Source organism: Oryctolagus cuniculus, chromosome 1 (assembly GCF_964237555.1).
Source record: "Oryctolagus cuniculus chromosome 1, mOryCun1.1, whole genome shotgun sequence".
NCBI lineage: Eukaryota > Metazoa > Chordata > Mammalia > Lagomorpha > Leporidae > Oryctolagus > Oryctolagus cuniculus.
The window spans coordinates 111937250-112059145 of record NC_091432.1 but is presented as its reverse complement, the minus strand read 5'-3'; the positions used below and the strand labels follow the sequence as shown (position 1 = coordinate 112059145).

General features: G+C 52.5%; 2 protein-coding genes and 2 long non-coding RNA genes across 9 annotated transcripts; 3 read left to right on the top strand and 1 right to left on the bottom strand.

The window, feature by feature from the left end:
- Window positions 1-12276: 12276 nt before the first annotated feature.
- Window positions 12277-61213, bottom strand: LOC103349228 (uncharacterized). 4 transcript variants are annotated; one of them, XR_011378068.1, is made up of 5 exons: window positions 61062-61213; window positions 60874-60978; window positions 53605-60628; window positions 13761-14139; window positions 12277-13283 (listed from the first exon to the last, which is right to left on the bottom strand). It is a non-coding gene; the product is annotated as an uncharacterized lncRNA (long non-coding RNA). The 4 variants fall into 4 exon arrangements; XR_011378061.1 differs by lacking the exons at window positions 12277-13283; window positions 13761-14139 and having other exon boundaries at window positions 34986-53731; window positions 53978-54082; window positions 54166-60628; XR_011378063.1 differs by lacking the exons at window positions 12277-13283; window positions 13761-14139 and adding an exon at window positions 34986-52379.
- Window positions 55142-56990, top strand: LOC138843025 (serine/threonine-protein kinase MARK2-like). Of its 2 annotated transcripts, XM_008260686.4 has the most exons (4): window positions 55142-56249; window positions 56353-56415; window positions 56510-56572; window positions 56671-56990. In XM_008260686.4, the coding sequence occupies exons 1-4, from the start codon at window positions 55157-55159 to the stop codon at window positions 56988-56990; spliced, it is 1539 nt and encodes a 512-aa protein (XP_008258908.1). In that variant the 5' UTR covers window positions 55142-55156. The 2 variants fall into 2 exon arrangements, with proteins under 2 accessions (XP_008258908.1, XP_069903323.1); XM_070047222.1 differs by lacking the exon at window positions 56353-56415.
- Window positions 61214-62052: 839 nt separating the features above from the next.
- On the top strand, window positions 62053-63996 carry LOC103344982 (serine/threonine-protein kinase MARK2). The gene is made up of 4 exons (XM_051848724.2): window positions 62053-63145; window positions 63249-63311; window positions 63412-63474; window positions 63573-63996. The coding sequence occupies exons 1-4, from the start codon at window positions 62053-62055 to the stop codon at window positions 63890-63892; spliced, it is 1539 nt and encodes a 512-aa protein (XP_051704684.1). The 3' UTR covers window positions 63893-63996.
- Window positions 63997-64559: 563 nt separating this feature from the next.
- Window positions 64560-66726, top strand: LOC127491622 (uncharacterized). 2 transcript variants are annotated; one of them, XR_011378076.1, is made up of 2 exons: window positions 64560-64694; window positions 65874-66726. It is a non-coding gene; the product is annotated as an uncharacterized lncRNA (long non-coding RNA). The 2 variants fall into 2 exon arrangements; XR_007920437.2 differs by lacking the exon at window positions 64560-64694 and adding an exon at window positions 64958-65089.
- Window positions 66727-121896: the final 55170 nt, after the last annotated feature.

The window sequence follows — 121896 nt, the reverse complement described above, 5'->3', positions numbered from 1 at the left end:
CCCAGACCTGAGTTTCCCGTGGGCCCAGGGAGAGCAGAGGGGTGAGGCTCTGGTGCTGGGGACGCGAGGTTCCTCTGTAGGTCCCATGAGCGGCTGGGATGCAGATCTCTGAGCTGGAAAGCACCAGGAACAGTGTCTGACATTAAATCACGTGTAAGCAAATTGTCACCCAGGCGTCGCGGAAGCTCGGGGGGCCTGCTGGCTGCCCCGGCCATTCCCAGCCAGATGGCACTGCCCTGGGTGGCTGAGCGGCTCCGTGAGGAGCGAGGTGCCTGCAGACGGAGAACCAGCAATGACACGGGACATTAGGTGTTGATGGCTTTGCTGAGCAAGAGAACTGCGATTACAGACATGCTGGGCCCCTCTGGGGGCCATGAGACCAGGACCCAGAACCAGGGCCAGGCAGCTGCGGGCTTCGGGAAAGCTGCTGAAGGGGGAGTGAGGCAGAGAGAGCCAGGGCAGGGGTGCAGGTGTGCAGCCTCCATCCTGCCAATTACAACCGCAGAGTAACAGTAACAGCACCTGCCATTCCTCCAGGGCTCCATGCGCCCACGCCACAGACGGGATGATATTCATTTAGCTAAGATAAGGAATCCGAGCATTGGGAGTGAAGTAACCTTGGATGGCGGAAACGAAACTCAGGCCCGTTCCACCAGGCAGCCAAGTCAGGACTCACAGCCGCCCCACGGTGCTGGCCTCTTCTGATACCTGCCCAGGCTGACACCCAGGCCACCCAGGGCCACAGGCCGGCACTGCCCACAGCCTGTGGCTCCAGGCTCAGGTGGGGAGCCCTGGGGGACTGAGAGCTCAGCCAGATGCAGCTCTCCTCCTGGTGTGGGAGGAACAGCTGGCCTGGGAGACAGGTGGAGAGGCAGCCCGGGAAGATGGGAGGAGAGCAGGGCGCGTGTGTCACTCTGAAGCCTGTGTCTGAGTGCCCATCGTGCACACACCTCCCACCTCAGGGAGCCCCCACTGCTGGCACTGCCTCCCCGGGCCTTGTCCCGTGACTGTACTGGCAGTCACAAGCCCCTCCTTATCTGTACCAAGCAGGCCTGGAGGAGGGGCCCCGCCGTCACCCGCTCCTCAGCCTCCCTCCCAGCCCTGCCCACGTGCACACACCCCCTGCCCTGGGGGTCCCCTGATGGCCAGTGGACAGGCAGGAAGCTGCCCAGGGAAACTTCACTGCACTCAGAATGGAGATTGGTAAGAGAGGGGAGATGAGATGAGACGAAGAAGAGAAATGAGGGGCTCAGCTGTCAGGGGCCAGGGCACCCACGGCTGTGTTGGCAGCTGGCAGACAAAGACCCCAAGAAGGGGGCAGCTAGCTCGTGGGACCAGAAGCAGAACAGAAGAGAGAGAATTCAAGACCACGTCCAGTTTGGCCCCCAAAGCCTGTCCCTTCATTCCCATCAGCCCAAACTTTATCCATCCTTCAAAACCAGCACCAATGCCTCCTCTTCCGTGAAGCCCTCCTTCTTTTTGTCTCAAAACACTTTCGCCCCCCGGGCTCCTGAACCTGGTCTCTTTCTTCCTGGCACTGTGTGAGTCTGGCTACACTGAGGGCTCCATGGGGCCGGGACCAGCTCTTCCTCTTCCGCCCATTGCAAGAGCTCCGCAGCTCACCCTGGTCTCCAAGGAGACAGATGGTGAGAAGTGTGCGGCAGAGCTGGACGGTAGGTGGCGTGCTGGGAGCAGGGGACGCATTGCGGGGGTGGGGGGGGGGCGGTGCCAGGAGACGCCAGCTGGCTGCGGAAAACCCCAGACTGAATTTCAGGACAAAACCAAAAACAAGGCTGCCAGACGGGGCAGAAGAAACCAAACCACTTCCCTGTTCATTTCAGATATTCTTTTTTTTTAATTTTTGACAGGCAGAGTGGACAGTGAGAGAGAGAGACAGAGAAAGGTGTTCCTTTTGCCGTTGGTTCACCCTCCAATGGCCGCCGCGGTTGGCGCGCTGCGGCCGGCGCACCGCGCTGATCCGATGGCAGGAGCCAGGAGCCAGGTGCTTTTCCTGGTCTCCCATGGGGTGCAGGGCCCAAGCACCTGGGCCATCCTCCACTGCACTCCCTGGCCACAGCAGAGGGCTGGCCTGGAAGAGGGGCAACTGGGACAGAATCCGGCGCCCCGACCGGGACTAGAACCCGGTGTGCCGGCGCCGCTAGGTGGAGGATTAGCCTAGTGAGCCGCGGCGCCGGCCCATTTCAGATATTCTGTCTCCCTCTTTACAAACCCCATCGGCCTTTGCGAACCTTCCATCTCTTCCCCGGCCATGTGCGTGAGTCCTCTGCGGTCTTGAGCGTGTGGGGTGCGTTTAGAGTCCCTTGTCTGCTAATTCCATCAGCTTCTTCCTTGGAGGTCTGTTTCTGTCGATTGCATCTTCTGGTTATGAGTCAGCTTTGCCCATGTCTTACGTCACTGCTCCATGTTTGTTAGATCCGTGGACTTTGATGGCGCTGAGCTCTGGATTGCGTTATTCCTTTCAAGGCCGGTGGGTTTGCTTAGCACCACTTGACTCTGTCAGGCTTGATTCTGAGCGCGGTGAGGGTGGACCCAGGGCAAGCTTCAGGCAGGGGGGAAGCGGTATCTTCTCACGGACTCACCAGCGATCCATGCCCGAGGTCTCTCCACACGCCAGTGGAATCTGACCTATCCCCAGCCCCATGTGAACTCAAGAATTGCCCATCCCACTGCTTTCTGGCTGGTCTTTCCCTAGCCCTGCAGAGTTTTGCCCCAAGCATGCACACAGATCCGTGTTCAGCCAAAGATTTGAAGACACTCTATGACTTCCCAAACCTTCTGTGGGCAGCTCCCTCCTCTCCAGTATTCCTCCCCCAAACTCCAGGCTCTGTCTCAGCATCTCAGGCGCCAGGCTCTGTCTGCTCCATGTTGGAAACTTTGCCCAGGCCACAAGCAGACGCCATGGTGGGGTCCCCCTCGTTTGGGGACCACCGTGCAGTTGCCCACTGTCTGGAGTTGTTGCCCACAGCTGGTCCCGTGTTCCGGTGTTCATCAGGTGAGCAGTTCCCACAGCAGCCAGACCCTCACAGGCAGTGGGAGGCCTCCTGTTCACGTTGGGGATGTCGCCCACGGGGTCTCCAAGGGCAGGGAAGAAAGGGAGGGAGAGCGAGGGAAGGGACCAGTGATCGGAAGCAGGTGCTTGGCATAGGCCTCATGCAGAAGATAAATCCAGCACGGTTCCGAAAGAGGTGAAGGGGTGAGTACAGGGCGCAGGCCCTGAGGCGGCAGCAGGTCTGGCTTGCTCAAGGGCCAGCAAGGAAGGCAACGTGGCTACCGGGACGTGTGTGACAAAGAGATGAGGCCGGGTGGACAGCGGGGGAAGGCACACTGTGCAGAGCCTTGCAAGCCAGAGGATTTGGGCTTTGACTCTGAGTGACGTGGGAGCCGGGGACGACCTGGACGTTGCTGAAAGCCCCACTCTTGCTGATGTGTCAAGAACAGACTGGGAGGGCACAGGGGCCGGCGTTCGGCACAGACGTTTAGCTGCTGCTTGGGATGCCTGCAACCCCTATCAAGTCCAAGTTCTCCTTCCAATTCCCGCTTCCTGGGAACGCGCACCCTGGGAGGCAGCAGAGCTGGCCAAATGCTTGGGTCCCAGACCGCCACATGGGAGACCCGGATTGAATTCCTGGCTCCCAGCTTCAGCCCGGCCCAGCCCCAGCTGTGGCAGGCATTTTGGGGAGTGAACCAGCCCATGAGACATCTTTGTCTTTATCTTTCAAATGAAAAATAAATATATTTTTTAGAATAGACTGGGTGTTCCACGGGGGAGGGGGAGAGATGGAAGACAGTAGGTGTAAAACTGGCGACAGGATGATGGGAACTTGGCCATGGAGGCACGAGAAGGGGTGGGATCCTGAGATGCTGCTTTTTAAAAAAATTATTTATTTATTTATTTGAAAAGCAGAGTTACAAAAAGAGAGGGAGAGAGAGAGAGAGATCTTCCATCCGCTGGTTCACTCCCCGAATGGCCTCAGCGACCAGGGCTGGGCCAGGCCGAAGCCAGGAGCCAGGAAGAGCTTCTTCCGGGTCTCCTACATGGGTGGCAAGGACCCAGGTACTTGGGCCACCTTCCGCTGCTTTCCCAAGTTCATTAGCAGGGAGCTGGATCAGAAGTGGAGCAGCCGGGACTGGAACCGGTGCTCATGTGGGATGCTGGCAACACAGGCAGAGGCTTAACCTGCTGTACCACAGCGCCGGCCGTGATCCCGAGTCTTAGGGTGAAGAAGGACTGGGGGACAGAGCGGCAAGGGTGCCTCCTAAGTCGCTCAGCCTGAGCAGCCGGAAGGATGATCTGGTGCGAGCTTTCCACGGGTACAGGTGAACACCCTCGCCAAGCCGCTTCCGGAGGAAAGAGCAGTTCACGCAGCTCACGGCTTAGGAGGACAGAAGTGCCCAGGGCTTGATGCAGGCTTCAGCGAACCTCCCAGCAATGGCAGAATGTGTGTGACAGAGGCGCTGCGGGGGAGGCCTCGGGGCCCAGGCCGGACATCGGTGACAGTGCTCTCGAGAGAAGGACCCTCTGACCGCCCCAGGCCTCACCTCTAATCGCCATAACGGGACTTTGTCTCCAGCCTCTTAGTGTCATCAACTCATGACTTTGGGGTTTACATCTTGTGTGAGTTCTGGCCAAGTCACATTCTAACCACAGCTGGGTCAGGGGGGCGCCACTGACTGGCTACAGGGAAGGTAGCTGGTGGCCGGGGACCTGCTTGGCTGCGTCACATGGGGTGTGTGGATAGACATCCAGGGAGCTGCTGGAATTCACTGGGGAGACCTAAGAGGGCACAGGGAGGGTGAAGGGCCCCGCCAGGCTGGGTGTCACCCATGATGCCCCGACTGCACCACGGAACCCCTTGAGCGCACACACACACACACACACACACCCCGCCAGCGTTGCCTTCCTCCCATCTCCACGGAAAGGAGCGGAGCTGGCAAACCAAAGGGGCCCTTTAGAAGCCAGCTCCTGGGGCCGGTGCTGTGGCGTAGTAGGTAAAGCCGCCACCTGTGATGCCTGCATCCCATATGCACACCGGTTCAAGTCCCAGCTGCTCCACTTCTGATCCAGTTCCCTGCTAATGACCTGGGAAAGCACGGGAAGATGGCCCAAGTGCTGGTCCCTACTAACCTTGTGGGAGACCTGGATGAAGCTCCTGGCTCCTGGTTTCAGCTTGGCCCCAGTGCTGGCTGTTGTGGCCAGCTGGGTAATGAACCAGCAGAAGGAAGACCACTCTCTCTCTCTCTCTGTAACTCTGACTTTCAAATAAATAAATTTTAAAAAAAGAAGTCAACCCTCCTTCCTCTTAACCTGACACAGCTGGTCCAAGCCACTGCAGGGGACCTGCTGCCGGCTGGGACCTGTTCCATGCTCCAAATCCCACCCTTCACAGAAGCCCCTGGTCCTCACACACGGCCCTGGGCTCTTGGGGCTCACCTGGACTCCCTGCAGGGGCCTCAGCCTCCCCCTGACTCCACCCGGCCCCGGCTGCGCCTGAGCAGCCCCCTGCACTTCTCTGGTCTCGGCTTCCCCTCGCTGTGCGCACAGCTGGTCTGTGATTCAGAGAAGCACTTCTCCCGATCCCTGTAGAGAAAAGGCCCGGAAGTCCCTCCAGATGTCTAGTCTTCCTGCTTCCTGACATTATCCTGGGTCTTCTTATTCTAAGAGTTCTCCGAGTAGCACCATCCCCTGGCCCTCGCGCCCCTCCCGCTCTCTGTCCTGTCACTGCCACCTCCTCTGTGTCCTTCAGTCTCTCCCAGGCCGCCCTCTGCTCTCGCACCTCCTCCATCATTCGTCTCGGGCGATTAGCTTGGGGGAGTGGAGGTGAAACCCTTGCCGACTCCAGCAAGTCTCACCTTGCACTGGGAAGGCAGGAAACGGCCTGGAGACCCCTGCCGCCGTGTGCTCCCCACTCCCCGCAGCCCCCGTGTCCTCCCCATCCCATCTGCTGCAGCGCCCGTCCCCCTGACCTGGCAGAGGGGACTCCCTCAGCCCCACAGGGACTGCTGTCTGGCTCCCCTGGCCACACGTGCACACACACACACGTGCATGCGAACACACATGTGCATACACGCACACATGCACACACACATGTGCGCACACACGCATACTGCTCCTGAAGCGGGTAAGGGCAGGGGCCAAAGGGGTGTGTGGCTCCTTTCCTTCTGCCACTGCGGTAAAATATGGACAGCGGGAACCACGGGAGAAATGAGGCATGAAAATTAATCTGCTTTACAATCCTCATGAATATTTAAAAGCTGATGAATATGTAACTACATTTCTTTTCTCCTCCATTAGTGTCTGCTTTTGAGTTACTCTATAGCTCCCTTTGGCTCCTTTGGGGGCTGGTTGGCTAGACTGATTTTTAAATTGGTTTTACAGGTGCCTATGGCTCCTGGGTTCCCTCTACCCCCAGCCCCGAGAAGAGGACTTGTCCCTCTAAAATCCCCCAGGAAGGCCTGGCAGGGAGGGCAGACAGCGAGAGTCCCGTGCCCTGTGGGAACCCAGAGGAAAGGGAGGATGGGTGAGTTGAGCGCAGGCACCTGGGGCCGGCCCCCTCTGGCTCCGCCTCCTCCTTCCAAGTCCTGGGGTTCTCCTTCTGCCCAGCCGTCATGAGTCTCCCAGGCCTTAGCCCAGCGTGAACTCAAGTAGCCAAGAAATCGGGAAGCAAAGTGTTACTTTCCTCCTAGGGAATAAACCAGAATTAAGATAAGGACCAGCACTTAGCGACCTTCTCTGGTGCCTGGAGTGGCTCCTGCGTCCAGAACCGCCCTCAGAGCTTCGGAGTCGCCCCCTTTGTGGCTGCTGGCTGCTGGGGGCGCCTACTTCCATCTGGCCCCCTCTCTGGAGCAGTTGGGGGCGGGCCGCTCTCCCTCCCCCCACTCTACCCAGTCATCCATCACTGCAGAGCGAGCAGAAGGAGCCGTGGGGCATCTTCCCGAGCAGCAGGACTTTCCTGGAGCCCGCGGCAGAACCCTGCACAGCGCTGGCGTCCTGCAGCCAAGCTGCAAGTAGGGGGGAGGCACCATGGGGCGGAACATCCATCCCATCAAGCTCCAGGGCACAGCCCAGCCAGCCCCGTGGCAGCCTGGGCCAAAGGTTCGGAAGGCTCGCACCCAGAGAGCCCCAGGTCACACCCCAGGTCAGTGGGAGGGCTGTAGCCTCACGTCTGTCCCCAGTCTCTCCGTCCCAGCTGCACTTCACACGCGGTCTGGAGCATTTGTCTCTCCTGGTAGCGATCCTCAGGGGTTCCTGCATTTATTTCCAGCAAATCAAACTTTCCATCTTGGTCGCCAGCCATCCCCAGCCCCTCAGCCACCCCAGGCCCGTGGAGGTGAACACGCCAGCCCTCTGATCCCTTGCCTTGGAACTTCCATTTCACTCCCGGGGGTTTCTGGCCTCTCCTCCCCTCCAGACTCCGCTCAGAGCTGCCTCCACCAGGAAGCCTCTGAGGGTTAATCCCAGGCCTGTGGCATGGCCCTGCCATCTCCTCCGGGTTTGGGGGGGTGGGGAGCTGCCTGTCATGCAACATTTTTTCTGGAGCCCCAGCACACAGACAGCCATCCGTGTCAGTAGCCCCCAGGATCCCGGCGGCCTGGAAACGCACGCTCACTTGCTGAGCCTCAGAGCAGTGGGACTCCACGGTGCGGGAATGGCCCATCCTGCTGCCGGGAACTTCCCAAGGCAGGGGTCCCGCCCCCCCATCTCTCCTCTGAACTCCCGCCCCAGGAGCCCCCACGCTGGCCCTTTGCCCCGTGCCCTGGGCTGTAGCAAGGACCTCCAAGCCAGACTCGAGGGAAAGCTCTGAACAGCAGGTCAGGAAACCCAGCTCCGGACCTGGCTGCCCTGTGCCCTTGCCAAAGCCACTGAATGTTCCCAGGTCTCGCTTTCCCATCAATGAAACAGAAATGAAGAGCTGTCGCTTTATCAAAAGGTTACAGTGAGAAAAAAGAAAAAAAATGAGCATGCAAGGCAAGCGTTAGGTTTCGCTGCTGTTGTGTGTGTCATCCCCCCCCCCCCCGGCTCTGGGGTCCTCCGACCTGGCCCCCCCGCTTGCTGTCCTGCCCCTGGCAGGGGAGGGACAGAGACGCCCAGCTGGATAAGTGCTCGTTATCCACACTGGTTCCCCGCCACCTTCAGCCCCAGGCCTCTCCACGCAGCTCGCCGGCTGCCTGGGCGGCAGGAACAAGCGGAAGGCTTGTCAGACAAGCCCCGCATCTCCCCGAACACGCTCTGAGCATAATTACCCAGCGGAGAGGCACGGCCCCGCCCCACTGCTGTGCTGTGGCTCACCAGCAGGAGGCCAGGAAGTAGGGGCAGCTTGCTAGCTGAGTAGGCCAGGGAAGGGAGACCCTGGGCCCTGGCCGCGTGGCTGGGGGGCCTCCCATGGCAGCCTGGAGGGAGGGACCCCAGGCGGAGCCCCACTTCTCACTTTCCTCCCAGCACCCTCTCTTCCGCCACCCCACGTCTTGAGGCCCCTCTGCAGGGCAGCTGCACCCACCCTAGGCTCCCCACCCGGTCTCTGACTCCTGCACCTGGGGCGTCTTCCCCAACCCCCACTGCCCCCAGGGCTATGGTGTCACCTGCATTTCAGGTGCAGTACTGACAGCAACCCAGGCATTGGTGGTGCTGGCAGATGCAGACAGGCGGGTGGGGTGGGTCTTCCCCAGAGCCGGGTGCATGGCAAGGGAGCCGCCTCCTCCCACACACCTCCCCCTTCACCCACTTGCCTTCCCAGCGAAACCACTCCTGAAAAATCCCATGGGGAAATGTGTGCTCCGGCCTCCCTGCCCCCCCCCCCAGGTGGCTCACACACTGACTTCACACCTGAGCCCCCTCCCTGTCCTGCCCCTAGGCAGTGATCATTTCTAGAAAGACCTGGGGGAACTGTGCCCTGGGCCAGGCACCTGACTCCCCTGCCTTGCTCCTCTCTTGGGGCAGCTCGAGGAGAAACTGAGACTTTTGGGCTCCCTGGGGTGTGCTCCTCCCAGTTGAGCTGTCAGAGGCAATTTGTCCTTCCAAGAGTCTCACCTGATGGGGAGCAGAGGCTCAGGGGGAGGCCAAATCTGCTTTCCCTCTCACCACACGGACTAAACTTCAGGGAAGACAGAGTCAAGCCCTCCCTCCCGGATGCACCTGCTCCCATCCCACCCTCTGCCAGGCTGGGCCCCTGTGGCCATGGTAGCCTCCCATGAGCCAGGAGTGGGTCCATCCAGGCAGCCCCAAGCCTGTTCTGAGGACCCCAGATCCTCACCCTGGCCTGGGACCACCTTAGGGGATTATGCCCGCAGTCTGACTCCAGACCGGGGCTCAAACCATACCCTTTGGTGCAGGATTCGAGGACACCCACACCAAGGGTAGGGCCCTCCCTCCAAACTCCAAATGCTGAGCCTCATCCCAGCCCTCCCCTTCCAGAGCTCGGCTCTGGGGGGAGTGACAGCACAAGTGGGCAGGCTGCATTGAGACAAACGGGCTGTGATTAGCCGGCCATCAATATCTCTTAAAGGCCCATTCTCTCAAACGCTGGCAGGTCCCTCCAGTCCCCCCACCGTCCCTGAGCCAAGTGGAGGTCCCCACGCAGCCCTGGGCTCCGTCTTTCTCTCTCCTTCCCTCCCTGCCCTGGCCATATCAGCCAGATGGATTATGTCTTATTTCTCTTGGATTTGGCTGCAGGAGCCAAACAGCATTTAAGGCCATTGATTGTTCAAAAGGCCAAGTGTATAATGTACCAGAAAATTAGTTTGGAGTGCCTGGCAGGGGAGCTGCTCAGCTCCGGCCTCAGATTTACTCTGCTCTGGTGGGCAGGGTTGAGGATGGGGCTGGGAGACAGTACACACTCTGGGGCCTGCAAGAGGGTCTGGGGGACCAGCCTCTCCTTGTCGCCAAGGTGGGGGCCACCTAGTTTACACAGGTGAGCTGCCTTACAGCAATAACTTGCCTTCTTTCCTTTCAGCCCCCAGCACTCATTCTCTCTCTCTCTCTCTCTCTCTCTCTCTCTCTCTCTCTCCCTCTCCCTCTTCCTCCCTCTCCCTCACTCTGAAACACACACAGTACACTCACTGTACACCCACAGCATTAGAAAAACATGCCTGTATACGTGTGTGCACATGAGACAGCCCCATTCGCACAGACTGCGCACACCACATGCTCTCTCACCTGGACACACAGGTGTCTCTCTGAGAATCTAGAGAAAAGTTTTCCCTTGGCCTGAAGAATCAGGTGTCCAGAAGAGCCCCTAACATGATACAGGTGATCACTGATGCCGTTAGCTCAGTGACTCTGCTTCTTACTGCTTCGACGCAGAACCATGGACAGCTCCCACCCAGCTGCCCTCCTCTGGCCTCCCTCTGAGAAGAATAGCTCCGGATCACAGCCAGCTGGAGTCCCCCGTAAGTTAGTAACCACAGCGGTGGCTTCCATTTCTGAATGCCTGCTGTGCACCAGTCACAAGCCAAGCTCTCTGGGGGAAGCATCGTGTTGGGTCTTCACAGCCTCCCCAAGATGGGCCTCGTCCCCACCCTACAGATACGACACTGAAGCTGACAGGTGGAGTAATTTCCCAAAGTGTTCTTTTGGGCTGGCCTTAGATAACGGGGCCGGGGCACCCAACGCTGGGGTCCCTGTTACATTGCACTCCAGCATGATTACGACGCTGCACAGGTCTCCCCCCAGATTCGGAGGAGGAGAGATGGATGCCAATCGACCCACAGCGGCAACTCTTCCATGTCAGCCCAGCCCACACTTCCTGTCTCCGCAACACTCAGCCCCATGGTGAGTGGAAGTGGGTGCTGGGCTGGTACACACACACACACACACACACACACAGAGTCGTCCTGAGGCCTGCAAATCAAGGTCAAATACGGCCAACGTCAAGCTAATGTGCAAAGAGAACACTTGAGCAGCTCAAAGGAGTGTGTGCAAGCGAAACAGTTTCAAAGGCAATGACCTGCCACACAGACCCGCTGGGTAAAGATGGAAGGAGAGCCAGGACATCGCCAGGAACAATCGTCCAGCTCTTCTGCCTCTTCCTTCTCCGGGACCAACGAAAAGAAGAAGGTCAAAGCCTCGGTTACTGGCAGAGATGATTAACGGTGATAACGGTGGCTGGTGAGCTCGGTGTCAGCCCAGAAAACAGGAAATGGTTTTGTTGCGATGGACAGAAGAACATCTCTGCCTCTTGGGGTCACTCAGATGAAGTCAGACCCAGCGACGCCTTTGGCAGGAAAACCATAATTGAGCTGCTGATAACCCAGGTGACCCTGAGCAGGGCCCTGAAGTGGGCATGGGGGCTCTGGTTTTGAGCAATATTGCCCGCCTCCCTCCTACCCCCACAGCCTATCAAATGGGCAGCCAAGCTTAGTTTGCCGTGTCAAGATCGTGGACCACCTGAGAACCCTTCTGGGTCACAGGAAAGCCAGGGCCTGTGCTACAGAGAGCGTCTGTCCTACCCTGCAAGGATGGATGTCTTATGTTACGTTCACTTGAGAGGCAGATGGGCAGAGGGAGATCTCTTATCTGCTGGCTGCTCACTCCCTAAATGCCTCCAACAGCTGGGACTGCCCTGGGCTGAAGCAGGGAGTCGGAAGCTCAACCCAGATCTCCCATTTGGGTGGCAGGAACTCAGCTGTTGAGCCACTTCTGCCGCTTCTTCAGCAGGAAGCTGGAGTCAGAAGTGGAGCCGGGGCCTGGCATTGTGGCACAGCGGGTTAAGCTGCCGCCTGCAGTGCCACATGGGTGCCAGCTTGGATCCCAGCTGCTCCACTTCTGATCCAGCTCCTTGATGATGTGCCTGGGAAAGCAGCAACAGGCAGTCCAACTATTTGGGCCCCTGCACATGGGAGACCCAAATGAAGCTCCTGGCTGCTGGCTTCAGATTGGCCCAGCTCCAGCCACCACAGCCAAAGGATAGAAGCTCTCTCTCTCTCTCACTCTGCCTTTCAAGTAAATAACAAATAATGTTAAACAAAGTGGTACCAGGACCTGCCTCATCGCACAGAGGGTTAAGCCGCCACCTGCAGCATCTGATCCCATTTGGAGCCCCAGCTGCTCTGCTTCCGATCCAGCTTCCTAATGAACCTGGAAGGGAGCAGCAGTTGGCCCAAGCGCTTGGGCCCCTGCCACCCACGTGAGCGACCTGGATGGAGCTCCGGACCCCTGGCTTCAACTTGATCCAGCCCTGAATGTCGTGGCCATTTGCAGAGTGAATCAATGGATGGAAGAAGTCTTTCTCTCATATTTCTCTCTCTCTAACTCTGCTTTTCAAATAAATAAAATAAATCTTTAAAAAAAAAAAACAAGAAGTGGAGCCAGGTATTAAACCATCAAAGCCAGGCACTCGGGGTGCAGGACATGGACATCCAAGGCAAGATTTCAAAAGATTTTACTCAAAGTCAAATTCCCTATTTGGGTGCCTTCCCTTGTCCTCCCTAAAGGGATACACATTTGCCATTATTCAAGACCATAAGCCACAGACTTCCAAAGGAGTATCCCAAAAGTGTTTTGATGATGTGGCGTGACCAGAACATGGATCCAGCTCTCTAAATGCCCTGAGAGGGAGGGAGCAATGCTCTCTTAGAAGTTAAAGTTCTGACAGTAAGGGGAAAAAACCTCAGCCTATGTCTCTATTGTCATATTGGCAGCCAGCCATTGGCAGAGGTCCCCAGGGTCCCTTTTGATGCTGACCATTATCTGAAGGAACAAAAAGACAAGGACGAGTTGGTGACGCGGACGGCGCATTGTGCTGGGAGCCAGGAGTCCTGGGGTTCACTCTGGCTTCACCATTTGCTACCTATGTGGCCAAGCACCTGAACCTCTTTGATGCTGGAGGGTTTTTTGGTTTCTTTGTTTAGTAAATATTAACAGCCAAAATTCCCATCTATTGGGTTGTGGTTCTCACTAGACAAGTTAGAGGACCCAGCACGGCACTTGTCACGTGGTATGCATTACTATGTTAGCGGATTCTTTCAGGGCAAGGGCCAGGTAAGCACAGCGCCTGGATAAAGTGGCCCAGGGCTTTGAAGATGAAGGGTGAAACTGGATTTCAATGAGATGGAGAAGGACGCAGTAGGGGAGTGCCTCGAGCCTAAGAGACAAACAGCCCAGCTAACTGCCTCGCCTAGAGTCGGCACTTACCACAAGGCCACAGGAACGAGGCAGGGTTACATCAGTCATCGGAATTAACCTAGGACATGAGCTCAGCGGGACAAAGAAGGCAACTGGTCTCCGGAAGAAAGACACCCTTCAGTGTCACAGCGAGCGTCCCCAAAGCCTACACGGCAGCAAAAAGAGAGTGGGCGGTTAGACAAAAGGAAGAACTTCCACCCACGGCCTGCTAAGTCCTTCAGCAGTCTGATGAGAGAGGTGCGTGGAGACAGGGGGGATGGGTGAGATGACCTCATCGGAATCAGTTCCTGCCTCTCTGAACCTCAGCGAGCCGAGATCTATCCAAAGAGCAGCTTTCCCGCGCCGGGAGGGGCTGCGCGCAGTCCCGGGGATAACGCCAGTGTGGCAATTTAGTGGTGAGCAGCAGCGCTAATGAGTGCCAAGAATAACAGTGGCTTCTTAATGGAGCCCTTAATGAAGACTCATTTCGGGTTTTATTAACGTAGAGAAAAAGCACACACTCTTTTTTCCCCAGCTCTCAGAGAGCAGGCAGAAGACAGAACAGCTCCAAACACACGGCTGAGCCCATTTCCTGGATCCTGCTGGGGATGCCGTGAGGGATTCTGGGAACCCTGAAACCCACCTTTGCTCGTTGGGCCGTCTCCTTGGACCGCTGGCTCCCACGTGATCTCAGGGGGAGACTTCCACTAAGCTTGGTCTTGCAAGATGCAGGCAAACTGCAAATCAGAATACAGGAGACCAAGACGACGGCAGCGGTTTCAACAGGCAGATCCTTCTGGTGAAATGTTTGGTTGGGATGCAGTCTCTCTAGAGCTCTCACCAAGAGAGACCAAACTACGCGGTCCTCTGAGCTGGGACCCCGACACAACGGTGCTCACCAAGCAGACGGCCTCTCTGTAGGCTTCACGTGCAGCAAGAGGGATTCAGGTTAGAGCAGCCTACAGAAATCCAGAACGTGAGGACCTGCGGCCACAGAGTCCAGACTACGAGAAAACCAAGGCCTGGAGAAATGAGAAGCTCATTCAACAATCCAGCAGCCAGTGTGACTTAGCCAGAGTCAGGGCTTCCTGGGTAGAGTCCCCACCCCCACCCCCAGGGGACCCTCTGCCCCTCGCTGGGCTCCTTCCCCCACATCCATGAAGCCTGCCTCACTGACCGCCCTTGGCATCTAGGGCTGCAGCCTGAGGTCTCTCTGGTGCCCCCGCCCTGGCCCAGAGCCGCTCAGGGGCCGCCCTGCACACTGGCAGGTGCTCAGACACTCTCTGTTGACAGAAACAGGAGACCCTGTTTGGTAGATCACTGGCCCCTACCCCTCAGCACAGGCATGGCCGTCACCCCCAAATAGCTCTCCAGTCACCCCAGTCACCCAGCAAGGCTCTACCGACAATCAACACACAGTTAACATGTTAACAAAACGGATGCTCTGCGAGCCCAGGAAGTGAGTGACGGGGGATTTCCTCCCCAGTAGCCTGAACCCCCAGGATGGGACTGTCTGTGCCTGGTGCTCAGGGATAGCCTGCCTGGGAGGGCTCAGAATGATGGGGAGCCACTCCCACCCACCACCCACACACAGGCACACACACACAGGCGCACACATACATGCACAGGCACCCACACACACAGGCACACACACACAGGCGCACACATACACAGGCACCCACACACAGGCGCACACATACACAGGCACCCCTACACACAGACACACACACACAGGCACACACACACACAGGCACCCACACACACAGGCACCCACACACAGGCGCACACATACACAGGCACCCCTACACACACAGGCACACACACACACAGGTGCACATACAGGCACCCACACACAGGCACACACACACAGGCACACATACACACAGGTACACACACAGGCACACACACAGGCACACCCACACACAGGCACACCCACACACAGGTACACACACACAGGCACCCACACACAGGCACACACACACACACAGGCACCCACACACAGGCACCCACACACAGGCACACACATACACAGGCACCCACACACAGGCACACACATACACAGGCACACCACACACAGGCACCCCTACACACACAGGCACCCACACACAGGCACACATACACACAGGCATACACACACAGGCACACATACATAGGCACCCGCACACACAGGCCCCCCCACAGGCCCCCCCCACAGGCACACCACACACAGGAACACCACACACAGGCACACATACACACAGGCACACATACATAGGCACCCACACACACAGGCACCCACACACACAGGCCCCCCCACAGGCACACCACACACAGGCACACAACACACGCAGGCACACCACACACAGGCCCCCCCGACAGGCACACACACACAGGCACCCACACACAGTCACACATACACACAGGCACACATACACACAGGCACACATACACAGGCACCCCACACACAGGCACACATACACAGGCACCCACACACAGGCACACACATACACAGGCACCCACACACAGGCACCCACATACACAGGCACCCATACACAGGCACACATACACACAAACACACATACACAGGCACCCACACACAGGCCCCTCCCACAGGCACACACACACAGGAACACCACACACAGGCACCCACATACACAGGCACACACACACAGGCATACACACACAGGCACACATACACAGGCACACACACAGGTACCCCCCCCACAGGCACCCACACACACACAGGCACCGACACACATAGGCACACACACACAGGCACACCACACACAGGCACACCACACACAGGCACCCACACAGACACACCACACACAGGCACATACACATACACAGGCACACACAGGTACACACACATGCACAGGTACACACACACACAGGTACACACATACAGACACCCACACATACAGGTACACATAGGCACACACAGGTTCACACACAGGCACACACATACACATTCTCACACAGGTGCACACACAGATGCACACACACATACACAGGTATATACACACAGGCACACACATGTGCACACACAGACACAGGTACATGCACACAGGCACACACCCACAAGCACACACACAGGTGCACACACATACACAGGCACACACAGATGCACACATACACAGGCATATGCACAAATACGGGGACACACGAAGGCAACAGCACAGTTCCCGAGTGACTGCCACGTGCATGCACCGTGCGCTGTACTCGCCCTGAGTCAGTTGTCACACGATTCTCACATGGTTACAGGGTAAGGAGCCTTTCTCCTGTTTGAGCAGAAGAGGAGGTTGGGACACAACTGTGAGAGACAGATGGCCTACATCAACTGCCCAAGGTCACAGCGGGTCTGCCTGGCCTGGGCCTACCTCCACTCACATGTCAGCCCCTGCACACTGAGCCCTCGGTGCCCAGGGCACCCGGAGCACTGCAGCACCGCTGCAGGCAATGAATTCTGCAAGAGTGCCCAGACAGGTTCCCCAGGGACTTTGGAGAAAGGCAAGGGCAGCTGGGAGGCCAGCCCCTGGGAAAAGAAGCTGACCTTGAAGGAGCAGCTGCTGTGTGTGCGGCGGTGCTCACTGCACCGTCTCGTCCATTTCTCACCACCGCCTTCTGGCATCGGCATTATGACCCTAACCAGGTTCAGAGAGGGCAAGTGATTTTCCCAAAGTCACACAGCTCATCAATGGCAGATTTAGGATCTGAACCTAGGTCTGCCTGGCTCCAGCAAGAGAAGGCAAAAGCTGCTGCTGGGAGTGGTGGAGATTGTAGGTACAAGGGAGAGGCTAACAATAGCCGAGGCACCTGCTGGAGAGCTCTCTTGCCCAGACAGAGAGAGCACTTCTTTTAGAAGCCTTGAGGCTGGCACTGTAGTGTAGCGGGTAAAGCCGCCAGAGACACCAATATCCCATATGGGCACCCGTTCATGTCCTGGTTGCTCTACTTCCAACCCAGCTCTCTGCTAATGGCCTGGGAAAGCAGTAGAAGATGGCCCAAGTGCTTGGGCCCCTGCTACCCATGTGGGAGACCCGGAAGACGCTCCTGGCTCCTGGCTTCTGCCTGGCTCAGCCCTGGCCATTGCAACCACTTGGGGAGTGAACCAGTGAGTGGAAGATATTTCTCTCTTTCTCTTTCGACTTTTAAATAAATACGTAAGTAAATAAATAGTATTTTAAAAATTGGAGGCTCTGGCAAGGCAGGAGGGGCCAGGTTCGTTGCCCTGCAGGCCCTCGTCCCCTAGGATTCCCAGGCATGTGGCAGCGCCGCCCACTGACCCAATTCCATGAACACGCAAGGGCTCCCTAGCACTGCCACTGCCACTTGAATCTGTTTCCCAGAGAGGTTTCTGCCCCATCTGCTCACATGGCCCCCGGCACCACACTGCTTGCCGGCCACGGCCACGGCCACGGCCACAGCTGTCATCCTCATGAGCCACACAGCTGGGCCGGCCAGCAGCGGCGGGGGCTCTGGGAGGCAGACAGGACCAAGTGCAGATCCTGCCAGCAGGTCTGGTCCTGCGCCTCTCAGAGCCCGTCGCCAGCCTCCCTTCAAAGCCGCCCTGTGCTGTTCTCATGTCCAAGCCCAGTCGCCACAGGGCTCCCTGGCCAGGTCACCTTCTGCCAGGAGAGGCGGAAGCATGGGCGGCTCCCATCTGCATCTGGAGAGGGAGGAGGCTGGAGAGGGCTCCTTCTCTGGGGGGGGGGGGGGCAGAGGGGTGATTCTGGGCAGGGTGGGGAGGGTCCCAGGCTGGGTGACTGTGAAGCGGTTAGGGGTGGGGGCTGGGGGACAGCCTAGGAGAGCCTGGAAGCCAGAGGACACTAGGACCCAGAGACCCACTGAGCAGCGGCCGGGATTCAGATCCTGTCTGTATCAGGAGGGCCTGGGAAAAGCCCCCAGCTTCTCTGGGCTCAGGAGGGGAAACTGAGGCACTCGGTTCTGGGAGAGCTCTCGTTCTGCAAGGGCCCAAAGGACCCAACAGCAGAGGCTCCAAACGCCCAAACTCCAGCCATGCAAACTCTCAGTGAGCTGTTGACGGGGGCACCATGGAGACCTCAGCTAGTCAGGCAGAAGCCCAGCTGGATTAGAGCCCAGCAGCCCCGCCCCCACCCTGCCATCCTCACACCTGCCAGTCTGTCACAAGTTCCTCCCCTGAAGCCACCCAGGCCTCCTCTGCCCCAGACCAGGAGCGTCCCCTGCTCTGGGGCTTCCCGGGAAAGCCATCTCCCTGCTCGGCACCACCTGCATCTCCCTCCCCTCCCGGGGCATCTAAGGGCCTCAGCCTTGGGGCTGGTGCTGTGGCGCGGTGGGCTAAGCCTCCGCCTGTGGTGCAAGCATCCCATATGAGCACTAGTTCGAGTCCCGACTGCTCTACTTGCAATGGCCTCCGAATGGCCTAGAAAGCAGTAGAAGATGGCCCAAGTGCTTGGGCCCCTGCACCTGCATGGGAGACTTGGCGGAAGCTCCTGGCTCCTGGCTTTGGATCTGCCCAGCTCTCAGCACAGAGCCTGGCTGACTGCAGCCTCGGGCAATGCCTGGCAGTAAGGCCCAGGAAGCCCTGTCCTCTCTTCCCAGCACCAGAGGCTGAGATTTCGAAAGTTGTAGAAATAGGAATGATCACCCAGAAGGGAACCGCGGATCATGTCCTGGGGGTGGATCCCCACTACTTCGCTCCTGAACAGGGGAAGATTGGGCACCTCTACCCCTCCGTTTCAAGGCTCTTAAAGGGGCTTCACCTTCCTTTGACCTCCTTGAGGTCCCCTCCCCAGGGCCCACCGCCCCTGCCCATGGCCCCCGCCCCACCCCCGCCCCGGCCTTGTAGCAGGAGTGTAATTAGGCCTTTCCCCAGGACGCCACCCCTCTGCGCAGCTGGGCTGCCCGTCCAACGGGGGATAATTTATGGAAATGGGTAAAGGTGTTTTAAATTATTCAATTTAAATGTAAATAGGGGAGATGGTTTCTCTGAATAAATTGTCTTATTTATGTTCCAGCCGACTCCCTCCCAGGAAAGAATGACGCGTGCTGTTCGGGGCTCTCTGGAACACGGGGCTCTCCTTTCTCTTTAAATCACGCGGAACCCGCCCTCATCCCTGGGGGCAGAAATGCCCCCAACAACCGCTCACCTCCCGGTGAGGTCCCAGGACGTGCCAAGGGCTCTCCAGAGGCTGGCTCACCCCTCCCCTCGCCAGGAGGACAGCGGCTGGGTCGAAAGTGCCTCCCCTGTCGTTTGCTGGGAGTGACCGTGACCAGGGTCTCCCAAGTGGTGGCTGGCAGTTGGCTTCGCACCTCCCTGGAAAACTCCGTGCTGAGATGCCAGCAGACTGTGGTCAACTCTGGGTGTACCTCTCCATTCTGACCAGGGTCCCCCGGACACCGGCAGTCCCTCTTGGCTGTGTGCTGTGTCCCAGCCTTTGGCACAGGGGCCCACGGTTGGTGTTTGAGGGTGGGGAGAGCAGTCCCTCCAAACTGCCCGCATGCCAGTCTTGTCTTGGGACAGAGGCCACCGCACAGGCGAGGAACCAGTGGTCCACACAGTCTTAGAGGGTGTTCAGGAACAAGGGACAGACTGCACCCTCCTCGAGTGGCTCCCATCACATGGGAATTTGCTAGCTCTGAACACCTGTGGGTGGGGCAGAGTTCAGGGCGGGTCTGATCTGCAGTCTGGCCCTGCTTCCCTCTGACCCCCTGCTGTGCACACACCTCACAAGACCATGAGAGGCCTGGGTGGTTGGGGACATGGATCCACCCAACATCCAGAGAAAGCGGAAGCCAGCAACTCTCAGAGACTTCCAGGAGCCTAAAGAACTCTTCCTCTATCCACACCTCCAAAAACTCTGCTTGCATCTCATTGGCCTGTTCTCGACCAATTGCTGGCAAGGAAAGAGGACTAGTGTAGACCAATCAGGAGCTGGGGATGGGGCCAGCTCCTCCCTGAGGAATGCAGATGGGGTCTGTCAGGGAGGAGGAAGTAGGAACTGGACCTGGGAAACAGGATGCCGCGAAGTAACAAAGTAACGACTTAGTCAGTGTGGAGAGATTGCCCAAATCAATACACACAGCTCTGAATCATTACCCATGTTAGTTTCAGCCCTCCCTGCTTGAACTGGGTCATTTGCTGTCTGTATGATTCTAAGAGCCAGACCATTGTGTTTCCCCCAGAGAGCAGAGAATCAGACTGATGACCCAGGGCACAGGCTGGTTGGCAAGACTAGTCCAACGAGGGCACCAGGAGCTGTCCAGCTGCCTTAAATTCTCCCAGGGTTACTGCAAACCATGGAGTGCTTGCCCAAGCCCCACGATCGTGCCTGCCCTCTCTACCATCACCAGGTGCTGGAGGTTCCCTGACAGACGTATTTTCTGTTCTGTGGACTTAGCATCCTGATGGTGGACTTCATCGGGTTTCTTGCTGCTTGGGTTGGCTGCTGTTAGACCCTCTGAGTGAGGATGCTAACACATCGAGAGGCACACCCCAAAGACTCAGAGTCCAGACCGGTTATTCAGCGTCTGCGCAGACGGGCCTCCTGAACTCGGGAGTCCAGAGAGCGCCCTCAGCATAGAGCCACACGGTTTATATACCCGCAGCGACCAATCCGTGAGCTGATCATGTGAAAGGCATGCATCCTCTATCCAATCAGTGAGCTGATCATGTGAAAGGCATGTGTCCTCCATCCAATCAGTGAGCTGATCATGTGAAAGGCATGCGTCCTCCATCCAATCCGCTACGGGATCACATGGGAGGCATGCACCTCATCGCCATTTTGTTGTTTACTTCTTCAGCAGTTCCTTTCCCTGTCAGCGTCATCTTGTTCACCCTGAGGGGGACGACGTCTCGTTCCCTTCATTCCCCTGGAGGGAGAGCGGCTTCCCGCTTCCCACACCGTTATCTGAGTATTAGGAGGCATACAAAATGGGTTAGGTCTTAGCACAGCCAGGCGCAAGTGTCTCAGCTAGCTAAGCATAGGGTCCCTTATTTTTATAGCTGCACCTAATTTTAGCTCTGGGGGAAAAAGTTTAGGGCTATAATTTTTAAACTTTAATTTTATTTGGGGCAAAGGTGACTTCTTGTTTTTGATAGCGTTAGCTTAAGTCACTCCATCTTGGTTTGATTTTAAGGTTCTTCATGCAAATGTCCTTGCTATGTGTGGGAGATTCCACCTTGAACCACACCTTCCCAAGGTGGAAAGCAGGAACATGATTACCCAGCCTCCTTTGCAGCTGGAGCAGACTCCACCCATACCCAGCCTCCTTTGCAGCTGGAGCACAGACCCCACCAATCATAGTGATCAGAGTTCTGACTTTGGAAAGGAGGAGTTTGAATAAGGAGACGCTTATGCAAGGGTGGCAGTGGAGGTGCCTGGTTTGGGGCAGGTTTGGGGTGTGTGTGTGTAGCAATGATAGCAAGGTCGTCTTGTTCCTGGGGGCCAGTGTTGGTGCACAGTTAGGCTTCTGCTTAAATGCTGCCATCCCGTATCAGAGGGCTGCTCCACTTCCAATCCAGCTCCCTGCTAATGCACCTGGGAAGGCAGCAGAGGATGGCCCAAGTGCTTGGCCCCCTGTGCCCACGTGAAATACCAGGATGGCCTGGCCCAGACTTGGCTGCTGTGACCACCTGGGGGAGTGGAGCAGCAGAAGGAAGAAGGCTCTCTCTGTCGCTCTCTGTTGCTCTCCCTTTCGAGTAAGTAAATGAAGAAAGGCCGAGTATGTTCCTGGCCCAGTGCACATCAGCAGAGGAGCGACAGTGGTGGCAGAGGCTCCCCTGACGCTGGGGACACAATGTGTTGGTTCTGTGTGTTGCAGACATCACACCCGGAAGCTTAGTCTCAAGCCGGTTCTCCTGTCCTCTCTGTGGTTAACTGAGTCACCCAGGATTCTAATGCAGTCCCTTTATGCTTGGCCAGTGAGCATTGGCTTCTATTGCTTGTGGCTACAGACCTTGCCTGCTGAAGTCCACGGGGCTGCTCCAACAAGGTGTCATCGACTGAGTGGCTTACAAACAACACTCGTTTGTGAACTCAGACAATTTGCCTAACTAAGACCTCCTCCCCAAGGTTTCCCCCAGGTCTGGAGGTTGGCAAGGCCATGACAAGGCCCTGGCAGGGGCCTGTGTGCTGAGGGCTTTGAGGTCCACTGACGGTGTCTTCTTGCTGTGTCCCCACATGATGGAAGGGGCAAGGGGTCTCTCTCAGGCCTCTTCTTAGAAGGGCACTGATCCTGCCCTTGGGTCCTAGTCACCCTCCCCAAGACCCCTCTTCCAAACACCACTGCCTTGGGAGTTACAATTCGATATAGGATTTGGAGGGGTCACACTGAGACCCCAGTTCTGACCTATGCAGAAGCCTGCTCCATCCTTGGTACAACCTACTCATCCCTAAGACCCCTGCTGAACACCTGTTGTCTGAATTCCCCAAAGCCTGGGCACTTTCATGCCTCTACCTTGGCTGTCTCCGTAGAGGAATAAACCTGTGTTGAGTCCCCATCATCCCTGGACACACACACACACACACACACACACGGGGTGGGGGGTTCTGAGCTCCCTGGGACCTGGGCCATCACCTCGTCCTCACGTCCAGCTTGGGGACACAGAGTAGAACAGGTGCACACTAAGTGTTTGTTGCAGGTAGTCCTTGCCACCATCTTCATCTGACACCAATAAAAACCCTGCCTATGCCTGACCCTGGATTGAGCAAGGACCACAGAGGATGCCTCACACCTTATCCCACCTCCTCCAGAGTCAGGCATGAGGTTCGCATGCAGGGGCTCCAGGCACTGCAATGCCCATCAGAACATCCCCTAAATACCACAGCAGAGCTACCTAACCACCCCTGATGGATGCCCCTGCATTGACTCCTTCCAGCCAGCCGCTCCCAGGCTGGGCCAGGCCTGGAAGATGGGGGAGCATCCCCGGCTATCACGGGAGGGTGCTGTGCCCATGACAGCGTTGACAGGAAGGAGCAGTTGTCCCGGGGGAGCCCACGGCCTTCTTGGGCACTTTGGGGAACCAATTCCCAGTGGGGAACCAGCTTCTCCGTTGGCGCCACTGGGCTGTGAAAGTGCCTGCTCAGAGGGTGCTCCCATCTCAGCCTCTGTGCCTGTCCCCACTCCCCCCATGTCCCCCAAGGCAGCCCCAGACAAGGTCCCTGCCCGGGCTATGGGGATGCTGCTCTGTAAGCTGCTGGAGAGAGATGCCCACGGAGTTACACGGCCAACAGGGGTAACCCTCATCCTGGCCACACCTGCACGTACGCACCCCCACCCCACCCCCTCTGCGGGAAGAGCAGGGGACACGGACAAGCTTTGTAGGGTCAATTTCATGATCTTGGGCATGATCAACAAGCAAGCAGAGAAGAGCCTCCATCCAGGAAGCCAATGGCCTAGGTATCTGGGCAATTCTAGAAAAGCAAGCCTGGCCTGCAGGCCCCCTGCCTCGCTATGCTGCCTTGCTTGCAGGAAACACACACACCCCAGCTGCACCTTCCCGCATGCAGATGATGCGGTGCACTTTCCCCCTTCCCAGGCAGCACCTGAACGAGCCCTGTCAGGGCCAAGGGAGAAAGCACGTGGCCCATGACTTTAGCAACGCCTCAGATGGAGTCAGACTACCTGGACTCAAATATCAGCTCCTGCTGTCACTCTCAGTGACTTTAGGCAATTTTCCTAAATACCTCCCGGTCCTTCTGAGCTGTAAATGCAGCCTGCTGGCAAAGGGTCTAGCCTGACGCCTGGCACGTGTGAGACCTCCACAGAGCATGCACTATTATTATTATTGTTATTATTAGGACTCACTGAAGTCAGGCGGTTCTTGATCCTCCCAATCTGAATCCTGCCCGCCGCCCTTCAGGCCATTCCGGCTCGTTGTGCTCCCCACGGGCTCGGTACCCAGGCATCCCCAAGGGCCACGTGACAAGAAGAATGGTGCTGGAAGCAGAAGAGCCGCACTCAAGTCCAATTTCGAGTCTGTGAATCACGAGTCTCCTTCAGTGCACAAGACAAACTCTAAATACACATCACCAGCTGTGCAGCTGCGCCTACCTCCCTCTCCTTCCCCAGCCACAGGCCACAGCGTCCCCACGTGCACGGCAGGAGAACACCTTCCCCACAGAGGCACGGCGAGGGTTAAGCCCAATGTGATGGCATCTAAGCCAGCACCTGGGACATGGCAGGCCGGCAGGGCTCCTACACTCACAGCAAGACATGGTCCCCTGAGATGCTTCTACGTGAGGACACACGATGGCCCCATTCCTATTGCCTTCTCCAGTCTAACGCAACAAACTCTGAAGATCCTTTAGTCCAAGAAGCCACCATCCGAGGTCACCGCAAGTGGCGGAAACCCAGGCGTCCCCAGGACTGGAGAGCAGCTCTCCACAGTGGAGCTGCTGTCCGGGAGGGGGCTGCTGAGTCTCACAGCAGACCCCACCCTTCACAGTGCACAAACACTTCCTCCTTTGCCCTCTGAGCGGGCGCTTTCACAGCCCAGCGGCGCCAATGGAGAAGCTGGTTCCCCACTGGGAATTGGTTCCCCAAAGTACCCAAGAAGGCCGTGGGCTCCCCCGGGACAGCTGCTCCTTCCTGTCAATGCTGTCATGGGCACAGCACCCTCCCGTGATAGCTGGGGACGCTCCCCCATCTTCCAGGCCTGGTCCAGTGCCCTTGCCTAGCACAGACGTGGCTTCCCAACCACGAAACAGCTAGTCTGATCCAGTGGCTTCCTTTCACTGATGGGGAAACCGCGGGAGGGAGAGAAGCAGAGAGTGCCCCGGGTCACACACAGCAAGCTGGTGATGCGACAGCCCTAGTGACGGAAGAACATGACATCATCCCAAAGCGTCAGAAGAGAGGAAAGCCTAGAAGATAAGGTGGTCGTACCCGCCACCCTTCCTTGGCAATCAAAGCTGAGTCCCACCACTCAGACCTTTTCTCCTTTTTAAGATTGTCTGATAGGGAGCTGGCGCTGCAGCATAGTAGGCTAAGCCTCCATCTGTGGTGCCTGCATCCCATGTGGGCACGGGTTCGAGTCCCGGCTGCTCCACTTCCGATCCAGCTATGGCCTGGGAAAGCAGTGGAAGACAGCTCAAGTATTTGGGCCCCTGCACCCACTTGGGAGACCCGGAGGAATCTCCTGGCTCCTCCAGCTCCAGCCATGGCAGCCATTTAGGGAGTGAGCCAGCGAATGGAAGACCTCTCTCTGTCTGTCTCTTCCTCTCTCTGTCTGTGTACCTCTCAAATAAATAAAATCTTTTTAAAAAATGATTGATTTGAAAGGCAGTGTGCCAGAGAGAGGGAGAAAGGGAAAAAGGGAGAGAGAGAGAGAGAGAGAGAGAGAGATCTCCCATGTACTGGTTCATTCCCCAAATGACTGCAACAGTCGGGTCTGAGCCAGACTCTGGTGCTTCATCTGGGTCTCCTAAGTGGATGGCAGAGGCCCAAGCACTTGGGCCATCTTTAGCTGCTTTCCCAGGCACATTAGCAGGGAGCTGGATTGGAAGTGGAGCAGCTGGGACTTGAACCAGTGCTCAGAAGTGGGATGCTGGTGTCGTGAGCAGCAGCTTAAGCCACTGCACATCACGAGCTCCCACTCAGCCCTCCAAGAAGGGTTGCAGATGCTGGATGCAAATGGACCACAAAAATGTCCCCAGAGCCCCCCTACCATATCCAACGTGGCTTTGCAGAGGTGGTAACCTGTGACTCGCTTTGACCAATGAAATTCCATGGAAGCAATGGCAAGACTAGGCCTTAAGAGACCTGCTGCCTCCATTGCCTCCTGCAGTGCCGTGGGAACAAGCCTGCACCTGCCTGCAGGATGCGAGACCAAGTGGTCCCAGCTGAGGCCTCCCCAGATCTAACTACAGCCCACTGACCCCAAACACGAGAACCCCACCCTAGATCCACACAGGCACCTCCTGCACCCACCCTTATCATGCTCGAGACCTGGTCAAGACCAGAGGAACCACGACTCTTGAGATATCACAAGTCTCACTGTTAAGTCACTGAGCATGGGAGTTTCGTACCAGCTAACAGGACTTGGAAAAGGCCCCGTCATAGCCTGGGAGATGCTGAGGCTCGCGCTCGCCCAAGGCCTTGTAGGAGCAGAAACCTCTTCTGCAAAGAGCCTGGCCGAGCTTCCTCCCTATCTGTGCAGCCCAGGGCCAGCAGGGTCAGCTCTGGCTTCAGCTCCAGCCGGTCCCGGCAGCTTGGCATCTGCAGTCCCCCCACGACGGTCAGAACCCAGGTTGGGTAGCAGCCCAGAGCTGTCCTGTCATGAGACCTGGGGCCTTCCCCAGCCCAGGGAGAGCTCAGCTTGAAGACAAAACCCACAAGAGAGAAGCATCCAGGGCCAGACCTCCCCCACCCCCGCCCAGGGGGAGCAATCAGCCCCTGGAGCCGCAGCTCGGCCGCTTGACATTTGATGGCAGTCATTATCAGACACTTGTTCCCAATCAGGCCTCGAGTGTCGCTGAGGGCCCCTCTGCTGCCTCCTCATTCCAGGGAGCATTAATGGAAAGAGGGGAGGCGGGGAACCCACCTAGGTCTGGGCAAAGGTCTTTGTGACTCACTCCTCTGACTCCAGCCCCCTCTCTCCTCCAGAGCTCCTCGGGACTGAGCTACAAGCTGGAGAACAGAGAGGGCTGGGGTGGGAGTGCCCCAGGGGCAGGAGGCTCAGCGCCCACATCCTTGGTTAAGCCAGGGCGTGGGGAGGCTGGTACGGAGGCACGCGGGAAGCCTGGCTCAGAGCTTGACTCCTGCTGGACCTGAGAAGCACTTTGTCTCGCAGCTCATGAGTCTGGGGGTCCTGAGCCCCCTGGGCAGTCGGCTTCTCCCTCTCTGCAGCTGGGCTCAGGGCACCGCCAGGTCCCTCTCTGCAGAGGCCGCTTGAGGAACCTGGATACGTGCTGGCTGCCTTTGTCCGCAGGCGGACAAGCTCAGGTGAGCAGGTGCACACACGGTGGTAGAGGTGTGTGTGTGTGTGTGTGTGTGCACAGGGTCTGGCTTCTTGCCGCAGCTGGCCAGGACCAACATTTCCTGGCTTAGAGTCATCCGTGGGATTCACCGTTTACGTCTCTAGTCAGTGACTCAACCATGCCAAATACTTCACAGCCTGAAAGCAGAGCCAGTTATGTGCTTACAAAGCAGAGGGTGTAGACAGCCCGGTTCTGGTGTGATGGTCCTGCACACACACACATCTGCTTTCACAAGGAACTCAACCAACCACATATGAAATACAGAGGAGGAGAGCAGTGGAAGAGTGAAGGGTCCTCAGAAAGATCAACCCAGGAGTCTTCCTGGAGAAGGTGGCAAAGTCTGAACTGGATGTTTTTAAAAGATTTATTTATTTACTTGAAAGTCAGAGTTACACATAGAGAAGAAGAGGCAGAGAGAGAGAGAGAGAGGTCTTCCATCCGCTGGTTCACTCCACAATTGGCCGCAACGGCCAGAGCTGTGCCGATCCGAAGCTAGGAGCCAGGAGCTTCTTCCAGATCTCCCACATGCGTGCAGGGGCCCAAGGACTTGGGCCATCTTCTACTGCTTTCCCAGGCCACAGCAGAGAGCTGGATCAGAAGTGGAGCAGCCGGGTCTTGAACCAGCACCCATATGGGATGCTGACACTGAAGGCGGTGGTTTTACCCACTACACCACAGCACTGACCCCTGAACTGGATTTTGATAGGAAGCCTGGTTGTGCAGAGCAGCAGGAGAAACAGCTACAGAGGTGGGGCAGAAATGGCTCTGTTTAAATCTCCTGCTATGAAACAGTGAGAATTTCGCTTTACCCTGGTAGAGTGACTTAGGATCTGCAAAGCTTTTATTTATTCATTTATTTTTAAAGACTTCTTCACTTACTTGAGAGGCATAGCTGCAGACAGAGAGAGGGAGAGACTGGTTCACTCCCCAAATTGTCACAAAGAGTTCCAGAGAGGCAGAGGCAGAGAGAGAGAGAGAGGGAGAGAGAGAGGTCTTCCATCCACCGGTTCACTCCCCAAATGGCTGCAATGGCTGGAGCTGTGCCAATCTGAAGCTTTTTCCAGGTCTCCCACGCAGGCGTAGGGGTCCAGGGACTTGGGCCATCTTCCACTGCTTTCCCAGGCCATAGCAGAGAGCTGGATGGGAAGTGGAGCATCCCCCATATGGAATGCCGGCACCGCAGGCGGGGGCTTCACCGTCTACGCCACCGCGCCAGCCCCGCGAGGCCCTTCCGTGTCTATTTCTGGTCAGAGTCTCACACAGACCTGGGCAGCTCAGGCTTCAGCATCTCCATCTTATAAAAGAGGAAGGCAGGGCTCATAGAAGCGGCGTTCCCGGCGTCTCCAGGCTCGTGAGCAGAGAGCAGGGGAGAGACGCAGGGCCGCTGGCTGCTGCCCGCCCCGGTGCCCTGTCCCCAGCTTCTCCCTACCCCCGGCTACTCTCGTGTGAACATCCCCCCCACCGCCCCAGGCAGGGTGCTTCTCCAGCTCAGACGCGCTCAGACGCACTCAGACGGTGCCTGGGAAGTGAGCGAGCAGAGGACAGCGGTGGTGTGGTGTCTGAGCTGAGGTGGAGCCCAGCTCTGCCGAGAATGTGGCCATGGTCGTGGCTTGTCGGTTGCTCCCTGAGCCTCACCCACAGAGAGATTCGTGCGAGGATTAGGAGAAAGACGTCCTTGAAGCACATGGGTTTCCTCAGCTGGTGCTAACTCCTATCGGGAACATCACGGTTAGTATTGCAAATCAAAGAGACTTTCTTGGCCGCCATTTTTCACCCGTTCCCTGCTTCCAGGCCACACGGTGGCCTTCTGTGACTGGACATGTGGCTTCTGGCGAGCCCAGGCGACACTCTCCCAGGCACCCTGACGGGCCCTAAGAATGCTCCCCCAGCTAGTGTCGGACCTGGGGCTCTCATTTCTATTAAATCTCCATTTGCCAAGAAAGCAGAAAGGTAATTATGAATCTTGGTCTTAAATCACTCCGCCGCTGAATTATTAAAGGGAAGAATTAAAAATAATCAGGCTTTTTCATTACACTTCATAGCAGGGAAATTAAAGGTGTAAGAATGTATTTTTTGCCTCGAATTTAAGTATTCATTTTGGAGATTTATAGGGGAGCTGAAATGATTCCCTGTGTGCCCAGTTCTCCCTTTTCTAAAGGGGGAGAGGGAAAACCTTGTAAAATTAAAAGGCAGATAGAGCGAAGAAGGGATTTAACATAAAGAAGTACAACTGAGTGTTTTGCATTTTAATACATTTTTTTCTGCACAATTACACCATTGAGTGATATGGCAGAGAGAGATTAGGCCAGTGTGCATTCTAGACACTGGGTGGTGAAAAGGCACGGGGGTCACCCCAGATGCTGGGCCAGGAAAGCAGGCAGGGGCTCAGAGCTGGGCCCCAGACCCCAAAGTTCTGAGAGGCAAAGCTGCCCACGTGCTCTGGTAGGAAGAGGGTGATAGGGCAAGAATGGGGAAGGGGAGGGCCACCTGTCAGATCTGGAAGAAGGTGCCAGAGAGAGAGAGGAGGTGGCCACTTCTCTGAGCCTTCCCTTCCCCCACACCCACGCCCCCATGATCCTAAGGGAGTGCTGCAGCCAGGACAGTCGAGTTAGGGGAGAAACAGGAAGATTCTGGAAGGCTTTGGTCCTCAGAGCCCCAGATGGATGACAGCAAGGCTGGGATCCAGCTTCAGGGTCCCCAGTCCCAGAGAGGCAGGAGGAGGCAAAGCCACGTCTCTGACTCAAGTGGGCTCCCCGGAGCTGGGTGCCCAAGGGAGAGGCCAGCGCCCGCCCCCAGCAGCCCCTGGTGGGATCCCACCCCCCACCCCACTCCTGGCGGCTCCAGGCAAGAGCAGGGCAAAGGCGGCCTGGAGGGGGCAGGAGAGGCCACCGCCCAGGGAGTTCCTCCTTCCTCCTACGTGTGCCTCTGCCTTCTGGGGTCAGGAAGAGGACGGAGCAGGTGTTGGGAGCTCCTGCCACACTGGTAGCAGCTGCAGCGTCCCAAATCGGATACCGGGGAGGGTGCTGAGAGCAGGCCTGTCCCATCCAGATGCGCTCCAGCAGCAGGCCTGCCTCTCCGTGGGGACACCAAGCGCGGTCACCTCCGTTCTGCCTCTGATCGCCCACGTGGAACCCGCGGGACCAGGGGGGAGGAGCAGGGAGAGGAGCGGCCCCGCCCCCGTGGAGCCGGCCCCCAGCCGCTCCGCCGCCCGCCCCCTCCCCTGAGGTGGTAATGAATTGCAGGGACACGGCGCTGAGAGGTGTCAGAACAATTTCTATTAAACATAATTTCCTAATGAAAAGGTTACGAGGGAGCCCAGTGCAGCTAATCAGGATTGAATGCTCACTCCAACCGCTCTGAGGGAGGGGGCAGGAGGCCAGGTCTTTGCTTCTACCTGGGCCGGGGGAGCTATGCCTCCCAGTTAAGGTCTTGTGTGGCCTGGTTGAGAGCTTGCTGGGGCCAGGCGCTGGGCTGTGCTTCCCGGTGTTGTGTCCTCGCCGCCCCACTTTCAAAATGAGCCAAGCGAGGCTCTGAAAGGCCTTATGACTTGCCCAAGGCTACACCCTTAGACACTCGGAAGGAAGGGCTGCATTGGAACCCTGGTCTCTCTGATTCAAAGCCTGAATGGGTGGCCATCCTCCACCTCCACCTCCCAGGGCGATGCCCAGCCTGCAGGCTTTGCTCTGTCAGACGCTTCTGCAGGAGGGGGCAGAACGTTCCAGGTTCCTGATAGGTCCCTGGGGAGAGAGGCTCCCAGGGGCTGTATTTGAAAATCCTCCAGGAATCTCACCACCATCTCTATACACTAGAGAGCGATGGAGATAAAGAAGGGCCTGGATCAGAGCTCCACCTCCCTGGCTCCCACTGCTCCCGCCCCCGCCCCCCCCCACCGTGCCCATCCCCCCTGATGGGCCCCTGGCTCTGCACCCCGCCCCAGCAGGATGCGTCTCCTCATCGCTCATTACAATGAAGCTGTCACAGACTGCCACGCGCCTGTCTTCCCAGGACCTTCAAAGCTGGAAACGGCATGAAATATGCAGCCACCTTCCCAGCTCCCACTCGCCCTCGGCTCCCTCACGCTAATTGCTCCACACAGATTAAACTTGGATGTCGCAGCTCCAGCTGAGGGCACCCGACGCTAGCAGTCTCTGAAATGGGAGAGGAGGCTGCTCCTGCCCCCAGGCCATGGGAGCTCCCTGCCTGGGCGTCTGAGCTGCTGCCTCCTCGCACATGCACACACACGCATTCTCTGCAGTGAGGCCGTCTCCTCCCAGCCCCCTTAGTCCGAAGGCTCCTTGGGCAAGCGAGGCTTTTGCTGAGAACCACAGTGGTTCCCGAAGTGCAGTCCCTGGGCCAGCAGCAACCGCAGCAGCATCTCCTTAACCTTTGCAAGAAATGTAAATTAATGGCATCAGAAACTGGGATGTGGGTGTGGCGGGGTGGGGGGAGGGAGTGCTGTGACACAGTAAGTTAAGCTGCCGCCTATGAAGCCAGCATCCCATGTGAATGGCAGTTCAAGTGCCACACGTTCCACTTCCAATCCAGCTTCCTGCATATTCACCTGGGAAAGCAGCAGAAGATGTCCCAAGTGCTTGGGCTCCTGCCACCCACATGAGAGACCCAGATGGAGTTCTAGGCTCCTGGCTTTGACCTGGCCCAGCCCAGCCATTGCAGACATTGGGAAGTAAACCAGCAGAAGGAAGACCTCTGTCTCTCTTTCTAATTCTGCCTTTCAAGTTAATAAATGCATTTATTAAAAATGAAAGAAACTGGGGGTTTGGACCAACAATGTGGGTTTAGCAAGCCCATTGGGCAATTTTGATACACACTTCATATTGAGAACCACTGAACTAAAGATGGCTCAATCAATATGGAGCCAGCATGATGGAGCCCCCAGGGCTGTGCTGAGGCATCCCTGCATGGAGCTGGCCACTTGCGACTGACAGGAACAAGAATCTTCATCGTAGGCTACAGGTGTGGCCCAGGAATCCTGGGGCCCGGAGAGGAGGAGAGCTGAAGGTTGCAGGCAAGGAAGGCTCCATGGTGGAGGGAAATTAAACTAAAATGTAAAGAATCAGGGCCACAATTCGGGCAGGAGACAGGGATGATCACTCCAGTGAGCTTTCTGTAGGCAGTTCATCCGTTCACCAGGTGCTGTCGTATTCTCCATCTAACTGGGGGGTGAGTGGAGCAGGTGCCATCACCACCTTGCACAGGGGAGACGGCAGAGGGGGAGAGCACTCTGCTCAGGTTCTCAGAGCAGAAAGTTGAAATCAGGAGCCAGGGGCCGGCGCTGTGGCGTAGTAGGTTAAGCCTCTGCCTGCAGTGCCGACATCCCATATGAGTGCCGATTCGTGTCCCAACTGTTCTTCTTCTGATCCAGCTCCCTGCTAATGGCCTGGGAAAGCAATGGAAGATGGCCCAAGTGCTTGGATCCCTGCACCCGTGTGGGAGACCTGGAAGAAACTATTGGATCCTGGCTTCTGATGAGCTCAGCTCCAGCCCTTGTGGCCATTGGGGAGTGAATCAGCAGATGGAAGACCTCTCTTTCTTTGGCTCCTTCTCTCTGTCTGTAACTCTACCTCTCAAAGAAATTTAAAAAAGAAAAGAAGAAGAAAGAAAAGAAACAAAGCAGGGGCAGCTCAGATTTTCGATGCCTATGCCAGTTTTCTCTCTTAGAATTGAGCTCTCTAGGCTGGAAAGCTATAGGTGGGCTGTGCCCAGCTGCTGGCAGGATCTCAAGGAGCTGAGGGTGAAGTGAGGAATACCCCCGGGTTCCTGGGCATCCTGGCATTACACCTGCTGCTCCTCCTCTTTATTTCACTAGGGCCCCAGCAGCAGGCTCTGTGCTCACCTCAGCTACAAGTGGCCCAAAAACCAAGGAGAAGGTTGGGTGGACTCTGTCAGGGAATAGGAAGCAGCTCAATTGCCTGGGTTGGAGAGCCCCGAAATGATCCCAGGAAGGGCCATTTGGCTTTGGACAAAGGCCTCAAGGATGGCAGGGGATGGTGAAGAAGGCTCCAGCCAGGGGCCAGATATGGGGCTGTGGGGCAAGCAGAGGGCATGGGAGCATACAGGGTTAGTAGACACGGTTGCATGGGTCTGGTGCAGGCAATAGCACTTGGGCTGTGATTAAGGACCAGGTTATTGTGAGCTGTCAGGCAGAGCCGAAACTTGTCTTAGCATAGGTATGTCTGAACGCTATGGGACTTGCAGGAGAGGCTGCTGCTGTGGGCATGGCCAGGAGCGCTGCAGAGAACAAGTCTGGTTGATGGCTGGCTGCAGGTGCTGGTGCGGCCAGGCAGGAAGTACTAGACAGCATCTGAGGTCAGCACCATGGACAGCTCCAAGGAACCCACCTTGGTAAGCAGAGGTAAGTAAGCTTGTACACCCACTTCATTCCCGGTCCCCTAATTTCTCTCTCGACATCAAGCTCTGAGTCATACTCACTACTCAAGACTGACTCTCAAGGATGCTGAGTGAGTCTGAGTCTCTCCTCTTTGGGCCTTTGCACCCTGTGCCTAGAATCAGGATTCTGAGAAACCTCTGGTTTGAATCTTTACAAGATGATCATTTTCCTGCAAATCCAAAGTCTACTCCTTGCTCCCAGATTCCCCCGACTCTGCATGAAATCTCTTATTCTCGGAGCCCTCTTCCCCAAGTGGAGGTCGGGGAGCTCCCAGGCCTGTGACTCTCATCTCTCTCCCCTCTTGCCCTCATCTCCTGAGCCTTGAGAGGCAGGATGAGATGCAGGTGAGCAGTGTATAAGGGCCTGGATTTCCACCAGCACTGCCACCCACCAGCCACGCTGAAACCACCTCCTGCCCTCAGTGTCCCCACGCACCTCCATCACCAGAAGAGGAGCTGCAAGCGGGGCTGTGGGGACTGGGTGCACTCGGCCCCTTATCCTGGAAGGTCACCCAATAGAGAAGACTTCTGAGATCTTCAGCCTCGGAAGCCGAGTCCCACCCCTCAGACGGAGAGGGAGGAGTCTCCATAATGCACTGAGCACTTGCTTAGTGCCACTTTGTCAGCATCATCTCACTGAGTCATCAAATCCACCCCATGTGGTAGATTGTACCCTTTTAACAGATGAAGAGACTGAGACTGAGAGAGGTTAAAAACCTGTACTAGACTTTCTGTCCCCTTCCTGGCACTCAGGATGTAGAAGCCAGGACATGGTGGGTCCTCTGATGTGAAACTCTGGATTTTCCTGGGTCTTCTGGCCTTGGCAGTGATCAACTGCGCTAACGACACAGAAGCCAAACCTCTGTGGGTCATCTCAACAAAGGAGATCCAGGGACAGCTGCACAGACTTCCCACTACTGGTGGGGGTGACATGGTGACAACCACCAGGAAGAAAGGCAAACCCAAGCTCAGAAGGAAGATAGACCCAGCAATGAAAATTGCACATGGAGAAAATATGGTGTGTTTCTGTATGTTGAAGATAATACAGGGGTCATAGTAAGCAATAAAGGGGAGATGAAAGATTTGCCATCACAGGACCAGCTGAAAAAGAGGGCACATACTTGTGGCCCAGCGTTGAATCCAAAGCAGGCGGCATTGCATGATTCTCCTGTGCATTTGTGAATGTATAAATAAAAAACCCATGTGGCGTAGCAGGTAAAGCCTCTGCCTGTGTTGCTGCATCCCATATGTGCGCCGGTTCAAGTCCTGGCTGTTCCACTTGTGATCCAGCTCCCTGCTAATGTGCATAGGAAAACATTGGGAGATGACCCAAGTGCTTGGACCCCTGCACCCATGTGGGAGACCCAGAAGAAGCTCCAGGATCCTGGCTTCGGCCTGGTCCAACCCCAGCTGTTGCAGTCCTTTGGGGGAGTGAACCAGTGGATAGAAGATCTCTCTCTCTCTCACTCTCTCTCTCTCCCTCCCTCCCTGTCTCTCCCTCCCTCTCTATCTCTAACTCTGCCTTTCAAATAAATAAATCTTTAATAAATAATCCATTAAAAAGTATTAGCTCCACCCCCCCCCAAATAACCCATACAGGACACCCCAGTAGCAAACAGTAAACCTGGAATTTGAACCCAAGACTGTCTGACTCGAAGTCTGTCGACCCAAAGCCTGTGCTTTTCTCACCATACCATGAGCTCAAGTCAGCTTGGCAAGAACTCCCTGCCTTTGTATCAGAGGGCATCATCACTCGCTAATTATGGCCTGCATCTCCACAGGTGCATGGGTGTCTCCTGGGCGTCCCAAAGGCTGGGGAGAGGGCCTTTGGCATCTTCCCATGGTGCTCCCCTGTCAAGGTCCCCGGAGTTCACAGGAGCTGCCTCCTAAAGGACAGGCACATCTGGGGGCTAGGACAGTGGCTTCCCCTGCTCCCCTCAACCCCGGCCCCCAGGGCATATCCAGAGGACAAACCTGCATGTGCTGTGGGTGCAGCCTGAGGTTACCACCCAGGGAAAAGGAGGTCTAGGTGTTCCGAACCCAGCCCAGAGGTCATGTAACCCACCTGGCAGAGGTCACCTGTGATGGGGGCAGAGGTGAGCCTCAGAGAACAGGAAAGCACCGGGCCCGGGAAGCCTGGGGTAGCAGCAAGTAGGAGCCTGGCTCTCCTTCTGTCCCTCTTGGTAATTAACAGGCCTTTGTTCCTGTCCCTGATCTCGTCTGGCAGAGCCTTAATCATCCTCTTCCCTGCAATGAGCAGCCTTCTCATTAGGGCCTTAAGAACCTCTATTATAAACATGTAAATGGAACTCAACGAGGAGGGAAATATTTGACTGCTCCAATTTCCTTTGTGCTTCTGCCAGCTCTGGGCTGTGCACGCCCGCGATGGCATTGCTCAGCAGCCCGGCGCCAGCACACTGCCCCCACCACCCTGTCACTGACGCTCCATCTTCTATCGGAATTTAATTACCTTCACTGTGTCACTGTGGATGTTTGGAGAACCCCTCTCCATCAATTGATCCTGGACTCAGATTTTTATTCCAAGGTACCTAATGGCACTTGGGCTGATGGGTGCCTGGGAGCAGGTGCACCGGGGCGGGCCATGGGGAGCCCTTTAAGAGCTGGGTTAGGAAGGGTCATCACCATTATCCCCCTGCCTCTGTGCTGGTCAGGATGCCAGCCAGTCCAGATGGATGTGAGTCCGTTTTCTGTGAAGTCTACAGATAAATAGATTCCTGAGCCTCCTGCTGGTCTGGATTGGAAGTTCTTTCTGATGTCTGCTTGATGCTGGGGGAGCCGTGTTTTAATCATTCCAGTTCAGTCCTTGGTGAAAAAGGACAAGCCACAAGCAGCAGAAGCCCTGTCCACTGCCTGAGAAAGAAGCTGCTGCCAGGCTCAGCATCTCCTCCAAGGGCATGATGGACACTCACTCCCTGGAGGCCCAGGTAGGTGCTGTGGAGGCTCCTCCAGCATGGAGAGTCCAAGCCTCCTGAACCCGAGTCCTCTTGGTACCAGGGATGCCACCCTCCTGCCTTCCCCCTTCCCAAATCTAAATCTCTGCTCTGCTCATTCTTCAAAGCCCAGGGAGCCTTCTCCACCACGAAGCTGTCCCACTGCACTGGGCCACAGGGATCGCTCCCACCACTGATTGTCCATGTGATGGACGCCACCTGTGTGACAGGTCCCTGCTGACTAACAGGTGGTCAGAGGCGTGGGTTGTGTGAGTCACCCCTGTTTGGATAATCTACTCCAAAGGGGCTCTCCTCCAGGGTTGAAGCTGTCTTTCACTGCTGGATCCCTACAGCTCGGAGCACAGGGCCTGGAACAGGCTGGCATTCAGGAAAACGAGGGAGCTGGGGTAGCTGTTAGGCGGGTAGATGAGTGGTGTTTGGTTAGAGGATTGCCAGTTGGTGGGGTGATTGTGTGGTTGGGGAGTAAGCTTGTTGGTTGGTGGTCGCTTGGTTGGTCGGTTGGCTGATTGGCATATCAGTTAGAGGGCTGCTGGGTAGACAGAGTGGCAGGACGACAGGTGTGCCACTTGTTACCTTATTGCCTCTCAGCTTCAGATCTAATCTTAGGTGCCTTGTCTGTGGGAAGGGGGCTGGGTCCCATTCAGCTCTATGAGCAGCGGGAGCTGGAGAGACACTGTGGGAGGGCAGCTTCCTCTCCAGGCTCCTGGAGGGGGGCACGCAGCAGCACCCAGCTGCCTTCAGCACTCCGGAGAGCGCCATCAGGTTTGGTTCTCAGACCTGGGTGTAAGGGGTAGGAGGGGGAGGGGGAAGGAGGAGTCTTTCAGATCCATTCCTGTTTTTGATGCTCTGTCTCAGCCCTGTATCTCTCATTCCTGGTTTCCTAGAGTAGGTGAGCAATCCCATTGTAGTTATTAGGTCATCTCAATGATTCTGGTATTAAAACTTTTGTGTTGTTACTGTGTAGTTTCTATCTCCTGGATGTAGAGTGGGCTGGTTGGTGAGTTGGCTGTTAGGCCAGTTAGTAGGGAGGTAAGATGACAGAAAAGAATAGGTCGGTTGGCTGATAGGTAGGGGGATGGATTATCTGGTTGGTGGACTGGCTTGTTCCTGCTTAGGTCGCTGGGCTGGTGTTGTGGCAGGGTGGAGGGTAACAGGTTGGTTGGTGATTGATGCATTGCTTAGTGGAGTGATGGCTGGTAGGTTGGTGGACTTAGCTGGTGGATGGGTTACTTGGAGGACTGGGTGATGGGTTGATCCTTTGGGACATGGAGTTAATACCAAGTCAGAGGGGAGGATGCCTCTCAAAGAGGCCCCTACAGGGCCCATGAGTGTCAGTTTCCATTTCTGCCCAGAGCCGCCCCCACACTGAAACCTCACCGTCACAGGGCGGAGGCAGGAAGTGCAGCGGGCCATGGAGAAGGCTGCTGAGGAACTTGGAACATGGCAGCAGAAGAGGAAGACGGGCTGGCCTATGCCCCTTCCCCCCAGGCCCGTCCCAGCTCCTCCTGCAGCTCTGACAAGGCCCCTGTAGTACCACCTGATGACCCAGCACCCAGAGACCTTGTGGTAAAGACGGTGGAGAATTCACTACCTTCCAGGCAGACTTGAGGCTCTGCTCCCAAGTCCTCCTGGGACACAGTCCTGGGGTACCAAGCCCCTCCTGCCCCCACCAGGCCTGTGACACCCCCACCCACACGCATTTCCCCACTTCCCCTCTGGGCAGCCCCACAGCTCACTCGCTCCCTGCCCCACTCACCACATCCCCCTGTCCTTGAGCCCTGGGCTGAACCTTGCTCCCCAATTCCCCACCCCCATGCTTTGTAGTGGCCTGGCCCACACCCCTGCAGGAGCCACCAGGACATTTCTAAATTGTATCTTTCAAGAGTCACAAAAAGATTTCAGGAGGAAATTGCTTTCTTCCTGTGTGGTCCACAAGGGGCTATTTTTTACTTCCTCTCTCTCCCTCTCTCCCTCTCTCTCCCTTCCCCACCACCCTTGCTCAGGCTGGTCTTACTTATCTCCCCTGAGGTCTGCAGAGGCCTGGAGATGGCCAAGAAGGTCATACTGGGCCATGAGAAGGGGCCCTAACCCTCACAGCCTGAACCTTTGCTCATTGCAGTTTCGGCCTCTGTACACTGCTTGCTTGCTTGCTTGCCCCGTTTCGCAAGCCCCTTGTTTCGCCTCAGATAAACAGAGCAGGCCGAATTCCCAGAACTGAGCAACGGCAAACAATTGCCGGAGTTGTAAAATCAGGGACCGCAATTGCACACCACAGTCTTTTTGTTTAAACTTCCTCCTTTTCAGACTGTAGCCCTTATATTCAAAAGCACCAATGAAATGCATAGGTTCATAAAGACAGCCATATAGGGAATAAGAGTGCTTACGTACTTACCTGTTTGTACCCGATTGTATAAGCTCTGTGTGAACTGGGCTGGGGCTCTCTTCTGCTGTACCACTGTTATTGGGAAAGTGAGGAGAGTCCAAGTTTGAACTCGAAATAAACAATCCTTGCAATTTGCTTCGACTTTGGACTTTGGTGGTCTGTGATTCTTGGGGGTAGTCAATCGTCGGGCACTTCATTTGGGGGCTCTTCCGGGATTGCCCCCAGAGCCCACCAAGACTCTGGGTCGAGGGGTCGCAGAAGGACTGGTCTGGATAAGTCTGCCAGTATTGTCTCTGTGTTGTCTGCCATTTGGTTTGAATTGCCTGTAGGTTCTATATCTGAGCCGACGAGTAGTCCTGGCGGATGCACTATAGTAGGACTGTCAGCGGGGCCATGGGAAGACGTTCCTCGGACCCCATCTGGGACTATCTGTATGAATTATAGTCCATCTAGTCCGGCTGGAATAGCCCAACAGCGCATGTGATTCGTATTTGTGTATGTGAGTGTATTTGCATGTTTCACCGAAAGCTTTCAATTTAAGGCTGCTAACCTGCAAGGCTGCTAACTTTGGAAAAAACAAAACTCACATGCCGTTTTCCTGTTTTATCTCTCTATTTGACAGAACTTCTCTTCCTCCTTTAACAACTCCTTCCCAATTACAGGTTTTTTTCTGGTCCATAGTGGAACAGACACAGGCCACCCCTCTCACCATCCTATTGGACCACTTCAAGGATGTAAAGACTGGGGCTTTCAATTTAAGTGTGGAAGTCCAAAAGGGCAAACTCATCATTTTTTGCAGGTCGGAGTGGCCAGCCTTTGATGTCGGATGGCCACCAGAGGGAACCTTTTACCATTCTGTTGTGCAAAAAGTCAAGGAAAAGATCTTTTTCCCAGGACAGGTGGGACACCCAGATCAGATCCCCTATATTCTTGTCTGGCAGGATCTGATGGAGAACCCGCCGACCTGGCTGACCCCCTTCCTTCCTACTAAAATCCTAGCCCTGCACCGCACAGACGCTGGCGAACCGACCAAACCCTCGGCTCCTCTCTACCCAGTCCTGCCTGAGTCTTTGGACCTCCTATCCCTTGACCCCTCTCCATACCTACCCCCTCCCCTAAACCCTAGGCCGGCAGAACCTGTGGACAGAGAAGCGCAAGCAGCACTGAGGGAGAGGGAAACCAAAACCGACTCTGGGGGGCCAGCGGAAAGAACAAGGGGTCGCACCCAGCGAGCAGCGAGTCCAAATCGCCCTGACACCACGGTGGCCTTGCCACTGCGGGAAATCGGACCTCCCGATGACACCGGAAATCCTAGGCTTCGATATTGGCCCTTCTCCACTAGTGATCTCTATATCTGGAAAACTCAGAATGCCCGCTTTTCTGACAATCCCAAAGATCTGATTTCTCTTTTAGACAGCGTTATGTTCACCCACCAGCCCACTTGGGATGATTGCCAACAGCTCCTCTGAATCCTGTTCACCATGGAGGAATGAGAATGGATCCAAATGGAAGCCAGGAAACTGGTTCCTGGTGATGATGGCCAGCCCACCGTCAATCCGGATTTGATTAATGATGCTTTCTCCTTGACCAGGCTCCCACAGGATGATTGGGATTACAACATGGCAGAAGGTAGGGGACAGCTACAGGTTTATCACCAGACTCTAATGTCAGGTCTCCGGGCAGTGACCCGCAAGCCCACCAATTTGGCCAAGGTATATGCAGTTACTCAAGGGAAAGCAGACTCCCCTTCGGGGTATTTAGAGAGGTTAATGGAAGCCTTTAGGCAGCTCACGCCATGGACCCAGAAGCCCCCGAGAACCAGGCAGCTGTAGTCATGTCATTTGTAAACCAGGCAGCCCCTGATATTAAGAAAAAACTGCAGAAATTGGAGGACTTAGAAGGAAAAAATTGCCAAAATTCCGGAACGAGACAGCGAGGAGATACACCGGGAACTTATTGGGAGGTAGATTTAACTGAGGTGAAGACAGGAAAGTAGGGGTATAAATATTTATTAGTTTTTATAGATACCTTTTCAGGATGGGTAGAAGTCTTTCCCACTAAGAGTGAAACAGCCCAGGTGGTAGCTAAGAAGATCCTGGAGGACATCATTCCCAGTGATGATAGGCTCAGATAATGGACCAGGGGTTGGCATCCATACTCGGGGCAAACTGGAAATTACATTGTACATACAGGCCCCAAAGTTCAGGACAGGTAGAAAGAATGATTAGAACATTAAAGGAGACCTCAACCAAATTGACCAGGGAGACTGGCGCAAACTGGGTAGCCATCCTCCCCTACGCTCTGTACAGGGTCCACAATTCCCCATTTAAGTTGGGGCTTGCTCCCTATGAAATCTTGTTTGGCAGACCACCTCCCATGATACCTGATCTTAAAGAAAATTTAATTAAGAAAAGCAATGATGATTTTGAACTTCTGTTTTCACTCCAAACCCTGCAGAGGATCCATGAAGAGGTGTGGCCAATACTGAGAGACCTGTACGAAACAGGGCCACCTCCAGTGCCCCACGGCTACAGGCCAGGTGACTGGGTGCTGGTAAAACGCCACCAACAGGAAAACTTGGAACCCAGGTGGAAGGGTCCTTTCCAGGTCATCTTGACGACCCCCACTGCTCTCAAGGTAGACGGAGTGTCCTCCTGGGTCCATCACACCCATGCCAAACCAGTGGATCCATTCCTGGACATCATAGAGCCTCTTGCGACCAAGTCAGCCTGGCGGGTTGACAGAACCCAAAACGAGAACGACCCCTTTAAGCTTAGACTGCATCGCATTCCTTAGGTTGCAGATCATCCGGAAAATGAGGCATAACCTTGCAATCCTCTTAATCCTAGCTGTCGGAAGAGAGGTGGCTTCGAGCACCCTTTCTCATCAACCCCCACCCGGATATTGGACCTTAAGGGTGCAAGGGGGAGTAATTAGCCACTATAACGGCACAGCACAGCCTGTGTTCACTGTCGACTTCTGTGACATGTTACCAGAGGCGGACACGGGACTTGGGACGGATGGAGTTAAGATGTTTATCTCTCAGGCTACTTGGCATTGGACTCCTGGGGTAAGGATGGTGGGATGCGGGCAACCCGGTATAGAGGCTAACTTATACCAGACCAGACCAGATGGTATGTCTGCCCTGCGAGGCTTCTCCTGATTGTGGGGGGGCAGAAGACTACTATTGCAGTCGATGGGGATGTGAGACAATAGCTCCTTGGACTACCAGAGACACAGAACTAGAGATAACCAGAGTTAACAGCCCAGGGAAGGGGGGTAAAATTCAGACTAAGGGGGGTAAAATTCAGATTAAAGTAAAAACCTGGAAAGCGGTACAAAATTCCCAATGGGTCAGAGGAAAAACTTGGGGATTAAGGCTGTATGTCTCTGGGACTGACCCTGGTATCCGGTTTACCATTCAATGGTGGGCTCGACAAGGCCCCTCAATACTTGGTGGGCCTGAAACGCCTCAGGAGTAACCCCGTGCGTCTCAGGGATAGTGTTGCAGCACAACAGAGAATGGTGTATACTAGTAAGGCTGTACCCCCGAATAATACATCACCCTTATGACGAGCTCCTAACTAGCCTAGGGCCCACGACCTCACCTATTAGGAGGCTCTGAGAATCAGCTACCACTTTGTTAACTGTAGTGGCCCTGCTAGGACTAGCAGGGACCGGGTTGGGTGCCACTGCAGTAGCACAGCAGGGTAACCATTTTTCAGCTCTCTGGGTCGCTATAGATGAAGACCTGGATTGGATCGACCAGTCCATCTCTAGTCAAACAAAATCTCTAAACTCACTTTCGGAGGCTGTTCTCCAAAATCGGCGAGCACTGGACCTATTGTTTTTACAACAAGGGGGGCTGTGTGCAGCCTTAAAAGAGGAATGTTGCTTTTACACTGATCACATAGGAGTAGCAAAGGACTCCGAGAAGGCTTAGAAAAGCGAAAAACAGAATGGGAGCAAAATCAGGGGTGGTTTGAATCCTGGTTTAATGTCTCTCCCTGGCTGACGACCCTATTGTCGGTTCTGGCAGGCTCCCTACTTCTGCTATTATTAGTCTTGACCATAGGCCCCTGCATAATTAATAGACTCATTGCATTTGTTAATAATAGAGTTAATACTATTCAACTCCTGGTATTAAGGACCCAACACCATCTCATGGATGAACGGGAATTGTAAGTCTGTTAGTGACCCAAGATTGGCTCCAACCAAGCTTCACGTGAAAGGGGGGAATGAGAAGGGGCCCTAACCCTCACAGCCTGAACCTTTGCTCATTGCAGTTCAGGCTTCTGTACACTGCTTGCTTGCTTGCCCCCTGTTTCGCAAGCCCCCTGTTTCGCCTCAGATAAACAGAGCAGGCCGAATTCCCAGAACTGAGCAACGGCAAACAATTGCCGGAGTTGTAAAATCAGGGACCGCAATTGCACACCACAGTCTTTTTGTTTAAACTTCCTCCTTTTCAGACTGTAGCCCTTATATTCAAAAGCACCAATGAAATGCATAGGTTCATTAAGACAGCCATATATTGGCTCAATAGGCTAATCCTCCGCCTTGCGGCACCGGCACACCAGGTTCTAGTCCCTGTCAGGGTGCTGGATTCTGTCCCGGTTGCCCCTCTTCCAGGCCAGCTCTCTGCTGTGGCCCGGGAGTGCAGTGGAGGATGGCCCAAGGTCTTGGGCACTGCACCCCATGGAGACCAGGATAAGCACCTGGCTCCTGCCTTCGGATCAGCACGGAGCGCCGGTCACAGCATGCCAGCCGCAGCGGCCATTGGAGGGTGAACCAATGGCAAAAGGAAGACCTTTCTCTCTGTCTCTCTCTCTCTCTCACTGTCCACTCTGCCTGTCAAAAAAAAAAAAAAAAAAAAGACAGCCATATAGGGTATAAGAAAGTGCTTACAAGGCTGGCGCCATGGCTCAATAGGCTAATCCCCCGCCTAGTGGCGCCAGCACACCAGGTTCTAGTTCCGGTCGGGGCGCCGGATTCTGTCCCAGTTGCCCTTCTTCCAGGCCAGCTCTCTGCTGTGGCCCGGGAGTGCAGTGGAGGATGGCCCAAGTGCTTGGGCCCTGCACCCCATGGGAGACCAGGATAAGTACCTGGTTCCTGCCATCGGATCAGTGTGGTGCGCTGGCCGCAGAGTGCCAACTGCGGCGGCCATTGGAGGGTGAACCAACGGCAAAAGGAAGACCTTTCTCTCTGTCTCTCTTTCTCACTGTCCACTCTGCCTATAAAAAAAAAAAAAAGAAAGAAAGAAAGAAAGAAAAAGAAAGAAAGAAAGAAAGAAAGAAAGAAAGAAAGAAAGAAAGAAAGAAAAAAAGAAAGAAGTGCTTACGTACGTACCTGTTTGTACCCGATTATATAAGCTCTGTGTGAACTGGGCTGGGGCTCTCCTCTGCTGTACCACTGTTATTGGGAAAGCCAGGAGAGTCCGAGTTCGAACTCGAAATAAATGATCCCTGCAATTTGCTTAAACTTTGGACTCTGGTGGTCTCTGATTCTTGGGGGTAGTCAATCGTCCGGCACTTCAGCTGCACCCAGGCTCCCCGCTGCAGACAGACCCCAGCCGGGGCTCCCCAGGCCTTGGGACCCCAGGGAGAAGGAGAGGCATGGCTGCAGAGAGCAGGTGCAGCTCAGGGCAAGCCTGTGACTTGGAGCTTTTTCTCCAGATGGCCCCTTCCTCCAGGAATGCTCCCATCTTCCCTGGGTCCCTCCAGCACGCAGGTCAAGGGCAGAGCACCTAATCAGCCCCATCCTCCTAAGAGTGGCAGTCACCTGTGCCAGGGAGCACCAGCTGCACCACGAGGCCCTGGTTCCAGGCCTGCTCAGGAAGTCACGTGTCTCTTGCTTCCACCTTCTCACCTGGCCACAAGGCCACCCACCTCTGGGGTCCAGGCCAGGACCAGATGCGCGGGAGCAGCCCCCCCCCCCAGAGTGAGCGGCCAACCTCATCCACAGACATGAGTGTTCACATCCCAGCTATATCCTCAGCCGTGGCGCCAGCCCCTACTTCCCCTCCCACAGACTCCTCTTCCCCAGGCTGTGTGTTGGTGCAGGAGGAGCCGGGCACAAGGAATCGGGGTGGGGCTGAGGACTGGAGTGAGGGCCCCAGACCCAGGATGGCGGGAAGTGGGGTGCCTCTGCCTCTGACTTCCATGCCAAAGTCACCTCTCTCTGTCCCGCCCTCTCCCCACCCCGCAGTCCAGGCCCTGTTGGTCAAAGCTGCAGAGGTGAAGGGGGGTGGGGACGTCCTGAGGCTCAGGGATGCCTGGCTGCTGGTCTTTCCCGGCTCCCTCCTCCCCCACCCAGGGCCTCCCAACCCTCCCGTTGGGTGTCTCCTTTCTGTACCAACCGCTCCTGCTTCCCCTGCCCCTCCCGCCTATTCCTGGCACCAGACTTCAGATGGCAGGGCTCACGTGCCAGTCACAGGGAACCAGGCACAAGAAGGTCAGTGACCTCCCCAGGGAATAAACCCCTGCACCCACGTGGGAGACCCGGAAGAAGCTCCTGGCTCCTGGCTTCAGCCTGGCCCAGTCCTGGTCATTGTGGCCATTTGGACAGTGAACCAGCAGATGGACTCTCTCTCTCTCCTCTCTCTCCTCTCTCTCTCTCTCTCTCTGCTTTTCAAATAAATAAAAAATACAATCTCATAAAGAGAAAAGAAAAGGAGTGGCTGGGCCTCATCAAACCAGAGGAGAAAGGAAGCAGAGGGGAGGTACAGAGACAGAAAGTGAGGAACAGCCCAGCAGGGGAGCGCGGGAGTCCCCAGCCCTGGCCAGGTGACCAGATGCGCCACGCTCGTGATGAACTTCCCTGGTCTGGTAGAACAATCAAGAGACAGGGAGAAGAAATGGGAAATAATGAGGCGAGATCCAAGGGGAAGCCTTCATACTCCAAATGTCACAGAATTAGCTCTGTGCATAGGAGCAGCCACAGCAGAAGACAGGGAGCAGATCTCAGGGTCTGTGCTACAAACCTCACCCCGGCGTCACGCCAGGCTGGACTGCGCCATCACGGGAAACACAAACCTTACCCTGGGCGTCACACCAGGCCAGGCCAAGCTGGGCTGGGCCATCGCGGGGGACACAAACCTCACCCCGGCGTCACGCCAGGCTGGACTGTGCCATCACGGGGAACACAAACCTTACCCTGGGCGTCACACCAGGCCAGGCCAGGCTGGGCTGGGCCATCGCGGGGGACACAAACCTCACCCCGGGCGTCACACCAGGCTGGCCCGCTCCACATCACCTGGGGTAGGGCCTGGCCCATCATGGGGTCCTGGTGAGTATATGGGGTCGTGGGCCCCGCACAGAGGCCCAGGCTGGCAGTGGGCCACCCGTGTGTCACTGCTTCCTTCCCTGCCAGGCACATGGGTTCCTCCTGAGCAGGCCAGCGACACTGTGGTCCCCGTGGTCCCAGGGCCACCCCCAGCTGCCAGGCTTGCACAGCCACACATACTCGCACGAGCAAAAGTGTCCCTTTGTACACCCGTAACGCCCACAGTCACACACACTCACCTCGCGGCGGCTCTGTGGGCCAGTAACCTCATTCCCTCTCTTCCTTCCACACTGAAAAGAGAATATCTGACCTGCCTAGAATTTCATGGTTTTTACGCCTCACAGAGAATCTGACCAAAGTCAGGCCCCTCCCCCAAGAAGTAATGCCTGTTTTCCTGCCCACACACAGACACGCACGCACCTCACACTTGATTGTGTGTGTGTGTGTGTGTGTGTAAGGATGGGTCCAGGCCGGTGCCGTGGCTTAATAGGCTAATCCTCCGCCTTGTGGCTCTGGCATACCGGGTTCTAGTACCGGTCGGGGCGCTGGATTCTGTCCTGGTAGCCCCTCTTCCAGGCCAGCTCTCTGCTATGGCCCGGGAGTGCAGTAGAGGATGGCCCAAGTCCTTGGGCCCTGCACCCCATGGGAAACCAGGAGAAGCACCTGGCTCCTGGCTTCAGATCAGCGCGGCGGCCATTGGAGGGTGAACCAATGGCAAAGGAAGACTTTTCTCTCTGTCTCTCTCTCTCTCACTGTCCACTCTGCCTGTAAAAAAAAAAAAAAAAAAAAAAAGGGTGGGTCCACACCCATGCAGAAGAACCCGCACAGCCCAGACCCAGCCCCCATAAGGGCCTCTCCAGATGCAATGCCCAGCCCTGTGGGCCTGAGCACCTGCAGGGGTGGCTGGGAGAAAGACAAGACACTGGGGTAGGAGGTGTGCTGGGAATGTTGCACCCTCAGCTCCCATCCTGGCACCCCTGCAAAGACAGGAAAGAGCGGGCCACCCCGCCTGCCCCAGGGCAGACTTAGCATGTGGCGAAGGCACGGAGGTAAGCTCAGGGACCTGAGAAGGCAGCCTGGCATCCTCAGTGACACCCGGCTTGCCCCAGCCTTGCAGGTCCTAGAGCCGTGGGAAGCAGGTGGGACAGAGCGGGGAGCCGGCGGCGAAGCAGGATGAAATGTTGATGCTTGCGTCGTGGTAGAGCGGAGAACGGCGCTGTCCAGGAATGAAAGATGGGTCGGAGGGGCCGGCCGGGCAGCAGAGGAATTAGTCTAAGGGAGCGCCTGCTTGGCTCTGTGTGCGGGAGGGGCACGGGGAGCCAGAGGGGCCAGCAGAGGGCCTCCGAGCCAGGCGGACTAGAAGAGGGGCAGAGTCGGCCCAGGCCTCCAGGGCCAGGCTGTACACAGGCTTGGGATTCGGGATGGCAGCAATGGGAGCCTCAAAGGCCAGCTGCCCTGGGGAGGGACAGCCTCCTGCTGGGGGTCTCTGAGCATCCGGGGCTTCCAGGGCCTTGCTGCCTCAGTCTCTCCCTGGAGAGAAGCGTGCCCCTCTTCCCTTCTCACCCCCAGCCCGTCATCCTACCACAACCTCCCTGGACACACAGCAGCCCCGTCTCCAGCCAGACTCACCCCCGGGTCCTTCACACTGTCTCACTGTCCTTCACACTGAACACTCGCCACCTGCTCACGTTTGTCCATTAACTTTGTGTCGTGTAGGTTTAGTCCTGTCTCTTCTGTTAATTCTTGGCTCCCCAAATGCAGTGCAAAGGCCCCAGAAGCTGGGCATGGCACCTGACACGAGGGAGACGAATCACACGCACAGCAGAGCAGGTGTAGGAGCACTAGGCACCCAGCCCCCCCACCCCGCCTTCCGTCCTGGCCTGATCACCAGCGAGGCCCACCCTCCCTGCCACCTCCAGCGTGGCCACGTCTTTCCCAGGGTACAAAAGGTACAAAGCCAAGGCTGAGCGCTTGGCCAAGGGCACCCAACCGGGAGGCCAGCAGAGCCGGGAATGGGCCCTGCTCTGGGCCCAGAGTCCCTGCTCACAGCTCCTCACACCCACGGGGAGGGCTGAGGGTCCCTTGGCATCCCTCACCTCCCGAGGAGGGAGAGCAGAGCCCATGAAGCCGGTGTTGGGCCAGTAGCAGCGAGGGCGCCCACATCCGGCACCAGAGGGCTGGCTTCTGCTCCCGCCTACAGCTTCTGATTCCAGCCTCTGCCAATGCACACCCTGGGAGGCAGCGGTGATGGCTCGAGTCACTGAGCCTCTGCCACCCACACAGCAGACCTGGAGGGGGTTCCAGGTCCCCAGACCCGCCCTGGGCCAGCCCTGGCCTTTAAAAAAAACAAGAACTTTTTAAAGATTCATTTGTTTTGAAAGGCAGAGTTACAGAAAGAGAGAGGGAGAGAAAGAGCAAGACAGAGAGATCTTCCACCTGCTGATTCACTCCCTAGATGGCTGCAGTGGCCAGGGCCCGCCCAGGCCAAAGCCAGGAGCTCTATATGGGTCTCCCACATGGGTGGTAGGAGCCCAAGCACTTGGGCCATCTTCAGGTGCTTTTCTGGGCTCATTAGCAGACAGTTGGATTGGAAGTGGAGCAGCAGAGACTTGAACGGGTGTTGCTATGGGATCCAGCGTCCCATGTGGTGGCTTAACCTGCTGCACCACAACGCAGCTCCCAGCCCTGGCTTATGCAGGCGTCTGCAGAGTGCACGGTGGATGAGAGTTCTCTGTCTCTCTCCTGCACTCTCTGCTTTTAAAATAAACAGATAAATAAGCCATTTTTAAATAATAATAAATAAAAATAGATAAATAAGCCATTTTTAGAGAAAGAGAGCACTGCCAAGCACGGGCAGAGCTGGACTCAGGCCCAGGGATCCAGGCAGTCCCAGGACAGCAGGATGAGCCCCATGGCTGAGATCAGAGAGGATGCAGGCTGGGAAGCCCCTGGGGCTTTGCCCCATTCGTATACCTCATGGTCCCCTGGGCCTGGTGGCACTCAGCCACACAGAGGCAGTCACAGGTTCTCCTGAGTCTTGCCGGGAGATGAGAAACAGGCAGAGGTTGACCTGTGAGGCAGGCACACTGTCCCATGCACATCCCAGCATTTTACCTCTGGAGCAGGTGCATGGGTGGACAGAGAACTGTGGCTGCCGCCAGTGGCCTGTCATTTCTGTAGTCACAGTGTCACCTGCTGGCCACCTGTGGCATCGCCGTGGGGCTGCTCCCTGGCAGCCACCAGGTGTCAGAAGGAAGTTCCAGACTGTGGGCTCCATTCACTCATTGAACAAATATTTATTCAGCACCTACTGCGTGCAGGAGCAGGGCACAAAGCAGACTAAAAGCCCTGCCCTACATTCTGGCGGGGAGACAGGCACCAAGCAAGGCCAACGCATGAAATAAACATGGCAGAGGGCTAGGCACCGAGCAGAGAGAAGCAGGAAGCAGGTGGGGAGTGCTCGGGCAGTCGTGGGTTTGCAGAGCGGCCAGATGTGGCCTTGCCAGGGCAGTGACATTGAGAAAAGTCTGGAGAGAGACGAGAGACTCTCCAAGATTCCTGACCTCGAGCAACCAGGCAGAGGGAGCAGCAGCTGTTAGATCCAGGTGTGCCTGGTGGGAGGGGGAGGAGACAGGGGCAGTGAGGCGGCTGGCAGGGGGCAAGGTAGGGGCCGGAGCCTGAGGGCTTTGCCTCTGAACACTGGGGCTCCCTTCACAGGATGGGCACAAGCCAGCATGTATTGTAAAAGGCTCTTTCTGGGGATGCTGCTGGGAACAGAGTGTGGGGTCGGGGGCAGCAGGGGCCTGGATGAAGAGGTCCCGGGGTCATCTCCAAGCAGGAGGCAGTGGTGGCATGGCCTGGGGATAGCTGAGGCCAGCAGGGAGAGCGTTGGGGTTTTTCGGGATGTGGGAGAGGTGAGGATGACGCTAAGGACATGCTGCTCTTGTGAGACATGAGGCTGGAGGTCCCAGGGAGACGCCGGAGCGCCACATGGAGTTTGGAGGCCAGCGGATGACGTGTCTGTGTCTGTGTGTCCGTCTGTGTGTTGGGGGAGGAGTCTGAGAGTCCCCGGTGCTTGGATGATGTTGAAAGTGGCGAGGCTGGCAGAAATCCCGAAGTCTCCGCAGGCACAGAGCGTGGTGTGGGGCCAAGGACAGAGCCCTCTGGGGCCTGTGCCTCCTGCTGAGGTCAGGACAGTGTGGAGGGACCAGAGGAGGGGCAGGGAGGGGACCACATGAGAAGCCCTCCCCCTGGAACCCCAGTCAGAAGACAGAGGGAAGCAGGGGCTGTCAGGGCGGTGAGGTCGCTGGGAACCCCGAGAACGGTTTTGGTGCTAGAGTGGGGCCAAAGGTCCCGCAGGGGTCAGGCCAAGTGAGGATGAATGGAGAGAGCTGAGGACCGGTCGAGGCAGCTCTGTTGTACAGAGGAGGAAAGCGGAAGGGTGGAGGGAGTTCCTTTTCTGTTTTGTTCAAAGCCAAAGCATGAGAGCCTGCTTGGGTGGTGATGGGGGATGGGCAGAAAGCAAGAGCTCCCTGAAGCAGAGAGAACCCGAGAGCCCTGGCCCACACTCCACACCTGCTGGAAGGGAAGAGAATTAAAAAGACTGGTAACAGCAAGTGTCGGAGAGGATGCTGGGAAGTCGCAGCCCGCCCTCCTGCTGGGAACGTGCGTGGGTGCAGCCTCCCAGGACAGCCGTGTGGCCACTCCTTAGAACGTCAGACACGGCCTGGCCTCTCCTGCATGTCCACCCGAGAGACGCACACAGTGGGCTCCACACAAACAGCGTGAATCCCCACAGTGGGCAGTGGACGCAACCCAAGTGCCAACGTATGGACAAATAAAACACGTGCCGGCACCACGGCTCACTAGGCTAATCCTCTGCCTTGTGGCGCCAGCACACCGGGTTCTAGTCCTGGTCGGGGCACCAGATTCTGTCCTGGTTGCCCCTCTTCCAGGCCAGCTCTCTGCTGTGGCCAGGGAGTGCAGTGGAGGATGGCCCAGGTGCTTGGGCCCTGCACCCCATGGGAGACCAGGATAAGCACCTGGCTCCTGCCTTCGGATCAGCGCGGTGCGCTGGCCGCAGCATGCCGGCCATGGGGCCATTGGAGGGTGAGCCAACGGCAAAGGAAGACCTTTCTCTCTGTCTCTCTCTCTCACTGTCCATTCTGCCTGTTAAAAAAATTAAAAAAAAAAAAATAAAATGCGTTTATCCACATGGTGGAATACTATGCAGCCATAAGAATAAACTCATAGCGCACAGCAGCTTAAGCTGCCATTTGAGATGCCAGCACCCCATCTGAGTACTTGTTTGAGTCCTGGATGCTCCACTTCTGATCCAACTCCCTGCTGATGTGCATGGGAAAGCAGAGGAAGATGGTCTGAGTAGTTGGTCCCCTGCACCCATGTGGGAGACCTGGATGGAGTTCCAGATTCCTGGCTCTGGCCTGGCCCAGCCCCACTGTTGTGGTCATTTGAGGAATGAACCAGCAGATGGAAGACTTCTCTCTCTCCCTCCATTTCACTCTCTCTCTCTCTCTGTCCTGTCTCTGTAACTCTACCTTTCAAATAAATAAATAAATGAATCTAAAGAGATCTTCCATCCATGGGTTCAAATTTGTGCTACTTTATGGAAGGGCCTGGAGAATGACAGAATGTTCTCAATGATACCAGCCAATAAAAAGAGCCAGTCACAAAAGACTGCATATTGTACGGTTCCGTTTGCAAGAAGTGCCTGGAATTGAATCGGTGCATGCAGAGGTCAGAGAGCGCTGGCAGGAGGGGAGTCGGGGTGATTGCTCATGGGTACAGGGTTTCCTGGGGGAGGGTGAGAGATCCTGGGGGTCGCACAGAGCTGATTCCCACACTTTATTTATTTATTTTTTTGACAGGCAGAGTGGACAGTGAGAGAGAGAGAAAGGTCTTCCTTTTGCGTTGGTTCACCCTCCAATGGCCACTGCAGCCGGCGCACTGCGCTGATCCGAAGCCAGGAGCCAGGTGCTTCTCCTGGTCTCCCATGGGGTGCAGGGCCCAAGCACTTGGGCCATCCTCCACTGCACTCCCAGGCCACAGCAGAGAGCTGGCCCGGAAGAGGGGCAACCGGGACAGAATCCGGTGCCCCGACCGGGACTAGAACCCGGTGTGCGGGCACCACAAGGTGGAGGATTAGCCTAGTGAGCCATGGCGCCAGCGATTCCCACACTTTAAATGGAGATTTTGCGACCTGGGAGTGATCTGGTCTCAATGACGGTCTTCCCCACTAGGTAGCTGCTTACCACCTGTGGGCCAGAAAGGGTGAGGGAGTCCGTGTACACAGCCAATGCCATGCGCCAGCCACAAGGGAAGTGACACAGACAGCCCAAGCCTGCAGCCAGGCCCCTTGGCCAGGGCATGTGGGAGGCGGGGCCTGTGGCATGCAGGGGGCAGTGCTACAACACCTGTACTTCGTGGGCATAGAGATGAGGGGTGCTCGCTGGCTGTGGCCCGGCCTGAGCACTCAGAGTGGCAGTTCCTCAGCGGGCGAGGCTGGCGGCCGGGATCTTCCTGGGCAGCCTCTCCATCCCTTCTGCTCCCGCCCAGGGCCCGCTGGGCTCCGCCCGGGAGAAAGCAGGGGTGCGGCCTTGAGATAGGAAGGTGACTCCAGGGGCACTATGCTGCTGTGGCCATCTCTCAAGAAAACTTCCAGGGGCAGGCCTGGGGTTACCACGCGGGGCTTGGTGGGGTGGAGCTGGCCTTGGGGACAGCAGCCAGCACCTTCACAGTGACATCCCAGCTTCGAGTAGCGGTCCCCACCAGCATTCACACATTCACACACACACACACACACACACACCATTAATGGCTCCCAGTGCTCCCTGGACAAGCTGTACCTTTCTGTGGCCTCAGGCAGTTGGGGCAAGGTTGGGATCCACAGCCCGGCCTGATCCTCATGCAGCGTGGGGGACCAACCAGCGCCCCAAGCACTGAACTGTAGGGCCTGGGGAGTCCCCTACTGGCCTGTGGTGGGCACAGGGAGCGCTGAGGGGCAGAACTGAACCAGGCCTTGGAATCCAGGTGGCACCCAGGGGCGGGGAAGTGGGAAGAGGTCACAGAGCGTGGCCGTGGTGGAGGAGCATGGCTCAGGTGCCCTCTCCCGCCCTGTTCCCCCTCCCCCTTGCCTCCCACCGGGTTCTCTGGAGACCTTCAGACAGATGGCAGCCTGAGATCACAAGAGAAGTGGGGTGGGGGCAGGGGTCCCTGAGGGTCACGCTGAGCCTCCCGCACACCCACTGATGGCACTGTCATATCTGGCCACAAGGGGGCAGCATTGCTCCAGCCAGCACCCACCAGACAGGAGTTTCCATTCATAAAGATGGACAAAGCCAGACTCCTGGCTTAGTGGGCAACAGACTTGGAAAGATGTGAGACAGGAGGACTCCGATCTTCCGCACACTAGCCTGCCTTGTCTCAGGAGACACCGCTCACCTGCTGTGCGGGGCGGGGGTTCCCGGGCTCATTTCCTACCTGAGACGAGGTTGTGGCTTCCTCGGGAGAAACACTGGTCCTGAGGGCTCAGCACGAGGCTGTCCCAAGGAGACAGATCCGAGGCTATGATGCGGCCAAGTCTCGTCGTTTCTGGGCTGTGCAGGTCCTGAGGAGTTGAAGCAGGGAGTCTCATTTCTTTTTTCTTTCTAAGTTGTATTCTATTTGTGTGAGCGTGAAGAGGGGAAAAGAGAGTGCTAGTGGGGGGGGGGGGGAACTCCTCCCTGCTCTGCTACAGCCCACAAATGGCCTCCAGGACTAGGCCAGGCTGAAGGCGGGAGCCAGGAGTTTTGGCTGTTGTTGTGACAGGAGCCCAGAACCCCAAGTGCCTGGCAGAGCCTCGAGTCCTCCCTACCAGGCGGAGGACAGTCTCGGAGGATGTAGCTTTCTCGGCTGCCACTGACTGGGCCTTCCCTGTTTGGACTGCACGGACCGCACTGCCTTCTGGGCTTCGGGGTTTCTGCCGAGAAATCTGACCATGACTTAGGGGGAAAGGGTGACAAAGCCACCTTCCTCTCAGCTCTGGAGATGCGGACAGTGTACCTGGCCACGGTGTCTTGGGCAACAGAACACGTGTTGAGTTTACCGAGGCCAGAGAAGTTGTTCCATCACTCAGAGACCCATCACTCAGAGGGTAAAGGCAAAGGAGGGGATATACTAAGTGGAGACACTAGGAGGTCTTCGAAAGACACAAATTATTATCACCTTTTACACTAGACAAGACCAGACCACCCAAGCACCATACTTGTTTGAATTTCTCAAAAATGAAGTATCAATCCCTATCACCCATCAAAGGCAAAAGCTTTTAGGGTATCTTTTTAATTTAATTATAAAATTCCTGCGAAACCCCCCGTGAATTATCTGCAGCCGTGATTGGTCAATTTCTTGCTCTGACTTCATAATGCCTCACTGTTAGGAAAGTCGTATTATTACAGAGTCCCTGGCTGGGCTGGGATTGGTCCGTTTCTCGCTCTGACTTCATAAGGCGCCACTATGTGAGGTGAGCCCCCAAAAAGTATATATGGCCGCTGCGGGGCCTGGGTTTTCGTCCGCCTTACCCAGAGAGCACGCTTTTGTGATCTGTGTAACTAGGACCCATCTAACCAGCCGTTGCGCTCGTTGGTGTTGCTTGTGCGTTTTCTTGGTTGTTGGTTTCTGGGTCTGTTTGGTTTTTGCTTTTTCCCATTTTGTTTAGTTTGTTGTTTTCCTCCTCGTTGTTGTTTTGCCCATTTGGACTTTTTTTGCAGTTTTCTTTAGTTTTGCTTCCCCCACTCTAGTCAGCTAGCACGCTCAGAAGTATCAGTGTTCGAGGATTTAGTGGCTTTTCCTCTTTGTTGTTTTCTCCTTTATTGAGGTAGTCTTGTGGCTTCGCCTCTAGAGCAGTGAGAGTAGCTGGTGCTGTGTCTTAGTCAGCTGGGCAGTCAGGCCCCCGTGGTCCCTTTGTGTTGTAGGCAGTGCAGTGAGGGTCGGTGATTAGCTAGCGTGTGTCGAGCGGGTTAGGGAGTCGAGAGAGCGTAGTTAGGTGACCGGCGGCATGAAAGGCCTCTTGGACGTCCATCCTCCTCTGGACGGGTACCACTTTGTGCACGTGATCGGCCGGGGCGGCTTCAGCCTGGTGAAGCTGGCCCGGCACCTGGCGTCGGGCAAGTACGTGGCAGTGAAGATCCTGCGAGACGCCTCTCCCAGCAGCCCGCTGTCCGCGCAGGGGGAAGCGGCCATCCTGAGGAGCCTGCGGCACGACAACATCGTGCGGCTGCTGGAGGAGCGGCACACGAGGAAGCACCTGTTCCTGGTCATGGAGCTGGCGACCAGGGGCTCGCTCCAGCACTACGTGCGGTGGCAGGGCGGCCTGGCCGAGGACGAGGCCAGGGCCCTGTTTGGCCAGGCGCTGGCCGCCGTCAGCTACTGCCATGGCCAGCGCGTGGCACACCGGGACCTCAAGCTGGGCAACCTGCTGCTGGATGAGCACATGACCATCAAGCTGGCGGACTTCGGGCTGAGCCTGCGGCTGGAGCGGGGCACGCTGGTAAGGGGCTTCTGGGGGACCCCCGAGTACCGCGCACCAGAGGTTTTCCTCGGGGAGGACTACGACGCTTTCAAGGCCGACGTGTGGAGTCTGGGGGTGGTGCTGTTTGCCATGCTGGCGGCCACAGTGCCCTTCCACGGCAAGAACATGCACAAGCTGCAGGACCGGGTGCTGTGCGGCGTCTATGTGGTGCCACGTGGCGTCAGCCCGGCCCTGCAGGAGCTGCTGGCGTGGCTGCTCACGGTCGACGCCTCGGGGAGGCCCAGTGCGGAGGACGCCAGGACCCACTGGTGGTTCAGCCCCGGCCGAGAAGCCGCCCAGGAGCCCGAGGAGGACACGGTCACCCTGCTGCAGCCCCTGGGCGTTCCCCGGGACCCAGAGGCCAGGGAGTACCTGGCGGGCCTCGGGCTGCTGCCAGGCATGGGGACCGAGGGGACACCAGGCCCTCAGCCCCAGGACCCCGCGTCCCTGCCCGAGTCCTCGCAGAGCAGCAAGCGCCCCCCCATAGAGGACGACGGCTTGGCTCTGGTGTCCGTGTCCCCTGACAGCATGGCTGTTGGCTGCATTTCCTCCGCACAAAGCGACTCCTCCGAGGCCCCCAGTGAGTCTTGCCCTCTCCCTTCCCAGCCCCTCCTGCCTTGGGCCCTCCAGGAGCTGAGTCCAAGGTCCCCGAGGTGACCCCACCCTTGACTCTCTCCTACCAGGCCAGCCACAGCCAGAGAGGAGCCCTGCTCCCAGCGCCGCCCCCGACTCCACCGAGCTCTCCAGTGAGTCTTGCCCACTTCCCACATCCCCTGCCACTTGGGGGCCTCCTGAGCCCAAGGCCCCGAAGTGACCCCAGTCTTGACTCTCTCCTACCAGGCCAGCCACAGCAGGCGAGGAGCCCTGCTCCCAGCGCAGCCCCCGACTCCGCCGAGCCCTCCAGTGAGTCTTCCCCTCTCCCTCCCAGCCCCAGCCAGCTCGGGTACTCTTTGGCTGAGCCCTAGGCCCCCTTGGTGACCCCTTCTTGACTCACCTACCAGGCCAGCCACCGCAGGAGAGGAGCCCTGCTCCCAGCGCAGCCCCCGAGCCAGCCTCCAAGGCGTCGCCCTCCAGCCCCAGTGCCAGGAGCCGTGTGGACCTCGCAGAGCCAGAAGCCGCCGCAGCTGCCCGTGAGCCTGAGGGGGCTGGGACCGCAGCCACCGCTGCCACCACAGACTGCACAGCCAGCGCCCAGGGCAAGAGGCAGGGCCGGCGCGGGGTGGGCAGGAGGATCCTCCGGTTCCTGCTGAGGGCGTGCCGCATCCTGCCGTCCAGAGGGAGCGGCCCTGGCCTCCGCTGCTGCAGAGTGGCCCCCAAGTAGCCTCGCTCCGCCCCCGTCACCAGGAGCAATGCGCAGGCTGAGCTGACTGAACGTTTTTCGTGAGCATTTGCAAATGCTTCTCATGAATAAACTTCACCTTTGTGCATGGCTTTGGTCCCATGTTATGTTTGGGTCCCTGTGTGCACCGCGGGGAGGAGATGGAGGTGTGGGCGGTACTTTCTCATGGAAAGACCAACACTGGGCGATCACACCCGTGTGGGGGTCACAGAAGGGGTGACCTCATAGAAGCAGATCATAGAGTGACGCCTCCCAGAGGCTGGGCGGGAGACAGGGAGGGAGGGGGAGTCACTCGGCCACATGGCACAGGCACACGAGGGTCGGGGTCTGAGGTCTCTGGCACAGCAGGGAGGTCCCAGTCCACAGAGCTGTGCATTGCAACAGAGCTGTCAGTGTCCTATCCAACACCTCCTGCATTGTCAAGGGAGAACACGACCCCATTCCCCCGAGGGCCATGCACCTGACCTCATGGGGTATGGGATCCACCGACTCTGCAGTCCAACAGCTGCAGGTGGAGCCGGGCAGGACGTCCACGCTGTGCTGTGTGCCCGGCCTGCCCACGGTGAGGCCCAAATGCAAGAGGACGTGGGCAGGACGAGGACCTGGTTTTAGTTCAGGAGGCCCTTGGCAGCACCCAGGCCTTCCAAGTTCCCAGGGAACTGAAAGAAAGGCTTGAGACCTACTGGAGAGGACAGGACCCTCTGCCCCACCTGGGGACACTGGAGGATGGGACCTCCCCCACCCCGGTCTTCCTCACTTCCACATTTCTGGGACAGGTAGGCTGTGTTTAGTGAAGGAGCTTTCTTCCAGATCTGAGGTTACATGGATGCTCCGTGCACAGAACTGGGCTGCGTGGGCTCCAGCAGGTGCTCGCGTCACACATGCAGTGCCTCTGGAATGTTCCATGGGGAAGTGACTCAGAGAGTTATCAAGGTCACCCCAATGAGTGACCAGTGCTTCACAGCTGTCCTGAGTGACAGGGCTCTGAGCCGTGTGCTGGGCATAGGAGACCCTGTGACTCCCGACCTGCACGTTACCTGGGTCCCACCATTGAAGTCCCGTGGAAACCCCAGTTCCTGCCAGTGAGTGTGCAAGAGTCTTCCCCAGGGCCCACTGCACAATGGCAATGGTCCAGGGACCAGGCCCTGTCAGGGGTCACAGAGGTGGCCTGGGCGAGGCCCCCAGGAGGCCGGGTTGCTGAGTGCACTGCTGAGCTCCTGACCAGGCCCTGTGCAATGTCTGCGGCCTCTCCACGCTGGCATTTCAGCTTTGAGAGCTATGGAAGGAGCAGTCCCTCTGGGAGGCTTGGCCTGGCTCCCAGCCTTAGGCTTGTCTCCAGCCTGGGATCAGGAGGGCGATGGATAGCAATGACAGCATAGCAGAGGGCTGGTGGGCAGGGAGCTTGCGAATTAGGACAGGGTCCAGGGTCCTGGTGACCTGGATTCCCACGGGAGGCATGAGGCTGTGGTTGGGGAAGGGTCTCGGGGCATCCACCATCTCGGGCTTTCCTGTGCAGGGACCAAAGTGGTCATGGGCAGGATGTCCCAGGGCCTCCCGGTCACCTGAGCTTGTCCTGACCCTGAGAGCAGGGCTGGGCCCCAGGCTGGCAGGCCTGTCACCCCGGGTGGCCCCAGTGCTCCGCAGAGAGGGAGAGATTTTCCATCTGCTACTTTACTCCCCTACTTTACTCCCTACTTTGACTCTGGCAACAGCCAGAGCTGGGCCAGGCCACAGCCAAGAGCTAGAACCTTCTTCCAGGTCTCCCATGTGGGTGGCAGGTGCCCAAACACTTGGGCTGTCTTCTGCTGCTTTCTCAGGCCATCCCTTAGTCCAAAGATTTCTCTACCGCGTTCCTGGATCTGTGTTGGGCCAGCAGGAAAGGGAGAAGCCAGAGGGAAGGGACTGCCCTGACTTTTAAGGGCAGGAACAGAGCCGTGCGCACATTGCTCCATTCACCTCGTGAGTGCCCACCCGAATCTGGTGGTGTAGCCCACCCAACAACCGGGAAGGCTGGAAATGTAGTCTCTACTCTGGGCGGCTAGATGCACCGCTAAAATGCGGGGCCTCAACGTTTGCAAGAACAGGGAGATGATGACTAAGGGGGCACAGCCAGCAGTCCCCGTGCTCCCAGAGCGAGGAGGAATGGGACTCAATCCACTGTCTGAACAGAGGAGAGGGAGGGGCAGGCGGCAAGGAGAACCGCATCAACTCACATGGTGGAAGCTGACTGCACGGGCATGAAGGCTGGTTGGACCCGGAGCAGACCCCACTCTCTCCTTGCTACACATCCTGTCCATTTCTAGAAAGCCACGTTTTAGTCCAGCGTGGACAAGATAGGACTTTAGCAGCATGTTGAGGCTACTGCTGAGCAGAGCTGGGGGACACAGAGTCTCGGGGCCATCACATACCTCAGGGGAGATGGATTTTCTAGAACCAGGTGGGTGTGCAAGGCTCCCACCAGCACTGGGGAGGAGCAATGAGAATGAGAGCTGGGGGTATCTCTCGTCCTTACGGCCGCGGCTTTGCAGTCCGGATGGGAACTCAGCTTTTCTAGGGCTGTGCTACTTGAAGGGACTTGGAAAACTTCAAGGAAATGGAATTAAAGGATAAGACGGTTTGGTGCGAAACTTCATGGTCAAAGTTTGCTAAGTAATAACTATCAAGTTTCAAAACTGGTTTGGACCTAAATAAAAAATGAATTCTATTTTTGTGGTGACGTTTAGGAAGTACCCTGTGTTTCATCTTTATTTATCTGCCATAGAAAAGTCAAAATTTGGGGGCCAGTGCTGTGGAGTAACAGATAAAGACATGGCCCAGGGTACAGGCATCACCTATGGGCACTGGTTCGAGCCCTGGCTGCTCCACTTCCTATCTAGCACTCTGTTATGGCCCGGGAAAACAGTACAAGATGGCCCAAGTCCTGGGACCCCTCTCTCCATGAGGGAGACCTAGAAGAAGCTCCTGGCTCCTGGCTCAGCACAGCACGGCATTTGTGGCCATTTGGGGAGTGGACCAGCAGATGGAGGACCTCTCTCATTCTCTGCACTTCTGATCCTGTGTAACTCTGCCTTTCAAATCAATCAATCAAAGAATAAAGAGAAAGAAAAAAACCATAGAAGTAAGATTGGTATTACCTTTACTTAATGGAAAACAGTAACAAGAGTCATCATACTTTAATTTTTTTTTGCTTCAGTAATGAAACTGTAGTGAGAATTCCTGGGGTGCTGGTTCTTCCCCACCAGCCTTGAGGCAGGGACCAGCACTGCAGGAAATCACAGAGTAATCGCACCGTGCAATGTCCCTGGGCAACTGGAGGAGGGGTCATCTCCCCAGGGAGGGTTCCTCTCCAAGAGGGCTTGGGCAGTCGGTGCAGAGGGACCACCACGTGTTCCTGGGCCCACGGCAGTGCTGGGCCCTGGGGGCTCCTCAAGAACTGCAGGAGACACCGCTCCACCTGCTGTGTGGGGTGGGGGTTCCCGGGCTCATTTCCTACCTGAGACGAGGTTGTGGCTTCCTCGGGAGAAACACTGGTCCTGAGGGCTCAGCACGAGGCTGTCCCAAGGAGACAGATCCGAGGCTGTGATGCGGCCAAGTCTCGTCGTTTCTGGGCTGTGCAGGTCCTGAGGAGTTGAAGCAGGGAGTCTCATTTCTTTTTTCTTTCTAAGTTGTATTCTATTTGTGTGAGCGTGAAGAGGGGAAAAGAGAGTGCTAGTGAGGGAGGGGCGAACTCCTCCATGCTCTGCTACAGCCCACAAATGACCTCCAGGACTAGGCCAGGCTGAAGGCGGGAGCCAGGAGTTTTGGTGGTTGTTGTGACAGGAGCCCAGAACCCCAAGTGCCTGGCAGAGCCTCGAGTCCTCCCTACCAGGCGGAGGACAGTCTCGGAGGATGTAGCTTTCTCGGCTGCCACTGACTGGGCCTTCCCTGTTTGGACTGCACGGACCGCACTGCCTTCTGGGCTTCGGGGTTTCTGCCGAGAAATCGGACCATGACTTAGGGGGAAAGGGTGACAAAGCCACCTTCCTCTCAGCTCTGGAGATGCGGACAGTGTACCTGGCCACGGTGTCTTGGGCAACAGAACACGTGTTGAGTTTACCGAGGCCAGAGAAGTTGTTCCATCACTCAGAGACCCATCACTCAGAGGGTAAAGGCAAAGGAGGGGATATACTAAGTGGAGACACTAGGAGGTCTTCAAAAGACACAAATTACTATCACCTTTTACACTAGACAAGACCAGACCACCCAAGCACCATACTTGTTTGAATTTCTCAAAAATGAAGTATCAATCCCTATCACCCATCAAAGGCAAAAGCTTTTAGGGTATCTTTTTAATTTAATTATAAAATTCCTGCGAAACCCCCCGTGAATTATCTGCAGCCGTGATTGGTCAATTTCTTGCTCTGACTTCATAATGCCTCACTGTTAGGAAAGTCGTATTATTACAGAGTCCCTGGCTGGGCTGGGATTGGTCCGTTTCTCGCTCTGACTTCATAAGGCGCCACTATGTGAGGTGAGCCCCCAAAAAGTATATATGGCCGCTGCGGGGCCTGGGTTTTCGTCCGCCTTACCCAGAGAGCACGCTTTTGTGATCTGTGTAACTAGGACCCATCTAACCAGCCGTTGCGCTCGTTGGTGCTGCTTGTGCGTTTTCTTGGTTGTTGGTTTCTGGGTCTGTTTGGTTTTTGCTTTTTCCCGTTTTGTTTAGTTTGTTGTTTTCCTCCTCGTTGTTGTTTTGCCCATTTGGACTTTTTTTGCAGTTTTCTTTAGTTTTGCTTCCCCCACTCTAGTCAGCTAGCACGCTCAGAAGTATCAGCGTTCGAGGATTTAGTGGCTTTTCCTCTTTGTTGTTTTCTCCTTTATTGAGGTAGTCTTGTGGCTTCGCCTCTAGAGCAGTGAGAGTAGCTGGTGCTGTGTCTTAGTCAGCTGGGCAGTCAGGCCCCCGTGGTCCCTTTGTGTTGTAGGCAGTGCAGTGAGGGTCGGTGATTAGCTAGCGTGTGTCGAGCAGGTTAGGGAGTCGAGAGAGCGTAGTTAGGTGACCGGCGGCATGAAAGGCCCCTGGGAAGTCCATCCTCCTCTGGACGGGTACCACTTTGTGCACGTGATCGGCCGGGGCGGCTTCAGCCTGGTGAAGCTGGCCCGGCACCTGGCGTCAGGCAAGTACGTGGCAGTGAAGATCCTGCGAGACGCCTCTCCCAGCAGCCCGCTGTCCGCGCAGGGGGAAGCGGCCATCCTGAGGAGCCTGCGGCACGACAACATCGTGCGGCTGCTGGAGGAGCGGCACACGAGGAAGCACCTGTTCCTGGTCATGGAGCTGGCGACCAGGGGCTCGCTCTATCACTACGTGCGGTGGCAGGGCGGCCTGGCCGAGGACGAGGCCAGGGCCCTGTTTGGCCAGGCGCTGGCCGCCGTCAGCTACTGCCATGGCCAGCGGGTGGCGCACCGGGACCTCAAGCTGGGCAACCTGCTGCTGGACGAGCACATGACCATCAAGCTGGCGGACTTCGGGCTGAGCCTGCGGCTGGAGCGGGGCACGCTGGTAAGGGGCTTCTGGGGGACCCCCGAGTACCGCGCACCAGAGGTTTTCCTCGGGGAGGACTACGACGCTTTCAAGGCCGACGTGTGGAGTCTGGGGGTGGTGCTGTTTGCCATGCTGGCGGCCACGGTGCCCTTCCACGGCAAGAACATGCACAAGCTGCAGGACCGGGTGCTGTGCGGCGTCTACATGGTGCCACGTGGCATCAGCCCGGCCCTGCAGGAGCTGCTGGCGTGGCTGCTCACGGTCGACGCCTCGGGGAGGCCCAGTGCGGAGGACGCCAGGACCCACTGGTGGTTCAGCCCCGGCCGAGAAGCCGCCCAGGGGCACGAGGAGGACACGGTCACCCTGCTGCAGCCCCTGGGCGTTCCCCGGGACCCAGAGGCCAGGGAGTACCTGGCGGGCCTCGGGCTGCTGCCAGGCACGGGGACCGAGGGGACGCCAGGCCCTCAGCCCCAGGACCCCGCGTCCCTGCCCGAGTCCTCGCAGAGCAGCAAGCGCCCCCCCATAGAGGACGACGGCTTGGCTCTGGTGTCGGTGTCCCCTGACAGCATGGCTGTTGGCTGCATTTCCTCCGCACAAAGCGACTCCTCCGAGGCCCCCAGTGAGTCTTGCCCTCTCCCTTCCCAGCCCCTCCTGCCTTGGGCCCTCCAGGAGCTGAGTCCAAGGCCCCCGAGGTGACCCCACTCTTGACTCTCTCCTACCAGGCCAGCCACAGCCAGAGAGGAGCCCTGCTCCCAGCGCCGCCCCCGACTCCACCGAGCCCTCCAGTGAGTCTTGCCCACTCCCCACATCCCCTGCCACTTGGGGGCCTCCAGGAGCTGAGCCCAAGGCCCCGAGGTAACCCCAGTCTTGACTCTCTCCTACCAGGCCAGCCACAGCAGGCAAGGAGCCCTGCTCCCAGCGCAGCCCCCGACTCCTCCGAGCCCTCCAGTGAGTCTTCCCCTCTCCCTCCCAGCCCCAGCCATCTCGGGTACTCTTTGGCTGAGCCCTAGGCCCCCTTGGTGACCCCTTCTTGACTCACCTACCAGGCCAGCCACCGCAGGAGAGGAGCCCTGCTCCCAGCGCAGCCCCCGAGCCAGCCTCCAAGGCGTCGCCCTCCAGCCCCAGTGCCAGGAGCCGTGTGGACCTCGCAGAGCCAGAAGCCGCCGCAGCTGCCTGTGAGCCTGAGGGGGCTGGGACCGCAGCCACCGCTGCCACCACAGACTGCACAGCCAGCGCCCAGGGCAAGAGGCAGGGCCGGCACGGGGTCGGCAGGAGGATCCTCCGGTTCCTGCTGAGGGCGTGCCGCATCCTGCCATCCCGAGGGAGCGGCCCTGGCCTCCGCTGCTGCAGAGTGGCCCCCAAGTAGCCTCGCTCCGCCCCCGTCACCAGGAGCAATGCGCAGGCTGAGCTGACTGAACGTTTTTTGTGAGCATTTGCAAGTGCTTCTCATGAATAAACTTCACCTTTGTGCGTGGCTTTGGTCCCGTGTGATGTTTGGGTCCCTGTGTGCACCGTGGGGAGGTGATGGAGGTGTGGGCGGTACTGTCTTTCTCATGGAAAGACCAACACTGGGCGATCACACCCGTGTGGGGGTCACAGAAGGGGTGACCTCATAGAAGCAGAGCATAGAGTGACGCCTCCCAGAGGCTAGGCGGGAGACAGGGAGGGAGGGGGAGTCACTCGTCCACATGGCACAGGCACACGAGGGTCGGGGTCTGAGGTCTCTGGCACAGCAGGGAGGTCCCAGTCCACAGAGCTGTGCATTGCAACAGAGAGCTGTCAGTGTCTTCTCCAACATCTCCTGCGTCGTCAAGGGAGAACACGACCCCATTCCCCCGAGGGCCATGCACCTGACCTCATGGGGTACGGGATCCACCGACTCTGCAGTCCAACAGCTGCAGGTGGAGCCGGGCAGGACGTCCACGCTGTGCTGTGTGCCCGGCCTGCCCACGGTGAGGCCCAAATGCAACAGAGGACGCGGGCAAGACGAGGACCTGGTTTTAGTTCAGGAGGCCCCTGGCAGCACCCAGGCCTTCCAAGTTCCCAGGGAACTGAAAGAAAGGCTTGAGACCTACTGGAGAGGACAGGACCCTCTGCCCCACCTGGGGACACTGGAGGATGGGACCTCCCCCACCCCGGTCTTCCTCACTTCCACATTTCTGGGACAGGTAGGCTGTGTTTAGTGAAGGAGCTTTCTTCCAGATCTGAGGTTACATGGATGCTCCGTGCACAGAACTGGGCTGCGTGGGCTCCAGCAGGTGCTCGCGTCACACACACAGGGAGGTGGGGATGGTGGAGGGTGGGGCCGGCGTCTTCCACCAGTCACTGGGCGTGGCTCCTGTCCTGGCCTCCCTGAGAGTCTCAGGGCGGGGCAATGGCCCAGAATTCCAAGCAAGGGGCAGGGGCAACCGAGGGGCCCAGTGTTGGAGGTGGAGAGAACGCTGTGCACGGTGTCCCACAAGGCATTTGGACATCAGGAGCGGTGCTGGGCTGCCGCTGCTCAGTGGACATGGATGAGGAATGTGGCGTCTCTGGGGTGGTCCAAGCATCATCATCACAGCCTGTGAGTCTCTGCAGGGTGGGGCTCTTGGGGAGCTTGTTTTTCACCTGTGCTGGTCCTGGTCTCCTGTGGGCCACGCCCCAGCCTTCTGCTTTCTCTGCGTCTCCCCTGGAGTCCCATACAAGGGTGCTCACTGGCTGATGCCTACACAGGGGATGATGGCACGCCGGGAGAGGAGTCCAGGGACTGCAGGAGGCCAGATGGTGGGGTGTGAGCATAGGGGAGGGAGGGCTTGGAGCTGACTTAGGAGTTCGCATTTCCTCTGACAGCCCTGGATGCCTCTGCTGGGTTCTTAGTTGGGGAGAGGGGAGATCAGAGAAGCACCTGGGAGCAGTCAGGATTTGAGGGCCAGTGGGGGGAGGGAGGCGTGCACCTGCTGCAGGAGCTATGGGGGCAGCTGTCCTGGTGAGGGCTTGGACCAGGTGGGGACAATGGGGGCAGGCGGGCGCTGCCTCTGTGAGCCCCTGAGGAGGAAGGGAAGACACCTGGGTGCAGGACAGGCAGGAGGTTCTGGGCACTGACACCCGGCAATGGTGCAGAGAGGAAAAGGGGAGAAAGGAAACCAGGGATTTCCTAATGCACTAAATTCTGCCGCTACTACAGAATCCTGGCACTGGCTATTTATTTATTTGTTTATTTTTAAAGACACTTACTTAATAGGCAAGTTCCAGAGAGGGAGAGGGAGACAGAGAGAAAGAGACATGCTCCGTCCACGGCTTCACTCCCTAGATGGCCACAACAGCCAGGGCTGAGCCTGACACTTAGGTCATCTCCTCTGCTTCCTCAGGTGCATCAGCACGGGGCTGGATTGGAAGTGGAGTAACTGGGACACGAACCGGCACCCACACGGGAGCTACCCACTACGCCACCATGCAGGTTCCCGAAGCGGTCTCATTGTACCTTCCCACCCGGAGTCTACCTGGAGCACCCCTTTGCTGGCAGGTCCCCAGGACTTCCTAAGGCACACGAAGTGGCCGCTCTGTGAGCCCAGCTGATGGGAGCAGTGAAGGAAGGAGAAAGAAGACTGGGTGGATGTGCCCTAGCCTGGCCTGCCATGGAGTCTACGGAAGGTTTGGCAAAACTACTGAGAGTTCCTGAGGCAAAGCTGTTGACAAAGGGGTCCCCAAGTCATTGGTGGAGAACAGCCCATGAGCTCATGGGCTCCTGCAAAGGCAGCCATGGATTTCAAAGCATGGCAGCCATGGCCTTGTTCAGTTACCAAAGTGCATTTAGTACTAAGGAGTCTGCGAGGTGCATTACCATGGCCACCCACAGGAGAGAGCGAGAGCGAGAGTGAGAACGAGAGCAAGAGCGAGAGCGAAAGCGAGAGAGAGAGAGAGAGACAAAGTGAGCCCCGTGGGCAGAGGCCCCCTATCAGTGCACTGATAGGGGGAGCCACAAGATGGAAGAATGCAAAGCAATAGGTGACAAAAGGACTGGGACTACAGAATTGTTGGAAATTACAAAAGACAATCTCATTCATGTTTCTCGAGAGATACAGAGTGCTAATTCCCTTTTATTACTTTTGGCTACCTGGGCTATGCGCCTTCCCAGGCAACTTTCAGAATCTGAGATAGACTGTATGTAGAATCTGAGGCTGTCTTCAGTGTTCAGCAAATTGCTTGATAAACACAGTGCCTATGATGCAGCACATGTGGTTCCGAGTGCTTTGTAACTATTGACTCATTTCGTCCCTACAACAAGCCAAGATGTGGAAGTGATTGCCGCCATACCCATCTTGTAGAAGAGGAAGTGGCAGCACTGAGACTGAGTCCCCTGCCAGGGGTCACGCCCAGGAAGTGGTGGAGCTGGGATTTGGCCACCAGAGCCTGTGCTCTTGCCTGTTACAGCAGGCTGCCCCCAACCCTGGCTACCATGTTGTCTCCATTCTCTTGCCCCACTCCTCTCCTCTCCTCTGTGTTACCACCTCAGCTTGGCACACCAGCCCCATGGCGTGCAGCCGTTTTCACCTGTGACCCCAACTCTCCCACACATTCTCTGAGGACAGCGAGGGCCCAGACTTCCCTGAGCCCTCCAAAGCACGCAACCAAGGTCAGCCTGGTATGGTCGCTATACATACGCTGAATCCAGGTATGAATCATTGGCTAGAGAGGCTGTACCTCATAAACCCCAAACTTTGCTGTTTGCTTAGCTAAAAATCAGCTCTAGAGTAGGACCGAGGTCCAATGGCATCCTGGGGGAGGCGTAGAGCCATTTCCAAGGCAATGTCACAGCCATCAGTGGATGCTTATACCCTGCAAGCTTCTGAAGGTCTAACTCTCCTGTGTGCTACTGCCCGATCAATCCTTTATCCAGCCTCTTAGTAAAGTCTTCAGCCCTCTGCTTCCATGTAGAACTGGAGGCTTAATTCAGTCCCAGAACGCTGATTGGCTTAGATATAATGCTTGTTCCATAGGTACTTAGAAAGGAAAATATTTATTGGGACAAAAAGATCTGGAGAAGTCTATAGGATTGGGAAGGAGTAGGCTCCGTTTGTGGTCATTTTCATAGCAATGCTTTGAGCCCTACCCTTTTAAGAACTGAGAAGCCAATCAGATCACTCCAAGAATGGGTCTTTTGGAAATCTGGACCCTCAACACTTCCATGGCTCCAGAAGACCTTGTAATTGGGGCTCCTAGGAAGTAAACAGTGTGGCTAAGATAGGTTTAGTTTTGGCTGAGAGGCTGGAGAAACCCAGCCTCAGTCCCTCAGTCCTGGTCCAGCTGTACACCTGGAGACGTGCCATGGGGGAAGAGACATCATGGCACGGAGATGTCAGGGAAGGGAAGGGGAGGGTGATGGAGGCACCAACCAGGCTGTGCTTTCCCCAGTGAGGAGGCCTTTTGAGAACTCAGGGGAGTCTGCAGGCAGCAGGCAGGCTGAGCTGTGCTCCCTTAGGGACCAGCGGTGGTAACTGCAGTGGGCTCTGAGGTCAGGCACCAGGCTGGTGATCCTGTCTCCCTCTCAGCTCTGCAGCTGGCACCTGGACTCTGCTTGAAAAGAACTGATTTGGGGCTGGCGCTGTGGCGCAGTGGGTTAAAGCCAACCTGAAGCGTCGGCATCCCATATGGGTGCCGGTTCGAGTCCCGGCTGCTCCATTTCCCATCCAGCTCTCTGCTATGGCCTGGGAAAGCAGTAGAACATGGCCCAAGTCCTTGGGCCCCTGCACTCACATGGGAGACCCAGAAGAAGCTCCTGGCTCCTGGCTATGGATCAGCACAGCTCCAGCCATTGCAGCCAATTGGGGAGTGAATCATTGGATGGAAGATCTCTCTCTCTCTCCCTCCCTCTCTCTCTCTCTCTCTCTCTCATGACAAGAGCCTTGGGTGATTACTGACACCATAAACAAGAATGTCAATTGTTAAATCAACAACAGGAGTCACTGTGCACTTGCTCCCCATGTAGAACCTATGTCCTTAATGTCTTGTACTATGAGAATTAACGGTAGCACCAATTTTCAAACAGTACTTTATACTGTGTGTGTCTGTGTGGGTGCAAACTGTTGAAATCTTTACTTAGTATATACTAAGTTGATAGTCTCTATATAAAGCTAATTAAAAATGATCTTAATGAAAAATGGGGGGGGGGGGGCTGGTGCTGTGGCTCAGTGGGTTAACACCCTGGCCTGAAGTGCTGGCATCCCATATGGGTACCGGTTTTAGACTCGGCTGCTCTACTTCTGATCCAGCTCTCTGCTGTGGCCTGGGAAAGCAGTAGAAGATGGTCCAAGTTCTTGGTCCTCTGCACCCACGTAGGAGTCCCAGAAGAAGCTCATGGCTCCTTGTTTCAGATCGGTGCAGCTCCAGCCATTGCAGCCAAATGGAGAATGAGCCATCGGGTGGAAGACTCACTCTCTCTCTCTCTGCCTCTCCTCTTTCTGTATAACTCTTTCAAATATATAAATCTTTTTAAAAAATGAAGAATGGGATGGGAGAGGGAGTAGGAGATGGGATGGTGTGTGGGTGGGAGGGTGGTTATGCAAGAAAGAACCACTATAATCCAAAAGTTGTACTTTTGGAATTCATATTTATTAAATAAAAGTTTTCTATTAAAAATATTAGATCCAATGAATAAATCAACTTTTCCAAAACAATTCATTCTAAGGATAGCATAACGTTCTATGTTTTGGTGAATCAGAAAAGCTGTAACCAGTGCACAAAAACTATGAAACTACAAATCCTAGTTCTGGCTACAGCATGAAAGAAAGTAAATTTAGACCTTTTTGTTCCTCAGGGCATATAGCCTGAGTGTCTGATAGGGAAATCCTACTCTATTGCAAATAAGTGCATTTAATTTTATAATTTATTGCTTAAAATGTATTTGGAGTAAAATTTTTCATACTAAAGCTTAATTCACAATACTATGTCGATATTTGAAAGAAGAAATTTCTGATAAGGTATAAAGTATTTATCTGAAAAAATGATAAGCTAAAATATCCTCAATCTATACCAAGATAGGGGAATTTTTTTATTCCATGAATAAAAATAAAAGCCTTGTGAAATAAAGGATTAGGTGGCTCTGCACAAACTGGATGACACACATTGAAAAGTCTCAAGTCTATAAGAGTCAACAGTGTGACAGAAGGAAAAGCTTATTGACAAAAGGGAAATATTGGGCTGGGTCTGAATAAATGGTGTTCCAAAAGTAGAAGTAAAAGACCAGAAAGGACAACTTGAGTTTGATTAAATCCAATGGCAGGGGAGGAAAAAATCTGTCCATGCAGCATGGTGGAAATGCATGTTCATGATAACATTAAGCAGAAATATCTAAATGTTCATCATACAACAGAACTGTATTCTACTACATTGAACATTGTTTCACAACAAAAAGAAGTATAAATAGATGTTATAACATGGATGGTAGTATACTACTAAAAGTATATACTGAAAGTAGTATACTAAGTGAAAGAAGCCATTCATAAAAGGCTACATACTGTAGGTCTCTATTAAAATGAAATTTCCTGGGCAGGGAAATCTCTGGAGATGAAACAGAGTGGTGGTTGTGCAGGGCTAAGGAAGAAAGAGGGACCGAAGGGGTGATGGAGAAGTTATACATGGTTTCTTTTCAGGGTTGATTACAAATATTCCAAAATTGATTGAGGTAATGGTTATCCAACTCTGGGAACATACTTTGGAATAGTGAATTTTGTCATATTAATTGGTTCACTTTACATATGCAAAATATGTAAGAGTTCTTTGAAAAGTTTGTCAAAATGGGTTAAGAGGTAAGGAAGTTTTTTGCAAAAAAAATTTAAATTGATGCACACTTTCTCAGAATGCGTATTTCCGGTGAACTAAATGAAACTGCATCTCAGTTACTCATTTTTAAAAATCTAGGAGCAGGACCTTCGATTATTCATCTGCTTATTTGTTTTCAACAAGAAAAAAGGAAATAAGAAGGGAATAGGTACGATCCAGCCTGGAAGAATATAGAGGAGATACTTAGCAATGTCAAACCAGTTGAGTGCTTTCTGTGGTGTGTCTCAGGGTTTGGGGATTTATGTCCATGGCAGCTGGGAAGGCAGAGGAAACATTTATCACCCTATTTTGTACGTATAGACTATACATGACCTGAACATTTCCCTACTTCTATGTGTGTACGTGTTTGTGTGTGTATATACATACATATATGTGAAGTTCAAAAGAAAGAAATGAGAATTCTTCAGTTAGATTGTATATTTTATACAATATTAGCATTTTGTGGAACAGTATAATGGAATTTCTGAACAACTTATCCTGGAACACATTAAATTAATATACATAGGCTCTATGTCTTGTCACATAAGTGAAAATAAGAACAAAATTTTAGAGAATTATAGTGAATTTTATCCTTCAATTTAATCTTCCCTGTTTCACCATGGCAGTGCAATACTACTGACTGTATTATATAACAAGAAAAATGTCTCTCAACTTCTGGGAAGAATGATAGTTAACTGTGACCTTTTTAATTATTTTAATAAAGAACAGAAGAAAAAATGCCAAGTACAGTGACTGTCAGAGTTTAACAAATAAGTACCTTATAATGATAAAACCATGCTAAGACTACAACGAAAATTAACAACAAATCTGTGTTTACTGACATTTTGTATCCTAAAAACACTTGTATTATTAAACCAGCCCTAGAATTCCTGTTGACACATTGGATAGGATATGTACTTTTCTGCTGATCTCACCAAATTTGATCTTTAATTCTTTGTCTCATCATCTAACTTAGTGAACTAATGTGTCATAATTTCCAGTGTTACCTGTACTACAGAATGTGCTTACTGGGTGTCAGCTACTTGAAGTAGTTTCACATGCACTTGACAAAGTATATTTATTACCATTTATTATTTATCACCTTATTGTTAATAATGAGTGTTCAATTTAATCAATAGTATATGCAAATTGTTCCATATTTGTGAGTCATGGCTTTTCATTTTTATGATGGGGCATAAGTGATACATTCCATAGGATACATATTTTGAATTTTGATCCTTTCCTACTCTAGGATTGTGCCATGTTACCTGTCCTCCCTTAGGATGCTGGGCAGCAGCAGTGACCTGCATCTCCAAGTCAACTACACAATCAAAAGGGGAAATAGCCCTTCTGTGTACTATGTTGCTGGGCTAGAATGCTGAGAAGTGGGCAGGTATTAAATGCTTTCTTGACTTAGGATATTTTTCATTTAATGATGATTTTATCATCATGTAGCCCTATCAAAAATCAAGGAGCAACAATACTTTGAATGTCATCACCACACACATCAATCCACATTCTTTCCATCATGCATACACATTACTGACTAAACTGAGATAAAAAAGACGTCACCTTCCTGCATAATCAATGTTATATTATTTAGCCAACAGATTCAGTTCACTATTTCTCCCCTGATAAATCTGTAACACTTAACAAGCTACTGAAGTATCACAGAGCAATCAGTGTGTTGGTACACTAAAACTAGTACAATTCTACAGCGTAGAACTATAGAGTGTAAGCAACTTACTTGTAAAAATGGCTAAAGTGAATAAGAAAAATACCTGTGAGGAACTTAATGTTGCTAAAATTTGCACATTTATAATTTGATAAAAAGGAGGGACCATTAAAAATTGCTGAGAGGTTATAAGAACACATCAGTTGACAGTGAAACGCCTTTGATTGAAGACAAGTTGGCATGAATAACAAAATTATACCAACCAAAATAGTTAAAAAGTTACAAGGGAAACGTATTATGTGGTGCAGCATCTTTCCTTTAGTTCATCTGGAAATCTGGTATGAACTGTCAAGGTAATCCACATAATTCAAAATCTTTTCAAAATGTTTCTTTTAGGTCTGAGCATTTCTGTTGAGTTCATCATGGTTTTAAATATGGCAAGATAAAAACATTAAAAGTATTTTAGGAGTATAGAATTTATTATTATTTGTATGTATGAATTTCCTGGCATTCTTATCCACAAAAATCCATCATCAACACCCTGTCATGGACATAGTTTGAACTCATTTACTGCAAGTCTAGAGTAAAAGGATGTTTCAATGTTTCCTAATTCATGAAAATGACTGGTCAACACAAATGTTCTTGTTCTGTAGATATAAATATCTGCATAATGCAACAGCACTCTATTGACACTTAAAGAAACTATTTGGTAAAATCAACAATCTCAAGTGTTTACATGTAATCTTGTGAGTAATTTTTATGAACAAGGACATGAAAGACAGGGTAATCCTGTTTTACTTGATAAATTTTTATATGGTATTCACTATCCATCAATTGGAATCCTGGATTACACATCTATCTTTTGTGAGACTGAACTAAGTCCTTATAAAGGCTGATGAATGTAGACTAACAGGTGAAAGTTTGTTTCCGAACCTGCAGTGTTCAGAGCATTATGGAACTCTGTAAGACAATGCCAGAGTAATCATTTCTAGATCATCAATGGCACCTATTTCCTTTTAAGAACCCAAAGATGTAACATTCCTTGTGGTGAAAAAGCATGTATAATGAACCAGTAACATTCTGGATAAGGAGTACAACTTACACTCTCAAATAAATTTACTATTAAATCCCAATGAAGAGTTTAGATTTTAACCAAAGAGATTCAGATTCCATACCATGTCATCACTTGACTTTATTCACACTTCAAAAGGTACTGTAAATATTACTAGGGACTCCAAGTGACATTTCTACAACCATGACCATCACAACACTACTCACAGTAGACCAAAGGTAGAAATCATGGAAATGTCCATCAACTGATGAAAGGATCTAAAAGATCCACTGTAAACAAAATATTGTTTTCTAATGTAACACAATTAGAATTTTAAAATGTAATCTGACTACTTAAACAATTTTATGAGTTCAGTCCATTCCTTCTATAAAGATTAGCAGATTTGCCTTGGTAGTAGCAAGTAGTATCTGTATAAATACAGAAAAATATACTTCTCAATGAGACTCTTCTTGTTAGGCAAAATATTTTCCCAATCTCCTAGCAGAGATATAGAAACACCTTCTCAGTGTGACAGAGGTTAAGAGACTGACTTACTGAACTTGGTCTTATCAGATTTTTCTGCAGCTCTTCAATACTGCCAGCATGCAGTTTGACGATATCTTTCATTTCCAAAATTTCAGACTGAAGCCTGAAAATTTCAGACTGAAGCGTGTACAATGTACACGGAAAATATTTTCACCCATTAATCTAAGCATATACATAATTTCTGACTAATTCTTAGATGAGACTTGATTCAGCATTAGATATGGGATGTATACATCACAAGTGGTGGCTTAGAACACAGTGCAAACAATGCCAGAAACAAGAATTTCGTTTTTATCTTTTATGCTTCACACATAAAAATTCATTTTGTTATAAAACAAAATCTCTCATCTCTTGTTCTCCAGAAATGAAAGTTCAGGTCTATTATTGATATCTAACTTTGATCATAATTGGGTATATAGTAGTCAGTCTAGTACCAGATGATTTAACTTGTGTTTCAGTCTATGTTTTTTTAAATATTTATTTATTTGAAAGGCAGAGTTACAGGGAGGCAGAGAAAGGGAGGGAGGGAGGGAGGGACAAATGGATGGAGGGGGAGAGAGAGAGAGAAAGAGACAATCTTCCATCCACTGGTTCACTCCCCAAATGGCCACAATGGCCAGAGCTACACTGATCCAAAGCAAGGATTCAGGAGCCAGGAGCTTCTTCTAGTCTCTCACGTGGGTGCAGGGTCCCAAGTACTTGGGCCATCTTCTGCTTTAAAAGGCCACAACAGAGAGCTGGATTAGAAGTAGAGCAGCTGGGACATGAACCGGTACCCATATGGGATGGCAGCACAGCAGGCGGCTTACCTGCTAGAACACAGCACTGGCCCTACAGTCTCTGCTTTTTAATAGATGTGTTCAATTTTCACTTTTTAATTTTTTTTTCTCATGATCCAGTTTAGAATGTAGCATTCTAATCTTAACAGCCAGAATATTAAGCTGTACACTAGACTAGATCATTGTTTTTGTTAATGTTTCCTCACTCATTTATAAATGATTTTAAAGACTGCTGAAGCAATCTTTTAAAATTGTGATATTCTCAAAATATTTTCTTTTTCCATGTTCTGAAATTTATTGTACTATTTCCAGTCTTAATGATGCAATTTTAAAGTAAGCGAATTTTATGTAGCGTGTCATTTTCCTTTTTATGACCACTGAAAACCTAAGTAAGGGGGTGGGCAATTGTCTCAGGAGCTAAATCATTGCTTGGGATACTCAACTCCAACACTCAAGTTCCTCGCTCAAGTCATGGCTCCTCCATTTCTGATGTGTCTTCCTACTAAAGTGCATTTTGGGAGGCAAAAGATGACAGAACAAGTCCTTGGGTTCCTGCCACCCATTTGAGAATTCAAATGTTTTGAACTTCTGGCTTCAGCCCAACCAACTGCTGCCGTGGACATGTTGCAAATAAACCAGCATATGGACTATCCCTCATTGTTAGTCTATGCCACTCCACCTTTAAAATAAAGTGAGAATACATATATATATATATAAAAAATTTAAAAAATAAAAAGGAATTTTCACTGATACTCAATGGAATATTAATCTTCCTCTGAAACTAAATAATAAGCTGTGCATTTAAACAATGAAAGGCTTGTAATAAATGGTGTCCAACTGGAAAAATATTGGAACCAAACTTCAAACATTTTAGAAGCAGCAATTCCAAAAGCTCAAAGATTTAATGGAAGATGACAAATCCGTTAACGTGAAAAAGGACTCACAGGAGAATATTTAAAAATATCAGAATTGGAAATCCTCTCTCTGAACTGCAGCAAATCAAAGAATAAAAGATGATTATATTTGACTATATTAAAAAATTAGCTTAACACTCTGATATCTAACCTATGTAGCCACCATACTATAAGAACGTGATATCGGAATAATATTTGAACAGATGAAACTTTCCAAAGTCAAGTTCCCTGGTCCTGAGAATATTATGTAGGTGGTCTATTTTTCTAAGATTTTAGAGCCATTTATAGAGAAATATCTTTATTAGGAAAGGATAATTCTAAGAAAGCACTTCCACATACATCAATGAGCTCAGTCACCACAGTCCTGATAGCAGGAGCTAAAAATAAAAGGAAGCTCCACAATTCTTCCTGGGTTATCTGGCTCTATTCCTTTTTTTAATTGTAAAGATGTTGCGCGGCCAATCAGCTTTGGTGGTAAATGACTTTGGGCACCGCCCACCTTACTTCCTTTGGGCGCCATCTTTGAATTGCCACGTGTGCCTAATTTCCCCACAGAATCTCCCTTTTTTGTTTTATACTAGGAGAGGAAGAGGAACTGAGTGGAGAGTGTGCCTGTCTTAGGTTGTCCCCTCTGAGTGGGATCAGCCCTTTAGGGAGCATGTCTGTCTTAGGTTGTCCCCCTCTGGGGATCTTACCCGTCCTTGACTACCACTCCAGCTGGTAAGGGCTGTCCCGGGGATCTTACCCGTCACTGGCTACCACCTCAGCAACTCAGGGTATGATGTAGTGTATCTCTACATCTTGGCAGTGGCTGTGGGCGGATGTAAGGAGCTCCCAATCTGGTGCTTAAAGAGCGGCATAACCCAGTTCTTAAAGAGTGGCATATTGTTGTCAGACCACCATTAACTGGACCACAGCAATGCACTCGTAGACAAGGACAATTTATTTGAAAGGACATTTATTTGAAAGTCCAGTAACAGAGAGACAAAGATCCTCTATCCACTGGTTCACTTCCCAGTTGGCCCCATAGCCAACCCCTGGCCAAACCAAAGTCAGGAGCCAGGAACTTCATTTGTGTCTCCCTCATGGGTGGCAGGGGCCCAAACACTTAGGTTATCTTCTGCTGATTTTCCTAGGCACTAGCAGGGAGTGGAGTTGAAGTGGAGCAGCCAGGACACAAACTGGCACAGGTATGGGATGCTTTTGTCACACATGGCAGCTTTACCTGCTATGACACTAAGCCAGATCCATCTGATGCTCTTTCTTTTTTCATTATTTTTTTTAACTTTTATTTACTAAATATAAATTTCCAAAGTACAGCTTATGGATTACAATGGCTTTTTCCCCCCATAATTTCCCTCCCACCCGCAACCCTCCCATCTCCCGCTCCCTCTCCCATTCCATTCACATCAAGCCTTGGCAACTCATGACAAGAGCCTAGGGAGATTACTGATGCCATAAACAAGAGTGTCAATTTGTTAAGTCATCTCACTCAATTTCTAAGGCACTTCTATCAAATTGCTTTTATTTCTGTAATATAAATTCAAGTGAAGAAAGATCTCAAAACACTAATAAGAGCGAAATTTTAATATGTATTCATTTTTATGTGAAAGAAAGTGAAATAGATAGAGGAAAAGAGAGGGGCAGAGAGGGAGAGAGGGAGAGGCATGCAGAGTCACAGAGAAGAGGGCTATCTTCCGATCACTAGTTTACTTAATTTTCCACAACAGCCAGGGCTGAGTCAGGCTGAAGTCAGAAGCCTGGAACTCAATCCACGTTTACCATGCGGGTAACAGGGACCCAACCACATAAGCCATTATCTGCTTTGTCCCATAGTGTGCATTACAGGTAAGACAGGATCAGGAGTGGAGCAGTAACTTGAACCCAGGCTCTCCAATATGATTTGCAGGCATCCCAACCAGCATATTAACTATTACGCCAACAGCCACACAAAAGGAAAACTCAGAGAGTGCTTCTTAGAAAACCATTTGGAGCTCAATGATTGTTTACAGCCCTTGTCTCTACTATTGAGGAACTGTATTTCGTTCTTTATACTATTTGTTGTGCTCTTCACTTAATGTAGGATTCAGATCCCACATGAGAAGTAAGTGCACAGTGACTCCTGTTGTTGACTTAACAATTTGACACTCTTGTTTATGGTGTCAGTAATCTCCCTAGGCTCTAGTCATGAGTTGCCAAGGCTATGGAAGCCTTTTGGGTTCACCGACTCTTATCTTATTTAGACAAGGTCATAGTCAAAGTGGAAGTTCTCTCCTCCCTTCAGAGAAAGGTACCTCCTTCTTTGATGGCCCCGTTCTTTCCACTGGGATCTCACTCGCAAAGATCTTTCATTTAGGTCTTCTTTCTTTATTTTATTTTATTTTTTTTTTTTGCCAGAGTCTCTTGGCTTTCCATGCCTAAAATACTCTCATGGGCTCTTCAGCCATATCAGAATGCCTTAAGGCCTGATTTAAAAAAAAAAAAAAACTACACATGATGTCACAAGAAAAAATCTTTGAAACACATTAACATGCCAATTAAAGTCACCTCATTCCACACTACAAGTACTTGGGTTAAGTATCCACATCCAGCTCTAGCTTCCTATTAATGTGGACCTATAAGGCAGTTGTGACAGCTCAAGAAACCGAGTACCTGTTTCTGGCTCCTGACTCTAGCTTCCTGTACTGTGGACCTGGAGAGAAATGGTTATGGCTCAAGTATTTGGGCACCCATCACCCGTGTGGGAAACATGGAATGAGTTCCCAACTCCTCAACTCAGCCAGTCTCAGGACCAGTAGGTGTGGGAATCAGGAAGTGAACTAACAGATGGGAGTCCTCTTTATAGCTGTTTCTTGCATTGTGTGTGTGTGTGTGTGTGTGTGCTGGCATGTATCAGTATGTGCTTCTGAAATACATTTTCAATATAAAAATCACATTTTTGAAAAAACGTTAACTTCACTGATTTGAAAGGCAAGGAGAGCTCTCCTATCTACTCCCTCACACCTCAAATGCCTGCAAACAGCTAGGACTTGGTCAGGATGAAGCTAGGAGCAAGGAACTCAGTCTCTCATGTAGGTGACAGGGACCCAGATACTTTTGCCATCACCTGATGTCTCCCAGAACACACATTACCAGAAAAGCTGGAATTGGAGATGGATCCAGAATTCAAATCCTGGCACTGTAACACAAGACACAGACATCCCAAGGACTGACTTAACTCCCACACCAAATGTGTGCCCCCAAGAAAGCTTTTCGCACTGACGAATGGCACCCAAGGGCTGTTAAAAAGCCTAAAGCTAGTACTAGGTGATCTTTCAAAACTAAAGGAAAACTCCCTTGGATGTTTTTGCATAACTTCCTTTCCCTTCATTTAGCACATTATAACAATTATGACAAGTTTTCCTCTCCAATCTCTTCATTTGTAATGCCTAACTGAAGGCCGGTCCTGATGTCATAATATGAGTACAGGCCAAAAACAATCCTTTCTCACTGGTTAATATTAATATATGTCTGCTTAGTAACAATTCATGTCAACAGAAATAAATAGGAAATGACAACAGCAATAACCAAGAAAAAAAAAACCTTGATAATCTTAAATTTTCTCTCCACATCAGTCACATAAAAAAAATTTAAAGAAACTCAGACTCTGTGACAACAGGGAAAATCCTCCACACTGTAAATCATCTAAGACAAAAATATTTCAAATACATGTGCCTGTCCCATCAACTTAAAAATATTCTAGAATGCATGGTAATTATTCCTTTTAATTTAGTAAAACCAAAGTAAGAGTTTTTATTGTAAACAACAAAAAATAAATAATTAAAATACATAAAATATCCCACCGGACAACACTTTGTCCCAGCAGGAATACAGGAGTGCCCAGCCACTCTCCCAGGGTGCAGCCCACAGTCTGTGTGCCGGCTGTTGCTTCCCAGACCCTCCACGAATAGTGAGGGCCCTGTCAGACACTGGGCTTACAACCTGAGTGGACGTTCACTCCTGCCACAACTTGTAGCCACAGTCTCATTGGCACCCAAATCACAAAGCCAGCTAAATGCTGTGGACGACAACCTCCAGGCGAGAGAGGCTGGTCCTGGCACACCCGCCATCTGGCCCTCCACCTGCACTGCCCACACCTGGACGCTCTCAACCCAGCACGACCAGGATCACCAACTCTGGGAGCCGGCGGTTCCCAGATGATGCAGGGAACTCCCTGCTAGCAGGCAGCCTGTCCCCAGGGGAAAAGCTGACTGCCAGACAGTGGCTGTGGACAAAGAATACTGACCCCTCACCCTCCCTTTCCTCTTGGACGCCACGATGCAAAGGCAGGGGGAGCGGAGCATCTCTGTGTGCTGGCCATGAAAACCCAAGATTCCCCCCAGCTCCAAGGGGACCTGCACCCCACACTTCCCCGCCCATGGCCTGAGGCTTCTTCGCCACTGCCTCTCCGCTGCTGCCTGCTTCTCTGCACTACCCCACACATGGCCAGTGTCAACGCCACCTCCCAACTGCACGTCCCTGCCCACGCGCCACCAAGGCAGACTCACCTTTCCCAGCCTGCAATGCCTCACACTTCCAAGGCACCGCTGCTGCCGCCGCCCGTGAGGAACTACGCTTCAGCGCCCTGCCCCTCATCTCACCAGCCCCCCCGCCACCTGCTGCTCCCTAGCTGCCCCCTGTGTTGCTGCCGCCACCATGGACTTACACCTCCCTGCCTAGGAAGCCCCACGCTCCACCAAGGCAGACTCAGAGCCATGCCATCCCATTTGTCAGCATTCCCTGAGCCTTTACTAATGCAAATTTTTGTGAAAATGAGATTAACGATCAATAACACAAAGTAGATTCTGTCTGATGCTGGACAGATCTGAGTGGAACTGGAGGTGTGGTTCAGAGGGTTAAAAGCATTTGGGACACCAGCTTCCCATATTGGACTTATGATGTTGAATCCTGGCTCTTCGGCTCCTGATTCAGCTCCCTGCTAGAGCGCCCAGGAGGGCAGAAGACAACCCCAGCCCTTGGACTCCTGCCACCCTTGTGGGAGATCTGGAATGAGTCCCTGGCTCGTAGCTTTGGCCTGGCCATTGTGGTCATCCAGGGAGTGAATCTGTGGATAAAAAAAATCTTTATCTATTATTCTCTGTCTGTCTCTCTCTCTCTCTCTCACACACACACACACACATACACACAAATTCAAGAAACCACTCCCAGGGCCCGTGCTGTGGCAAAACTGCTAAAGCCGCCACCTGCAGTGCTGGCATCCCACATGGGTGCTGGTTTGAGTCCCGGCTGCCCCACTTCCTATCCAACTCTATGCTATGACTTGGGAAAGCAGTAGAAGATGGCCAAAATCCTTGGGCCCATGCATCCACGTGGGAGACCAGAAGCAGCTCTGGATTCTGGCTTTGCACCGGCACAGCTCTGGTCATTGCAACCCTTTGGAGAATGAACCAGTGTTCTCACTCTCTCTGCCTCTCTGTAACCCTACCTTGCAGATGAACAAATAGTTAACAACAACAAAGAAGCCATTCTTCAGGCATGTCCCCACATATAGCCTCAGACAAGGAATTACAAAAACAGTTACAACACTTTTGCAAACACAAAAGCAGGACACATAAAGCTTTGTAAGGGAGAACTGAATCCTAGTACATTAGAAAGTTTATTGCACTTGAAAGAAAAGTGCAGATCAAGTAAAAGTAGATATAAAAGCTTTATATTACATATTTGTTATAGAAAGACTTGGACCAATGGGCAGAGATCTCTGTGTCATCCAAAGATGTGAATATTGAAAGGTTTTCACAAGTAACGTGTTTGAGATAAAAAGAAAATGATCATATAATTTGGGACATGCTCAGGCTGACTTGCCCCAAGTGGTGGAGTTGGAAGCATACCAGGGGATTCCAATTCAATCCCATCGAGGTGGCATGTACCAATGCCATCTCACTGTTCCAGGTGATCAGTTTCAGTTCACAGTTGGTCATGGTGGAGGGACTGGGAGTCAAAGGGAGCACATAGACAAGTCTAGTACCTGCTAACGCTAACCGATGGAGTAAATAAAGGGGAGAGTGATCCAACATGGGAAGTGAGATACTCAGCAGACTCATAGAATGGCAGATGTCCTAAATAGCACTCTGGCCTCAGAATCAGCCCTAAAGGCATTCGGAGCTGGCTGAAAAGCTCATGAGAGTATTTCAGGCATGGAAAGCCAAGACACTCTGGCAAAAGATCTCTGCGAGTGAGATCCCAGTGGAAAGAACAGGTCATCAAAGAAGGAGGTACCTTTCTCTGAAGGGAGGAGAGAACCTCCACTTTGACTATGACCTTGTCTAAACAAGATAAGAATCGGAGAACTCAGAAGGCTTCCATAGCCTTGGAAACTCATGACTGGAGCATAGGGAGATTACTGATGCCATAGACAGGAGTGTCAATTGGTAAAGTCAACAACAGGAGTCACTGTGCACTTACTCCTCATGTATGATCTCTATCCTTAATGTGCTGTACATTGAGATTTAATGCTATAACGAGTACTCAAACAATATATTTCACTTTGTGTTTCTATGGGGGTGCAAACTGTTGAAATCCTTACTTAATGCATACTAAACTGATCCTCTGTAAAAAAAAAAAAAAAAAAAGAAATTATCAATTCCCAACTTGACTCTCACTGGGATTAAACATGACAATAGGTCTGCTCTGATTTCATCATCATTTAAAAAAAAATCATCTATTATTTTTCACTTTATATTTCTGTGTGGGAGCAAACTGTTGAAATCCATACTTGATGTATACTAAGCTGATCTTCTGTATATTAAGATAATCAAAAATGAATCTTGATGTGAATGGAAGGGGAGAGGGAGTGGGAAAGGGGAGGGTTGTGGGTGGGAGGGACGGTATGGGGGGGAAGCCATTGTAATCCATAAGTCGTACTTTGGAAATTTATATGCATTAAATAAAAGTTTAAAAAAAAATGATCATTGCAAAAAGCCATAAAACTAGATTTAACAAAAGTAGATCTGGGCTAAATAGGAGACAAATTAAAACCAAAATGACATTTAGGCTTGGATAAAAAAATGACAACTCTGCATGAGCATCTATGCAGTATGAACAAAATATCAAAGCTTAAAAATGTACATGCTGGCATATATAAAACTAGTCCAGATCAAATTAAATGGGACATTTGGAGGGCTAAAATATTAACTTAATTCACATACATTGTATTTAAAAACCATGCAAAACCTAAGTCATTAATCCGAGAGTTTCACAAAGGGACACTTCGTGAATGAACACTTAGTAGCCTTTATCAAGTCAGTGTCTCATGATAACAGATTCAGGTACTTGTGTATTCAGCCTTAAGCACAAATGGTTTTGGTTAATTCCAAGGAGCAAGAGACAGCAGGAACAGAAACCAGCACAAAACCTAGAGAGAAGGCAGAAGGTCACAGAGAACCCTACTCCTTTCAACTTATCTCCCTCTACATTCCTACTTCCCTAGCCATTCCAAACCAGACGCATCTCTCCACAGTCAACAGGCAGATACTTCTGTGAACCTGGAAACTGTCTGCACAACTGCTCCTCACTTGGGCTAGCACTGAGGCACAGCAGAGTAACCACGGCCTGTGACGCCAGCTTCCCAGAAGGGCACTGGTTCGACTTCCAGCTGCTCCACTGCAGATCCAGCCTCCAGCTAATGCGCCCAGCAAGGCAGCAGGTGTCTCAACAGTCGGGCCCTCCCACCAACACGGAAGACCTCAGCGGAGTTCCAGGCTCATAGCTTTTGCTCTGGAGAGCCCTGGCGATGGCAATCATTTAGGGAGTGAACCAGGGGATGGAAGACCCCAGGCCCCCGTCACTCTGTCACTCTCTGTACTGTGCCTTTTTGTCTTTTAAATAAATAAAAGCAAAAAACCAGTTTTCAAAAGTCAACCATTAAGTGCAAAAAATTTTCTTCATCACTTTGCATCCTACCCAACACACCCCGAGAAACATAATTTTACTAGTATTAGTCTGCTTTTTGACTATCAGCCCCCCCCCACGCGCACACGCACACGCACACGCACACACAGACTACAGAACAGGCCAGAAGCTTGCAGAAGCTGCCAAGTGTCAGGTTGCTTCTGACATATTGTCGTACAAACTTTGAAGTAAAGACTAAACAGAAAGTCTCGTGCTAACTGTAAGGAAAAGGGGTGCAGAGCAGTGCCTCCTCACACGGGGCACCAAATGTAAGGAAACGGGTGCAGATCAACAGCAGTCAGAATAAAAAGACTCACAGACAGACTGAATTTAGCCAAAGAAAAGAAACTCCCAGAAGTGGACAACCTGCCAGCAAGCACAGACCGAACAGGTGGCAGAGGGCCCAGACCCAGGTAGTGAGGGCCTTTTTATATCTTAGGTGGGCTCAGGGTGGGTGTGGGTGGCAGTGGGTAGAGATGAGTGTCTCTATACAAGTTCTTCAAGTTTGGCCTCCTGCTTCCAAACCTGGGGAAGAATGCAGGCTGTGGGGGGAAGAACAACAGGATGTGAGATGAAACTGGTCTCTTGAAAGAAGGCATGAGAAGCCAGAACTTTTTTAAAATGGCTGAGGCATCTGTCCTTCTTCCACCAATCCTGAGTTTGAGTACAGATAAAGAGGCGGAGCGCCGGTTTCCTTCTGGCTACTTCCTGCTGATATGGGCGTAGACGAGGGGCAGGGTATCCATACACTGGATGGGACTGATTGGAGAAGGAGAGAGCAAGCAGCCTTGTGTTGCTCCTGCAGTCAAACCCTCCTGTAAGGGGTTTTGAAACGTGTTACTTGTACATGGTAGGAATGGCAGCACATGATTACGAGGATAAAAAGACAAATCGGAAACACTGCCCATGGTGGGAACGATGCCGAAATGAGGACAATGGGGGATCTAGGAAAGCAAGAGCCCTGTCCAGTGCATGGGAAGACAGGTTTATGCCTGACCACTCCGTTCTGTGTAGGGTGTCTAACAAGCAGATTAGATACACAGGGTGTAAACCACAGGACAGAGTCATTGTTACAGGATCTAAGAAAGGAGGGAGTTTTCCCATTGAGATGCAAGCGGAAACTGGCAGAAGGGGTTCAGTAATAATCAGGTGTGTTGTGAGGCATGGCCAAGGAATCTGTGCGGTCCAGACCTGTGTGTCTCTTCACATGCAGCCCTGGATGAGACATAGTAAGGGAGGTGTGAAGCTCCTTGGGGAAGACACCCCGTTGACTTCCACCACCTTGCTGGCTGGGGAGGAGGGCTGGCCTGAATAGGAGGTTAGTATCGAATAGGTGGCGTCTGCCTTGATTGGTACTGACCCTAGGCTGTCCTGATGGCGGTGGTTACTTTGGGAGCTGGGCAGAGGGAAAGGCTAATTTTTATCCTGGGGCCAACAGGGTCTGCGGTTCTGACCCAGGAGTCCTTCAACCCCGAGGGCAGTTCCGCTTCCAGTGGCCTGGCGCTTGTCAGAGCCGACAGGGCTCTTCATGACAGCTACTTGCCCAATGCCCTGACTCCTCATTTCCTAAACACGTGCCATTCAAGGGTGGACTGGCCTTGTTGGGTCTCCTTGATGCCAGATCATGGTGTAAAGCGGCCATTAATTGGCCTGCCACCTGTCTTTACACTTCTCCTGCTGCCTCACTCGCTCCTCTTTCTCCTGGTCTCTGTTGAAGTAGGACACAGAAGCAGCCTTTAGGAATGTCAGCCAAGGGGGTGCTCGATCCCATCCCTAATCTCTGGTGGCCTGAGCTAGAAATCTACGGTCACAGGCATGTTACGACAATATTCTTCCTGTGAGGTAAGACGATGCCAATGAGGAGGGCTATGTTCTTCTATGTAAGATCAAAACATTAAGACTCCCCTATCCAAACTGTCTAATACAAGGTCTGAAGATCAAACTGTACACCCTGATGGGGAGTTCTGCAGAATACAATCAGTTTCCCATCTTGAAGAGACTAGAGAAATGAGGGAACAAGTCAGGCTTTCCAGATTGCTTACTGTCAGTAACTTAAAATCCAGTGAAAACTTGGCGAACAATTTTAGCTGTCAAATAACTTATGAAAACATTTACCGAAAGGTCCAATGCCTTCAACCAATTTTAAGAGTGCATATAGTTGGAAATACTTCTCAAATATCCATCACAAGTGTAATCCAATTGAAACAGAGAGCTGTTAATAAATTTTCCCATGAAGACATATACTACGTGCATACATATGACACAGGACAGGAGAGAACAATAAAACAGTTTGTTAGTAGCAGAGATTTTTGTCTGCCACTAGACAATGGAGGGGAAAAGATGGAAGACAATAAGGCATGGAACATCTTTGGAACAAAGTTGCTCAGGACTTACTACTGCTCCTCAGGTTTTTTTTTTTTTTCCAGTTCTGCCAAATACATTTTTAGAGATGGCTGGAGCAGAGGTTCTGTCTTTGTGCAAGAGAGAACTTAGATGTGAGAGGAGCAGTGTGAGATGCAGCTCCATTACATTAAGTTTTAGGATTTTGGGGTTCATAGGAGGGGGAAGAGACAGGTAGAGAAGACTATTTTAGTTAGGACAGAAGGGGGGGGGACTGTAAAGAGAGCAGGGGCTGAGCCTGTGGGACAGAGGGTGGAGTGTGGGAGTGTGGGTGGTGGTGCTGAAGTCAGGCTTCACTGCACCTGAGCAGCAGGCAGAGTCCTTTCTTAAGCTCTTGCTGGGGGAGGTGCTGAGCACCACACCGACCCTGATACGGTGGGCAGAAGTGAGAAAGGCTCCTAGTTGACCTTGACAGTGCATTGTCTTTGGAGCTTGGCATGTCTCAGGTGCAGAGCTTTCCAGAGCAATACACAGTCTGCTAGACTTTAGACTATCTTTCTACATCCGGGGGAGGGACTGGACTGGCAGAGGAGACTGGAGAGGAGAGGTCAGGAAGAGAGGAAAGAGGCAGTTTTGGCTGCTGGTGACAGGAGTGGTTAAGAGGCAGACAGGGGACAAGGGTAAGGAGAGGGTCGTGGTCCCGAGGCTGCAGCATCCTTGAGAGAACAGTGGAAGGGGAAGTCGAGGGTGCCAGGGCAGATTCCAAGTGTTTCTCTGGTTTGTGGGCTTGGAATGAGAAAAGCTGACGTCAGAGGAGGCTTAATGAATGGGAATCAGGTGGGTCGGCCAGACAGGAATCACCAGATGGACGCTTGGGAGGACCCTGGGGTGGGCTGGGAGGAGGGTCCCACTCCCGGGCCAGGATCTCAGAGAGGATGATATGAGGGAGGGGAGGAGAGCGTACAGAGAGTTTTAGCTCCCTCAGGAAGAGCAGGAGAAAGAGAATTCCGGGGAGAAGAGGCTGGAAGGTGGTCACTTTCCTTGTTGCCAGTGGAGAGGGAAAAGGAGGCGCTAGAGAAAGAGGGGGAACGGAGTGAGCAGAGGCCTGTGTTCCTGAGAGGCCAGCTTATCAGGTGCGGGAGAAAGGAGGGGTGGGCAGGCTGATGATCTAAGGGGTGGCTCCAGGCCTTCTTCCTCCATGAGAAATCAGAGTGAGGAAAGTTGACCCCAAAGGAGGAAAAAGGCTTGGAATAGGGGCTTCTGACCATTTGCCTTTTCTCTGTGTGAGGTTATTAAAATCTTGGAGAATTTTGAGACAAAACAATAACAAAAACAAAAACAAAAACAAAAACCACCAAATTCGTGCTGAGGTGGAATAAGAGCTTTGGCTTTGTCTCCCCCTTCAGGCCAGCTTGTGCAAGTCTTTTCAGAGACAGGCCAGAAGGGAGTTGAAATGTGGAGCCCATGGATTAAACGAACTATGGTCTGAGGGAAGAGGTTCTTGTAGCAGGGCTTCCCTGGGAAAGAATCACCTCAACCGAGAACTGAAGTCCTGAGTCCTCTAAGAGGAGACAGCGATAGAAACCAACCTAACACCCAGGCCCCACGAGGGGGGATGAACTGGTCACGAGCATCGCCCCAGCAGGCACGGGGTGAGAGCGCCCTCTCTTACCAATCTGTGGGCTGAGAACCAGGTCCGATGTGGGCCTGTGATGATGAGGTCAGGCAAAGGCTCTGGCTGTGAATTCGCTCAAAATGAGAAGTGGAAGCGTGAGTGAGAAAATGTTCTGGAATAGGGTCTTCCAGGTCAGAAGGGAAAAAGGAGATTGTAGGGAAGAGAAGGTTAGGGGCGGGTGGAGACACTAAAAAGGGGAAGAATTTGTCCAGATGAAGGGTGGGGGGTCACAGCTCTCAACCAGAGAATACAAGAGTGGCAGACTGGGGCAAGACGCCGGCCCCTCCCTCTACTTCTCACTCGGGGCACCAAATGTAAGCAAAAGGGTGCAGATCAGAGAAAAGACAGAATGCGAACTCACAGCCAGACAAAGCTTATCCAAAGAAAATAAATCCGCAGAGATGGGTGACCAAATGCCAGCATGTGCATGCGTGCGTGCGTACACATACACACACACACAAACACACACACACACAATATACACCAGGGTGCCCAGACCCCAATTGGCTGGGCCTTTTTATCTCTTAGGTGCACTAGGGGTGGGGGGGCAGTAAGTAGAGGTAAGCTTCTCCAATCAAGTTTTTCAAGTTTGGCCCCCTGGCTTCCAAACATGGGGCAGAATGCAGGGGGTAGGGTAGAGAACAGCACGTTGTGAGACTAAACTGGTCCCCTGAAAGAAGGTAAGGGTAACAGATACCTAAAATGGCTGAGGCTTCCGTCCTTGCTCCATCACTACCTACCTATGTCAAACAGACACACACTGACTGTCTTGCTAACAGCAGGTAGAGTCGTCTCTGCTGTCAAGCATTAGTACTACTGCTGGGCATTAGATGGCTTGGCCCCAGGATATTAACTGCACTACTTAATGTAGATGCAAATCACACTGTTTGTGGGTCTAGGGAGATGATGGTGAAGAAAACTAAGACAGGTATCCAAGCCAGGTATGCCCCATGTATGGCAGTGGTCCAACCTCACCCAGGATATGGGAGTAGAACCAGAACTTGCAAAACAGGCATTCCAATATTGGGTGCCAGTGTCCCAAGTAATAACAAATGATTCTTCCTTTACTTTGTACACCCAGTTGAATAAATCTAATAACTTATGGCATTAATGACCAAGCATTTAATTAACTGCTTTAAAAGTATTATATATATAGGATTTCAGTCAAATTTGTAACACTCACAAGACAATATAGACAAAAACTCAGCAGTGTGCCCAGTGTAATCAAAGTACAGGTACTCGAACTTAAACCTAGCTAAAAGACTACTTCACATATTAGTTAAGGGTACGGGTAGGTATTACTATTCCCTGAACACTAAAAGTACTCCTGGTCAGTCCTCTCAGATCGACACTGTCAACATCAACTCTCTGCTGAATCCACTATGTAAATACTAAATACAGATGTGTAAAACAAGTTTTATAAAGTGATCTGGAAAGGTTTTATACAACCCTAGTACTTCACGGCTTAAAAATTGCCTCCTATGGAAAATCAGCAACTGACTCAATGACCGGATTTGATGTGATTTTATTTTTCCTCCATCCCCTGTATTGTCGAAGTCTTCTATAGTGAATGTGCACTTACAAAGAATAAAATTAAAATGAGCTGCACTCTGTAGCTCAAGGTCCCATCAATCCCGACCTTGCTTTGCATAAACAGAGTACCACAGAAATCAGGCACATCAAACTTTCTTTATAGAACTACAAGGGCGTGGCGAATCTAGATAGTACACTCCAGAACTGTACTGTCCCAGCCAGTGGCCACTACCAATCATGGGTAACATGCTGGACACACTACATGAGACGAGTCCAAGCCGAAATGGACTGTAAATGCAAAATATGCATTGGATTTTAAACACTTTGGTCCAAAAAAAAAAAAAACAGTAAAGAAACCCCTTAATAGTTTTCAGCATATCAATTAAATGTTGAAATGATAGCACTTTGGGTATATTAGGCTAAAAGACCACTGAAGTTGATTTCACATCATTTTCAAATGAGGATACTAGAAGTGGACACACAGTTTGCACTAATTCATATTTTCACTGTAAAGTGCTGCTCTAGGACAAAATTATTCAAGTAAAGCCAGCAGCATGGCCATCAGTTGGGATCCTGTTCAAAGGCAGATCTTTGGGCCCCAGCCCCGAAGTGCTAAGCAGAATATGCATTTTAACTAGACCCCCGTTTGTTCAATACACACATTGAATACTGAGAAGCATTGTTAAAGAAAACCTGTATTTTCCCTACACGTGACAATCTCACTTTTTTAAAATTTATCTATTTATTAAAATGCTACAAGGGGTCATGACAATTCTAGACAACAAGAACACAAGGTGGATAAAAAATGCAAAAACAAATTTCATTACCATTACCTGTTTTGGTGGAGTTTCTATTCCACAGAAGATAACAAATTAAAAATAACAATCCAGTTCTACTATGAACACTTGTTTTTAAAAATGCAACTTTGTGCAACAACAACTGATGTATCATGGATTTTCAAACCAACCTATTAAAGCACCAAGAACGTATCATAGTGTCTGTGCAAAACTGCCAGTATCAGTAGCAAAAAAGACTGAAAATCAATTAAAATACCATAGAGTGTCTACTGAGCCACAAGATGTTAGGAAAATCTAAAGGTGTCCACTTAAAAAGTTTACCAAAATAAGTAACTTAGAGAATACTAAAAATATACAAGAAACATTTCGATTTGAAATGTAGCACGCAGAGAAAAAACAGCAAATGACGAAAGTAGTGTAAAATTAGTGCACAAGAATACTGCGCTGATACAGACAATGGACTCATTTAGAGGAAGAAGCTGTTCTGGTCGCCAAAGTCCTTTCCTGTATTCCACTGCACCTGTTGATTCTACAGAGGTGCATTACTCAAAACTGAAACAAGCAGCTACTCACATTCCCATGTTTCTGACTGATTATAATTTAATAAAATTCTGTCTGAGGCTTCCCGCCTAGGAAGCCCCAGATTTCAGTTAGGTCAGGGCAGAGCCAGCCTTCCCCGCGCAGGACGCCTGACACGGAGCCGCCACCGCCGCCTCTATCCGCGCCACCCCTCACCCTCGCTGCGCAGGCCCACACCAACACCGCCCCCGCCTACCTCTCCTTCCTCGCTGAACGCCGACTTCTCGGTTTCTCAGAAGAATCACCACTGCCTCCGCCGCATCCTTCCTCACCGCTGCCTGCAGATGAACTGAGCCGCCCCGCCCACAACGTTTATGTAACCCCGACGTTACGCACGCTGATGCTGACCCCGACGCCGCAAGGACGCTGGACGCTGATGCTGACCCTGACGCTGCCGCGTCACCGTACCTAACGTCTCGGTCACGTAAACGTCGTGCGCGGGGCGGCTCAGTTCATCGGCGGGCGGCGGCGAGGAAGGATGCGGCGGCTGCGATAGTCACCCTTCTTCCAGGCCGAGAAGTCGGCGGTAATGAGGAAGCTGAGGTAGGTGGGTGGGGTGTGGGTGTTGGTGTAGGCCTGGGCAGCGAGTGTGAGGGGTGGCGCGGTAGAGGCGGCGGTGGCGGCTCCGTGTCGGGCCTCCTGCGCGGGGAAGGGCGGCTCTGCCCTGACCTAACTGAAGCCTGGGCCTTTTTAGGCGGGAAGCCTCAGTCTTCGTTGGTGGCGGCTTCCTCGCTGACCTCCAATTTCCAGGGTCTCAGAAGAGTTGCTACCGCCGCTGCTACATCCTCCTTTGTCGTTGCACGCGACCCCAACACTACGAACGCTGACACTGACCCCGCCGCCGCCGCGTCAGCGTGCAGAATGTTGGGGTACGTAAAGTCGTGGGCAGGGCGGCTGAGTTCATCGGAGGGCGGCCGCGAGGAAGGATTCGGCGGCGTCAGCGGTAGCGATTCCTCTGAGAAACTGAGAAGTCGGCGGTCAGCGAGGAAGCAGAGGTAGGCGGGGGCGGCGTTGGTGTAGGCCTGGGCAGCGAGGGTGAGGGGTGGTGCGGATAGAGGCGGCGGTGGCGGCTCCGTGTCGGGCGTCCTGGGTGGGGAAGGGCGGCTCTGCCTCGACCTAACTGAAGCCTGGGGCTTGCTAGGCGGGAAACCTCACTCTTCACGGGCGGCAGCAGCGGCTGAGAACCAGGAGAAGCAGGAAGCGGTGGGTGTCGGCGTGGGCGTCCCGTGGGGCGTCCTGCTCTGGACAGCGCAGTCCGTGGGCAGGCCGCAGCAGCGGCGAGGAAAGGCCCGGCGGCAGGGCCATTCTGGTGCAGAGTCCGGCGGTCAGGAGTGTGGGCTCCGGCGAGGAAGCAGGTAGGAGTGGCGGTGCTGACGCGGTGGACAGCAGCGAAGCAGGTGGCGGCGGCGGCTCTGCATTGGGCAGCGGAAGAGAGAGGCCAGCGGTAGGGGCTTGAGATGGCAGTGGCGTCAGCATCACGTAGGCACTACAGATGAACAGATTGGGGTGGAAAACTGGTCATAACAGTCATACTAGACAAAATGAAGGGGAAGGAAGATAGGCAGTCAGTTGCAAGGGAGTTTTCTCTAGCTTTGAAAGTGCCCCTTACACTAGCTTTAGGCTAACAGCCTTTGAGTGTCGCTTGTCAGATTCTTGGGGGCGCACATATGATGTGGGAGTTAAGTTTGTTCTTGGGATGTCTGTGCCCTGTGTTCCAGTGCCCGGATTTGAATTCTGGATCCATTTCCAATTCCAGCTTTCCCGCTGATGTGTGTCCTGGGGAGGTATCAGGTGATGGCCAAAGTGTCTGGGTGCTTGTCAGCTGCGTGGGAGACTGAGTTCCTGGCTCCTAACTTCAGCCTGACCCAGTCCTAGCTGCTGCCGGCATTTAAGGAGTGAGGAAGTAAATGGGAGTGCTTTGTCTTAGCCTCTTAAATAAATAAAGTTAAAATTCTTCAAAAGTGGGTGATCTTTATCTATTCTTAATATTTATTTCAGAGGCAGATAGTCACACCCGTGCAGGCACATGCGCGTGCACACACACAGTGCAGGAAACAGATATAAAGAGGGTTGTCATCTTCTGGTTGACTTCCTAATTCCCACAACTATTGGGCCTGAGCCTGGCTGAGTTGAAGATTGGAGAACTCATTCTGTGTTTCCAGCAATGGTCATGGGTACCCAAATACCTGGGGCCCATCCACTGCCCTCCAGGTCCACATTACAGGAACTAGACTCAGAAGCCAGAAACAGGTACCTGATTTCTTGAGCCATCACAACTGCCTTCTCCATCCACATTAATAGGAAGCTAGAGTCAGGAGCCGGAGGTGGGTACTGAACCAGGGTACTTCAAGGATGGAATGCAGGTGACCTTAATTGGCTTGGTAACCAAGATTTCAAATCCTTGCCCCTCTGAATTCTAAAAATCATTACAGTTTAGTAACAGTTTTAAAAGGAAATGAAGAATTTAGAACGTGTTTTAATTTCATTTCCTTCATCCATTTCTTTCTCTGCAAATAATCTTCATCTTTTTCATGTATAAACACATCTTATGTAAATGCTTTGGTACTATGTGAAGTTTCGTGACAGTATATGTAGTTTTTTTATAACATATCCTGTTTATCGTTAATACATTTCAATAATTGTTATTTATTGAATGTACCTTATTTTCTTAGTTCTATATTGAATTTCTGCAGTTTGGCAAATGGGTAAGCGGTGTTGTGGGGAACAAAGTAATGTACATTGGTTTTCTTTTCTTTTTTTTTTCTTTTAATTAGTGTTTAGCAGACTCAGTGTGCTTTGTAGACACAACTGTAAGAACACAATGATATTGCCTTCTTCCCTCCCCCTTTCTCCTTTCCACTGTGTTTCCTTCTCCTTTTTCTTTCTGTCTTTGGTTTAGATTTTGAGCCAATTTTCAAATTATGTTGCAGTAAAAAGGCTTAATACTTTACTAGATAAGTTTAACGCGTAAAAAACAGAATTATATCTAAACATTTAGTGAGACTATAGAAAATGACTGTGAACAGTAATTGAACAGAAAAAATGATCATTTCATCCCTATGTGGTAAATCTTTAATTATAGATCATTAAAATTGTGGTAGGATCACATTCTTAACCATCGGTTTCACAAAGGCATACAACAAAGTTTTACAAACTGTATTTGCAGCAGTACTGATACACACAAACATTTCTTTCTGTTTGATTCCCTGAGATTCCTCCCAGCAGTGTCTAAGTGTTCCTTTTCCCCCACATCCTTTGCAGCATTTGTTACTCTGTTGTTTGGATTTCAGCCATTCTAATAGGGGTGAGGAGATATCCCATTGCGGTTTTGATTTGAATTTCCCTGAAGCCTGGAGATGTTGAGCATTTTGCCGTGTGTTCGTTTGCCATTTGTATTTCTTCTTTCTGAGAATTGTCTGTTGAAGTCCTTTTCCATTCCCGAACTGGATTGATTTTGTTGTTGTTGACTGTTTTAAGTTGCATATATATTTGGGATATTGATCCTTGGCAGATAGATGGTTTGCAACTATTTTTTTCCATTCAGCTGGATGTCTCTCCACTCGAATTGTCACGTCCTTTGTTTCCGAGTTCGATATAGTCCTATTTCCTTAGTTTTACTTTTGTTGCCTGTGCTTCGGGGTTCCCATCCAAGAAGTTGTTCCTACACCAGTGTCTTTGAGTGTTTCCCTTACGTGTTCTTCCAGCAACCTCATAATGGCCATGATGTCAGGTCTTAAATTGGGTCTTTGATGTATCTTCAGTTGATTTTTGTATGTGAAGAGAGATACAGATCTACTTTCGTTCTTCTACGTATATGCATCCAGTTTTGCCAGTACCGTTTTGAAAATATTATCCTTAACTCCACTGTGTGGTCTGAGCACTTTTGTCAGAAGTCAACTGGCTATCTGTGGATTAAATTCTGGGCTCTCTCTTCTGTTCCATTGAGCTACACGTTGGATTTTATGCCATTACTAAGCTGTTTTAATTAATGTAACTTTGTAGAATGCTTTGAAACCGAGTGTTATGATTCATCCAGGTTGGGCTTTCTTACTCTAGATCGCTCCAACTATTTGTGGCCTTTTGTGATTCCATATGAATTTTCTTTAAGGATTTTATTTATTTGAGAGGTAGAGTTACAGATAGTGAGAGGAAGAGACTGAGAGAAAGGTCTTCCCTTTCCCTGGTTCACTCCCCAAATGGCCGCAATGTGTTATTGTTGCTATGCCATATTCAGCCATGTTGGATCTTTTCTATATGTTCTTGGAAATGAGATGATTTTTTCAAAGTGAATGAGTATTTGTATACTTTTAGTATTAATGTCTATATGTAACTTATAGTTCTCTTTGTCTGTATTTTAGTTCTTGACAGTGTAAAATGGGAGAGAAATACAGAGGATATACAAACAGCATTTCAAAAATAAAAAAAATCTGATTTACCATCAGCTGTTCTTCAAACTAACAATATGTTTTATTTCATTTAAAAGAAGGAGGCCAGCACGCCCTGTACTTAATTTAATCAGACAAAGCTTTGCTTACATTGTGTGAGCTCTCAGGCTTGTTGTTGTTTATTCAACGAATCTTTGAGTGCCTGTGTACCCAACTTCCACTAGTAGCTCTTCAGAAATTCACATTTTTGGAGGTTAATCACACTTAAGGATGTTTTTGGTATAGTCTTGTGAATAAGTAACAGATGCTCTGTATAAGTTCTCTTGGGTGGCAGATAACTAAGTGGGAGTGTGGAGGAGAGAGAATGAAACCTTTTTTCAGTTTCCTGTGGGCGTGATTACTTTTATTAAATTATAATCAGTCAGAATTTTATTAAATTATAATCAGTCAGAAACATGGGAATGTGAGTAGCTGCTTGTTTCAGTTTTGAGTAATGCACCTCTGTAGAATCAACAGGTGCAGTGGAATACAGGAAAGGACTTTGGCGACCAGAACAGCTTCTTCCTCTAAATGAGTCCATTGTCTGTATCAGCGCAATATTCTTGTGCACTGATTTTACACTACTTTCATCATTTGCTGTTTTTTCTCTGCGTGCTACATTTCAAATCGAAATGTTTCTTGTATATTTTTAGTATTCTCTAAGTTACTTATTTTGGTAAACTTTTTAAGTGGACACCTTTAGATTTTCCTAACATCTTGTGGCTCAGTAGACACTCTATGGTATTTTAATTGATTTTCAGTCTTTTTTGCTACTGATACTGGCAGTTTTGCACAGACACTATGATACGTTCTTGGTGCTTTAATAGGTTGGTTTGAAAATCCATGATACATCAGTTGTTGTTGCACAAGGTTGCATTTTTAAAAACAAGTGTTCATAGTAGAACTGGATTGTTATTTTTAATTTGTTATCTTCTGTGGAATAGAAACTCCACCAAAACAGGTAATGGTAATGAAATTTGTTTTTGCATTTTTTATCCACCTTGTGTTCTTGTTGTCTAGAATTGTCATGACCCCTTGTAGCATTTTAATAAATAGATAAATTTTTAAAAAGTGAGATTGTCACGTGTAGGGAAAATACAGGTTTTCTTTAACGGTGCTTCTCAGTATTCAATGTGTGTATTGAACAAACGGGGGTCTAGTTAAAATGCATATTCTGCTTAGCACTTCGGGGCTGGGGCCCAAAGATCTGCCTTTGAACAGGATCCCAACTGATGGCCATGCTGCTGGCTTTACTTGAATAATTTTGTCCTAGAGCAGCACTTTACAGTGAAAATATGAATTAGTGCAAACTGTGTGTCCACTTCTAGTATCCTCATTTGAAAATGATGTGAAATCAACTTCAGTGGTTTTTTAGCCTAATATACCCAAAGTACTATCATTTCAACATTTAATTGATATGCTGAAAACTATTAAGGGGTTTCTTTACTGTTTTTTTTTTTTTTTGGACCAAAGTGTTTAAAATCCAATGCATATTTTGCATTTACAGTCCATTTCGGCTTGGACTCGTCACAGGTAGTGTGCCAGCATGTCAGCCATGATTGGTAGTGGCCACTGGCTGGGACAGTACAGTTCTGGAGTGTACTATCTAGATTCGCCACGCCCTTGTAGTTCTATAAAGAAAGTTTGATGTGCCTGATTTCTGTGGTACTCTGTTTATGCAAAGCAAGGTCGGGATTGATGGGACCTTGAGCTACAGAGTGCAGCTCATTTTAATTTTATTCTTTGTAAGTGCACATTCACTATAGAAGACTTCGACAATACAGGGGATGGAGGAAAAATAAAATCACATCAAATCCGGTCATTGAGTCAGTTGCTGATTTTCCATAGGAGGCAATTTTTAAGCCGTGAAGTACTAGGGTTGTATAAAACCTTTCCAGATCACTTTATAAAACTTGTTTTACACATCTGTATTTAGTATTTACATAGTGGATTCAGCAGAGAGTTGATGTTGACAGTGTCGATCTGAGAGGACTGACCAGGAGTACTTTTAGTGTTCAGGGAATAGTAATACCTACCCGTACCCTTAACTAATATGTGAAGTAGTCTTTTAGCTAGGTTTAAGTTCGAGTACCTGTACTTTGATTACACTGGGCACACTGCTGAGTTTTTGTCTATATTGTCTTGTGAGTGTTACAAATTTGACTGAAATCCTATATATATAATATTTTAAAGCAGTTAATTAAATGCTTGGTCATTAATGCCATAAGTTATTAGATTTATTCAACTGGGTGTACAAAGTAAAGGAAGAATCATTTGTTATTACTTGGGACACTGGCACCCAATATTGGAATGCCTGTTTTGCAAGTTCTGGTTCTACTCCCATATCCTGGGTGAGGTTGGATCACTGCCATACATGCAGCATACCTGGCTTGGATACCTGTCTTAGTTTTCTTCACCATCATCTCCCTAGACCCACAAACAGTGTGATTTGCATCTACATTAAGTAGTCGAGTTAATATCCTGGGGCCAAGCCAGCTAATGCCCAGCAGTAGAACTAATGCTTGACAGCAGAGACGACTCTACCTGCTGTTAGCAAGACAGTCAGTGTGTGTCTGTTTGACATAGGTAGGTAGTGATGGAGCAAGGACGGAAGCCTCAGCCATTTTAGGTATCTGTTACCCTTACCTTCTTTCAGGGGACCATTTTAGTCTCACAAAGTGCTGTTCTCCACCCCACCCCCTGCATTCTGCCCCATGTTTGGAAGCCAGGGGGCCAAACTTGAAAAACTTGATTGGAGAAGCTTACCTCTACTGACTGCCCCCCCAACCCCTAGTGCACCTAAGAGATAAAAAGGCCCAGCCAATTGGGGTCTGGGCACCCTGGTGTATATTGTGTGTGTGTGTATGTGTGTACGCACGCACGCACATGCTGGCATTTGGTCACCCATCTCTGCGGATTTATTTTCTTTGGATAAGCTTTGGCTGTGAGTTTGCATTCTGTCTTTTCTCTGATCTGCACCCTTTTGCTTACATTTGGTGCCCTGAGTGAGAAGTAGAGGGAGGGGCTGGCGTCTTGCCCCAGTCTGCCACTCTTGTATTCTCTGGTTGAGAGCTGTGACCCCCCACCCTTCACCTGGACAAATTCTTCCCCTTTTTAGTGTCTCCACCCGCCCCTAACCTTCTCTTCCCTACAATCTCCTTTTTCCCTTCTGACCTGGAAGACCCTATTCCAGAACATTTTCTCACTCACGCTTGCACTTCTCATTTTGAGCGAATTCACAGCCAGAGCCTTTGCCTGACCTCATCATCACAGGCCCACATCGGACCTGGTTCTCAGCCCACAGATTGGTAAGAGAGGGCGCTCTCACCACGTGCCTGCTGGGGCGATGCTCGTGACCAGTTCATCCCCCCTCGTGGGGCCTGGGTGTTTAGTTCGTTTCTGTCGCTGTCTCCTCTTGGAGGACTCAGGACTTCAGTTCTCGGTTGAGGTGATTCTTTCCCAGGGAAGCCCTGCTACAAGAACCTCTTCCCTCAGACCATAGTTCGTTTAATCCGTGGGCTCCACATTTCAACTCCCTTCTGGCCTGTCTCTGAAAAGACTTGCACAAGCTGGCCTGAAGGGGGAGACAAAGCCAAAGCTGTTATTCCACCTCAGCACGAATTTGGTGGTTTTTGTTTTTGTTTTTGTTTTTGTTTTGTCTCAAAATTCTCCAAGATTTTAATAACCTCACACAGAGAAAAGGCAAATGGTCAGAAGCCCCTATTCCAAGCCTTTTTCCTCCATTGGGGTCAACTTTCCTCACTCTGATTTCTCATGGAGGAAGAAGGCCTGGAGCCACCCCTTAGATCATCAGCCTGCCCACCCCTCCTTTCTCCCGCACCTGATAAGCTGGCCTCTCAGGAACACAGGCCTCTGCTCACTCCATTCCCCCTCTTTCTCTAGCGCCTCCTTTTCCCTCTCCACTGGCAACAAGGAAAGTGACCACCTTCCAGCCTCTTCTCCCCGGAATTCTCTTTCTCCTGCTCTTCCTGAGGGAGCTAAAACTCTCTGTACGCTCTCCTCCCCTCCCTCATATCATCCTCTCTGAGATCCTGGCCCGGGAGTGGGACCCTCCTCCCAGCCCACCCCAGGGTCCTCCCAAGCGTCCATCTGGTGATTCCTGTCTGGCCGACCCACCTGATTCCCATTCATTAAGCCTCCTCTGACGTCAGCTTTTCTCATTCCAAGCCCACAAACCAGAGAAACACTTGGAATCTGCCCTGGCACCCTCGACTTCCCCTTCCACTGTTCTCTCAAGGATGCTACAGCCTCAGGACCACGACCCTCTCCTTACCCTTGTCCCCTGTCTGGCTCTTAACCACTCCTGTCACCGGCAGCCAAAACTGCCTCTTTCCTCTCTTCCTGACCTCTCCTCTCCAGTCTCCTCTGCCAGCCCAGTCCCTCCCCCGGATGTAGAAAGATAGTCTAAAGTCTAGCAGAATGTGTATTACTCTGGAAAGCTCTGCACCTGAGACATGCCAAGCTCCAAAGACAATGCACTGTCAAGGTCAACTAGGAGCCTTTCTCACTTCTGCCCACCGTATCAGGGTCGGTGTGGTGCTCAGCACCTCCCCCAGCAAGAGCTTAAGAAAGGACTCTGCCTGCTGCTCAGGTGCAGTGAAGCCTGACTTCAGCACCACCACCCACACTCCCACACTCCACCCTCTGTCCCACAGGCTCAGCCCCTGCTCTCTTTACAGTCCTCCCCCCCTTCTGTCCTAACAAAAATAGTCTTCTCTACCTGTCTCTTCCCCCTCCTATGAACCCGAAAGTCCTAAAACTTAATGTAATGGAGCTGCATCTCACACTGCTCCTCTCACATCTAAGTTCTCTCTTGCACAAAGACAGAACCTCTGCTCCAGCCATCTCTAATAATGTATTTGGCAGAACTGGAAAAAAAACCTGAGGAGCAGTAGTAAGTCCTGAGCAACTTTGTTCCAAAGAATGCTCCATGCCTTGTTGTCTTCCATCTTTTCCCCTCCATTGTCTAGTGGCAGACAAAAATCTCTCTGCTACTAACAAACTGTTTTCTCGTTCTCTCCTGTCCTGTGTCATATGTATGCACGTATTGTATGTCTTCATGGGAAAATTTATTAACAGCTCTCTGTTTCAATTGGATTACACTTGTGATGGATATTTGAGAAGTATTTCCAACTATATGCACTCTTAAAATTGGTTGAAGGCATTGGACCTTTCGGTAAATGTTTTCATAAGTTATTTGACAGCTAAAATTGTTTGCTAAGTTTTCACTGGATTTTAAGTTACTGACAGTAAGCAATCAGGAAAGCCTGACTTGTTCCCTCATTTCTCTAGTCTCTTCAAGATGGGAAACTGATTGTATTCTGCAGAACTCCCCATCAGGGTGTACAGTTTGATCTTCAGACCTTGTATTAGACAGTTTGGATAGGGGAGTCTTAATGTTTTGATCTTACATAGAAGAACATAGCTCTCCTCATTGGCATCGTCTTACCTCACAGGAAGAATATTGTTGTAACATGCCTGTGACCGTAGATTTCTAGCTCAGGCCACCAGAGATTAGGGATGGGATCGAGCACCCCCTTGGCTGACATTCCTAAAGGCTGCTTCTGTGTCCTACTTCAACAGAGACCAGGAGAAAGAGGAGCGAGTTAGGCAGCAGGAGAAGTGTAAAGACAGGTGGCAGGCCAATTAATGGCTGCCTTACACCGTGATCTGCCATCAAGGAGACCCAACAAGGCCAGTCCACCCTTGAATGGCACGTGTTTAGGAAATGAGGAGTCAGGGCATTGGGCAAGTAGCTGTCATGAAGAGCCCTGTCAGCTCTGACAAGCGCCAGGCCACTGGAAGCGGAACTGCTCTCGGGGTTGAAGGACTCCTGGGTCAGAACCGCAGACCCTGTTGGCCCCAGGCTAAAAATTAACCTTTCCCTCTGCCCAGCTCCCAAAGTAACCACCGTCATCAGGAGGACAGCCTAGGGTCAGTACCAATCAAGGCAGACGCCACCTATTCGATACTAACCTCCTATTCAGGCCAGCCCTCCTACCCTGCCAGCAGGGTGGTGGAAGTCAACGGGGTGTCTTCCTCAAGGAGCTTCACGCCTCCCTTACTATGTCTCATCCAGGGCTGCATGTGAAGAGACACGCAGGTCTGGACCTCACAGGTTCCTTGGCCATGCCTCACAACACACCTGATTATTACTGAACCCCTTCTGCCAGTTTCCGCTTGCATCTCAATGGGAAAACTCCCTCCTTTCTTAGATCCTGTAACAATGACTCTGTCCTGTGGTTTACACCCTGTGTATCTAATCTGCTTGTTAGACACCCTACACAGAACGGAGCGGTCAGGCATAAACCTGTCTTCCCATGCACTGGACAGGAATCTTGCTTTCCTAGATCCCCCATTGTCCTCATTTCAGCATCGTTCCCACCATGGGCAGTGTTTCCGATTTGTCTTTTTATCCTCGTAATCATGTGCTGCCATTCCTACCATGTACAAGTAACACGTTTCAAAACCCCCTACAGGAGGGTTTGACTGTTTTTGTAATTCCTTGTCTGAGGCTATATGTGGGGACATGCCTGAAGAATGGCTTCTTTGTTGTTGTTAACTATTTGTTCATTTGCAAGGTAGGGTTACAGAGAGGCAGAGAGAGTGAGAACACTGGTTCATACTCCAAAGGGCTGCAATGACCAGAGCTGTGCTGGTGCAAAGCCAGGATCCAGAGCTGCTTCTGGTCTCCCACGTGGATGCATGGGCACAAGGATTTTGGCCATCTTCTACTGCTTTCCAAAGTCATAGCATAGAGCTGGATAGGAGGTGGGGCAGCCAGGACTCAAACCAGCACCCATGTGGGATGCCAGCACTGCGGGCGGCAGCTTTAGCAGTTTTGCCACAGCACGGGCCCCGGGAATGGTTTCTTGAATTTGTGTGTGTGTGTGTGTGTGTGTGAGAGAGAGAGAGAGACAGAGAGAGACAGAGACAGAGAGACAGACAGACAGAGAAGAATAGATAAAGATTTTTTTATCCACAGATTCACTCCCTGGATGACCACAATGGCCAGGCCAAAGCTACGAGCCAGGGACTCATTCCAGATCTCCCACATGGGTGGCAGGAGTCCAAGGGCTGGGGTTGTCTTCTGCCCTCCTGGGCGCTCTAGCAGGGAGCTGAATCAGGAGCCGAAGAGCCAGGATTCAACATCATAAGTCCGATATGGGAAGCTGGTGTCCCAAATGCTGCTTAACCCTCTGAACCACACCTCCAGATCTACTCAGATCTGTCCAGCATCATGGTAATGTGTGTTCTGGGTGACATCAGGTGATGGCTAGAGTATCTGGGTCCCTGTCACCTACATGAGAGACTGAGTTCCTTGCTCCTAGCTTCATCCTGACCAAGTCCTAGCTGCTTGCAGGCTTTTGAGGTGTGAGGGAGTAGATAGGAGGGCTCTCTTTGCCTTTCAAATCAATGAAGAATCTACTTTGCGTTATTGATCGTTAATCTCATTTTCACATGAAATTTGCACTGGTAATGGCTCAGGGAATGCTGACAAATGGGGAAGCACGGCTCTGAGTCTGCCTTGGTGAAGCGTGGGGCTTCCTAGGCAGGGAGGTGTAAGTCCATGGTGGCGGCAGCAACACAGGGGGCAGCTAGGGAGCAGCAGGTGGCGGGGGAGCTGGTGAGACGAGGGGCAGCGGCGCTGAAGGGTAGTTCCTCACGGGCGGCGGCAGCAGCGGTGCCTTGGAAGTGTGAGGCGTTGCAGGCTGGGAAAGGTGAGTCTGCCTTGGTGGCGCGTGGGCAGGGACGTGCAGTTGGGAGGTGGCGTTGACTGTGGCAGTGTGTGGGGTAGTGCAGAGAAGCAGGCAGCAGCGGAGAGGCAGTAGCGAAGAAGCCTCAGTCCACGGGCGGGGAAGTGTGGGGTGCAGGTCCCCTTGGAGCCAGTGGGCCTCTCGGGTTTTCATGGCCTGCGCACAGAGATGCTCCCCTCACCCTGCCTTTGCATCGTGGCGTCCAAGAGGAAAGGGGGGGTGAGGGGTCAATATTCTTTGGGTGCTGGTTGTCCACAGCCACTGTCTGGCAGTCAGCTTTTCCCCTGGGGACAGGCTGCCTGCTAGCAGGGAGTTCCCTGCATCATCTGGGAACCGCCGGCTCCCAGAGTTGGTGATCCTGGTCGTGCTGGGTTGAGAGCGTCCAGGTGTGGGCAGTGCAGGTGGAGGGCCAGATGGCGGGTGTGCCAGGACCAGCCTCTCTCGCCTGGAGGTTGTCGTCCACAGCGTTTAGCTGGCTTTGTGATTTGGGTGCCGATGAGACTGTGGCTACAAGTTGTGGCAGGAGTGAACGTCCACTTCAGGTTGCAAGCCCAGCGTCTGACAGGGCCCTCACTATTCGTGGAGGGTCTGGGAAGCAGGAGCCGGCACACAGACGGTGGGCTGCACCCTGGGAGAGTGCCTGGGCACTCCTGTATTCCTACTGGGACAAAATGTTGTCCGGTGGAATATTTTATGTATTTTATTTATTTTTTGTTGTTTCCAATAAAAAGTCTTTCTTTGCTTTTACTAAAATAAAAGGAATAATTACCATGCATTCTAGAATATTTTTAAGTTGATGGGATAGGCAGATATATTTGAAATATTTTTGTCTTAGATGATTTACAGTGTGGAGGATTTTCCCTATTGTCACAGAGTTTGAGTTTCTCTAAATTTTTTTTATGTGACTGATGTGGAGAGAAAATTTAAGATTATCAAGGAGTTTTTTTTTTCTTGGTTATTGCTGTTGTCATTTTCTATTTATTTCTGTTGACATGAATTGTTACTAAGCAGACATATATTAATATTAACCAGTGAGAAAGGATTGTTTTTGGCCTGTACTCATATTATGACATCAGGACCGGCCTTCAGTTAGGCATTACAAACGAAGAGATTGGAGAGGAAAACTTGTCATAATTGTTACAATATGCTAAATGAAGGGAGAGGAAGATATGCAAAAACACCCAAGGGAGTTTTCCTTTAGTTTTGAAAGATCACCTAGTACTAGCTTTAGGCTTTTTAACAGCCTTTGGGTGCCATTCGTCAGTGCGAAAAGCTTTCTTGGGGGCACACATTTGGTGTGGGAGTTAAGTCAGTCCTTGGGATGTCTGTGTCTTGTGTTACAGTGCCAGGATTTGAATTCTGGATCCATCTCCAATTCCAGCTTTTCTGGTAATGTGTGTTCTGGGAGACATCAGGTGATGGCTAAAGTATCTGGGTCCCTGTCACCTACATGAGAGACTGAGTTCCTTGCTCCTAGCTTCATCCTGACCAAGTCCTAGCTGTTTGCAGGCATTTGAGGTGTGAGGGAGTAGATAGGAGGGCTCTCCTTGTCTTTGAAATCAGTGAAGTTAACGTTTTTTCAAAAATGTGATTTTTATATTGAAAATGTATTTCAGAAGCACATACTGATACATGCCAGCACACACACACACACACACACACAATGCAAGAAACAGCTATAAAGAGGACTCCCATCTGTTAGTTCACTTCCTGATTCCCACACCTACTGGTCCTGAGACTGGCTGAGCTGAGGAGTTGGGAACTCATTCCATGTTTCCCACACAGGTGATGGGTGCCCAAATACTTGAGCCATAACCATTTCTCTCCAGGTCCACAGTACAGGAAGCTAGAGTCAGGAGCCAGAAACAGGTACTCGGTTTCTTGAGCTGTCACAACTGCCTTATAGGTCCACATTAATAGGAAGCTAGAGCTGGATGTGGATACTTAACCCAAGTACATGTAGTGTGGAATGAGGTGACTTTAATTGGCACGTTAACCTATGTTTCAAAGATTTTTTCTTGTGACATCATGTGTAGTTTTTTTTTTTTTTTTAAATCAGGCCTTAAGGCATTCGGATATGGCTGAAGAGCCCATGAGAGTATTTTAGGCATGGAAAGCCAAGACACTCTGGCAAAAAAAAAAAAAAAAAAAAAAAAAAAAAAAAAAAAAAAAAAACCAACCCTAAATGAAAGATTTCTGCGAGTGAGATCCCAGTGGAAAGAACGGGGCCATCAAAGAAGGAGGTACCTTTCTCTGAAGGGAGGAGAGAACTTCCACTTTGACTATGACCTTGTCTAAATAAGATAAGAGTCGGTGAACTCAAAAGGCTTCCATAGCCTTGGCAACTCATGACTAGAGCCTAGGGAGATTACTGACACCATAAACAAGAGTGTCAAATTGTTAAGTCAACAACAGGAGTCACTGTGCACTTACTTCTCATGTGGGATCTGAATCCTACATTAAGTGAAGAGCACAACAAATAGTATAAAGAACAAAATACTGTTCCTCAATAGTAGAGACAAGGGCTGTAAACAATCATTGAGCTCCAAATGGTTTTCTAAGAAGCACTCTCTGAGTTTTCCTTTTGTGTGGCTGTTGGCGTAATAGTTAATATGCTGGTTGGGATGCCTGCAAATCATATTGGAGAGCCTGGGTTCAAGTTACTGCTCCACTCCTGATCCTGTCTTACCTGTAATGCACACTATGGGACAAAGCAGATAATGGCTTATGTGGTTGGGTCCCTGTTACCCGCATGGTAAACGTGGATTGAGTTCCAGGCTTCTGACTTCAGCCTGACTCAGCCCTGGCTGTTGTGGAAAATTAAGTAAACTAGTGATCGGAAGATAGCCCTCTTCTCTGTGACTCTGCATGCCTCTCCCTCTCTCCCTCTCTGCCCCTCTCTTTCCCTCTCTCTATCCATTTCACTTTCTTTCACATAAAAATGAATACATATTAAAATTTCGCTCTTATTAGTGTTTTGAGATCTTTCTTCACTTGAATTTATATTACAGAAATAAAAGCAATTTGATAGAAGTGCCTTAGAAATTGAGTGAGATGACTTAACAAATTGACACTCTTGTTTATGGCGTCAGTAATCTCCCTAGGCTCTTGTCATGAGTTGCCAAGGCTTGATGTGAATGGAATGGGAGAGGGAGCGGGAGATGGGAGGGTTGCAGGTGGGAGGGAAGTTATGGGGGGGAAAAAGCCATTGCAATCCATAAGCTGTACTTTGGAAATTTATATTTAGTAAATAAAAGTTAAAAAAAAAATAATGAAAAAAGAAAGAGCATCAGATGGATCTGGCTTAGTGTCATAGCAGGTAAAGCTGCCATGTGTGACAAAAGCATCCCATACCTGTGCCAGTTTGTGTCCTGGCTGCTCCACTTCAACTCCACTCCCTGCTAGTGCCTAGGAAAAGCAGCAGAAGATAACCTAAGTGTTTGGGCCCCTGCCACCCATGAGGGAGACACAAATGAAGTTCCTGGCTCCTGACTTTGGTTTGGCCAGGGGTTGGCTATGGGGCCAACTGGGAAGTGAACCAGTGGATAGAGGATCTTTCTCTGTCTCTCTGTTACTGGACTTTCAAATAAATGTCCTTTCAAATAAATTGTCCTTGTCTATGATTGCATTGCTGCGGTCCAGTTAATGGTCGTCTGACAACAATATGCCACTCTTCAAGAACTGGGTTATGCCGCTCTTTAAGTGCCAGATTGGGAGCTCCATACATCCGCCCACAGCCACTGCCAAGATGTAGAGATACACTACATCATACCCTGAGTTGCTGAGGTGGTAGCCAGTGACGGGTAAGATCCCCGGGACAGCCCTTACCAGCTGGAGTGGTAGTCAAGGACGGGTAAGATCCCCAGAGGGGGACAACCTAAGACAGACATGCTCCCTAAAGGGCTGATCCCACTCAGAGGGGACAATCTAAGACAGGCACACTCTCCGCTCAGTTCCTCTTCCTCTCTTTAATATAAAACAAAAAAGGGGGAATCTGTGGGGAAATTAGGCACACGTGGCAATTCAAAGATGGCGCCCAAAGGAAGTAAGGTGGGCGGTGCCCAAAGTCATTTACCACTAAAGCTGATTGGCCGCGCAGCATCTTTACAATTAAAAAAGGGAATAGAGCCGGATAACCCAGGAAGAATTGTGGAGCTTCCTTTTATTTTTAGCTCCTGCTATCAGGACTGTGGTGACTGAGCTCATTGATGTATGTGGAAGTGCTTTCTTAGAATTATCCTTTCCTAATAAAGATATTTCTCTATAAATGGCTCTAAAATCTTAGAAAAATAGACCATCTACATAATATTCTCAGGACCAGGGAACTTGACTTTGGAAAGTTTCATCTGTTCAAATATTATTCCGATATCACGTTCTTATAGTATGGTGGCTACATAGGTTAGATATCAGAGTGTTAAGCTAATTTTTTAATATAGTCAAATATAATCATCTTTTATTCTTTGATTTGCTGCAGTTCAGAGAGAGGATTTCCAATTCTGATATTTTTAAATATTCTCCTGTGAGTCCTTTTTCACGTTAACGGATTTGTCATCTTCCATTAAATCTTTGAGCTTTTGGAATTGCTGCTTCTAAAATGTTTGAAGTTTGGTTCCAACATTTTTCCAGTTGGGCACCATTTATTACAAGCCTTTCATTGTTTAAGTGCACAGCTTATTATTTAGTTTCAGAGGAAGATTAATATTCCATTGAGTATCAGTGAAAATTCCTTTTTATTTTTAAAATTATATATATATATGTATTCTTGTTTTATTTTAAAGGTGGAGTGGCATAGACTAACAATGAGGGATAGTCCATATGCTGGTTTATTTGCAACATGTCCACAGCAGCAGTTGGTTGGGCTGAAGCCAGAAGTTCAAAACATTTGAATTCTCAAATGGGTGGCAGGAACCCAAGGACTTGTTCTGTTACCTTTTGCCTCCCAGAAAGCAGAGACAGACTATAATCTGAAAGTTTTTCAGTAGAAAAGAAAATCAAAATGTCATGCTGGCCAAATTCATAACACTGAGAGTGGTCCCAAATCAGAAAATAACACTATCCTCAAAGACATACACATAAGAATCAGCATAGAATATAGAGGATTAGCAGTCTACAATAGTAATCCACATTAAAGAAGTATTTATGAGCATGTATAAGAGAATATAATTTATATATATATAAATTAATTTGTAATTAAAATAAACTTAGTAGGCCGGCGCCGCGGCTCACTAGGCTAATCCTCCGCCTAGCGGCGCCGGCACACCGGGTTCTAGTCCCGGTCGGGGCGCCGGATTCTGTCCCGGTTGCCCCTCTTCCAGGCCAGCTCTCTGCTGTGGCCGGGAGTGCAGTGGAGGATGGCCCAAGTGCTTGGCCCTGCACCCCATGGGAGACCAGGAAAAGCACCTGGCTCCTGGCTCCTGCCATCGGATCAGCGCGGTGCGCCGGCCGCAGCGCGCCGGCCGCGGTGGCCATTGGAGGGTGAACCAGCGGCAAAGGAAGACCTTTCTCTCTGTCTCTCTCTCTCACTGTCCACTCTGCCTGTCAAAAAAATAAAAATAAAAAAAAAATAAACTTAGTAAAAAGCAATTGCTCGAAGCACAGATAGGGAATCTCATCTGTAGACTTGGTAGTTAAAAACTGAGAAATTTTTAAAGAAATAGACGAAGAGACTAAAATTCACAGGTTGTTGCATTTAAAAGTGACTGAAAACTCTAAATCCAAATAGAAGTAATTATCAGGGGAAATGTAATAATTTTAAACTCAGTCATCCTTGATTATGGATAAATATTGAGTCTAGGCATATAGAAAACTATATAGGCCACAAATGGACTTTCTTATCTGCTTGAAAATATACCTTGTCTCCAGGAAATAAATGTAGACCTGAGACATAGTTTACTTAATGTAAGGAAAAGAGATGCAGAACAGAGAGGAGGCAGGGTACAAATTTGCAGCCAGACTGAATTTATTCAGAGAAAATAAATCCACAGAGGGGGGTGACCTTCCACTGGCATGCACATGGAGGGAACACATGGCAGGAGGCATGGACCCCAGCAGGCTGGGCTTCTTTATCTTGGGAAGGGTTAGGTTGGGGGTGGGAATAGGCAGCAGGCAGAGGCAAATTCCTCCATACTGGTCTTTAAATTGGCCACTGGGCTTCCAAGCCTGGGGAAGAATTCGGGGTGTGAAGACATTAGGGTGTGAAACTGAATTGAGATTCAGGGACAGGAATAAATTTTCTGTCTTTTGGGCAGTGATTGAGAATGGCTGAGGTTTGCCGGCGCCGTGGCTCACTAGGCTAATCCTCCGCCTTGTGCGCCGGCACACCGGGTTCTAGTCCCGGTCGGGGCGCTGGATTCTGTCCCGGTTGCCCCTCTTCCAGGCCAGCTCTCTGCTGTGGCCAGGGAGTGCAGTGGAGGATGGCTCAAGTCCTTGGTCCTGCACCCCATGGGAGAACAGGATAAGCACCTGGCTCCTGCCATCGGATCAGCGCAGTGCACTGGCCACAGCACACCAGCCGCAGCGGCCATTGGAGGGTGAACCAAGGGCAAAAGGAAGACCTTCTCTCTGTCTGTCTCTCTCACTGTCCACTCTGCCTGTCAAAAAAAAAAAAAAGAGAGAGAGAGAATGGCTGAGGCTTATGTCTTTGTTCCATCACTTCAGACACTATGTCACCTGTGAAAATTTCAAGTTGTTTAAAATTATTAATTATTCATACATACAAATAATAATAAATTCTATACTCCTGAAATAATTTTAATGTCTTTATCTTGCCATATTTAAAACCATGATGAACTCAACAGAAATGCTCAGATCTAAAAGAAAGATTTTGAAAAGATTTTGAATTATGTGGATTACCTTGACAGTTCATGCCAGATTTCCAGATGAACAAAGCAAAGATGCTGCACCACATAATACGTTTCCCTTGTAATTTTTTTTAACTATTTTGGTTGGTATAATTTTGTTATTCATGCCAACTTGTCTTCAACCAAAGGCATTTCACTGTCAACTGATGTGTTCTTATAACCTCTCAGCAATTTTTAATGGTCCCTCCTTTTTATCAAATTATAAATGTGCAAATTTTAGCAAAATTAAGTTCCGTGTGGTCGTCCCGAGGACGCATGTGGCAAGTCATGGCCAAGCCAGCCTTCCCCTGCCACAGGGTACACGGCTTCCAGCAGCCAGCGCTTCCTGGAAACGGACGATGTGTGTGCAGAAGCCAGGGGGGCGCAGGTTGCTGCAGAGACAGGGGGCAGAGCCAGCAAGGGCTCCTGGGGGGATTCTGAGGGGTGGGGGTGGGGGAGCCAGGGCCTGCCAGGGGAGAGACCAGGCAGAAGTGGGCGGGGCCGCAGGCCTTGCCAACAGGCATCTCTGGTCTTTTCTAGGCTTGGCTTCTACAGCAGATGGTAGGGGGGCAGAGTGGGGGAGCCACGCCCCTCGCAGGCCTCGGAGGGTCTCTCCTTGGGGTCTGTGATCCTGAAGAGCTCTTCTGGGACTTCACGTTTGCTCCCGGCCGGCCCCAGGCCCGGTCCGTTCATAATTTTCTCTCTGTAAGTCACTTGTCTGTCCTCCACCGTCTCGAGCTGACTTGGGCTTCTCCCCTGAGCAGCACTGGGTGTGAGGCGCAGAGCTCTTGAGGTCATTACGCCTGAGATGGTTCTGCCCATCAGTTTTCCTTTGATCTGGCGCGGCTTTCCCCTCTGTGAGCTTTGGTAGTTAGCAGCAGACGGGTCTCCTGGCACAAACAGCCGTGCCACAGTCTTCACCCCCTGCATACTTGGGTAGGAGCCACGGGCCTCCAGGAGGGAAGTGGGGCGCCCTGCTTCTGCAGGTGCTGGTGGTTGGGGTCCACCTCTTGGGGGATTGGCAGGAACTCCGGAGAGGGGCCTTTGTGAAGTCACTAACCTGTCTGTGCCTTGACTGGAGAACACCCTGTGTCAGGTTGGGGCGGAGCTTCCCCAGCAATGCGGCACTCGCTGCTTAGGCTGAAGATGAGATGCTACCACTGTGGCTCGTGCTCTCTAACCCTTCCAGGGGCTCCTTGTTGTCAGGGGAGGTCCTCCCTGGGCATCATCGGGTGGATGCGTGCCTGCTCTGCCCATGGAAGGGGCAGCGGCTTAGCCTGCTCCTGCCCCACCCGGGCAGTACCCGGATCGGAGGGCCTAGATTCTGCACATTCTTCTCTGAATCTCCCAACAGCGTCTTGCTAGTACCCAGCACGTAGTAGAGGCTCAGGCAACACAGGAGTGAGTGAATGAATGAACAAATGAGTATGATAGAGGAAGCAACTGAGACAGCAGGGAGTGCCTAAAGCATGCCAGCAGCAGAGCCCAGCCAGTCCGGTGTGCAAGAGATTTTGTGACGGAAGACACGCGGCCGCCCTGGACAGGTGCCGGCTCATTCTGTCACCTCTTCCGTGAGTATTCCTTTAGTCTGCTGCCTGAGGAAGGTTTCCGGTTGCGTGTAGATTATATGAGAAAGCTGGACGATGGATGTTCCGGGCACAAGGGGCAGGGGTTGTGGTTTTGAGCCTTGTTTGCAAATTTCTCGTAATCGGGAAAGTTGACAGGAGTGGCAGGTGGGGACGTGGAGCTGAACACATCCCCAGGGATTGCTGCCCGGGCTCTGCCTTCCCCACCTCTTCCCTCCTACTTGGGTGTCCGGGCAGGCTGGGGCCTGTCCCTCCTCACCCCCAGACACCCTGGTTACACCGCTGGTCTAGTCTGGTCTGTTTCCAATTGAACCTGAACTTTGTTTCCAGTGTCAGAGAGATCAGAAGCTGGTTGAAGGGGATTCAGGCTCTGATCACTTATCTGCCATCCAGTGATGGGAGCATTCACAGGTTTTACCAAGGGCCTGCTCCATCCAGGCTCTGGGCTAAACCACAGAGACGCCATCTGCCCTGTTGCCAAGAAGCTCACTGTCAGATGGCAGCAGGTTTATTAACACAGTGGCACCCTGCACCTTCCACGCCGGGGGAGTCCACTGCCTTGGGGAACCACTGCTTGGGAACCTGGAGTGTTTTACAGGGGCTGACGTTATTATCTGAGCAGGAGGAGGGCGGAGGGTGCAACAGGTGCTTGGGAAACTTGAAGGTCTTCAGCTTGAGGTCAGTCTTGCTGCCTGCTGTCCTGGGCTGCTCCCAGGGCTCTGGGGAGCTGCTGTCTGGGGTCCCTGAGCCCTGGTTTAGGTCTGTTTTTCTTCTCATCTCCCTCCCTGGACTGGTCTCTCCTCGCTTGCCATGTTCAGTGCCCCAGATCTCTTAGGCATCCCCAGGGGCTAGGCTGGCGAGTGCAGGGCTCTGCTGCGGGTGTGCTGCAGGGAGGCACAGGGGAGGAGAGGGGCCTGGGACACACAGGAGGCCTGACTCCTCACCCCCTTCTCCAGGCCGCACCAGACACAGGCCAGGAAGGAAGAACCCAGGGGTAGGGGTGTGTGCTGTTTCTCCTTCGCTCCCCCTGCACCTCTGCCTCCTATACAGCCCTCAGGCCCGGGTCCTGCTGTGCCGTAGCATGGCCTCTGTTGTGGGCCACCACGAGTCTGTGGGATCATCTGGTGAATGTCTACCCTGACCCTGCAGCCCTCTAGCCTCTGAGCTCTGCGAGAGCAGGAGCCAGGTCTTTCTCTCCCCAGCAATCACGAGTCCAGCGCCCGGCACGTGTAAGGCCCGCTGCCCTGGTGTGGAGTGGATGAGCGGAGCTGAACTGCCTCAGGGGTGGGGGAAGGGTGGCTGCACCAAGTTCCCCATCTGGGCTGCACTGACCTCCAGGGTGCGCCTCCGTCGCACCCTGGAACCCCAGTCCTGAGCCCTGCAGCCCATGGGCCACCACCCACTCTCCCTTCCTGGAGTGCAGAGGCTCAGGGTGGCCTGCTCAGCCACAGTTTCCCAGAGGGGCTGCCTTGTGTGCAGGGCTTCCTGGTTCACAGCACCACTCCTGCCCTCTCAGCCTCCCCACCAACCCTGTGTGAGCGCCTGCAGTGCCGTGGGCCTTATTCTGCCCATTTTGCAGAGGGAGACCATGCGTGTCCAGGGACAAATGCCTCAAGTGCCCAACCAAGGCGGGAGCTGGCCTCCTGCCCTTTCCATTCTGCAGTTAGGGCTCAGGTGATGTGCCCTGGAGGCTCCTCCTGTCTCCGCCACTCTCCAGGCGGCGCCCCAGTGTGCTCAGAGAGCCCGCAGCAGCTCCTCACCTGCCCAGAACCCGGGGACGCAGCTGCCCTGCACACAGGCTGTTTCCCGGTGCCGCCTTGGATGGGGAAGCAGGAAGCTGGGGCTTTGGTCCTGGCTCCCTGCCCAGGCAAATCAGGCAAAGCCCCTCTGCTTCCTGCCCCCTGCCCTGGAGCCAGTGCTTTGCCAGCCTGTGCTAAGAGTGAAGGGAAGCACTGGGGCTGGGAGTCAGGAGACGCTCACCTGGTCACCCAGCGGCCCTGCAGCGGGGCGGCAGCTCCCCTCGCTTCGCCTCCCCTCCCCTCCCCTTTCACTTGGGTGCTGCATCCTGGCCGAGGATGGGAGAGAGGATGGGGCCTACCTCGGACCCAGCTGCTGCCTGTTCCCCGCTGGCCCCGTTATCCTCCGTGGCCCGGGGTGGGGGTGGGGTTCTCCTGGCCCTAAGGCAGCGGAGATGCCCTGGGTGCTCCGAGGAGGGAAGAGACCAGGTGGTGGCCACAGACACTGGGGTTGTGTTGAAGCATCTCTGCACCATTTCCTTTACAAAACAAAGGAGTCAGTTTCCCGAGGGAGGCAGAGGACACTGGGAAGTGCAAAGAGTCCCCTGCCCTTGGCGGAACAGTGCCAGTCTCCAGCCAGACTGCTAGGCACTGGGCCAGAGAGCAACTAGCAGGCAGGGAACAGTGAGAAAGGTCAGCCCTGGCCTCGGGCCGCTGCTCCCTGATGCACGGGTCCAAGGCGGCCACTGCCAGTGGCGGGAAAGAGGAGGGCAGATGGGCACAGGGCATGTAAAGGGCTGGGTATGGGGGTGATTTGCTTGTGACCCCTTTTTTGAACCTGCAAGGTGTTAGAGAATCTCAGCTGATGGCTTCTTGGACTGCTTGAGGAGCTCTGTATGTGAGCAATGTCTGAAAGCCCTGGGTATGTGGTCTGGGATGGCCCTGGTGATCAGATCTCAGCGAGCCACATGGCCTTGGGCACGCGAGCAGCAGGGACTTGAGGCTGGCCTCTGAGGGCCTCTTGAGCCCACACGGCCCCAAGCCCCTGCCCACTCTAGAGTAGCGGCCTTTGTTTCAGGCAAGAGTCGAGAGCTTGGGACCTGAGAACAGGTGGTTTCAGGCACTGGGCTGTGAAGGTCCAGGCAGGGCCCTCCCTGAAAGGGAGGTGGGGTGGGAAGAGGCGAGGGCCACCCTGGAGCAGGCCTGCCCTTGCTTTGGTTCCAGGGGTTTGCATTGCCTCCCCTGGTGCTCAGGTGAGCCAGGCAGGAGGCAGCTGCCTGGGCCGGAAGGCTGCTGGGCACGGCTGTGGGGGGTTGGGGGGGTGCGTAGTGACTCAGCCCTCCTGGCTCTAACTCTGGCCCCAGCTCCAGGCTGGGTCTCGAGCCTGGCGGGGGCGGGGCCTGAGAAGGAGGCTTGTGGGCAGGTCTGGGCAGGGCCGCTGTGACACCTGCCACCGCGGGGAGGTGGCCTGCAGCTCGCAGGTGCCAGGTGTGAAACCGCATCACGGGGTGGCCGCCTCAGGTCTCTTGCAGCTCCCTTCCGCTTTTCCTTCCTTTTCTCTCTCTCTTTCCCCAGCAATGTCTCCTCCACCTTCTCCCTTCCCTTGGCCTGCGTTCTTCTGTGTGTCCAGGTCAGAGGCAGCTTCAAAGCCCCTCCCTGGCACGACCCCTCCCGAGGCTCTGGGGAGGCTCCCAGCAACTCGAGGCCCTTAACCAGCCCATGTGTATTATGAAAAATCTGTGCATGTATCTCATAAATGTTTTGCACCAAAATAAACTTCTAATATCATTTTCCCAAGAACTTCTTGAAGAACCCTTGTGTATTCATGCAGTTGTATTTTTTTGTAAGCTTTTTTTGGCATTCTTTTCCTGAAAGAGCGCTGTAGAACGTCTGAACTTTAGTCCTCACACAACTGGGTCACCTTTGGTCAAGAGCATGGGCTCCAACAGCCTGGGGCCCTGTGCCCTCGTCTCAACCCCCAATTAGCTGCATGACTGGGGTGTTTCAGTTAGTCCTCCTGAACCCTGCCTTCCTCGTCTACAGAGTACTGACCTCATTTAATAGTACTGACCTCATAAGGTTGTTATGAACACTGAATGAGATCATCCACGTGACGTGTCTGCTGCCTAAAAGACACTCGGTGAGCCAAGCTGTTATCCCTGTGCATCTCACAGGCCGTGTGTTCACTGAGCGACTGTTAGAGCCCATTCTTGTGCCAGCTGTATGTACGTACCTCATAGACTGCCGGGGGAGAGAGGACCCAGCCATTAAAAGACGTTCCAATTGAGATAAAAGGAAAACTCCAGGGGACCTCGGGGAATCTTTGTCATCTGCCACCACTCCCCCGCCTCCCTCTGTCCTTTTTCCTTCGTTTTTTCCCCCGGGACATTTTCACCTAGATACATAACTTACAGGGCTCTGTATTAATTGCTAGCTGTTTCTGATTGTGCATTTGATGTGCATATCAGCAAGCAGTCACCCGCCTGTCCATCCATCCACCCAGGCAACAAGCATGTTCTGTGATGCCCTCAGACAGGGTGGTGGGAGAAAAGCCGGCCGCTCCTGCCTTGAGGTGCCCAGCCTGCCTCCGCCCTGCACTTCTTCCCCTGCGGAGCCTCTGAAGACACAGGGCCCCTCGCTCCTCCTGCTCCAGCGGTGTCCTGGAACAGACAGCGTCAACACCACCCGGGAGCGTGTTGGAAAAGCCGAGTCCCAGCGCTCACCCTGCCCCAGCGGCAGTCGGCATGGCAGGGGCCCCAGCTGAGTGGCATGCACCTTGCAGTCGGAGACACGCTGTTCCAGATCTCTTCCCACGCGCAGGGGTGGGGTAGAGGCTGTTATTTCTGGAGCAAGCTGAATTCAGACACCGGAGCTTGACACGGATAAAACCCCAGGTCGCTCCCAGCCAGCAAGAACCTAAACTTCTTCCCCTTGGATCTCAGGATCCAAGTTTCAGGATCTCAGTTTCAGCGTCGGAGCCTTTGGTCCAAGCACCTTGAAAGAGAAAGGTGCCTGCAGGAGCTGGCTGAGCCTGCACCAGCCATGCCAGGGGTCTGCGGCACAGCGCATGGGAAGTGCGTGCCATGTGGGGACGGCGAGGGGCACCCAGCTCAGCAGGAGACTCTTGGGCTGCCCTCGCCCCCAGACTATGAGAAGGATGGATCTCAGTTTCTGTGTCCAGACTCCTTTATCTTCAGCCAGAGGGGCTTTGCAGAGGCCCCAGGAGGGCCGCACACAGGCCCTCTCCATGATCCACGCGGGGCCCATGTGTGTGCCTTGTAGCAGAAAAGCCCTGGCCTCCCATAGATCCACGGACCTGGATCCCAGGCATCGGATGGCGGCTTTGAGCACTGAATAAGGAGACCTGACTTCTGCCCGCGGGCATGAGGGCCCGGCACATGGAGCGAGGGCCACGTGTTCTTGCTTTTTGCTGCTTGTGGCTTCTCTGGACTGAGCACACCCTGCCATTCTGTCTGTCAATCACCACCAGCCCCAGCTGAGGTCACACAGGTGTGGAAGGGAACAGCTGCCCAGCCTGCCGGGGGTCATAAGAGAAAGGCTTGTGCCCAGCCCACAGCAGGCCTGGGCCTCCAGCCCAAGTTAAGGATTCTCAGGGTTGTTTTTTTTGTTTTTGTTGTTGTTGTTGTTGTTGTTGTTCTTTAATTTAAAGTTTATATGATTTATTTGAAAGAGAGAGACGGAAACAGACAGACAGAAGTCTCCCATCCACTGGCCAACTCCGCAAATGCCTTCAAGAGTCGGAGCCGGGTCAAGCTAAAGCTGTGCCTGGAACCCCATCTGGGTCTCCCACGTGGGTGGCAGGGACCCAAGTTCTTGAGCCATCACTGCTGCCTCCCAGGGAGCACGTTAGCAGGAAGCCAGAATAGGGAGTGGAGCCAGGGCTTGAACCCAGGCACTAGAATGTGGGATGTGGGTGTCCCGAGCAGAACCTTATGGGCCGCAGAAAAGCCGGCCCCTTCCCAGCCCTTGTTTGGTGTGGTTATTTGAGGTTCCACTCGACAGCTTCCGGGCCCACCCCGTGCTGGGGAGAGGGGTGGTTATAGAATCTCTCCTTGCGGGGAGCCAGGCCGGGCCTGCTGGGGCTCCCTCCTTACCTGTGCACTCTGCAGTTGAAACCCCTGTCTAGTCACTGCAGAACACGCAGTGTCCACAGGCCTTTTAAAGACCCCTCAAATGCACGGATTTCCTTTTTGGGTTTTTTTTTTTTTTTTGCACCAAAAATAAATTCATTTTTTAATTCTGTTTCCCATGAACTTTTTGAAGTTCCCTGGCATGTGGGACATCTTCCTGCACAGCTTTCGGTCTTGGCTGTGACGACTGTCACCGGCCAGCTGTGTCGCCCTGGGCCCATGAGTGACCTCTCCGTGCCTCACTTCCCCCTCGGGCGCTTGTGAGGGTTGAGTGACGTGGCATCTGTAAAGTGCTGGCCACAGTGCCTGGCACGTGGTCAGTGCCACGTGAACATTGTCAGTGAAATGAACAGGAACATTTCCGTCCCCAGTTCATGAATCACCCCCTTGCACACCCCTATTTTGATGACCGAGAGCCGAGTCTGCACACATCACTCGTTCTCTGTTGTTCTGTTTCCTTCCTTCCTCCCTTCCTTCCTTCCTTCCTTCCTTCCTTCCTTCCTTCTCTCTCTTTTCTCTCCCTTTCCCTCCCTCCTTCCTCCTCCCTCCTTCCTCCCTCCCTCCCTCCTTCCTCCTCCTCCCTCCTTCCCTCCCTCCCTCCTTCCTTCCTTCCTTTCTAGGCAGAGTTACAGACAGAGAGGTCTTCCATCCACTGGTGCACTCCCCAGATAGCTGCAATGGCCAAAGCTGGGCCTATCTGAAGCCAGGAGCCAGGAGCTTCTTCTTGGTCTCCCATGTGGGTGCAGGGGCCCAAGGACTTGGGCCATCTTCCACTGCTTTCCCAGGCCATAGCAGAAAGCTGGATCAGAAGTGGAGCAGCAGGGACTGGAACCGGTGACCACACAGGATTCCGGCACTGCAGACAGCAGCTTTACCTGCTCCGCCACATTATGGCCTGAGGGTTTGACCCACCTACACTCCGTGTCAGACGCTGGCTTCTTTCAGATCCGTGACTAAGGGAAACTGAGAAGGGCCTGAGGTGGCCCCCTCCTGCTCTGGGCAGGGCTGGGCCGTCTCAGAGCCACAGGGGAGTTTTGTCCAGCTGTGTGTGCTTGGCCCATTCTAACTGCTTCTCTACCAGAGACCCAGCCTTGCCTCAGTGCAGCTGTGGTGGTGAGAGGCGGGGCCCTGGGGGCGTGGGTAAGTTAGTACAAGAATGGGTTCCAGATAAGGAGAAGTTCCATCCTGATTTTGTGGTTGCTTGTCCTTCCACTGAGTGACAGCATGGCTTGTGGGCCATGCCAGGTGCCAGGGCCACGCTCTGGACTTTCCAGCCTCCAAAACCATGGGCCAAACCATCTTCCTAGGGCAGTGGTTTAAGACACCCCTTTAGACACCTGCATCCCATATCACAGTGCCTGGGTTTGAGTCCTGGCTCCACTCCTAATTCCAGCTTCCTGCTAGAGTGTGCCCTGGGAGGCAGCAGGTGATGGCTCACAAACTTGGGTGCCTGCCGCTCAAATTGAGTTCCCAGCTCCTAGCTTTGGCCTGATTGTTGTGGACGTATGGAAAGTAAACCAATGAGTGGGGAGTCTCTCTCTCTCTCCCTCCCTCTCTCCCTCCCTCCCTCCCCCCCCATCTGTCTTTCAAATAAATAATCATTTCTACATCCCCAACTATTGTTTGCCAATCCCCCAGTCGCAGGCATTCTGTTAGAGTAACACAAATTGAATGGAGGCAGATCTTCCCTGCAGGTGGGTTCTGGGGGAAGCGTGGCTCCCTCAACACCAGTTTCAAGCTTTCTGGCGAACCGTGAAACCACTCATCTCTGCTGTTCGCGGCCCTGTTTGCAGTGTGTTGTTCCTGCAGCCCTGGGGGAGGCGAGGGCCGTGCCAGCATGGGGGCTGTGTCTCATTCTCTGTGCGGCTCCACTTTCCCCATCCCTGCACCTCTGCCCTGCCCCTGCCTCGACAGCCAGGGCAGCCAAGTCCGGGCCACCTGTGCACATCAGGCTTTACGTCCTTGGCCAAGACCATGTTTACGGCAGCAGAGTCACCTGTCGAGTCCTGTTTTCAAATTCAGTCTCACTTCCCCTGCCTCCAATCCGCCAGGTGTGTGCCGTGTGTGTGTGTGTGTGTGTGTGTGTGTGTGTTGGGGAGGGGGGTGTAGAAGCTGTTAAGGAGGGAGGAGGTGACATGGCCCTTGTGCCCGGGCAGCAGCCCATCTTCATGGGGTTGGTGGTCTCACCCAAAGAGCGGTGTTGAGGATGGAGCAACCCTCCCACCCACTGCCCTCTCTCTGCAGGAGCCAAGGCTCCATATGTCTGCAGGTGGCCAAGCCACACTTCCTGCCTGTTCCCTGTTTATTTCTGTCACTGGCAAATGGACGGAGGGCAGGCAAGGGTTGTGTGGAGGTGAGCGTGTCCCAGTGCCAGCCTAAAGACAATCAGTCCATTTTGTGCTGTCAAGTCTTAAAAAAATAAATAAATAAATAAATAAAAAACAGAAAACCACAGCCCCACTACAGAGATGGGTGTCGGCAGCTGCAGCGTGGGGAGCGCTTGGGAGGGTGGCCGGTGTGGGGCGTCAGTGGAGTTTCTGGGTGAAGGCTGGAGGAGATCTAATGGGAGCCTGGCCCACAGGGATGGAGGGGGAGAAAAGGAAGGGAAACACGCTCTGACTTTCTACTCTCTGTGTCCTGTGCCACAGGCTATGCCCAACCTTGCCCCATCACTGTGCACAGTGCGTCTTAGGCTCCCCGCCGACACCACAAAGGTGCGCTTGGCTGGCAGACCCAGCTCACAGCTGTGGGCAGGCGGCTGGGCCGCTGGAGTGTGGAGATGCTGCTGACGCAGCGTGCTAGGGCCTGGCCGCGGCAGGAGCTGGGGATGACTCAGGTTTCTTTACGGGCGATGGAGTCGATGGCGAAGCATTACCGGCTGAGCGCATTGGGTTGACCCCGTTGGAAGCGAGAGTGCTTTTAGATGGTCTGTGTCCAGGCCTTGGCAAACCCCACGGAGGATGATTTATTGATGAGGCTGGTGCCTCAGTCGGGCTTGACTGAGTGCTCTTGGCCACGGAGTGAAGCTTGGGAAGAGGCCGCTGGCTTCGGGGTTGCCTGGGGTGCGGCGTGCAGACGCCACCCGCTGGTGGAAGCTCCCAGCCCTCTGCTTTTGAGGTCACTTTCCTCTCCAGAACCATCCTGGATGCCCCCACACTCCCTTGTCCCCTCTTTCATTCCCCTGCCTGTGGCCAAGGCTGCCTGCAGAGGAGCAGGTTCAAGCTCAGAAGGGCAGTTCTCAAAGCTGAAGTCCCTGGGCCTCAGCCCTGCCCTGTGAGAACCGCTCAGTGGGCTGGGCTCTGAGGACGCACAGACCAATTGGGCATAGAGCTGCGGGCGGTGCGGCCTCCCCAGGAGGTGGCTTCTGAGCTGTGCTTGAGCGAGATGTGGGGAGGCTGCAGGGAAAACAGCGTCCCTGGACCAGAGAGGAGGCTGCGTGTGCTTAGGGAGCTGCAGGCCGTGCCACAGACGCTTCCTGGGCACCCTCGCTAGGCCAGCCTTGTGCCAGTCCTGGGGAGAGGAATCATACGTGGCCCCGAGCGGGAGACAAAAGACGTCTTTTCCGCCCTATCGCCTCCCTCCCTCCCTCTCTCCTCTCTCTCTCTCTCTTTCTTTTTATTTGTTTTACTTATTTGTTTGCTTTATTTAGTTGTTTATTTTGTTCCACCCTCTGGTTCACTCCCAGTGACCTCAACAACCAGGGCTGGGCTGGGCTGGGCTGAAGCCGGGAGCTGGCAACTCCCCCAGGTCCCCCACGTGGGTGGCAGGAGCCCAGTCACTTGAGCCATCACCCCCGCCCCCCAGGGTCTGCGTTAGCAGGAAGCCGGACTCAAAGCCAAGCACTCTGCTGTGGGGGGCGGGAATCTTCACTGCTAGGCCGAGGGCCTGCCCCACCCCCCTTGTAATTGTACATTCTTAGAGGGTGCCCCGTGACACTTTATTACGTGCATACGTGTGCTGACAGAAGCAGGGCAGCTGGCGTTCCCGTCTTTCTCGCTGGAGACTCTGAGCTCTGGTTTTTCAGGAAGGACTTTGCTGCAGGGCACCTGCACCCGGTGCTTCCCTCCCAGTGCATTCTGGTCCCTGATCTCCAGCCTCCGCCCTCTCCCCTCCGCCACGCTTCCCAGGCTCCAGGAGTCACTAGTCCAAGTTCAGAGCTTTTCGTGGCTCCACACAGGGGAGAGAGCACTCAGCGTTCGTGCTCCCGCGTCTGATGTAGCCCTTGACACAGCGTCCTCTAGTTCCACTCGTCTTGCTGCAGACGGTGGGACATCACCTCTTCATGACTGGATGATATTCCCTTGTGTACACAGCTCTCATTGGCCTCATCCGTTCAGCTGCCGACGGACACCCAGGTTGAGTCCATGTCACAGCTATCGGGACAACAAGGTGTCTCTTGGATTTCTTCTGGCTATGTATTCCCGAAAGAGGGGTGGCTGGGTTATAACACACCTTTTGAGGGACTTGCACGCATCTGGAATCAGACCTTTCATACAGACCAGCAGCCCCCCAACTCAGGGATCATGCAAGATGACTCACTGTGAGGGCAGGAAAAATTCCGGAACCTCCGCTTCCCTGTATTCCCGAACTACAGATACAGACAGCATTAAGCTTTTCTACTACTGAAGGCAGGGGCTGGCCCTGGTGCCCGCAGTTAGCCCTTGTGCCAGGTGCCTGCACAGGACCTGCAGGGTCCAGGGGAGGCAGGGCACAGGGAGACCCACAGCCAGGACCAGAGGGTCCTCGCCTCCATCCTGCCTCAGCATATCATGATGCCGTTCCCCGTGTCAGTGGGGGATGGATCCGCGAGCTTAGCTAGTGGGTCCTTGCGGAATGAACAAGGGGCCTTAGCAAGAAAAGGCACTGGGAGATGGCCAGCGATGCAGGCACAAGCAAACAGGAAGACGGCGGCGAGGCTGCTGCCCCCTACTCTCAGAGTGGGATTTTCATTTCTTTCCATCTCCGGGTGAAAATCCTAACAACCTAATCATCATTGAAAGGAGTTGGCAGAGAGAAATCCAGGTTATCAAGGTAATTTGAAATATAGATTCAAATCTGATGTGAGTAATTCGTAAAGGCGTATGATACGTTCCCACATTGGCTAATGATGGCAGCGCCCGTCAACACAGTCTATACATAAACAAACACACAGTCATAGAGATGTGTGCTAACAGTTAAGAATGACCAGCAGGGATCAAAGAAGTTTGGGAACCAGGCCCCAGG

Coding starts and splice junctions, on each gene's coding strand:
- LOC138843025 (XM_008260686.4), top strand. CDS start 55,157: ATGAAAGGCCTCTTGGACGTCCATCCTCCTCTGGACGGGTACCACTTT. Junction 56,416..56,509: donor CGACTCCACCGAGCTCTCCA/GTGAGTCTTGCC, acceptor CTCTCCTACCAG/GCCAGCCACAGCAGGCGAGG. Junction 56,573..56,670: donor CGACTCCGCCGAGCCCTCCA/GTGAGTCTTCCC, acceptor CTCACCTACCAG/GCCAGCCACCGCAGGAGAGG.
- LOC103344982 (XM_051848724.2), top strand. CDS start 62,053: ATGAAAGGCCCCTGGGAAGTCCATCCTCCTCTGGACGGGTACCACTTT. Junction 63,146..63,248: donor CGACTCCTCCGAGGCCCCCA/GTGAGTCTTGCC, acceptor CTCTCCTACCAG/GCCAGCCACAGCCAGAGAGG. Junction 63,312..63,411: donor CGACTCCACCGAGCCCTCCA/GTGAGTCTTGCC, acceptor CTCTCCTACCAG/GCCAGCCACAGCAGGCAAGG.